The sequence below is a fragment of the Ochotona curzoniae genome, unplaced genomic scaffold (genome assembly GCF_017591425.1).
Source record: "Ochotona curzoniae isolate NIBS_2020 unplaced genomic scaffold, NIBS_Ocur_1.0 contig_2692, whole genome shotgun sequence".
Taxonomy (NCBI): Eukaryota; Metazoa; Chordata; class Mammalia; order Lagomorpha; family Ochotonidae; genus Ochotona; species Ochotona curzoniae.
In genome coordinates this window covers 14,266,712-14,410,890 of record NW_024465556.1, presented here as the reverse complement: position 1 = coordinate 14,410,890, position 144,179 = coordinate 14,266,712, and the positions used below count along the sequence as shown (strand labels likewise).

The 144,179-nt window shown below is 42.1% G+C and overlaps 2 protein-coding genes, 2 non-coding genes and 1 pseudogene across 6 annotated transcripts; 1 reads left to right on the top strand and 4 right to left on the bottom strand.

The window, feature by feature from the left end:
* Window positions 1-10,427: 10,427 nt before the first annotated feature.
* On the bottom strand, window positions 10,428-50,173 carry CCAR1 (cell division cycle and apoptosis regulator 1). Of its 3 annotated transcripts, none has more exons than XM_040975860.1 (25): window positions 50,105-50,173; window positions 48,791-48,909; window positions 41,981-42,153; window positions 41,554-41,598; window positions 40,343-40,375; window positions 37,537-37,730; window positions 36,719-36,833; window positions 36,429-36,621; window positions 33,764-33,893; window positions 33,369-33,530; window positions 30,405-30,630; window positions 29,766-29,879; window positions 29,095-29,261; window positions 28,145-28,355; window positions 27,250-27,333; window positions 24,222-24,407; window positions 20,657-20,848; window positions 18,601-18,837; window positions 18,297-18,408; window positions 15,996-16,078; window positions 14,676-14,822; window positions 14,034-14,154; window positions 13,769-13,954; window positions 12,792-12,997; window positions 10,428-11,241 (listed from the first exon to the last, which is right to left on the bottom strand). In XM_040975860.1, the coding sequence occupies exons 2-25, from the start codon at window positions 48,861-48,863 to the stop codon at window positions 11,182-11,184; spliced, it is 3,450 nt and encodes a 1,149-aa protein (XP_040831794.1). In that variant the 5' UTR covers window positions 48,864-48,909; window positions 50,105-50,173; the 3' UTR covers window positions 10,428-11,181. The 3 variants fall into 3 exon arrangements, with proteins under 3 accessions (XP_040831794.1, XP_040831793.1, XP_040831795.1); XM_040975859.1 differs by having other exon boundaries at window positions 49,980-50,142; XM_040975861.1 differs by lacking the exon at window positions 40,343-40,375 and having other exon boundaries at window positions 49,980-50,142.
* Window positions 23,331-23,458, bottom strand: LOC121153545. Its single transcript, XR_005883422.1, has one exon. It is a non-coding gene; the product is annotated as a small nucleolar RNA SNORA31 (small nucleolar RNA).
* LOC121153547 lies at window positions 29,392-29,456 on the bottom strand. Its single transcript, XR_005883424.1, has one exon. It is a non-coding gene; the product is annotated as a small nucleolar RNA SNORD98 (small nucleolar RNA).
* A 9,649-nt stretch (window positions 50,174-59,822) lies between the features above and the next one.
* On the bottom strand, window positions 59,823-141,828 carry TET1 (tet methylcytosine dioxygenase 1). The gene is made up of 11 exons (XM_040976044.1): window positions 139,834-141,828; window positions 112,059-112,112; window positions 75,763-77,908; window positions 74,451-74,541; window positions 73,887-73,980; window positions 69,254-69,465; window positions 68,584-68,734; window positions 66,597-66,686; window positions 65,845-65,982; window positions 64,623-64,947; window positions 59,823-60,664 (listed from the first exon to the last, which is right to left on the bottom strand). Exons 1-11 carry the CDS (start codon window positions 141,712-141,714, stop codon window positions 59,880-59,882), a joined length of 5,967 nt encoding a protein of 1,988 aa, XP_040831978.1. The 5' UTR covers window positions 141,715-141,828; the 3' UTR covers window positions 59,823-59,879.
* LOC121153441 lies at window positions 122,384-126,089 on the top strand (annotated as a pseudogene).
* Window positions 141,829-144,179: the final 2,351 nt, after the last annotated feature.

The window sequence follows — 144,179 nt, the reverse complement described above, 5'->3', positions numbered from 1 at the left end:
AGCAGGTAAAGGTGAGCTGCCAAGAAACAAGCATTGGTTTGCATGTCAGACCTGGCACAGGCTCCGAGCAGACAGGCATTAGCGGTGGTGACATTAAGGCTCAGCTTCAGAAAGCAGGAACTTCACTGCCCTCTTCATTTCTGATTCCATTCCTAATGCTTGATTAACTAGACCTCTTCTAGCATCAGCAGCTCAGTGGTTCAATGTGCATCTCCTGGAAACCTTTCCAGCAGCAGGTGAAGAGTCCCCTGCTTTGTGAAGCTGGGAAAGCCCTGGAAGCAGTAATTCCAGGTGGGAAATGGCCTCAGGGTGGCCTCTGTCTAGAGTGCTTTCCCTTGAATGCTTCAGAGTCGGCTTTCCTGTAATCAAATATTTACGCTCTAGCCAGAAAGAGCAAGTGGTCTTTGTGTGGTCTGGGGCTGGCCTACAGCAGGTCTATGTATCTAAAAAAGAAAATGACTGAATGTTAAATATTAATTATTTATGAGTTAGAAGTAGACTCTGCCCTCCCTCTGCAGGAGGAAGATCTGAAAGGCTGCAAATTACCCGGGGGCTGCATTTGAAAACACAGTGTTTAATAGAAAAGACTGGCGGGTGCAGCTAGGAATTGACTTTCCAGACTCCTGTCTGACCTTTTCAAAGGGCAATCTGTCACAGCAAGTTAACCCCAAAGCAGCTCCTGTTCGCTTTTCATCTGGCAACTAAGAATTGCACATCACTGTTAACAACAGCATGCAGATTTGTTGCATTTAAATTCTGAGATGTGTAATTTAACAACCCCCACTCCACAGCTTCCTGTAAAGTGTGGGTTTTTGTTTTATTTCATTTTATTTAAAGATTTTTTTTTAAAGATTTATATATTTTTATTGGAAAGGTAGATATACAGAGAGGAGGAGAGACAGAGAGGAAGATCTTCTGTCCGATGGTTCACTATCCAAGTGATTGCAACGGCTGGAGCTGAACCAATTCGAAGCCAGAAGTTCTTCTGGGTCTTCCATGCAGGTGCAGGAACCCAAGGCTTTGGGCCATCCTCAACTGCTTTCCCAGGCCACCAGCAGGGAGCTGGATGGGAAGCGGGACTGCCAAGTTTAGAACCAGCACCCATATGGGATCCCGGTGTGGGCAAGGCAAGGGCTTTACCCACTACCCTATCACGCCGGGCCTTCATTTTATTTAAAGATTTATTTATTTTTTATTGGAAAGGCAGATTTACACAGAGAAGGAGACACAGAGAGAAAAATCTTCCAAGTTCACTTCCTTCATAACAGCCTGAGCTGAGCTGATCTGAGGCCTGGAGGCAGGAGACTCTTCGGGGTGGCTGATGTGGATGCAGGGTCCTGAGTACATGGCCCATCCATGTTAATAATGAAACTGCACGAGTGCGATAAACAGGAAAAACACAGCAACCCTAAGACATACTTTAATGTGGGATATGGGGCACGCAGGTTCTAATGCCGGGGTACAGAGGCCCGCCTTTGCCCAGGACAAGGTACAACAATGCCAGGGGCCAGGTATTTAAAAGGTAGTTGAGAGAGCTAAACCTAGACTCCAAAATACTTGTTTTTAAGTTTAAATGCCTCATAAAAAAACAGCATCTTAAAATAACCACTTAGAAAGAAAATGAAGTGGGCCCTCTCCCAGTTGGAGTTAATCAGAGACCGCAGATAAGGGCACCAGAGAGGGGGCCTCTGGACAGGCTCGTGTGCTGCGCCTGAGCTGGGGCCCTGCTTCCACACCAAAGCTGCACGTCTCCTAGCGTGGCCCTGGGCCACAGAGACTCTGAAAGTGCCACTTTGGCTAACTGGCCTGGAGTTAGAAGCAGAAGTGCGTGCCTGCTGCAGTAGCCTAGAGGCTGAAGTCCTCACCTTGCGTGCTCTGTGTGTTTGTGTCCTGACTGCTCCACTTCCCATCCAGCTCTCTCCTGTGGCCCGGGAAAGCAGTCGAGGACAGCCCAAAGCCTTAGGACCCTGCACCCACATGGCAAAGTCAGAAGAGGCTGTTGGCTTTGGGTTGGCTCAGCTCCAGCCATGGTGGCTACATGGGGAGTGAACCAGCAGATGGAAGATCTGTCTCTGCTTCTCTCTGTAAATATGAGTTTCCAATAGAAATAAGTAAATCTTTAAAATTTAACAAAGCAGCAGAAGTGATGCTTGTAGCAATGACAAACGCTCAAGAAAGCAGGGAGCTTGGGGACACTAGCTTTCCCCTCCTGCCCTAGGTTTCCCGAGGTGACCTCTGTCTGCAGACTTCCAGGGTCTGTGCAACCAGGAGCATACCTTAAAACAAGTCAGCTTGGGTCCAGCACAATAACTCAATGGCTACATCCTCACCTTGCACATGCTGGGATCTGATATGGGCACCGGTACATATCCCATCCACTCTACTTCCCATTCGGCTCCCTGCATGTAGCTTAGGAAAGCAATCGAGGATGCCACAGGGCCTTGAGACCCTGCATCCATGCGGGGGACCCAGAAGAAGCTTCTGACTCCTGGCTTTGGATCAGCTCAACTTCAGCTGTTGCAGCCATTTCAGGAGTAAACCAGTAGATAGGAAATCTTTGTCTCTTCTTCCCTCTGTAGATTTGCCTTTTTATTGGAAAGGCAGATATACAAAAGGAGAGACAGAGAGGAAGATCTTCCGTCCGATGGTTCACATCCCAAGTGGATGCAATGGCTGGAGCTGAACCAATCCGAAGCCAGGAGCCTTCTTTGGGTCTCCCATGTGGGTGCAAGGTCCCAAAGTCTTGCGCTGTCCTCAACTACTTTCCCAGGCCACAAGCAGGGAGCTGGATGGGAAGCGGGGCCATTGGGATTAGAACTGGCGTCCATATGGGATCCCGGCACGTTCTAAGCGAGGACTATAACTACTATACTATTGCACCAGGCCCTAAAAATAAGTCTTTAAAAAATGGAGTAAAAAAGAAAAAGGAAGGCAAGGGGCCTGGTGCAGTGCCCTAGTGGCTAAAGTCCATGCCTTGAACGCGCCGGGATCCCATATGGGTGTTGGTTCTAATCCCAGCAGCTCTACTTCCCATCCAGCTCCCTGCTTGTGGCCTGGGAAAGCAATTGAGGACAGCCCAAAGCCTTGGGATCCTTCACCTGTGTGGGAGACCTGGAGGAAGTTCCTGGCTCCTGGCTTCGGACTGGCACAGCACCAGCCATTGTTGTCACTTGGGGAGTGAACCATCCGATGTAAGATCTTCCTCTCTGTCTCTCCTCCTCTCTGTATATCTGACTTCGTAACAACAACAAAAATTTAAAAAGAAAGAAAGAAAAAGGAAGGCAAATAGCAATATGTTTTATCCACTGGTTTACTCCCTAAATGACCACAATGTCCAGAGCTGAGTTGATCTGAAGCCAGAAGCCAAAAGTTTCTTCCAAGTCTCCTGCCTGTGTTCAGGATCCCAAGGACTTGAGCCATTCTCCATTGTTCTCCCAAGTCATAAGCAGGGAGCTGGATAGGAAATGAAACAGCTAGGACTGGACCAGTGTGCATATAGCATGCTGGCACCACAGCTGCAGGCTTAACCTATTATTTGACAGCTTTGGTCCCCCCCCACCACCATATTCCCTTTATTTAAAAAAGGATATTTATTTATTTATTTACTTACTTATTTATTCATTTTGAAAGAGCTACAAAGAGGAAGGGAGAGACAGAGATCTTCATCTGCTGGTTCACTCCCCAGATGACTGCACCAGCTGGAGTTGGGCCAAGCTAGAGGCAAGCGCCTTACTCTGAATCCTCCACACAGAAGCAGGGGCCCAGACACTTGGACCACATTGTGTTCCAAATAGTAGGATTGGAAATACAGCTGCTGGGGCACAAACTGATGCTCTCTATGGGATGTGGCATCACAGTGGCTTAGCTAGCTGTGTCACAATGCTAGCCCTAAAGCCAGGCCTTTAAGAAGGTCCCTCTGGTGACAGCAACTAATCTCTGGCCCCAGGAGACAAGCCCAGGCTTTTCTGTCTTGGCCTCCCAGGGATCTCAGGCGGGTGCCTACCCTGCGGATGCGGATGCAGAACCTGGAGCTGAGAAGCCTCGCTTACTACCCACCTGTTGCTAAGAGAAGCTCTCTGGCCACTCTGACACCTGCCCAGAGTCTGATGCGGCCGGCTTGCCGGTGTCTCCATCTCTGATTGTGAAAACAAAGCACTGTCGCCTACTGTTTACCTCTCTCCCTCTCATCTCAATTCTTTTTTTTTTTTCCCCTATTCAGCTCAACAAGCTAAGATTTTTTGTTTGTTTAAAGTTTAGGGGCTGACACTGTGGGGTAGCAGGTAAAACTTTTCAAGACGACATGAGGCAACTTTTTCTTTTTCTTGAAAGCCTTATTTACAGAGAGAGAACAGACAAGGAAAGGTCTTACACCTGCTACTACACTGTCCAAATGGTCACAATAGCCACAGCTAAGCTGACCCAGAGCCAGGAGCCAGGAACTTCCTCAGGATCTCCCACATGGGTGCAGGGATCCATGGCCTTGGGGTATTCTCTGCTGCTTTCCCAGGCCACTATCAGGGAGCTGAGTTGGAAATAGAGCAGCCGGGAATCAATCTGGTGGCCTCACAGGATGCTGGCCCTACAAGTGGAGGCGTAGTCAGATATTTTTGATTGTATTGCAATGTCTCACTTAACACTTCCCATACCTGAGCATCTACGTGAGGAGAGTGCGCCCCTTTGTGGTTTCCCTTGGTATCTGCAGGTTCTCTTTCTGATCAAGAACAACTGGTATCTTCCTATGCCTGGTTTCAAGAAATCTTGTTTCAGGTTTCTATCCAAATAATGTTCACCTCAGAGTTCCGTAAAGCTGACTTTTGAGGATGAGTGTCATTCCATCTTCCCCAGTGGTTTCTTACCTGTGGCACCTCAGGGACTCCAGGCGGCTGTGTGGCAGTTCTGGATGAAGTGGAGGCCTCAGAGGGCCAGCCTAAAGGAGTGGTCACTGTGGCCGTGGCTGCCCGCCCTCAGGGCAAGGTGAGAGATCACCGTCATCAGGTGCTCTGAAGCGAAAATCCCCAGATCTGCCTTTGCCCGAGTGTGTGTACAAGGTCTTTTTTTTAATGATTTATTTATTTTTATTGGAAAGGCAGATGTACAGAGAGGAGGAGAGACAGATAGGGAGATCTTCCATCTGATGATTCACTCTCCAAGTGAGCACAACGACTGGTGCTGCGCCGATCCGAAGGCAGGAGCCAGGAACCTCCTCCAGGTCTCCCACACAGGTGCAGGGTCCCAAAGCTTTGGGCCATCCTCAACTGCTTTCCCAGGCCACAGGCAGGAAGCTGGATGGGAAGTGGGACTGCCAGGATTAGAACCGGTGCCCATATGGGATCCTGGCACGTTCAGGGTGAAGACTTTAGCCACTAGGCCACGCTACCAGGCTCTGTACAAGGTCTTTTTGAAAAAGATTTATTTTTATTGGAAAGGCAGATTTACATAGAGGAGAGACAGAGAAGGATCTTCCATCTGCTGAATGACTCCATAAGTGGCCCCAATAGCCAGAGCTGAACCAATCCAAAGCCAGGAGCCAGGAGCTTTTTCCAGGTTTCCCACACACGTGCAGGGTCCCAAGGCTTTGGGCCATCCTCAACTGCTTTCCCAGGCCACAGCAGGGAGCTGGAAGGGAAGTGGAGCAGCCAGGACATGGACTAGTGCATATGGATTCCTGGCACTTGCTAGGCAAGGACTTAGCCACTGAGCCATCATGCCAGGCCCGAGGTCTCTGTTTGGGTCTTATGGATGAGCTTCAATGACTACTCCATGGGATGCAGTCTGTTTCCTGGGTTGCAAGGGTGTTTATAATGCAAGTCAGTGAATTATAGTGGACAAATATTCAAGGAACTTTCTTGGTTGACTCTTCCTAGGACCAAACACTGTCATGGTTAAGCTGGGGAGCTTGCATACCCAGTTTTCTGGCGCTTAAGCACCCATGGGTATTATCACTGTGTTTTATATGACTTTAAGGGCAAAACTCATAATGAGTTCAGTAGCTGCCCCTCTAGGATTAAAAGATGTATCAGCTGTCAGACATTCTTAATGAGACCAAAGTAATTTCTAGCTAAAGCAAAACCATTTGCTGTGTCAATGGGTGGTAGGTAAAATCCCACCCTCAGGTGTCTGCTCAGAGGTGTGGCTATCTGAATCTCTCAGCCATGTGGCTGTGAGCACCCATGCCAGGTGAGGCTTCCTGCTGGGGATCCTAGCTCCCCGTCCACCACTGCTAAGCAGTGGGCGAATCCTGGGCTTGTGGGCGGCCAGAGCAACAACAGAGCTGGGCTTCGCCTGCTGGTTGCCTAGCAGCAAGCTCTGGGATCTTGGGGTTTGGAATTACTGCATAGGGATATCCATGGATAAGGCCACAGTACATGCAGGTGGATGAATGCTGATGAACACTCAACGACAAGGCCACTGTACTTGCAGCTAAATAAGGGGTCTGAGACCTGGTGGTCTGAAGGAGAGAGTGATCTGTATGGATCAGACTCATGCACCAGCTCACAAGGGAATCCATAGTTGGGCTTGTTAGCATGGAACATTGCTGACCACCATACACCAGTCCATGCGAAAGCTAGGGCTGGGGACCTGTCTAGCAGCACTAGATCCTAGTACCTGACTGAATGTTGGAAGAGGAGACGGGTCAACCAGCATAGGAGAGAACCAGGTCCGGGGGGTAGATTCTGTGGGGGATTTGTGGGCCAAACCCTATGTAAAGGCAAATCCCACTGGTTAGCTCAAGAGTTGGGGTGGTGATGAGCTGAGCTAGATGTGACCATGGAACCTGCCAACACAAGTACAGAGACCGAGAATAGTCTGGGCAGGTCCAGGCTGCAGCACCTGCATGTGCATCCTAAAATTGGATGTTGAGAGGGCCAGGCCACCACATTCACCAGCTCATACTAGGACAAGATGGAGTAGTCTATGCTGGGCAAGGGCCAAGCATGTGTTGGCATGCGTGAGATCTGGGACTGGGAGTGGGCTGAGTGGGGAAACTCCCCTAGTGAGTGAGCATGTGGTCCAGGCCTGGGAGTCAGACAGGCTGGGCAAAGTAGCTCCCACTGTTGGCTGATGTGTGGGTTGGTTTTAGAAGGGGGTGGATCAGGTAGAGCCAAGCAAACATTAGCTTACTGGCAAGTACAGAAACCAGGCTGGAGCGCAGGTCATGTCGGGCTAGGCTACCTACCAGTTCGTATGAGCCAGGGATGGGAGCAGATTGAGCAGGGCCAGTTTCCAGCACCTGCTAGTGAGAGTTGGGACTGGGGCAGGCCGGATCAGACCAGGCTACATCATCCAAAGGCAAAGCCCAAGTCAGGGGAGGGAATATGCCAAGCTGAGTCAGAACAACCACTGACACTAGATCTATGGCTGAGAACAGGCCTGGTTGGGGAGCAAAGGGGATGCCATGGCTGGGTTGTGGTTCCCACTGGTGAGTGTGAAGGCCAGAGTGGGGGTGTTGTTTAGTCTGGTAGTCTGGGCATGGCAGCAGTGTCTCTTGGCAGAAGTGTGGGCTGGGTCTGGGGTGTGCTGGATTGGTCTAGACTCTAGCACCCACTGGGTCTTGAGAGGACCATGGTAGGTGTAGGACAGGCTAGGCTAGGTCTCTGCCCCTGCTGAGCCATGTGTGAGTTGTGTCTGGGTGTGGACCAGGCTTGTCTGGGCTGTAACACCAAACAGTAAAAACTGGAGTGGGTGAAGGCCAGTCAGGAAAGCCCACTGTTTCTGCCAGGACAAGAGGTAGACTAAGTAGGGATGGCCCATGGACCCACAGCTGGATTTGGGAGATTCTGATGGAGGAGCTTGGGGAACTCCTCTGTCAGGATACAGTCCCTGCAAGTGAGCGCTAGTACCATGCTGGGAAGCGGCCCAGGACAGGCTGGGGAACGGTACCCACTGGCATACATTTGGCGCAAGTCAGGGCAGACCTGAGCACCAGAATGGAGTGTGATTCAGGCTGGATTGAGTCACAACACAAGCCAGTTGACATGAGGGCCAGGACTGGGGACTGGCTGGGCTGGGCTAGGCTGTAGCCCCCATCAGCGTGAGTTGGAGTTGGGTTGAGGCAGGCCTAGCCAGACTACAACATCTACTGGCAAATGGGTGAGGTGGGCCAGGCCAGACTCTGGACTGCAGCACCCAACCAGCATACGTGAGACCCAGGGGAGAGGGAATGAACCTGGTAATGGGGGCTGTGGAGGGCTTCCCTGATGGACCACCACTCCTGCTAGAGAGTGAGTTGGGATGATGGCAGACCAGACTGAGCAGGGCTACACCTATTGGCCTCATGTGAGCTGGATCAGAGGAAAGTCAGACTGGGTTGACTATCCTACTGGTACAAGCGTTAAGTCAGAGTGGGTGTGGGTTGGTTGGGCTTTGTCTCAGCATCAGCTGGCAGATACCAGCATGAGGGGGGGAGCAAACTCTGTGAAGTTAAACTGCAGAACCACCTGGAGAGTGCAAGATCTAGGAGTGGAGTGGGCCCAGTAGGGAAATACAGGCACCTCCCTCCTGGGTTGCCACTTTTGACTGGTGAGCATGAGAGCCAGAAATGGGGCAGGCATGGCTAGACAGAGTGGCACCCGTCAGCACATGTGTGGGCTAGATAGTGGGGCTGGTTGGGTTGAACTAAGCTTCGATGCCCATTGGCATGTGTGAGAGCTGAATGGGATGTAGGACAGACAGGACCAGTCTGCTGTATATACTGGCAAGCATGAGAACCAGAGCAAGTGGGGAGCCTGGTGGGGTTTACTGCGGGTCGCACTGACTAGGCTGTAGCTCCCACTAGTGTATGTAAAGGTCAAGTGTGTGGTGGGCAGGATCGGGTTGGGCTGCAACACCCATTGGCTTGTGTAAAAGACAGGGCTGGAGGCAGAACTGACCCAGCAATTGCAACCACCAACACGTGCATAAGCTGCTTGAGGCGACAGACTGTGCCAGGCCCTGTATTGGCAAGCACACAAAAGGTCTGGGATGGCCTCAGATGAGGTTTCTATGGGGATCTCCCCAACTGAATTGCTGGACTCAGAACTCCAACCATGGAGAAAATTTCATGTTCAGTGGTGTGTCAGAGCTTGGTTCCTGGCTTCGGATTGGCACAGCACTTGGGGAGTGAATCATCGGATGGAAGATCTTCCTATCTGTATATCTGACTTTGCAATAAAAATAAATCAATCATTAAAAAAAAAATTGGGGTCTGGCACAGTAGCCTAGTGACTAAAGTCCTCGTGTGGGATCCCATAGGGGTGCTGGTTTGTGTCCTGGCAGCCCCGCTTCCCACGCAGCTCCTGCTTGTGGCCTGAGAAAAGCAGTCGAGTACAGCCCAAAGCCTTGGGACCCCGCACCTGTGTGGGAGACTCAAAGAGAGCTTCAGATTGGTGCAGCTCAGCTCCAGCCTTTAGGGCCGCTTGTGGAGTAAACCACCAGAAGGAAGATCTGCCTGTCTCTCCTCCTCTCTGTTATCTGCCTTCCAATGGGGGGATTGGGGGAGGAGAAAAGTTGGAATATTTTTTCTTTTTTTTTTCCTAAAGATTTATTTTTACTATGTTTTTATTGGAAAGGCGGATATACAGAGAGGAGAGACAGAGAGGAAGATCTTCCGTCCGATGATTCACTCCCCAAGTGAGTGCAACGGCCGATGCTATGCCGATCTGAAGCCAGGATCCAGGAACTTCTTTCAGGTATCCCACACCCAGGGTCCCAAGGCTTTGGGCCGTCCTCGACTGCTTTCCCAGGCCACAGGCAGGGAGCTGGAAGGGAAGCGGGGCTGCAGGGATTAGAACCAGCACCCATATGGGATCCCGGGGTGTGCTAGGTGAGGACCTTAACCACTTGCGCCACTGCACCGGGTCCGAAAAGTTGGAATTTAAAAGGCAAAGCGGGACATGAACATGGGATGTGACTTTCCCAGGCAGTGATGGGCACAGCACCTGCTTCCAAGATGTAGAAATGTTTATACTGTAAACAGATAATCAGTATCTGGCTTTGGATACATTCAAATAGCCTTAAGATCAGAAACAGCAACTTCAAAAAGCCATGTGAATTCCTCTTAAGTCACATTAATACAGCACTTTATATTCTCACACCTAATTTGGAACACCTAGGTGTTAGTCTACCAAAATGAAGCAGACAAAATAAAACTAACTAGCATCTCTTTATGATACCATAACATGCCAGGCAGGGTTATTTAACACTCTATTCTTTTAGAACTCTGTTAACTTGGGCACTACTGACATGAGGAGCTGTGTGGTTCCATGATGCTCAGCAGCAGCTCTGGCCAGGAGCTCCCAGCCAACTGTGAGGCCTGCAAGTACTTCTAGACATTGCCACATTTCTTCGTGGTACTCGAACTACTATTTTAAAATACAATTCTTTTCCTATTTTTGACTCAATGGCTGATCATTAAGTATCTACTAAAACTTTGAAGGAAGTACACAGACTAATAAAAAATTATTTTTAATTAAAGACTTTTAACTTAAGGCATCATACTGACATCTAGTGGCTTGGTACTGAACTGTACATTGGACATACACTGCATTTCTTTAAAAAACTAAAAACAAACTCAGAAGTAATATAGAAGCTATTCTGGGAAAGCAAAACATGTAACTCAAACAGTAGTATTAATAATAGGACTTTTATATAAAGCCTAATAGATACAGTAATACTTTTTTTTTTAAAGTTTCTGATACACTTTTCTGGATGAACTGAATTTCTACTGAATTTGAGTAACTAAAGACATCTTTCAGTGAAAAATAAAATACTACTGGTTCAAAATTCTTGCAAAACTTAAGTAGCATGCTATTTTAGGTTTATGCTTAAATTTTAAAAGATAGACTAACAATTAAAAGCCCAATACTACAAACTTTTCTAGGCATTTTGATTAAACAACATTAGCTGAGTAAATACTGTCAGTTATATTGATGAACTTTATTGAGGTTAAAACTATAACAAAGTTCATCCTAAACCATTTTGCAATGCAAAATTATTTCACTCAAGGAGTGTTTAATAATTTGAATGCTAGGAATTACAAGCAATTTTCAAAAGCAGGGACTTACACTGATAAACTTTATACATTTCATCTAACAGATATTTATACTACTAAAATCAAACATGCATCACCTTCAAACATTCTTGTATCATGATTTTTATATATTACATTATTTAACACCATTCCTCATCACTACACAAATTTTATCATACATTTGCACCATTTTCCTTGGATTTCTGATCTTTATCTTCATTCTTCACATTGTCCTATAAAAAAAATTAGATTAGATTATTTTAATTGTTGCTCTGGGGTTGTTCCTAATGTTTCTGTTAGCTTGTTATTTTTTTCTAGTGCTAAGAATATTGACAATTTTAAAATCTTTTTTTTTTTTAAAGATGTAATTTATTTTACTTGGGAAAGTCAAACTTGCACAGAGCGCCTATCCACTGGCTCATTCCCAAAATGGCCAGCAGAGGGTGCAGGGCCCCAAGGACTTGTTTTGTCCTCTGCTGCTTAATCAGGCCATGAGAGGAGAATTACTGGGAAGATGGACTGAACCTGTGCCCATATTGAATGCAGGAGATTAGCTTATGCTACCATGTTGGCCCCAGACTTATTTTAAATATCTTGATGCTAAAGATGCTTTGCTCCATTCCATAACAATTCTGAAAAAAATCAAATGGTTTTGCAGCCAACATAGTGGCACAGCAAGCTAAGCTGCCAACTGCAGTGCTAACATTTAAAATGAGTTTGAGAGTCCTAGCTGCTTTTTTTTTTTTTTAAGATGTCTTATTTTTTTATTCAAAAAGCGTACTTACAGAGAGAGGGAAAGACAGAAAGATCTTCTGTCTGCTGGTCTACTCCCCAAATGGCTGCAATGGCAGAACTGAGCTGATCCAAAGCCAAGAGCTTCCTCCAGGTCTCCCACGTGGGTGCAGGGTCTCAAGGCTTTGGGCCGTCCATCCTCTGCTTTCCCAGGGCCTAAGCAGGGAGCTGGATGTGAAGTGGAGCAGCCAGGACACGAACTCATGTCCATATAGGATACTGGTGCTGCCTGTTGAACCAACATGCTAGCTCCTGCTCTGCTTCTAATTCAGCTCTATGCCAATGTGCCTGAGAAAGCAGTAGAGGATGGTCCAAGGACCTGGGCCTGCCACTCCCCTGGGAGACCTGCATTGAGTTCAAGCCTTCTGGTTTTGGTATGGCCCAGCTGTGGCTGTTAAAACCATCTGCAGAGTAAACACTGATGAAAGATCTCCGAGTTACCCTCCCCTTCATTTCATTTTCTTTTAGGAGCCTGTATATATAGGGGCTGGTATTGTGCAATGGGTTTAAGCCACTGCCTGAGACATCAACATCTTATATGGGCGCTGGTTCAATTCCTGGATATCTACTTCCAAACCAGCTCATCTACCTGGGAAAGAAGCAGAAGATGGAGAGTCCAAGTGCCTGGCGCCCTGCCACTCCCACAGAAGACCTAAAACATTCAGTCTAGGGTTGGTTGGGTTTCAGCCTGGACCAACCCTGGCTACTAGGGAAATTAAACAGTAGATGGAAGAACTTTTTCTCTCTCCATCTAACTATGCCTTCCAAATAAATGAATGAATAAATCTTAAGAAATTTGTGTATAAAAAAGATCTCACTAAATTTTAGGAAAATACAATCTTTTGAGAATCAATTTTATATCTTATAATGGATGTTATACTATTATATGCTTCTAGAAAACCATTAACAGCTTAGTAACATTAAAATATATTAAAAACTCTAGAAAGACTTAAATACTAAAATGAATCATGACAATGTTAAAATTTCTAACCTTTTTCAGGACAGTGTGAATTTCATCCATTACTGTTGATAAATTTCTGATTGTCTTATTCAGCTGATTTTCAAATTGCAAATTCATGTTTTCTGAAATCTTTAAGTTTTCCTGTAACTGACTAAGGTCCTTTTTAACTTCTCTGAGTTCAACTGAGAGGCTTTTGTTGGAATTCTCCAAATTGAGTATGTTTTTTTCATCTTCATCTGTTGAAAAAAAAAAATTTAAAAATCACCATTTTGCCTCCTATAATTTCTAATTTAACAGATTAAAAGCAATATAGTTATGAGGCCAAGTAGTAGATAAAACTATAAAAACTGGTTATAAATGTTAATTTTATTATTTCTAAAACATGTTCACTTAACAGGCATTACATCCGAACTCAGGTATCATTTTTAGATTATTTGGATCAAAGAAAGTTTAATCTAACTAGAATTAGGGAGCAAGACAACAACAAATGAATCTGAGAATATACATGAGTAGCTAATATTTTATAAAGCAAAGCAATTTCTAACTAAAACAGAAGTGAAGTAAAGTCAAAAGTCAAGTCAGATTTTGTGTCTATTCTAAATGTAAGGTTATATCAAAGTATATACCTGTGTGGGCTGTATATGGCAACTGTTTAAAACGGTCATGAGAAAACGGGCTCAGAGCTTCCCTCAGCCTGTCTGGGCTGTGGCTGTGCCCCACCTACAGACCTGCTGCCTATTCTGAGCGGGGCAGTTGCCTCCTGCCAGAGCAGCAAGGTGCAGCCTTGGTCACGTGGGCTAAGCTGCCGAAAGCCATGACAGACCTGTGCATCTCACAGAATGCACCCTCAACAGCAGGATGCTGTTTGTTTTAATTAAACTGAAATTCTTTTAAAAAAAAGTTGAATTTCAAATTTCTGAAATCATGTATTAAGTATACATATGTATACACATTCAGTCTGCTAAAACGCTGGGGAAAGTACTGCAATGTCCAGAGCCACCCCTCACCTGTTTTTTCTTCTAGTAACTGTAGCTTCTGTTCTACTTCAGCTCTGACTTTTTCACTCTTTTCCAACTTCTGCAAAAGGCTTCCCACATCTACCATTGCACCATTATATACAATGAGGCCAACATTTTCTTCTGAATCCTTTGATTCTTGTTTTACTGTTGGTGTTGGAAGTAACAACCTGTTTCCTATAATGTAAAATACCATGTTATGTTATTTTCCTTCTTTATTTATAGAAAAGCCAAACCTAATTCTACTCCAGCATACCTAGCATGTCTTCCTGCAGGGACACCGACTCCTCGTGGTTCTCTTCATCTTTTGAGGTATCTGTTAACTTCCGGTAAAAGCAGGACTCACGGAGCACTACTTTATTCAGAAGCTTCTTGACCTGGGATTCAGTAAACAAAGATTTCTGATTTTTCTGAAAGAGTGGTTCGATTTTTAATATGTTAATAACATTCACAGAAAGAGTTTTTTCAAGTATTCATTCCCACTCAATCAATGCAGTTATGCTTCTGAAAGTGTGATCAATAGTAATAATGTAAGCTATCATTTGAAAAGTGACAGAAATGCTAACACACATTAGGAAATACTGACACATGCAGCCTGTTTATTATAGCTCCAAAAAGGAAAGCAACAGGAACTATCAGTTTCATCATGGTATGTATAATGAAATAATAGGCGGCTGTAAAAACAAAATGAAATAGATTTTTATTTTCATAGTAAGACCTTAACATACTTAACAAAAAAAGGTACCAATCATACAATTAGTATTATGTTCCATATGTCAGTCAGCAGAGATTAAAGATAAGCACCAACATACAATATAAAATCTATTCTATCCAAAGTATGTCTTTTTGTAAAGTTGCTAAAAACGCTTCCATTTAAAATATTTGCACGGTGCATTACCTGAGCCCGAGAAAGATGCAGTCCAAGAGTATAAAGTATTTCTTCCAAATCCTTTTCCAGAAGGTAACCACAGTGGCTTTGATCAAAATAGACAAATGCCATCAACAGATCCCTGTTAACTGTAACCATCTGAGTCTTTTCTTTTTCCTAAAGAAAACAAAGACATAGAATATACAATGTTTTCCTCTTGAAAACTGAGCTATTGGGGAGTGTGTCCATTTTTACAATAGCAGTCACACATACTGATTATATCTGATACAGCAACAAAATAAAAATATCTTTCAAGGTTGAAGGGAAATTCCTGAACCTAAGAAACTGTATCATGAACAAATTTAAAAATAAATTGTATTTGAGGCAGAGACAGAAATGTTCCATCCAGCAGTTCACTCCCTCGATGTGCCCAGCACCAGCAGCGGGGGCCTCTCACATGGGCAGCAGGGACCCAAGTGGTCCAGTCATCACCTGCTGCTAGAATCTGCAGCACAGCCAGAATCTGGCCATGCGCTCAAACAGATACCTTAACCAGAGTCAAATGCCCGCTTACCAGCTAACTGGATTTTGTTTAGTGGTAACACATGAACATTTAAGGACTAATTTCATGACTGTGTTGTGCACTACTATTCCATATATAATATGAATGTCATATATAACATGAAAATATTCACATTATAGACAATGTAGTATTCAGAGTATTCACACCAAAGTGCGATAAAGCACTGCCCGCAATGCTGGCATCCCATTAGCACCAGTTAGGGTCCTAATTGCTATTCACCTCCAATCCAGCTTCCTAGTGCATGTAGCAAAGCAGCAGAGAATGGCCCAAGTGCCTGTACATGACCGAAGTGGGAGACATGAATAGAGTTCCAGGCTCCTACTTCAGCCTGGCCGAGCCACTGTGGTCACTTGGACAGTGAAGGGGCAAAGATCCCTCTCTCCTACTCTAATTCTGCCTTTCAAATAAATCAATCTTAAAATATGCAGCAGTAGGGGCCCATGTGATGGCTCAGTGGCTAAATCCTGTCTTGTATGTGTCAGGACTCCATATGGGCGTCAGTTCATGTCATGGCTGCTCTACTTCCCATCCAGCTCCCTGCTTGTGACCTGGGAAAGCAGTCAAGGACAGCCCAGAGCCATAGGAACCTGCACCCATGTGGGAGACCCAGAGAGAAGCTCCTGGCTTCGATCAGCTCAGTTCCAATGATTATGGCCACTTGGGGAGAAGCCTCCTCCCACCCCAGCAGATGGCACATTTTTCTTTAAATTCTCTTTGTAAATCTGCCTTTCAGTTAAACAACAAAGTAGTAGTAAGTCAATAAATACCTTGTCTTTGGAAGGCTTCTCTTTGCAGTATCTGTTGATGTCTCTTTTGTCATCTCGTTTGTTCATCTCTTCCTCATCCCGATCTACAACATAAATGTTAACAGTGGCAAGGCAATTATTAATATTTTCAACAACTGCAGAGGTAACAAAACGTCAAAGAATATTTTAAGAGTGAAAGTAGTTTGAATGAACCTAGAGTGGTAGCCTAGTGGGTGAAATCCTTGTCTTACACATGCCAGGATCCAATATGGGCGCTGGTTCTAATTCCGGCAGCCCAGCTTCCCATCCAGCTCCCTTCTTGTGGCCTGGGAAAGCAGTTAAGGACGGCCCAATGCCTTGGGACCCTGCACCCATGTGGGAGACCCGGAAGAAGCACTGGGCTCCTGGCTTCGGATCAGCTCAGATCCAGTTGTTATAGTCGTCGTGAATCATTGGACGGAAGATCTTTCTGTCTCTCCTCTCTATATCTGACCTTCCAATAAAAAATAAACCTTTTGTTGTTTTTATTTTAAAATTTATTTTTATGCATGCATTTTATTTTATGCATGCAAGGCAAGGACTTTAGCCACTAGGCTAGCACACCAGGATCATTAATAAATCTTAAAAAAAAAAAGGTCGTTTGAAATTAATTTCATAAATATTTGAAAGCCATTTTTCCAAGTGTGGTTTACATACATGAAATTATATCACACATTAGAAAACGTTTATTTCTAAAAGCTAAAAGTAAAAAACAGTGAAAAAATGTATTTTAAGATAAATTTGTATCTGAATTATAACACACTATTTCTAATCTAATAACTGGTTAACAAAATCCAAACATTAAAAATACTTGAGATTTACACAGATCACAATATTAACCATATTACACACATCACAAACTATCTTGTTATTTCTTGAAGGACACAGGAAGTAGCTGGCAGAAAAGCAAGCTTCCTTTCATGTTATCTCACTACCTATTCTCTAAGATCTCAGCCACCAGTCCAACCACAGCAATGCTACGGGTTAGACTGGGTTCCCTGAAATTATTACCTTTAAGTCCTAACCCTACCTTAGAATGTGACTTTATTTACAAAGAAGGGTGTATACCGAGGTTAAGCAGGTCAAATGGAGACCATGAAACTACAAACCCAATTCCTTGGACTATATAAACAGGTGGATTTGCACACAGTTTAAGGTAGAGCAGTTGGCTGGCTATAAGCTAAGATAGGCCTACCACAAATCCTTTGTGGAGTTAGAAGGAACAATGCTGCTGACTTTACAGCCCTTACCCTCCAAAGGTGTGAGATGACAAATTTGTATGTCATTTAGTCCCTAGAACTTGTGACAGCAACCTTAACAAACTAACATCATTCTTTCATGAATCATACAAAAGTATTATTAAAGAGCTTCTTAGCAATTCTTTTAATTTAGTATCAATTTAAAAACAACTTTTTGTTTCTATTTGAGGCAGAAAGAGAAATCTCCCATCTTGTAATTTACTCTTCAAATGCCCATAACCAGGGCTCAGCCTCATGTGGGGGAATGAGTTCCAGCCCCCAACTGCAGCATTCTCATGTGCACCCAGTGAAGCAGGAGTGACAGCTCAGACACTCGGGGTTCCTGCCACCAGGAGATCTGGACTGAGTTTCTGGTCTTTGCTTTTATCTGAACTAAATCTAGCCCCATTTGTTGCAGCCATTTCTAGAGTGAACCAGTATATAGAAAATCCCTGTTGTCCTACCTTTCAATTTAACAATACCCAAATTAATTTTATAAAGAATCTGTTCCAGGGACCAGCACTGGCAGAGCACATTCAGCTGCCAACCACAGTGCCAGCATCCCATTATGAGTGCTGGTTTGAGTCTCAGTTGAGGACTGCCCACCTAGGCCCATGCACCATGTGGGAGACTCACAAAGACTCTCATGGTTTTGGCTTGGCCAGCCCAGGCCACATGGTTTCCAGGCCAGCCCAGGAAACAGAGAACAGAAGGCCTCTCTCCCTGCTTTGCCCTGCCCTTCCCTCTGTAACTCTGCCTCTGCAATAAATCAGGAAATAAAACTTAAGAAAAAAAGAACACGCTCTAGGGAACACCAGGGACTGTTTCTAACACATGCAGGCCGAGTAGCATATTTAATAACTATTCTTGAGTATTAATTACACATGAGACATACAATGTGGTGTTAGATTGTCTTAAAACTTACATTGGTAATGAAAATGTTTCTGCTTAAAATATTTTCAGTACAGTTTTACTTTTTACTCCAAAAACAAATGCCATAGATTCCAGTGATGACCAAAGCACATGCAGTAAATGAGAACCGTACCATCCTCCTCGTCCTCAGCATCCTCTGCTTCCATCGGGTCATATTCATCCTGATTATTGTCCTCTTCAGTTTCATCGTCATCCTTGGAATCATCTTTCCTTTTATCTTCCTTCTGTAATTTAAAATGCCTTAAAATTAAGCAAGGTATTTAACAAACATTAAATGACTAACACTAGAAAACATGAGGTATATTAATCTGTCTTAAAACAACTTCAACCTAAGAAATTCTTATAATAACAATAATCATTGAAAACTGCAACTCAATCCTACACCAGGGTGTCAAATCATGGAAATCACAACAGACCTTCCTTTCGTCTCTATCTTCCTTTTTCTCTTTATCGTCTGATCTCCTCTGCTTTGCTTTTGGCTCATCAGTCTCATCATCTCTTTCTTCTCTTTTTTCTTTTCGATCCTCTTTTTTGCTTTTCTTATCCTTCTCTTTTTTGTCCTCTTTCTCAGGAAGAGACAGTAATGATTTATATATTCTAACACCAAAATCTCTTTGAAGCATTTCATTGAAAAGTTCTGCAAACAATGAAACCTGTAGAAGACACCAATTCCAATGGAAATATTGGATCAATGAAACAATTTAACAAATAAAAACCCATTACAACCAACAATTATGGGCTGACCCTCCACCTTGCAATGCCAGCAACCCATATGGGCACTGGTTACAGTCCCAGCTGATGCCTTGGAAAAGCAGAGAAGATTGGCTCAAATGCTTGGGATCCTGCTTCCCTGTGGGAGACCCAGAGGAGGCTCCGAGCTCAGCTCGGCCACTGTGACCATTTGGGGAGTGAACCTGATCTCTGTCCCTGTTGCTCTTTCTCTCGGTAAATCTGCCTTTCCAAAAAAGATTAAGCCTTTAAAAAAAATTAAAAAGTGGGCTAAGTCCGTAAGTAACTGAATTCTATCAAGCTGTATGTGTGTTTTTTAGATGAGCTTGTTATTTATTTTTACTTGAGAGGCAGAGTTGCACAGAGAAAGGAGAGACAGAGAAACATTTCCCATCTGCTGGTTCATGCCTCAGATGGCCACAGCAAATAGAGGCAGGCCAGTTCAAAGCCAGAGTTGGGAAAGCTGTTTCTGGGGCTCTTGCATGAATGCAGGACACAAGGACTGAGGCCCAGCTCTGCTGCCAGGACCCAAAACAGTGCCCATATGTAATACTGGCACCACAGACAGAAACTTAAACTACTATACCACGGAGCCATCCCTTGTACAGGTATGATTTTGTACAGGACAGTAACTACAAAAACTACTCAATATTTTTGGACACCTAATTTTATTCACGGAATGAAGCAATTGGGGGCTGGCACATTGGCTCAAATGGTTAATCCTCGACCTCCAAGCATCGTGATCCCATATGAATTCTTGTGTCCCAGCTGCTCCACTTCCCACCAGGCTCCCTGGATGGCTCAGAGCCTTGGGGCCTTGCACCTGCATGGGATTCAGAAAAATCTTTTGGCTTTGGATTGGCTTAGCTCCAGCCATTGTGGCCATCTGGAGAATGAACCAGTGGATGGAAGATTTTTCTGACTCCTCTCTGTAAATCTATCTTTCCAATACTAATACTACGACTACTACTAATATCCAACCTTCTACACTGGTAACATTACACATGGGTGACAGTTTGGAGTCCTGGCACCTCTGGCTGCAAATTAGCTCTCTGCTAATGTGCCTGGGGCCCCTACATCCATGGAGGAGATCTAGAATGTACTGGTTTCAGCCTGGCATAGTCTCCAGTCCTTGTGGCTAGCTGGAGTGTAAGCTAGCAGATGGAAGATTGATCTTTCCTTTTTCCCCTCTGTAGCTATGCCTTCTGAAAAGTAATAAAATCTTGAAACAATGGTACAAGTAGATTCACAATGAAAAGACAGATATCAGCATTTTCTCTTACAACTCAATGATCAAAAGTTAAAAGGCATCCTAGCTAAAATAAAAATAATAATCATGGGGCCAGTGCTGTGGCACAGCCAGTTAAGCCTCAGAAGCAATGGCATCCCACATTGGGGAACATCTGTTCTCTTCAACTCTGCCTTTCAAATAAATAATTAAAAAAATAAATGCAGACAGCTATACATCACCTACTGACGCTGTGATAAATGAACAGCCCACTACTTAGGAAACAGTCACAGGAACAACTAAACTAGAACCAGATTAGGAACTTAGATCCCAACAATCAATTTACAGGGAATGCCAAAGATTATCACGGTAATGTAATAGACCAAAAAAAATTTTTTTAATTAAAACGGTTTGGCAAAAAATTGTTGCTTTTTCTTCCATGAATTCAGAAGAAATACAAAAACAAAAACAATGAAAATGTGTGGACCCAAGGTGGTTTCTAATAAAAACATTACCTCAAATGAATGTTCTTTATTATCCTCTAATCTGTAATCCAAAAGTACACTCAAAGACATGATGCTACAATCAAACTTCCCACTTTTCGCAGCCCAGTTTGGATGTACAATTATGGCTGGTTCATCAGGCAGAATATATCTTCTTTCCCGACGCTGGCGTTCCATTTCCTCTTGACGCTTTCTTTCTTCTTCCTAAATAATTGAAATTTTAAGACAGTTAAATCAATGTGTTTCTGTGTTTATAAAAAATACATGTTTTGTATATAAAACACATTTTTCTTTGTATGTTACCCAAGATTCCCAAGCTTCTTCAAGCTTTGTATGCGCCATTAGAATTGAAAAAAAAGTTCAAAATCATTAATAGTAGTGAAATTTTATGACTTTTAACTCTTTAGGATTTCTGAGCATAAGAAACTTGACTTGTAAAGAAGAAAAATGAAACTCCCTGTAGATCAAGTAAAAGAAGGATTTTTAAAAAAGTGATGACTGCATAATTTTTGATTTCTAATAAGCCAGCACAATAAAAACAAAGCAAGGGGAAAGCATTATGGTACAGTAGCTTAAGCTGTCACGTGCAATACAGCACCTATATGGGTACAGGTTACAGTCCCAGCTGCTCCACTTCCAATTCAGCTGTCACTGTGCCTGGGAGGGCTGGCCCAGGTTCCTGGGCCCCTGTATCATGTGGGGTATCCTCATTTCACCCTGGCTCAGCCTTGGCTGTTGTGGCTATTTGGGAAGTGAACCAGTAGATGGAACAGCCCTCTCTCATTAGCACCTTTGCCTTTAAGGAACACTACCTTTCAAATAATTAAATGTTTAAAAAAAAAAAAGACAAAGCAACAAAGGCATCAAAGCCAAAAGCTCCTGGATATTCATGAGAGGGACAATGTACTGACATGGTGGATTAAGCTGCCATTTGTAGTGACGGCAGCCCACTTTAAGCACTGGTTCAAGTCCTGGCTTCTTTACTTCTAATCCAGCTGCCTGCTAATGTGCTTTTGAAAGCAGCAGAGGAAGGACCCAACATGGTAGCCTAGAGGCTAAAGCCCTTGCCTGGCATGCAACAGGATCCTATGTGGTGCCACTTCATAGCCTGCTGCTCCATTTCCTTTCCAGCTTCCTGTTTGTGGCCTGGGAGAGCAGTCCAAGAAGGCCCAAAGCCACGGGACCCTGCACCCACTTGGGAGACCTAGAAGATGCTCCTGGCTCCTAGCTTCAGATCGGCACAGCTCCGGCCATTGCAGTTACTCGGGGAGTGAATCATTAGACGGAAGACCTTCCTCTGTCTCTCCTCTATATATAAATTTGACTTTGTAATAAAAATAAATAAATCTTACAATAAAAAAATTTTTAAAAAGGGCCTGGCGGCGTGGACTGGTGGCTAAAAGTCCTCACCCTGAATGTGTGCCAGGATCCCATATGGGTGCCAATTCTAATCCTGGCAGCCCTGCTTCCCTTCCAGCTCCCTGCTTGTGGCCTGGGAAAGCAGTCGGGGATGCCCCAAAGCTTTGGGACCCTGCACACACGTGGGAGACCCAGAAGAAGTTTCTGGTTCCTGGCTTCAGATCAGTACAGCACCGACTATTGTGGTCACTTGAGGAGGGAACCATTAGACAGAAGATCTTCCTCTCTGTCTCTCCTCCTCTATGTATATCTCACTTTCCAATAAAAATAAATATATTTTCAGGAAAAAAAAAAGCCAAAGATTTGTAGTGAGCAAAACTGACTTTCAAGTACAAAGGCCACAAATTGCTGTCAACACTGATGAATTTAACTGTGGCTTTCATGAGCTCTTTCTGTTGGAATTTACTACAGATGTTAACAATGATAAAATAATTAGAAAGACACTAACAAAATTTTACATATAATTACAGAATAAAAATTAAATGATTGAATACAACAGGTATTAACCACACTCTAGGTCAATATACTTACAGCATGACATAAAAATGGGAAAAACAGAATATACAAAAACATTTTAGCTTAAATGGCTTATATTTTAATGATTTAAAAGCTTTAACTATTTTAATAGTTATTTAAAATAACTGTTGACAGCATAGACATGGCGGCACAGCACACTAAGAGACCATTTGGGAAGACTGTATTCCAGTGCCAGCACTAAAGCGCTCGGGACTCTGCACCCATGAGGCACGTAACTTTATATTTATTTTTTATTTGAGAGGAAAAGAGAAATACACACAACAGGTACAGATAACCTCCATTCACTGTTTCACTCCCCCAAGAACGGCTGAACGGCTGAAGCAGGGAGTACTGAAGAAGCATTCCAGCACAACTTCCACAGGGCCCTCACTGCTGCCTCCGATGGCCCGAGCAGCTAATTCAGGAGCCGGACCTGAGAACTGAACTGTGGCACTAGGCTATGGGATGAGGATCCTGAGATTTTTAACTAACAGAGCAAATGTTCACTCTCCACATTAACTGGAGTTCCCAGTGGCCAAGCTTGAAACAAATTTTACCACCAAAATAAATACGTACACCTGTTGTGTCAAATAAGAAATCATGAAGCTATACACATTGCAAAGAACAAGGTAATTCCATGTACCGCAGAGCCATTGCCATATCCAAAAAAATCGAACACTGACTTCTATATTATCTTTTTATCCCTTTATATCTGAAAAAACTATTTTTTATTTTATTTTAATTTATTTTCAAATGTATTCCCCAATTCAATCTGGACTGCCACAAAGACAGACAGAAAGCGCAGGGATTTTTCTTTTGCATCCTAGTGCAAACCAAGGGAACAATGGCAAAGTGTTCAAGGTCTGTCAGTGGATGCAGACTACTCTATTATCTAACATCACATCTAAATCCATAATCGAACTTTCCAAATGTACCTTCTTCCTCTAGTCAAGTTTCATTTGGTATACTTGGTTATCTCGCTAACCTCCTTTACTCTATGGCCCTGAATCATTTTGTCTCCCATTAATTGCCATTTTAAAAAAGCAGGTAGGCTACTTTATACGTTTCATAGTCCATACTTATCTAATTGCTTTCTCTAAATCAGATCTAAGATACACACTTCTGGCAGGAAAACCTTGAAAATACCTTTAAATAATGAAACTATCTTGGAAATAATGAAAATATGTTGTACAATGTACATATTTGAATATACATGTTAATACACTTAATTCTAACACTGGTACTAAAACACAGCGAAGATATCCCTATACCTCAAATTCAGGAACTAGACAGGTTTATATATTATGACAATAACCTACTAGACACAAAACTGAAGCATAAAATAACTGAGTCTTAAGGAATAAGACTCATATGAAATACAATAATTTAGAAGCAGCAAAACTCTGGGATAAGACCCAAATCTCTTGAGACGCTTCTACAAAACCATTTCATATCTTGTAATGGCTGTTAGATAATTATGTAAATCGTCAGAACTTGAACTGCTGCTAAAAAGGATTTACAGCATGTAAATTATATTTCAATAAAGGCATACAGATACACAAATAAACCCTTAAGTTAAACAATGCAAGGGCTCCAAAACACCATTATAAACACCCCCATTTTTAAATGACTTGGTATTTACCTCTTTATCATCTTCAGATTTCCTATCATCCTCCTCTTCCTCCTCCTTTTCAGATTTTTCCAATTCCTTCTGTTCTTCCTTCTGTTCTTCTACTTTGAGCTGCTTGGTTAACCGGGCTATTAATTGGGATTTTAATCCTTTGGAACTAAGAGTTCGACTTTCTAGTTCTTTTCGGAGATCATTTACCTAAACATACAGAACATTAAAAACATAATGTGAGATTACTGAAAAAAAATGTATCTTTTTCTTATCTTTTAGAATTTTTTTATTTATTTGAAGGGCAAAATTACAGGAAAAAAATGTTTCATCCACTGATTCACTCTGTGACCATTATCAGCCAGCCAAGATGGGCCAGGTCAACACTAGGAGTTCAGAACTTCTGAGTCTCCCACTTGGGTGGAGGCCCAAGCACTTGGGCTATCTTCTGCTATCTTCCCAAGCACATATGCAGAGAATTGGATTTGAGATAAGCAGTCAGGTCTTGAACCAGTGTCCATCTGGGACTCCAGAATTGCAGGTGCCAGGTTAAACTACGGTGACACAACACCAGACACCTTCAGTCTCAGTCTGGAAAAAAAACTGATGACAGGGACACTTGTAATGGACACAAAATGCTTATGAAAATACAAAATAACATAATAAAATTCAGAAAGCAATTTGAAGGCATTTAACTTTTTTTTAGTCTGAAAGGCAAACACACACACATAAGAAAACAGAGAGACCTTACATGTGCCAGTTGCCCAAAAAGTTCAAACAAACAGGGCTGCATCAAGTCAAAACAAAGAACCTCACCTGGGGTGCTTCAGCTGGGGTAATGGGACTCAAGACCTTCATCCACCATCTGCTGCCTCCAATGGTATGCATCAGCAGAAGCAGGCTAGGAAATACTCTAACCCAGGACACTGGCATCCCATACTGGAACTTAATTACTGAGCCAAATGCCAGCTTGCAATATAGTTTAATATAGTTGTAATATAGTAATATAGTTTAAGATGTTTTAGGGGCCATTATTACGGTGCCGCACTCCATAGGTGGGGTCCTGGTTTGTATTTCAGCTTCCCCACTTCTAATCCAGCTCACTATTAATGGCCTGGGAGAAACAGCAAAAGATAGCCCAAGTACTTGGGACCCTGCCACTCACATGGGAGACCTGAACGAAGCTACTGGCTTCAGCAATCCCTAGTTCTAGCAGTTAAGGCACTCAGAAAACTCAATCAGCAGATGGAATATCTGCCTATGTCCCTCTCTTTCAAATAAACAAAAACATTTTTTAAAACTTTTATTGGAAAGGCAGATGTACAGAGAAAGATCTTTCATCTGCTGGTTCATTCCTTGAGTGTCTGCAAAGGTTTGAGGTGAGTCAATCCAAAGCCAGTCCAAGTCTCCCACACAGCTGCTCAGGGTCCCACGGCCTTGGACCATCTTCTACTGTTTTCCCAAGACAAGCAGAAAACTGGAAAGGAAGTGGAGCGGCCAAGACACAAACCAGTGCCCAAATGAATCCCAGAGGAAGCAAAGTGAGAATTTAGCCAACAGGCTATTGTGGTGGGCCCTATAAACCTTAAAAAAAAAAAACAAAAAAAAAAACAAAAAGCATTCGAATCTAGTAATTCTGATTTCTGTTCATAAATTCTGATTTCTGTTCATAGACTCTAAGTAAATATCCTAAATTCTTGGGGAAAAGCAATTATCAATTTGTTTATACTAGTGCTTTCCTTCAGAAATATGAAGATTCCAAATTCAAAGATCAGTGTATTGGGCCAACCTTTTGGCACAGTAGGTTGTGATACTGGCATCCCTTCTCAGAAGTACGGCTTAAATCTCAGCTGCTACACTTCTGTCTCAGTTTCTTGCTAGTATGAAAGCTGCAGATGGTGTGCCAAGTACTTGGTGATCCTGGCACCAACTGGGAGAAGAGGACAGTAGTCTCCTGGTTTTTCCTATAAGCCAGCTAGAAGATCTTTCTCTCCTTAATGACACTTTGCCTTTCAAATAAATAAACAAACTGGGGCCAGGGTTATGGCACAGTAGTTAAACCACCTCCTAAAGCAAGGCATCTCATATTGGTGTTGGTTCAAGTCCCACATGCTCTACTTCCCATCTGGCTCTCTACTAACGCACCTAGGAAAGCAGCACAGAAAGACTCGGGTGTTTGGGCCTCTGCACCCAGGAAGACAGGAAGAAGCTCTGGGTTTCAGCGTGGCCCAGCCTTTGTTGTTGAAGTCATCTGGGGAATGAGCCAGCAGACAGAACACCTCCCTATCTCTCCTTATTTCTATTTAACATCACCCTATAGATTAAAAAAAAAAAAAACATTTTTTTAAAACAATAAATAAAAACGGAAAAGGGGGCCCGGAGCAGTGGCGCAAGTGGTTAAAGGTCCTGGCCTTGCACGCCTGGGATCCCATATGGGCGCCGGTTCTAATCCCGGCAGCCCCACTTCCCTTCCAGCTCCCTGCCTGTGGCCCGGAAAGGCAGTCGAGGACGGCCCAAAGCTTTGGAACCCTGCACCCGCGTGGGAGACCCAGAAGAGGCTCCTGGCTTCGGATCGGCATAGGATCGGCCCGTTGCGCTCACTTGGGGAGTGAATCATCGGACGGAAGATCTTCCTCTCTCTCTCTCCTCTCTGTATATCCGCCTTTCCAATAAAAAAATAATAAAAATAAATCTTTAAAAACAAACAAACAAACAAAAAAAACGGAAAAGGGCATTTGGGAGTATAACCCAATGAAAAATTTCTCCTTCATCACTCTTGCAAATTAAAAAAAAAAATCTTTCTCTTTCTCTATTTCTTTCTTTTATATTTATTTTTATTGGAAAGTCAGAGAGACAGAGAGGAAGATCTTCTGTCTGCTGATTTAATCCCCAAGTGGCCACAACGGCCAGAGCTGAGCTAATCTGAAGCCAGGAGCCTGGCACCACTTCTGGGTCTCCCACATGGGTGTAGGATGTATTTCTATAAATCTGCCTTTTCAATAAAAATAAATAAATCTTAGGAAAGAAAAGAAATCATCACTTCTGAAGTTACCTTCATTGTCTTTGGATCAAGTTTAGACCAGTGGGTTGGAGTGGAAATTTCCTTAGCCTCACCATCATCTTTCTCCTCTTCATCCTAACATACAAAGTTAAGAACATAGTTATTATCCTGAAACTTTAAAATAAAAGTAATTTATTTTTTAAAAGTCTGTTGCTGATCTGTGCAAGGTCACAAATGTTTCAGATTGTCTTCTCCTAAAGTTATCATTTAGGCAAGTTCACATACATACATTCTACCACTTTTAACTGATCACAAAGACACTCATCAGCCAATCAAAGCCAGATCTGTGAAACACAAAAGGGTGATAAATTACAACACAAAGGATATCAGGGATGCACAAACACTGCCGGTCTGCACTAACCACACAGTGTGTGATCTTGCCCCAATTTTGAAGCCACCCAAAGACTGATTTAGGCAGACCTTTGAAATGTACCAAAGACGTTGCCACATAGCCTGAAATTTCAAATCTCTCAGACTTGTGGTTGTCCAATTTCAAATATCCATGACTAGAACTGATGACCGTGAAAGAGAAAATTTTTTAAATTTTAGAAAATGGCAAAATGTTTAAAATGGCTTAATACTGAGTCTTGCTCAACAACTGGTCCCAGATTCCAGCAACTAGACCTATGATAAAAGCCAAATTCTGTGCAATTTAAGCACAACTATTTTCCTTTGAGGTCTGAGCACTCTTCAAAGTTAGCGTAATGGACAGGATTTTTAAAGAGAAAATAAACTATAACTACACTGCTGAAAGCTGGATTACCAGTCGCTGTTACCAGCTGTGTTCCTCCATGTGTGTGTGTTATGTAGTGTGTGGTGTGCATTTGTGCCTGTGTTCCTGTGCCTGTGAGAAGCGGAAATAGAAAAAGGGATTAGCGTTCAGTGCCTGTTCTCCATCAGCCTCCTTGCGTTCACCCTGAAGCTTCTCGACCAGCTGCTGCTTGTATCCTCGGGAGAGGGTTTCCCACTCTGAGCGGGTGGGAAGGCAATGCCAAACATCCGGGAAAAATAAAACCACTGTCTCCACATGAGCTGGAACTGTACGCCCCTTGTGGGTCTCCTCAGGGCGATGGTAGCGAATCTCTGCAAAACGGTACCTGTTGCAAGGGAAGAAGCATGTTGGAAAAAAAATTCTAAAATACATTTTAAAGACCCTAGTTCACTTGTAGCACATCAAGTAAAGAAACTTTTGCTGCAAGAACTTGAGGTTGGTCTAAAGAAAAAAAAATTATAAAAGCCATAGTTCCTCTTTTGGTACATTTGTACAATATCTTAATAGTTAAAAGAAGAATATATTCCCCCAAGACATTTTTCAAGTTTGAGTCCAGAGCTACCCATACTTTAGGGAATACCTGAAGAAGCTGGATAGCTGTTCAAATCTCATGGGCTAAAAAAGAATGTTCTCCAGTAAGTCAAAAGATAGACTAAAATACACAGGACAAACAACCCTCAAGAGAAAATATGGCTGAACAAAAATAATCAGCAACTATATCATTTTATAACAAAAGAATTATAATGAAATGAAGTTCTCTCTTGACGATCTTCTCCAGCTATGCATGAAATGAAAAGTATTTCAACATACATCCAACTTCCAAAGTACAGCGTAAAACATTTAAATTTCTGGTTTATTTTGATTAGTTCTCAACATTTTTCCCTCAAAACATTTTTGGCACCAAATAAATCTCTGCTACTAATGGGCATTTCCCTCTGGAGGTCACCTGCATGGTCAGAGGTACTAACATGCTGGGTTTTTGAAGGTGGGGGCTCTGATAGACAAGCACATCTACATCAACTATTGGAAAAACATTTCTAAACAAGAAATAAATTGGTACTTACCACTGTGTGCACACACTTAGATCAATGCCTGTGAGAGCCTTACAACAACGAATAGCAGTCTTAATCAACACAGAGGGGTCTTTTTCTGGGTCTGGTCCATCCAATGAGGGAGACCAGTGGCCTCCAATAGCCATGGCTTCATCCTTGCCTTTCATGCCCACTAAAAACTAATTCAAAGCAAATAATCATTTATATGTATAATGCAACCCATCAAATTACAAATAAATACTTGAAAAGGAAAGGTACAAACCTTTCCAATATCATTTTTACTACCTCTGGAATCTGTCAGTCAAGGAAGAGTTCAGTTCATCGTGTTCCACACTGCATTTCAGCAATGGAATAGGATTTACACATCATAACTCATCCTTCTAAAACACTTCTTCAGATAGAGTTGTTTTAAAGAAACAAGCTATAATTCACATTTTAACAGCAGCCACAGACCCTCTTAATCCCATTACCACTAAGATTTATCATGCTAGATATAAAACATCAATACGACATACAAGTAAAGAGAAAACCATAATCAACAATGAGAAAAACATCTGAATTATTAAATCTGGAACACCTTAACAAGCGTAATCAACAAGATTTAAAAACTGTTTTTAACTTTATATAGTTAGAACTAAATAAAGCAAACATAATCTGAAGTTTAAAAAAATGTTTCATTTTACCTTCACAAGCCTAGCAGGGTGCTGAAATCCATCCCGGAGCTCTTGGGGATCTTCAGCAAGAGCACATGACTTATGATACAAATCTTCCATGCTAGGGCTAGCCATCAGCATAACCTATTATAGTCAAATAATTCAATCCTGTCAAAAGGCTAAAGTAATGTAAAAAAATAAAAAGTACTACTAATTATCCTTAAGTATTAGATATCTAAAATACTTTATAAAAATGGAAATAATTTCTCAAAAGATTTTTGATCAAGCATTATTTTAAACCAGAACAAACAATTGATGACAAACAATAAACTAAATTTCACCTAAAACTATACAGTGCATTTACCCGACATTACATTTTATCAGGGGCTCTGAGATGTCATTAAATAATTTTAAAAGCTCAATAGCATCAGCTTTATCTTCACATTTTTATTACATTTCAAATTTTTAAAAAGTAACCACGGTTTTATAGTGTTAAGAGATTAGGCAAATGGACATGAAATCATTTAAATGATCAAAAAACAAGAAGGAAACATGTATTCAGGTCTTCTACCTTATAATCAAATCATTCTCTATCAATTAACTCCACATATGCAATTATTATGAGCAACTAAGAGATTGATGCTACAAATCACTGTGTGAAATACAAACCTTTGCACTGTATAAGTGATCAGCATCAGGTGGATCAAGAATCGCCATATTTTTCTCTAAGGATTCTACTTCTCTGTGCATTACATAAAAATTGCAGTAATTTCCCAGCTGAAATGGTCTTGACAAAGGAAACGCATCCACCCATGTAAACTGAGCATCAAAAAAGTCACTAGGTATATATAAATTCTGATAACGGCGCCTTAATTCCATCATGTCACAACTGGGACTGAAAAACAGACGTAAGTAGTGAATAAACAGCCTTAATTCTGCAAGTTATGCTAACATCCACTCAATTCTGAAACTAAATATACAACACAGTAAAAGCAGGTTTAACAGGGATAGAGACAATCAACAAGCTATAGATTGGCAGGGAGAAATGAAAGTTTTAGCTTTAAATTTGTATACTCACAGCTTTGAGTAAATGGCTAGTATCGACATGTTATCTTTATCTCTTTACTTTTTGTGTGTGTAGCTTATAATTCATTAGAGAAGACCCTCTGAAATAACTTCAACCCCAGCTCCAGAGAAGATCTGAGTAAAAGCAGTTCCACTTCTCTTGGAACTGAATAATATTTGAAAAAATAACAGTTCATATAGAATACACACAAGGAAAGGACAAGAATGAGTAAACAAATTAGTATTTAAATGTTTCTCCATTAGGCTTATACAGAGTATGAAGAAATTTAACCTTTTATTATATATAAAGATCCTACAAACATTCATATTCGAAATTAAGTACAAAAATTCAGATGGAAGCAAACTACCAATGTTTTTGGATAATCCACACCTCTATACCCTCGATGTCAATGGTTAAGATCCGTACCTGATGCTTATGTAAAGAGGGAAAAAGTGTCTTGCCTTTTAATCTGGTAACTGATTTTTTAAAGGACGATTTTCCTTTTCCTAAGAAGCAGAGTTTTTTAAAGCAGAACTCAAAGGTAAAATCAATCTGGTAAAAGGCCAAGAAATGTATGTTAAAAATATAATGAATTAAAGTGGAAAACACCAATATTTTGTAAAATGAAGATAACCATTGCCTTTTTAAAAGACAACTGATAAGTATCAAATATGAACTAATCTGTATGAAAAGATATCTTTGAAAGCTAAAAATAGTGATAAACTTATCCTCTATAGTTGCTGATACATTTGTACCTAAAGAGACTAATGTCTGCTGTAAACCTGAGGAAAGTGTGTGAAATCTGTTTTGTTAGCAAAACAATCTGAGCAGCGGCACATGCTTGCACAGTAGCTGAGACAGCTGCTCCCCATGGGACAGTGCCGGGGCTGAGTCCTGACTCTACATCACCAATACACAAGGCACGGCAGTAGGTAATGGCTCAAATACCTATGTCCCTGCTATCCAAAGTGGGGAATACAGATAGCATCCTAAGTTCTCTTTGCCCAGCCGTAGTTGTTGTGTGCATGTATCAAGTATGTCAAGTAGCATATTACAAAACGAGTAATCCATAAAGAAAAGGAAAAACAAGAATAAATCATTTCTTCAGCAGTATCTCAGAATTGTTTAGCTTTAAAAAGTTTTCATTTCCACAAGTACAGAGGAGGAGCTATTTAAAACTTGAAAATCATTTTTATTTACAATGGTTCATTTCTGTTCTGAGAATTTACTTCAAAGTGATAAAGTACAACTGTGAATTTCTAGCCTGAAAGAAATTTCAGCCTGTTCAATTTCATCTCATATTCACTAACTTTCCCTACAACAGAAAACAAATGAGCTAAATAAAATCCAAGCTTTGGGGGTGGTGGTGTTGGTGTAGCAAGTTAAGCCAGAACGGGCTAGAAAATTCCCTTTGAGTGCTGGTTCCCATCCAGATTGCTGTACTAAAGATCCAGCTCCCTACTGATGGCCTGGGAAAAGTCAAAAAATGACTTGAGGGGTTAGGTCCACAAAGGAGGGCCTGGGGGAATTCCCAACTCCAGGAGTTGGCTTGGCCCTGGCCTGGCCCAACCCCAGCCGCTTAGGCCAATGGGGTAGTCCAGCAATGGAAGATCTCTCCTTCTCTAACTCTGCCTAATAAATTAGCAGACAAAAGATCTCACCCTAAGCATGCATCTTAAAAACCAACAAACTAGAGCCTCTGTGTTTAGTGTATTTGGGGCTAAAGAAGTGATTTCAGCTCCAATGAATTTCTCTGAAATACACAGACTTAAAGTATAAACAGAAGCAAAGATTTCAAAACTAAAAATGCAGCTGCTGGTGCAAAAACAAGCAATAACCAACGAAAGTCAACAAGCAAGATTTTCTTGACCTTAAGAAAATTGTTACTTAAATATACGGTAACTTAAATATATAGTTTACTAGATCTAGAACTCAATAGTTATTCTTATGCTAATAGCCTTGAACAATGATTAATGATCTTATTATCAATTTTTCTTTTCCATATGGTAATCTTCTATCTAGATGCCACCTCAATCATTGTACCTCCAAGATGATTAATTGTGACGCGGGGGGGGGGGGGGGGGGGGGGAGTATGTGCTTCAGATAAATGAAGTCAAACACAAGAAACTCTTGGTAATCTACCCCCTTGATTTGATTCCAATGACTGAAGACAGGAATAATGCATTTATGTATAAATATATACATATATACATACAAACATCTGTGTGTACATCCTATAGGCTTGTGAGTACCCATAACAGGTCCATATTAAACCTGCATCAGTTCACTGTTGCATTACTGCTTCATGATATACAATGTACCATGTATGAACATAAAGCTATCAATAAGTCTGGATCTTCCAGGATTCTAACTTTAAAACACAAGTGAGTCACAGAGAAATTTCCTCCAGGGGCTTCCTGTTTCAATAATTTCCAATTTAATGAGTGCACAAAAACACAGCACCCTCCCAAGGAATGCTGTGACAAGCGGGGGAATGCTGTATGAACACACTCTACAAACCATTTATGAGATCAGTGGTTCAATAAAACGGAAGAGAAAGAACTTACCAATCTAGAGAGAATTTTGAAAACTGAACTGTGTAACGCGGGACAACACGTCGGACTCTCCGGGGCGAGCGCTCTCTCTCTCTCCGAGGAGACCGCTCCCGGGAGCGTTTCCTCTGAGGGGATCTTTCTCTGGATCTCCGTCTTTCTCTCTCCCTCTCACGACTTAAAGGCAAAATTTTCTAAAATTACTAATATTTCAGGAATTACAGAAAATTTAACTAAATAAAACTGAAAAGAAATGTTAAGATTCTACAGTGTTTTTTAAAAATTTGTGCTAAAATAGACACAACATCAAATTTACCACCTCAAAAAATTAAAAATACATAGTCACCAGACATCAACATTGATACACAAGTTTTGTCACCACAAGACATAGTGTAATTGTTAAAACATACCTACGATCATCTTTCCTGCTGGGCACTTGATCCCCTCTGTCATTCCTTCCTGAAAATCTGGAAGGTGGATCTAACCTTCGTGCTGGTTGTGGCTGTGAAACTATACGGACGGGAGGCTGCAGTAACCCAGCTTTAAAAGACAGAAAAAAGATCACTGTGTTCACCAAACTTCATAAGCATTAACTATCACTTGAACATAGCCAAGGGAATGGGAGTTATTAAAATATATTCTTCAGCTTAGTGGCATGAGTCCTTGCCTTGCACACACCAGGAACCCATATGGGCATTGGTTCTAATCCCGGGGGCCACATTTCCCATCCAGCCTTGGGACCTTGCAACCACGAAGGAGACCCAGGAGAGACTGCAGGCTCCTGGCTTTAGACTGACTCCGCTCCGGCCATTGCAGCAACTTGAGAAGTAAACCAGTGGACTGAAAATCTTCCCCCCTGTCTCTCCTCTATGTATATCTGACTTTCCAATAAAAACAAACAAATCTTAAAAAATAAATATATATCCTTTGGCTGGATCATAAGCAAAGTAGTTATTCACAAACTGGTGCCCGTATGAGATGCTGGAGCCACAGGGTGGAAGATTAATCTGTCATGTCATTACTCTGACCTCACTAAAACACATTTTGAGTGAAGGCAAGAAAAACTCACAGCTTTTTGAAAACTAGGGATTGTCTTAATGAATTCTCCCTAGTGCTGAAAACCTTACATTTTCTTTTGAAATAATTGTATATATTTACATCCAGACAGAACAGTAGTCCACCTACTTTTGCACAATTCAAATTTATTATTCACAGATAAATTAAGTATTTAAAAGTTAGGTAGAAAAAAGACCAGTGTTGTGGTACTGTGTATAGAGCTGCCAATGGCAGTGTCAGCATCCATATAAGTGCTGGCTCCCATCTGATGACTTGGGAGGGCAACTATACCCCCCAGGAGATCCTGGGAGGCAGCAAGAGATGATTGAAGTGTGTGGGTCGAGTTGTGGACTCTTGGATTGGGTCTTGTCCAGCTCCGGATGGCTACAGCTGGTATCTAAGGAGGATATCAGCAAAGAGAGGATATATTTGTGTTTCCCTGTGCCTTTCAAATAAAACAGAAAACAGAGAAAAGGAGAAAAATGAAGAAAGGAAAGGGAGGGAAGAACATGGAAAGGATGGTTGGCACTATGGCACAGCAAGTTGTGCTGCTTGGGACATTGAATCCTGTATACAAACACTGGTTTGAGATTCAGCTATTCCATCTGTAACACAGCTTCCTACCAATGTGCCTGGAAAGACAAAAGATCATGGCCCAAAGACTGGGTCTCTGGCATGCATGTGGGAGAACTGCACAAAGTTTCAGGTTCCTGGCTTCAGCCCTGCCTAGACCTGGTTCTTATGGCCATTTGGAGAGTAAATAAGTGAATGAAAGAACTCTCTTTTCCTATACATTAATGCTCTTTCTATAAGAGAAATGTCATTTGAGATACATAGAAATGACATACTAACGGCTTCATAAGGCCATTTAGACAGACAGTACTGGGGCATTCCCATATGAACACTGTATTCAGACCTGACTGCTCTGTTTCTGAAACAGCTCTCTGCTAATATGCTTGGAAAAGCAGAAGAAAGAGCGTATGGGCTTCAACCCCTGCCACCATATAGGTGGCCCAGAGAGAAGTCCAGGTTCCTGTCAGGGCCTTAATGCCGCCACTTAGAGAGTGATCCGGAAGATGGCTCTCTGTCTCATCTATTTCTCTGTCACTCTGCCTTTCAAATAAATAAAATCTTCAAAGCAAATAGCGAATTATGATTCCTACATTTATATTAAACATTTTAAAATAAATGTTCATCAAATATTCAAAATGCAATGAAAATTTTAAAACTTAATTTACACATTTCAAGTACCATATTTCAATGAGTAAAGTAATATTTTATACGTATACATATACTGAAAATATGGCTGGTATATTTATAAGAATTAGGGACAAAAACATTCTTTCCAACAGACACCAACAGCACAGACAATTAACAGATCTAACATTTCGCTACATCAAGAAAGGCATTTTTTGGGTCTGGCAGCGTGGCCTAGTAGCTAAAGTCCTCGCCTTGCATGTGCCGGGATCCCATATAGGCACCAGTTCTAATCCCAGCAGCTCCAGCTCCCATCCAGCTCCCTGCTTGTGACCTGGGAAAGCACTAGCCACTAGCCATAAGCCATGGCACCGGGCCCTAAATACATAAATCTTGTAATAATTATTTTCACTTTATTTGAAAGGGAGAGACACAATGGAGGAAGAAAGGGCAGTATGCACACACACACACACACACACACACACACACACACTTACTCAAATGCCTACCACAGCCAAGCCAACGTCGTGAGCCAGAAACTCAGTCCAGGTTCACGACATGGAAGGCTGGGACTTGAGCACTTCAGTCATCACTGGCTACCTCCCAGGGTACATACTGAGAGGAAGTTAGAACTGGAAGCAGGATCAAAACAGGAAACCAGGAAATCGGATATGGGACAGCAGTGGCCTAAAGCAGTATCTTACTCACTGTGGCAGATATGCACTCTTCAAGCATTTGTTTTAAAGCCTACACTTACTAGTTTCAAACCACTAAAATGTGTAGTTCCGCCAAATAAAAAGCAAAGATGACTGCATATAATACCTTTTTGTTGTGGTTGCTGTAATAAAGGCTGCGGCTGAGTCTGCAACAGTGGTGTAATGGAAGCAGCCGAAATCTGTGCCTGCAGCAGTGACTGGGGCTGGGCCTGGGCCTGAACACCAAATGTTGTCGGCGGGGCAATTGGTTGGAGCACAGCAGGAGGAGTCTTCAGTAAAGGTTGGGTTTGAGATTGATTCTTAGAAAAAGAAATAAAAATGTTTCAAAACAGAAACTGACAGTAAGATGACATAGTCTTCAAGCTTCTATGACATCTACCTCAGTATTTCATGTACCTGATTGGGTAATGTTTGAATTCTTTGTGCATTCCATTTGAAAGGCATATTAGGATTGTAAGTAGCTTCAACTAATACTCTATCACCCACTTGTGGGGTTTTTCCTTTAACAGCACTGCAAGAAAAGGATATAAACACTATTGAAAAATATTCTGACAAAGAAAATTTACATACTTACTATTTAGATGTAAACAATTTACAAAATAAACTATGGAAAACCTTTAAAATGTTTTTTTGAAAGATTTATTTTTATTGGAAAGGCAGATTCACAGAGGAGACACAGAGATGGAAACAGAAAAATGGAAAAGAAGGAAAACAATAAGCCTACTCACAAAAATTTCATAATAATTTGTAAATACAAATTATTGTATTTCTAAGCCAGCTTCTAAGCCAGCTCAACTGTAATTTGAAATACCTCAGAAAATTCATACTTTGACCAATAATCATAAAGTTACCCAAATACTGTGTATTAGTCTATGAAGTTATTTTCAGTTAAAAACATTTTGGCCTACAATGTCATTTGATATTTAAAGTGGTCTAGATTTATAAACTCTTACAATTGTTTCAACACAAAATTTCAGTCCACATCTATCCAGGTTATCAGAAATTTCATATAGTCTGTACATATTTCTGAAGAATTCAAAATAGAAAATAATGTGTTAAATAACCAAAATATCTTTAATCGTACTTTAAATTAAAAAGACTGAGGCAAAAAGAGAATACAAGCTGAAGAATTAAATCAGAAAATCATACTCAAAGTGATAAACAGTTGCTTTATGTGACATTAGAGAAGCCAGATCACAACACTTCATGCTTACCTAAGCTGAAAGAATACATCTTCATCCACAAATCCAAATGTGTCATGCAGCTTTGTAACCACCCCTGTGAAAACACGCTGCTTCTGCGGCTGGGTCTGTTGCTGACTGGACCTTGGTGTTGGATAGGACACAGTTATCTGGGCTGCAGGCTGGGGAGAAGACAGGCTAAGGCTTGTAGGTAATGCAACAGCTGGCTGTAAGACAAAATAAACATCAAATTAAAAAATGATTTGAAACTAAAGATCACTTAGATGAGTAACTTTACAGGTTTCTCCAACAAAAAAGGTACATGGTACATCGAGTTTTTAAAACACTGCCTAATGGCCTGGCACAATGGCTAAGTGGCCAAAATCCTTGCTTTGCTTGCAGTGGGAACCCAAACAGGTGTGGGTTCATATCCCAGATACTTTACTTTCCAGCTCCCTGCTTGTGGCCTGGGAAAGTGCTGGAGCATGGTCCAAAGTCTTGAGATCCTGTACCCACTGGGAGACCCAGAAAAATCTATTGCCTCCTGGCTTCAGATCAGCTTGACTCTGGCCACTACGGCCAATAGGAAGTGAAGGAACTGATAAAAAGATCTTTGTCACTCCTCTTTATAAATTCTTCCTCGCCAATAAAAAAATAAATAAATCTTAAAAAGCAAATCAAACACCCTCCCTATTTTACTCTTTAGAAATTCAAAATCCACTTTATAACAAAAACTCAGGAAAATCTTAAGTAAAATTTGATAATAAAACTATTTTCCCATGAATTTTTACTACCATATATACTGATTCTTCACAGTCCATTATAATAAAATGCTTTTGTTTTGTTTTTAAGATTTATTTATTTTTATTGCAAAGTCAGATATACATAGAGGAGGAGACACAGAGAAGATGATATTCCTTCTGAAAATTCACTCGCCGAGAGATCACAATGGCCGGTGCTGTGCCAATTTGAAGCCAGGAGCCAGGAACTCTTCTGGATCTCTCACGTGGGTACAGGGTACCTAGGCTTTGGGTTGTCTTTGATGGCTTTCCCAGGCCCCAAGCAAGGAGCTGGATGGGAAGCAGGGCTGCCGGGATTAGAACTAGCATACTAGTGCGTTCAAGGCAAAGCCTTGAGCCACTAGACCACAATGCCAGGTTCTATGAAATGCTTTTGTAAGGAAAAATTTTTTAAAAGTTGTGTTTTTTTTTTTTTTTTAAATCTGGTAAATTCTCTACCAGGAAATGAAGGATTGGTGGATTTTAGCTCTTCAATAAAATTTGGGGCCTGTACTCTGACACAGCAGGCTAAGCCCATGCTTATAATAACAGCAGCCTTGTTGGTGCCGGTTCAAGCCCCGGTCCAAGTTTCATTTCCAATCTATCTGCCTGTTAATGGCTTGGGAAAAAAGCACAGGATGGTGCTGCACTCACATGGAAACCCAAAAGAAGCTCCTGAATCCTGGCTTCATATTGACCTGGCTCTAGCCATTGAGGCCATTTGGGGAGTGAACCAGTACATGGGAAGTTCTCCCTTCCTTTCTCTCTAACTCTGCCTTTCATATGAAATAAATAAATCCTAAGGAAAAAAACAAAACTAAACTAAGGTTGACTTTAAATTGAAATATATTTTCTTATAAGATAAGTAGCAAATTTAAGACTAAGAACATAGAAACCTTACACAGGGAGAAGCTCTGCCAGCTTCTCCATACCTCAGCCACCCAAGTTTCCTTTCCAGGAAAGCAATCAGCAGCACAAGCTATTATTAGAGTCTCCTGGTAACATTTTATTTTCACAAATACATATGGATCAACTTGGAAACCCTCTGCTTCCCTCCTAAATAAACGACAGCCTGTAATACACACTACGCCAATACCTTTGCTTTTATTTTACATTTCTCAGCTACCATTCCACAGACACATAAAGAATTCCCACTTCATGGCCCAGCACACTAGGCTAGTGGTTAAAGTTCTTGCCTTACACACACCAGAATCCCATACAGATGCCAGTTCTAGTCTTGGCTGCTCCACTTCCCATCCAGCTCCCTGCTTGTGGCCTGGGAAAGCAGTTGAGGACAGCCTAAAGCCTTGGGTCCTGTACCCATGTGAGAGACCCATAAAAAGCTTCTGGATTCTGGCTTTGGACTAGCTCACCTCCAGCAATTGTGGCCACCTGGGGGAATAAATCAATAAATGGAAGATCTTTCTGTGTCTCATTCCTTCTCTCTGTAAATCTGCCTTTTCAATAAAAATAAATAAATTTTTAAAAAAGAAAATTCCCAGTTCCTTTTTGACACATGCGTAGAATCTTACACCATATACATACCAAGGGTCAGAAATCCATGGTACAAGAGCCAAATCCAGTGCAAAACCAATTTTGTACTGGTAATAAACTAAAAATTTGCTTATTACTTTTAAAGGGTTATAAAAAAAATCATCTGCTACATACACACAAAAAATGTGGAAATAGTGGTCTTACTCACTTTCTTGTAACCCTTGGCTTTTTGTACTCTAATCAACTATGTAAAGATTACAAAAAGCTCAAAATGTTTTAATATTCTGAAAAACTAAGCTGGTATTCAACATATAAAGTTGAATTAAAGAATGAGATGTAAAAATGTTCAAAATCTAAGCTACAAAAAATAAAAAGGAAAAAATCAGTTTAAAAACCTTGTATGTATTTGAAATTTATCTCAGCTGGACCCATAATCAAAAGTCATCAAAGAAAAAAACAGCTGACACATGCACCTCTATTTAGCACTGAAACCATTGAACTAGCACAGGAATAAACTGTGTCTACTCCTCATGCAGGTATTCCAAAAGGAAGCACACCACACCAACCTGTGTTAGAAGAGTCTGCTGGGGTTGTTGTAACTGAAATTAGAGTGAAAAAGAAAAAAAAAAAAAGGGAAAATTCCATTAAAGTTACTTAAAGAAAATGTGAAAAAGTCACAGAAGTTGTTAGGTATATGGTTCTCCTACCACATTTTAGAAATCTTTATATTTTTATTGGAAAGATTCACAGAGAGAAGGACAGAGAAATATCCTTGACTGCTGATTCACTCCCCAAGGGGCTGCAACAGCCAGTGCTGAACTGATCTGAAGCCAGGAGCTGGGTTTCCCACACAGGTGCAGGGACCTAAGGCTTTGGGCAACCCAGGCCACAAGCAGGGAGCTGCACGGGAAATGGAGCAGCCAGCACACAAACTTCCACCATATGGTATTCCAGAGAGCACAAGGCAAAGATTTAGCCACTGAGGCATTACAACAGGCCCTAAATTAAACTTAATACACTGTAACAGGTTCATTGCTTGATTCTTCCCTTGCAAGCACAGGAATCTGCCTTTCAAACATAAAGATTAAAAGAAAAACATTCCTCCCATTGTTAACAGCTCTATTTTAATATTTTGTGTATTAGGTTTCCATATAATTACACTATGAAAAAAATGAAGATAGGGAGTGAATATCCTGGCACCATGGTTTCAATCCAGCTCCCTGCTAATGTGCCTGCGAAAGCAGTGGAGAATGGCACAAAGCCATGGGATTAGCACCAATATGGGAGATCCAGAAGAAGCTCCTGGCTTCAGATCACCCAGTTGTACTCATTGCGACCATCTGAAGAGTGAAGCAGTGAATGAAAGAGTCTCTCTGTATTGCCTTCTGTCTGCAAATGTACCTTTCAGATAAAAATAAATAAATCTTCAAAAATAACAACAAAAAGCCAACAGCATGTGTAAGGATAACACCTCAAGCAGGGAAAGAAAGTCATTCCACATGTGTTCTAGTTCAGCAAAGCAGATCCAAGGTTCCTGGGAACAGGGTCCTTATTTCTAGGAGCCTCTGCATACCTTCCTAGAAGCAAAGACTAGCTGCTAGCTGAGTATTTTGGCATATCTACCTGAAGAGATCATTTTCTTCCCACCTCCTGTCCCCGAGTCCCATCCAAAGAATTCAAATCACACTGACAGCTCGTAGGAATAAAACTCCATCAAATGAATTCTGCAACACATGGTTATCTGACAAGTCAGTTAACATAGAAAATATAAACTAACCTGTTGTTGCACACTATACAAGGCCTGCTGAGGTTGTGAATATTGCTGAAAGATTAAAAAAGATGTTTTTCAAAGAAAAATAGGGATATTAGCTTTATTCATTCTCTAAAGATGATTTACATACACACAAACATACACAGCCAGAATTAAACTAACAAATTTCCTGGAACAACCAAACTTCATCTAAAATTTAAACCTGATAATTACTCAACACTCTGAAACTGGTAAAAATTGAATTCTGCTAACATAATTACAGAACAATCATCAGGATTTCAATCATACAACACTTACCCATGTGTTGTCCTACTTTTTTTTGACTAGAAAAAAACTGGTCAACATAGTAACAACTTATCATTCTTACACACCAAACCTGGCTACTCAGACCTTGCAGTTCTCCGTCACTTATCCAAGGTCAGTAAATACACACCTGCTGCAGTGCAGCTGCTGCGGCGGCCGCCTGTTGCTGCAATGCTGCTGTCTGCGTTAACTGGTAGTTGGCTGGAGTTTGGGTGGTAAGGCCTGCTGCTGCCAGTGCGGTTTGCTGTGTATAAATGGTAGGAGATGCTCCAAGAAGAGATGGCTGCTGCACACCCAGAGCCGCTAAAACAAGATTAGAAAGGATTACTTGGATTCCTTCCAGGAATTTTCTATGATTGTTTAGCTGTACACTGCAGTGTGTGATCATTTACTGGAAAACTAAAACAACTTCAACAATGCTTCTAAATTTAACTGATTCATGTTCCCCAGACAGCAACAGTTCGTGCTCTAGTAAACATAAATAACTTCTGAATAAAACCAAGGAAACTCATACAACCAAGAAGCCAGAGAACTCTCAAGAAGAGTTTTTAGAAAGCAAAACACAAGTACAGAAAATTAAGCTGCTGCCTGCAATACAGGGGTACCCAGTACTACAGTCGTTTTGAGCACTGGCTGCTCCACTTCTGATCCATCTCTCTGCTAACAGGCTTAGGTAAATAGCCCAAAATGACTCAAGCACTTAGGCCCTTCCACCCACATGTAAGATCTGGATGGAGTGCTGGCTTCCTAGCTTCAGCCTGGCTCTGCTTGGGCCGCAGTAGCCATTGAGGCAATGAGGGGGCACATAGAAGAACTCGTCTTTCTCTCCATATTTCTTGTTTTTTTTTTTTTTAAAGATTTATTTATTTTTATTAAAGTCAGATATACAGAGAGGAAGATTTTCTGTCCGATAATCCACTCCCCAAGTGACCGCAGCCAGCCAGTGCTGCACTGATCCGAAGTCAGGAACCAGAAATCTCTTCCGGCTCTCCCGAGTGGATGCAGGGTCCCAAAGCTTTGGGCCGTCCTCGACTGCTTTCCTAGGCCACAAGCAGGGAGCGGGATGGGAAACAGAGCTGCTAGAATTAGAACTGTCACCCATATGGAACCTGGCATGTTCAAGGCAAGGATTTTAGCCACTAGGCCATGCCGCCAGGCGCTCCATATTTCTTTCACTCTGCCTTTCAAGAAAAAAAAAATATATATATATTTTAAAAGCTAACGAAAAAGGTAAATGACAGGGGCCAGTGCACTGGTGTAACAAACGAATCCTCCACTTGCTATCACTGGAACCACATAAGGGTGCACATTTGATTTTTGGCTGCTCCAGTTCCCAATAGAGTTCCCTACTAATGACCTGGGGAAACAGAGGATGGCTCACCTCCCTGAGCCCCTACATCCATGTGAATCCCAGCTTTGGATTAGCTCAGTTGTGGCCATTGCAATCATTTTGGGAGTGAACCAACAGTTGGAAGACCTCTCTGTCTCGCCTTCTAGCTATAAAAACTGCCTTTCATAAAAATAAATAATTAAAAAACTAAGACAACAATGAGAGGTGCCAGCATTACAGCATACTTGTTATTTTTATTTGGAAGGCAGAGTTACATAGAGAGGGGAAGAGACAGAGCTGTTCCATCTACTCATTCACTCCCCAAATGGCTGCAATGACCACGTTGAGCCAATCAAAACACAGGCGCGAGGAACTTCTTCCACCGGTCTCCCACCTAAGTTTGGGGCCCAGGTTGTTATCTCAGAGCCTAAGCAGTGAGCTGGATTGCAAGCAGAATAACTGGGACATGAACTAGCATGCCTGAGGGATGCCGGCCCGGGGAGTGGCGGCTTAGCCTACTGTATGACGGTGCCAGCTCCATCTACACAATCTTTACAAATATGCAGAGAAGTTACAAAATCTAAAGGCCAATACACAGAGGTTACATGCAAATAGCAGACTTTTTTTAATGTGGAACTTTCTGGGTTAGACACTTTCTGGGTAGACACTTCTGGGACCAATTCCAGAGAATACTAAGGGATGACTGCCTCTATATCAATTACCTTTATTCCCATTACAAGCAAAGTTTTGTTCTTTGAAATTCCCATACAGCCTCATGAATTAGTCTCAGGATATTTGTAGAGAGAAGGACACTCCAAATGGTCACAATGGCTGGAGTTGAGCCAGTCTGAAACCAGGAGATTCTTCTGAATCTGCCACAGGACTTACGCCATCCTGCACTGCTTTTCCAGGCCGCAAGGAGGGAGCTAGATTGAAAGTGGAGCATCTGGGCCAAATGTGCCAATATGGGGTACTATACTGGCACTTGCAGGTGAAGGCTTAGCTATTGAGCAGTCATCCTGGGCCCATAACTCTGATTTCGAATAAATATTTTTTAATAAGTAAGCCATTTGGGCCCGGTACATGGCTTGGTGGTTAAAATCCTCGCCTTGAATGCACCAGGATTCCATATGTGTGCCGGTTTTAATCCTGTATTTCTCAGTTTCCTGTACTCTGATGTGATGGTATTGCAGGCCACAGCTTAGCCAGATGTGCTGTGACACGGGTCCTGAGTATTTATGTAAGCCTAAGAAAATCCGTATTTGTTCTGCCTGAGTATTTACTTCTGTCTGTTGGGAGCCAATAGGACTGACTGTTGTTTCTGTTGGGGTGAGCATTAACATGGCCCCTTACAGGATAGCGAGTGTCCCGGCTCTATCCTTGCCTGAGCAGACCATTTGTGTTATTGTGACTTTTCTCGGATTTTTGCAGGGGAAGTGGAGCATGGGACATGAACTGATGCTCCATATGGGATTCCAGTGGAGGCAAGGCAAGGATTTTTGCCACCAAGCTGCTGTGCTGGGCCCAAGATTTATTTATTTTTATTCGCTAGGCAGATTTTACAGACAGGGAAGGAGAAAGATTTGTTTTACTGATTTCAAAGTTACAAAGGTGAGAGGAAAAGAGAACCTCCAACCAGTGGTTCACCCCAGAGATGAATGCAATGCTGGGAAGATAGGAGACAAAAAATTCATTCTCATTTTTCAGGTGGTTGCAGGTGCCCCGGGGCTATCTTCTGCTTTCCCAGGAACATTAACAAGGGAGCTTGATTGGAAGTGAATCAGCCAGAACTTGATGGCATCCCGATGGAATGCTGGTGTTTTAAGTTACTGCTTTAACCTTCTTTGCCATAATGATGGTCCTAAAATTTTTTGTAGTGCCTGAGCTGTTCAGAATATATAGCCATAGGTATAATGACTTGCATCTTTATAAGACAATTCCCTCATTGCTTGTGTTTTTCTCACAGACAACACCTTTACCTGCTAAACCACAACAATGACAGTGTTTCTGTTGAAGTAAAACTAATATCTAAGCTAATGAACTTTGCTCAATTTTGGTTCTTAAATTATATTTGAAGGGCCCAGTGCAATAGCACAGAGGTTAAAGTCCTTGCCTTGCACGCCCAGGATCCCATATGGTCGCTGGCTCTAATCCCGGCAGCCCCGCTTCCCATCCAACTCCCTGCTTGTGGCCTGGGAAATCAGCCGAGGGTAGCCCAAAGCCTTAGGACCCTGCACCCATGTGGGACACCAGGAAGAATCTCGTGGCTCCTGGCTTCAGATCAGTTCAGCCCCAGCCACTGCAGCCGCTTGGGGAGTGAACCATCAAAAGGAAGATCATCCTCTCTGTCTCTCCTCCTCTCTGTAAATCTGACTTTGCAATAAAAATAAATAAATCTTTGAAAATCATATTTGAAGCTTTCAACAGGAAAAAAAACCACTATTTTCTATTGGATTACATGTAATTAGCACATACTTGCTGCATCACTGAAAAAAAATTGATAGAAATTTGCTTCAAATTGATAATCATTTTATTAGAATGATTAGTGGAGCTGGCATTGTGACATAGCAGAAAAAGCCAGTGCCTAAAACACATCCAATCCAGTCACTAGTTAGATGAAGGCAGTTGAAACCCTAATCCAAAGCCCTGCTAATGGCGTTTCCAATAAAAGTAAAAACAAAACTGGTTACTGAATAAGATGATGTGTTAGCAAAATTGTTTTGAAAAATCTTAATACAGCACAAACAAATGCTGTTTGAAGAATTTTCATGGACCCAGTCTGAAAGCCTAATGGCTATAGTGCTTGCCTTGCACGCGCCAGGATCCCATATGGGTACCAGTTTTAATTCCGGCTGCCCCACTTCCAATCCGACTCCCTGTTTGTGGCCCGGGAAAACAGTGAGGATGGCCCAAAGCACCACGTTGGAGACCCTGGCTTCAGATCGACACAGCACTGGCCACTGTGGCCATTACTTAGGGAGTGGATAAGCATACAGAACTTCTTCCTCTCTGTCTCTCCTTTCTGTATATTTGACTTTCAAATATAAATAAATCTTAAAAAAAAAATCTTCATATCTGGAATCTCTACTGGCAAATACAGAAAAGGAAGTCATGTATTCACTATATTCACTACTACCTTCGTTTTGTGACAAGCTCATAAACCTTGGTATCTTCATTCTTCAGTCTTAAAAATAAGGACTACTATTCATAGAATTATTATAATACAAATGTTAAAAGTTAGGCATAACAATTTCTAGGGCAATAGCCATTTTATTGGTATATTACAGATGTGACTCTAAAACCAATTGTAGTAAAAGCCAGCCAAACCATGTTTAGTTTGTATCAAAGTCCAAGAATACATTATTTGTTTCTGGACCCACAGTAGTTGTAAAATTCCTAAACCTACTGAATCAAAACTTGGTTGCTTTCAGTCTTCCCACATTTTGATATAAAATTTAATTAGCATTAAACTAAATGTAATATTTCAGTGTTTTCATTACACTTGATGTTAGCCAAAAAGCCGAGAAGCCATTCACAGTGTTTGCAACTGCCTGCAAAAGTAACTACTACTTGTTAATCTCCCAAAGCAAATTAATTAAACCAAAAACCCTATGGTATTCATTCCGTTATGGATAAAGGTCACCTACATAATCATTTCTGTCACATTTTAGAACACTCAAGTGAGAAGACACAGTGGTTCAGCAATTGACCTCCAAAAGTACAAGGCAACAAGGAACTAGTAAAAGATACAGCCTAAACCAAAATAGATTGAAAGTAACAGAATAAGCTGTACAGACTGTACCATATTTTAGAAGCCCAACTGAAACTCTCAGACACTGAAGATTTATCATATTTAAGAATGCAAAGCAAGGGTAGCCTATGGTTAAAGTCCTTCCCTTGCAAGCACCAGGATCACATGTGGGCGCTAGTTCTAATCCTAGCAACACCACTTCCGCTCCAGTTCCGAGGCCTGGGAAAGCAGTGAAGGATGACCCAAAGCCTTGGGACCCTGAACCCTTATGAGACCAGGAAGAAGTTCCTGACTACTGGCTTTGGATCGGCTTAGCTCTCTGACTATCGTGGCCACTTGGGGAGTGAACTAGTGGATGTAAGATCTTTCTCTCTGTCTCTCCTTCTGTTTTTATATCTGACTTTGCAATAAAAATAAATGAATCTAAAAATAAAGAATACAAAGATGTAAATCAAGTTGTAACTAAAAAAATAAATGAGGGGAGGAGTACATTGTGCAAATTCAGTAACTTCCCCTACCCTCAAACCCAGAACAAAAGCAACCCATCTGAGTGCCAAGTCCTGGCACTTCCAATTCAGTTCCCTGCTAATAAGCACGGGAGGAAGATGGTGATGACTCAAATACTTGGGTCTCTGCTACCCATGTGGGAGGCGCAATTTGGTTCCAGGCTCCTGGCTTCAGTCTAGACCAGTACCAGTCAATGAGGACACGTGGGGAGCGTGCCAGCAAATCCTAGGTTGGTGCCGTGGCTATGTGGGTAAACCTGCTGTGAGTGACATCAGTACCCCAAAAGGGCACAGATTCAAGTCCCAGCTACTCAACTTCAGATACAGCTTCCTGCTAATCAATCTGGGAAAGCAGCAAAAGATGGCCCAAGTGCTCAGGCTGCTAAGGCCAGCTGGGAGTGAACATACAGATGGAAGCACTGTCATCTGCTTTTCAAATAAATAAATCTTTACAAAGATGAAAAACTTCAGATCTTTCTTGCTCCATCCCTGTCACTCTGCCTTCCAAAGAAATCATTAAAAAAATCTTCCAAAGAAAATCAAGAAGAAACGTATTAAAAGTTTCAACATTTTTCATTGACTTTGAGAAATTACTGAATTTGGAAAACATACATATTCGCTTATTGCCTCCTCAACTGTTTATCTTTTACCTTTATCTGATACCAGAATTCTTTTTTTGAGTTTCTCAAGCAGCATAGATTTCAAATAAACTTACTTTTGAATAAGTAAAGGAATACGTTGACTTTTAAACTTCCTTTGTCAATTCATACACTTTACTAAGTAAACAAAGTAGATGCCTGCAAAACCTAACACCACATTAAATAAAGCTCATTAAATGAAGGTGTTTAAAACCCTGAAGCTAGGCCTGGCACAGAAGCCTAATAGCTAAAGTCCTTCCCTTGCACTCACCAGGATACTATATGGGCGCTAGTTCTAATCCCAGCGGCCCTGCTTCCCATCCAGCTCCCTGCTTGTGGCCAGGGGCAGTAGTCACAGCTGGCCCAAAGCTCTGGGACCCTGCACCTGCGTGGGAGACTGGAAAAGGAAGTTTCTGACTCCTGGCTTCGGTTCAGCACAGCACTAACCATTAGGGTCATTTGGGAAGTGAATTAATGGACAGAACATCTTCTTGTCTGTAAATCTGACTTTCCAATAAAAATAAAAATAAATAAATCTTAAAACACACACATAGACACACAAAACCCTGAAGCCACTGTGTACAACAAATTTTTTTGTAGTTCCCTGTGAAATTTTAAAAGCTCTGCATAAATCAAAGGTAACAACCCTTGCAAGCCTGTGCGGTGGCTACTACCCTCATTCCACCTTTCTGGAACACCGAGTCAGGAGGCTGACCTGGCTGAGATACTGCAGTGGCTGTAAACTGAGTAGCCCAGGGCGGATTCTTCTGTCCTCCAAACTGAGCCATGATGCAACGGAAGAAAAGCCCTCGGCTGGTCTTCTACAGCAGCGACCTAGTAAGAGAGGATCCACATTTTAAAGTTCAACCCAACTGCAAATGTCACAGAAAGAAATGTTTTGTCTTTTGGGAGTGTCTTCCTAAGCAGAAACAACAGCAAGTAGAAAGGTGGGGGGTGGGAGAAGGAGTGTCTGAAATGCAGGAACATTTCCCATCAACGAGATGACCCAACGCACCCTGTTTGTTTTTTAAAAACCACTAATCGGGGCAGACTTCTGTGATTACAGACTGCCACACAGCGAGGACCATCCGCAGTCTCTAACCGACTGCTCAAAGTTCACAGCTTTATATTATAATTACACCCTGCGTGTTTCCCCTGGCAATGCGTTGGGGAGCGGGGGGATAAGGTAAGCGCAGCGATGAATTCAGTAATATTAATAGGTGATAGGGAAGAGAACGCAAAAAAAAAAAAAAAAAAAAAAAACCCAAAAAACAAAAAAGGTATCGAAGGATATCACGAAACCGAACATGGCTTTATTTTCTCCAGGAGAAAAGGGAAAGGGGAGGGGGGGTCTTCGTTTCCGTTCCGTGCGAAGGGAAAGACAGTTGGAATAACGGATGCCCCATGAAGAACCACTGCGGGGACCCCTCCCCCTTGAAGTCCGGCCGGAGAAGGCCAAGGTTTCGGTCTGAGCATCCCCGCTCCTCCGGCGAGAAGGCAGCGGCCTGAGCCCCGCCATCTATCTTCGCGAAGGGCCGCAGGCCGCCGAGGGCGCAGTCTACCTCTCCACCCCATGGGGAAGCGCCAACTGGGGGTTACTGGGAGCCCCCACCGCCATAACCACGTACGGGTCGTAAAAAGCCACCGGCTCCCCAACCTCCTTAGCTTTCCCCTCCCCCCCCCAATAAAAAGCCCAGCCATCGAGGGCCGCCTCGCCAAGCCCCAGGCCCGAGTCTGGGACTCAACACCCACAGCTTATCCCGAGCCCGCGACCGACCGCCGCCGCTCGGGCCGAGGGCGGCGGGGAAGAGCGCGGGGCTGGGGGAGGGGCGCCGCGCGGGGCCTGCTCCGACCCGCACAAAAGGAACCGCGTCCCTCCCGCCCCAGTCCCGCGGGAGCCCCACCGTCGCGGGCCTGCAGAAGCCGTGCCACCGAGACGGTCGCTTCCCAGCCCTTCCGTGGATCCGACGGGAAGCGAGATCCCCGGCCAGGCCGCCTACAGCTGCAACTGCGCGGACCAGACCTTCACCTGCGTCGGTTCCCGGCTAACACCGGAGCCATTTCAAACCCATCAGCCCCGGGCGCATGCGCAAGCCTCCCTCGCTTCCTCTACGCGCTCCCCTCCTCCACCGCTCCCGCAGGGCCGACGCTGACGGGGAGACGCACGGCGTGCGCGCTCCCGGCCGCATTCCGAAGGCCTCCCCAGGTCCTCGGCTGGCGGGACTGGGTTGCGTCGGGAAAGGTTTACCTTGGCTTCCCTGAACAACGAGCGGGGAGCGTGTCCGCGCTTGGAGAGAGAGAGGGAAAGACTTCCTTGAAGGTTGGCAAGGAAAGAGATGGCGGCCACGTGACTCCCTCCAGGCTGGCCGCCATTTTGTGATTTTGTCTTATTTTTTTTTTCCCCCATTCCTTTTAGTTCTTTGACTTGGCGGCGTAGACAGGTTTCGTTCACATCCCCCAACAACTTTTAGAATAATGTCAATGCACTCAGCTACAACTCACTATTTAAAATATTTTAACGTGTGCTGCACGGTGACTGAATGGTTAATCCTCACCTTGCTATGCGCCCAGATGTCATAAGAGCACCAGTTTGTGTCTCAGCTGCCCAGCTTCCCATCCAGCTCTCTGTTCGTGGCCTGGGAAAGCAGCCAGGGATATCTCAAAGCCTTGGGACGATGCACCTACTGGAGATACCCAGAAGCTCCTGCCTCTTGGTTTCTGAATTAGCTTTAGCTCTGGCCATTGTGGCTACTTGAGGAATAAACCAATGGATAAAGGATCTTTCTTTCTCTCTAAATCCAATCTGCCTCCCATTAAAATAATAAAATATTTTCAAAGTAAAAGAATACATGTGAGAGTTTTTAAAAAGGATGTGGAGATATGTAATTGGCAAATTATTTGAAGTGAAACGTCAAAGGGGCAGAAGACAAAAGAAAGGGGGAAGAGAGAAAAATACTTCCTTCATTCACTGGTTCACTTCTCAAAAGACGTCAGTGGCCAGAGCTGGGCCATGACAATGCCAAAAGTCCAAAGCTCCATCTGGGTCGCCCATGTGGACAGCAGGAGCCTAAGTACCATCTAGCACTGCCTGCCAGGGCGCCTCAGCTGGGGCAGCATAGCAGCTAGGCCTTCAATCAGCACTTAAACATGGGATGTGGATGTCACAGCTGCTGCTTATCTGGCTGGGCCACAAGTATAGCCACACCTGCTAAGCTTCTTCCATGTAATGAAAGTGTTCTTATTAAAAGCTGCAAGAATTTCCATGTGTAGCACCACAGGGAAGTTGCTGGTTATAACCAGTGGTCCATACTGGTGGGGTCTCCTCTCTGCTGCTGGTGATGGTTAGCGTAGAACCATCCATGCCATTGAGTGAAACCCTGCTGTCACTCACGTGCCCTCACCTTCTTTTCCTACCTCTAAATTGTTAGTTTGCAACCAATTTACTTTATCATCTATGTATTTATTATTTTTTAACCAATCCTTTTCACCTGCTCTCCGTTTTACTTCCTCAGCCTGGGTGGGTGTGGGGTTGAGAGGGGGGTTAGGAGGGCATTTCAGGATTCCTGGGACTCTGTCAGCCTTGTCTGTCCTGGTAAACATCCCTTCCAATGCTTATCAACTTCAGAAGAATCGGTTATCTGGAAATTCCCTAAGACAGCAGTAATGTTTAATGTTTGGATTATTTCAGTTTAAGATCTGCCCAGCTTTAGCTGAACTCTGACATCAAGGGTTCTAAGGGAAGTGACCATACAAAACTGCTGAACACCCAGCTTTTAAATTTGTAAGTTTACAATATCCTGAATTATGTTGACTGCTCCACTCCTCGGAGTTTTTGTTGTTTTTCTTACAAGATTTGATCTGCATAAATCCTTGGAGTTTTGGATTTTTGCCATAATCAAAGTCACACAGAAGAGTTTGTTTCTAATTAAACAGAAACTTGGGACTGATGCTGTGGCATAGTAAATGAAGCTGCCATATGGGCACCCACTTTTGCTAAAATGCCTGGAAAAGCAATGGAAGTTGGACCAAGTGCTTGGGACCTTATACCCACCTGGGAGGTCCAAGAAAATCTCCTGGCTTCTGGCTTTGGACCAGTCCAACTTCAGCCTTTGTGGCCATTTGGCGAGTAAACCAGTGGAAGATCCATCTCTATCATTCCATGTCTGATTCTGACATTCAAGTAAACAAGATAAATAAAAATAAAGCAAACAGAAACTAATCTCTCATTCTAGGGGTTGGAGATCAAAGATCACGGTGGCAGCATGAAAAGTCATGGTGAAACCCTTTTTGGGTTGTAAATTACCTACTGCTTAGAATATGCTCACATAATAGACAATTGCTTCATTAGTAAGTGAACAGAAAACGCCAACTAGAGGCTGGAGTGGTGACATCTTACACTAACCCTCTGCATGCAGCAACAACACCCCATATGGGCACTAAGGGAAGTGACCATGGACTCACCATTCAAAACTGCTCAACACTGAGCTTTTAAATTTGTAACTTACAATATCCAGCTGCAACGCTGATCCAGGTCAGTGCTCCAGAACTGGGAAATCAGCAGAAAATGCCTCAAGTCCATGGATCCAAGAATCCATGACCCAGAATTAACTACAAGCTCAGGCCTGGCATGATGCTTGGTAGCTAAATCCTCACCAGATCCACTGTGGGCACTGGTTTCTGTTCCAGCTCCTCCACTTCCCATCCAGCCCCTGCTTCACGTCTGGGAAAGCAGAAGATGGCAGAAGGGATTGGGGTCCTGCAATGAATGGAAACAAGAAGCTCCCAGATCCTGGCATCAGATTGATCCACATCCAGATTGATCAAATTATCCACACGAGATAATTTGAGGATCTGTTGCTCTTTCTTTCACTTCCTGTCTCGCCTATCTCTGTAACTGACTTTCCATTAGAAATAAACAAAATGTATTTTTTCTTTTATTCCAATGTCAGATTATCAGAAAATGATCTTCCATCCTCTGGTTCACTCCACAGAAGCTGCAACAGCCAGTGCCGCTCTGATCCAAAACCAGGAGCCAGGAACTTCTTTCTGGGTCTCCACATGGGTGCAGGGTCCCAAGGCTTTGGGCCATCCTTGACTGCTTTCCCAGGCCACAAGCAGAGAGCAGGATGGGAAGTGGGGACTCTGGGACTAGATCTGGTGCCCATATGGGATCCTGGTGCGTTCAAGTAAAGTACTTTGGCCACTAGGAACATCGTGCTGGGCCCTGTTTAATGCTTTTCATAAACTTGGTAATCTCAGCCCTTTGTGGACAAATTATGAAAATTTTATTGCAGTGTAAATTTGTTTGCATAAAGATGTCCCATCAGCTGGTTTACCCCATGTTTGCAATAGCATAGCTTAGGTGAAATCAAATCCAGGTGCCAGGCTGTAACTCAAGTACTACTGTTTCTCAGTTATATTAGCAAGGACTTCATTATGGCATGGGGGGTATCACAAGTGGAGGTTTAACTTGTTCCATCTAACACCTACATTTTAAGGTACCATTTCATAGAGGAAAGAAGAATTAGACTACCAGGTGCAAAATAGAAGTATAAAATTTATTTATATCCACCCACAAAGTCTGTGTAATCAGGAATGATACAATTTGCAATAATTTTTTTAAAAACTCATGACAAAGATTTAAAATATATTTTCAATTACAGTATTCATTTAGCCTTAATCAGTTAGAACAATTAACAAAACTTTATGCTCTAAACAAATGAGACACACAAGGAAAATATAAGACAATCTCCACAACTATCTTTACATGTATGTTTCAACATTAGTACATTTCAATGCATTTTTACTATATAAACATGAAATCATGTACAACTGCTGTGCACCAAAATTTAGCTTAATTAGATCTTTCAAGTAACATGCAATTCCAACTCACAAATCTTCAAGTACTGCTATTGAGTGTTCCCTTGCTGCCGATGATTGCATGGGGATCATGGCTTGACCTCATCATGGCGCTTTCTCTCTCTCTCTTCTACATGGTGAAGTGCTTTTTCTTATACTGCTTTCTCCAGTTGTTAAGAACAAAAATGGACGTTTGCTGAGTTTTACAGGCATTTCTGTACTAACTTATTTCACTGTTGGTTATATTTAATACAGTAGGATGGCAAAAAAAGAGGTAAATCATAAATAGTAAATACATCCTAAGGAGAGACAACTCAACCACAGAAAGGAATATTGGGAATTCTGTACACCTAGATTTTACCATGATGAGGAACCTTACTCCCACCAATAAAACTTTCTCCTTTAAACAAAGGTAAGGATATACACATGAATTGACTTAGCAGCTCATGAGATAGCATGAGAAAATGTACAAAATGAAATTCAATGTTACTCTTTCTGCCAAACAGTTTGTAAATTTCTGTTCCGGGAACACTTCATGACTCCATGTTTACACAAATATTCACACTTCACAATGCAAAACCTTCCTTCAGTTGTTACTATAAAATCATTTCTGGAAAAATATTTCTCTTAAAGCACCCATCACAATGTCATCTCATAAAAGATAAAGAAAAATCAATACATTGCAATAAAAATAATTATTGTTTTTGTAAAGTCCTATTGTCATCAGCCACAGTACAGATAGCCAACGGTGAGGAGAGGCAGTTACCAAAAGTAGGGCTTCATTTAAAAATCAAGACAGTTTGGCCTGAGATTTTTTTTTTCTTTCAATGACAGAGAATATATTGATGGAATAGCCAAAATACCTACCTCTTTTCTAGAGAAAAGGTATATTCAATGTTTGATTTAGACTTACCCTAGCAAGAAATAAAGAGTATCAAGAAACAAATTGCAAATCAGTGAGAGACTATGTCCTGGAGATGTCAGGTTTTCCATGAAGGGTTGGGGAAAAAAATGCCTATCTAGCAAGTTCCTTCAGTACATCCATATTTCACTGAACTTTAAACCTTGAATGTAATGAGTCGATTTTAGTCTTCCTGAATCGTACTTAAAAATTATATAGGGATAGTCATTATAAAAAGAGGTTTTCAAGGAAGAAAATGAAAAAAATTTCATGAATCAAAGCCCTAAGATAACAGTACTAGGAATAAGGGGAAACGTTGTATACTATGAAAAAAATAAATTCATGAAAGGAAAATACTTCAGAAGCATATTTCGTGAATGATAAGGCTCATTCTGCTTCAAATGGGTTTGATAAAATTTTTATGTAGTAACACATTTAGTTGACTGGAAGCCAGCTATTGGTTATTTTTGCATCCACGAGTTTTTTAACTTGAGGAGAGCAAATTTGGCTACCTTCAAAGCTGCACATTGTAGCCGATTGACAGCTTAGAACATTCATAGCATGAAAGATGTGGAATGAAAAGAATATGAAAAATATTTGTTTTCACCTTTTAGCATGATGACGGGAGCATAAATTTCCATGTTTCTGCCCTTTATTTTGTGTCCAAAAGTGCTTCCATGGGGTTAGGTATACTTTTGCAACATATTTAAGTTAACCTTCAATTCATTTTAAATTTAATCTCACCCAGATTACAAAACAATTCCAATATTGCAAACAACAAAAAAGTTTTTTTTTTATCTATACATTACAAAACAGGTTTTAATTATCCATCCTCAAAATTGGATTGGATTGGGAGGTAAGAAAAACATGCAATGAAAAAACTAGTATAGATCAAACCTGATTACTTATTTACACTCACTGGCCAGCTAACTTATAACTAATATGGTGTCTTGCACAGATAGTCACTAAGGACGCTTTACAAGTCAGTACATTCAGTGAGAATCTTCCTCAAAGATTACAATATCAAACCTAATCAAGTTATGGGAAATTTTTTAGTTTAGAAACCAAGGATTTCTAAAATCTCACACATAAATGGGTAAAATTCAGTAACACATTCTACATGATAGCATTGTTACCATGAAGGAACCATTGCTTTAACATAACAGACATCTGCAGTTGAGAAAACTAGCAGAAAGTTCACAACCCAGGATTGCAAATATTATAGTAAGGGTGTGAATGGAGTACAGCCAACAAAATTGTTGGAATTTTAAAGCCAGTGATAGTAAATCTTGCGCACTATGAAAAGGATTACAAGAGGAGTGGCAACCTAAGGTATACCTTTGGATTACTCAAAGCAGTAAAACACATGGTATGAACAGACAACAAGTTTTAACTGAGTGCCCAGAAGGCACAGATTAACACATCATCCAGGAACTGGGAAGAGGTTTAGTATGTGGATGCTCTATCACCTCAAAAATAAATAACTCAGTCCGTGTTTTATATAGCTGAGCAGAAATGTGACAATGACTCTCACTATATTCGAAGAAAATACACAAATTTATCTAATTGAAGAGCATTGAATGGAACCTTTTCAAAAGCTTTTAGTAGAATGATCCGTGCAGACCATAATCTGACCTGCAGAAATTCAGGTACTAATGACATCAGAAGGTTCTATATGCAGTTCCACAGGGGCTGATGTCAAAAATCCAGTACATTGATGGGCATACTTAATGTTATGCAGAATTAAATAGTATTCCAACACAATTCAACCAGCCACATTGGCGATCTGGATGTAGTTCTGGATAGCTGGCTTTGGTCAGTCCTGACCACTGCAGCTTACAGAAATGTTAACTGTGGGTAGAAGGGCTATGTGCTTAAAATAAATTAATGCCAAGACCATAATTGTGAGGACAACTGGACATGAAAGGACTGTACAATTTTAGCTAGGTAGTATGCACATAATACAAACAGTAAGATATCAATCACATTTATCTCAATCATTCTATCTTTTCTAATATCTAGTATATGTCTAACACCAGTTCCAAGGTGAATAAAAGGCATAGACTCCATCTATTTGATACTTGCTTATTTAAATAGTGAAAAAAAAGTAGTTTACTTTTCCTAGGATGCAGTAAGACACCTCCATAGGTAACATTTCCGTGACACACCACATGCATTTCTGCTAGCCATCTTAATCCAGTCTTGCTAGGAACTTTGCTGTACCTCACTGGGTCCTCTCAAAATGTTTTTATACAACTCTGCTAAACACAATAGCCACGCACTTCCACTGTGTCACACCAGTGCTGAGGGTATTACCACATCCACAAAGATCAAAATGCACAATGATATTAGATTTGGACAAATAACGAATTTCCATGCACTAATGGTGTAAAATTGAAGGTAACTTTGTATTACTCAAACTTGCATACAGCTACTGATTTGACACATTAAAAGGAAATACTATGCCCATTACTGGAACTTGTCATGCAACAATGTCATAATTTGGCTTCCAGATTGTTTTAACATGATATTGTTGGTGAACAGTTTGGAGATATTATACATGCCATTGCAAAAAGCGGCTATGTGGGATTTTACTGCTGCGATACCACTAGGAAGCAGCTAATGCATACACAGTATGCACTTATTCATGTGCTAAGGATATGTCCTATTTGCTTGTTATTCAGGTGAATCAAAATAACTAAATGAGGATGCTAACTGCTAAAGAAATTGAAAATATGTAGTTATATGGCAAAAATTTATCTACAGTTGCACATAGCCTCATTTTCCAATGACTACACATCTCAGATTTGTAATGTTATATTTGCCATTTTGTGAATGAAACAAGATGTCAATGGAGCTATAATGGCCCTGGAGCCACTAAAAATAGAGTGTGCAGCAAATAATATTTTAAAGGACTCAATGACGGCAAGGAATTATTTTATTAGCAGCCTGCAAGTCTGCAAGACATTAATTAGTTTGAATATATTCAGGTTTTCGCAGCAAGCTTCAAAAGTCCCATAAACAAACAATCAGATATAGAAACCAATTGAAAGCTTGAAGAAAAATGTTGGCAAAGAATTAAATCTTCTCACTGTGTGCTAATTCAAACTCAATGAAATGGATCCTGAAAGAATGGACGTAGCCAATTCATTAAATCTAGTGAGGAAATAATTTCAAGTGGGAGCTAAAGCCTAAAATCTACACTTGGGTCTATTCCTGATAGTCTAATCCCAGGAATTATCTTATTGGAGCAGCTGAAGCAATAAACAATCACTTATTTTAAATATTTATATGCGGTAAGAAACCTCAGGCTCAAAAAAATATACACATTTGAAAACAAAACTCTAAGGCACACAAAATACTAAAACAAAACAATCACCTTATTTTACATGTTGTAGAAGCAGGTATCAATGGTTGATCAATGGATAAGTCCTTATATACAATCCCTTCATATTCCTTTGCTTGAATTAGCCAAAAGCTTTAAAGTGATACTTTGCACCATATATACTTTTTAAATAAGTTAGGGCAAGTTTTTCATTAGATAGCTTACTGGAACTGTTTTTGCACCAAAATTATGAATTAGACATCCTATGGCATTTCCAAGGGAGAAGCACCATTAGGTTTTCTATACTCCCAAGGAATCTGACACTTTATATGTGATAGCACCTCTGCTGAGGAAAGGGATCAAGTATTTCATTTAAGGTTCCTCTTATTCAGATACTAACTTGAGGGGAATCCTTTGTTTAAATGTTCATTTTGCTATTAGAATCCATTGGATAAGGTAATGGGAAGAATAAAGTAAACGGAAAGCCTAATTCCTGATACCGAGGGCATAGGCCAGAGAAGGTGAATTTTCACTTCCTCAAATTAACATGCTAGGATTAAACAGTGATTTACCTCTTAATGCACTAAGCCATGTTGGTACTTCCATTCCCATGATTTCTCTGGGACAGGAGGCATCAATAAGGACTTTACATTCCCAAGGTATCAATAGGAAAATCTTTTTAATTCTAAATGACAAGAATAAGGCCTTCTGGGAGGGGTAGGGCTCTGGAAAAGAAGCATTTGAGTCTTGTAAATGTAATTTCCTCCCAACTTCTTTTGCAATCATGTCTCATGGATTGTACTGAACAGTTAAGCTTCAAAGTAAATTGAGGCCATGGTTGCTCAGTATCAGAAGACATCACTCTTAATTCTAAAGACAGTCAGTACTGATGATATGTATTCCAATTACAATCTTATAATATCTTTGCATTACCTAACAAATTTATACACGTAGCAGGTATGTAGATGTGAAAGGACACATCAAATAGAACATAAACCACATACATGATTAGAATACAAACTGCAGTTAACAAGATGGAACTCTATACAGCAAGAATGATACCTCTTATATGCAAATATGCAAACAATAGATTCTCATACTATACTATTTCAAGTTACTTTAAAAAATAGAAAGTGCTTTTTAAAATATATACAATTATGAACAGCCTCCAACCATTACTAACAATAATGAATTATTTGATAGAAGAGAAACATTTTAAGACAAAAAGTATTTCATTGGTTTATTTCAAAGTAATATGCTGCTTTTCTAGCAATGATTGGAAGATGTTTGAACAATGGCACCATGAAATTATCACTCAGCTTATTTTCAACTGTGTTAATGTGGAAAAGCACCAGGGAGCTGTGTACAGTTAACACTGTGTCTTGATTTTACATCATAGCACAAGAGCCTGGTAAAATCCTCTAAAAATGACTCTGGTTTCATAGTAAACAGACTTTTTAAAGCACCAAACTGAGTGAGTCTGTCAAAATTAACACCTAGCCCAAACACTTCTGTATGTGTTTAAAACTGTAATTCTTTTTTTTTTCTTCTTAGTTTTGTTTACAATGTGCACCTTTACCAGTTAGTTGATAGTCACAGCTAAGTACTCACCCAATACTTTCAAACTTGAAGTGGGCGAGATGAATATATAGTCGACAATAACATGACTTTCTTTTACAGCACCTTGAAAAAATACAATAAAAATGGGAAACAAATCTTTTAAGCCCAATGGTTATAGGGCCCCGCAACGTGTGTGAGAGCATAAGTGGATACCGTTATAACATTATCATGGGTTAATGTTAATGCTTTATGAGAAGGAATATCTTTTAATGCATTTACCTCGGGGGACAAAACAGCAACTTCATTAGCTGCCTTGTCTGTCCTTTCTGGCGCCTTAGGTTTTTTATTTGCTTCTTTAGCCTCAAACTTACTCTTGTTATGTTCATAACCATGTTGCGGCCTATTCAAGTTTTTGTGCTGGTAGAATACGAGGGAGAGGCGTACGGGCACGTTCCGGTTGGGAAGGATAACAGCAGTTGTAGCATGAAGCTCTCGCCGGGCACACTCAATTAGAATGGAGCCATGTGTGGGTGCTATGGCCACCCCACCAATGGTGGGGTCTAAGAAGATGTACTCGTTGTCTGACCAATACTCTTCAGTGTTGGCAGACTGATCCTCGGCAGCCGACTGTGGGTCATCAGATAATTGGTCGTCCGGTAGAGTCTCATCAGCTTCTGAAAGCTCTTCACATTCCTCCCCAAGAGCAGAGGTTAACATTGGGGACTGCTCAGGAGTAGCGGTGAGAGGATCGGGGTGAATCGAGGACTGCGCCATGGGAGATGAAGGTCCTTCGTCAGGTTGTGGGCAATCACCAGTAACTGCATCAGCACCATAGGGTCTTCCAGAAGGCATTGTGCCCAAGGGAAAGCTATTTCTTTCTGCAGTTCCAGAAAAGGTTGTATTTGAGGACGAGGCATACAGTGGAGATGGGTTTGCCACTTTCCCTGAAATGGATTGAATTGCCACATTTTTAATCTTTTCTTAATTTTAGACGAGAAATTAAATCTTTTACATCAGTTGCCATCATCTGAAAATTTACTTCATAAACAGAAAGAGGATACCAAATGTGAATATAAATAAAATCTTTGCTAGTTCTTGTATTGAAAGACAAGTATAATGAGGAAATTAACTGTGTGCAATTACAATGACACAAACATACACTAACAAATTTGTTTCAATGCCTTGAATATCTTTTCATCAATTATGTGTCATACACAACTCTTAATTCCAAAAGCAAACACAAATGCAAAAACTGAGTCAAAGTTTCAAAGCTCATTACTCAACATAGCAAATATAAGATTCTAAAAGGTTAGGATGTAAGTAAATGAAAGTATACATCAGAAGCTGTGCCGTTGATACATAGTGGTACAAATAGATGCTAAGCATTGCAATATTTCATTTTTGGAAAAAGTGAAAATGCTGAAGGCTTTGTGTCTCAGGGCAATTGTCAGGTAATGTCAATTACAAGGGAAAAGGAAGTGATACAAAAAAAAGGGGCAGACACTGGGGCAAAACACCTGTAAGTACCAGCATCTCAGATAACTGTTAGCTCCACTTGGAATCTTGCTAGGGAAATAGCTGGCTAGGAAGGCCTTGGAAGAATACAGCCATATGGGAGACACAGAAGAATCACCAGAATGGCTCCTTATGGCACATCAATTCGTCTCTGGCCATTTAGGAAGATCTTTCTGGAAATCTGACTTTCCTATACAAATAAAAGATCCATGTCCTGGAACAACTGTCGCTTCAAGCTTCTTCTTACTGTGCAACATAAAAAGCCGCAGGTGACACCTGAAGGAGTTGGTTCTGTTATCCGTTTCTAGCTTAGCCTGGACTCCGTAGGGGTGTGAACTCTAAGAGATTTGCTTATGATAAAATATAAGATTATTTTTTAACATTGAAGGGGCTCATCTCGTGGTACTACGAGGTCCTACCTGTGGCATTAGCACCCTGTAATAGCACTGGCTCCACTTGTGATCCAGTACCCTTATAATGCCCTGGGGCCTGACACGACATCGGGGAATAAGCCAGAAGACAAAACATCACTCCCTGTTCGGCTACTTTCACAAACAGAATTTTTAAAGACACAGATATCAAATTCTATGTGTATGGTTATGAATATATATGCAAAGACTAAAGAGAAAATCCCGCTTGCTGCATCTGAGAATGTGGATAGTACATGACTTTTCTTATCAAACAGCAAGGATCCAGATGTGCGTCATAACAATAAATGCAGGGACCAGCACGGTGGCGCAGTGGTTAGGGTCCTCGCCTTGCACGCCCAGGATCCCATATGGACGCCGGTTCTATGCTAGCAGCTCCGCTTCCCTTCCAGCTCCTTGCCTGTGGCCCGGGAAAGCAGTAGAGGACGGCCCAGAGCTTTGGGAACCTGCACCCACGTGGGAGACCCGGAAGAGGCTCCTGGCTTCAGATTGGTACAGCATCAGCCGTTGCGGCTCACTTGGGGAGTGAATCATCGGACGGAAGATCTTCCTCTCTGTCTCTCCTCTTCTCTGTATATCCACCTTTCCAATAAAAGTAATAAAAATAAATCTTTAGGAAATAAAACAATAAATTGAGGAAAAATCAAGTTGCTAACAAGATGGCATGATAAGCTTCCTATGGGGTCACTTCAACAATTCTGCATGGTGATATCTTTTCTTGCAGAAAAAAAAATATTCCTCTTCTATTAAAAATACAAACATGAAGCAAACTAAGGAACACCCTGTCATTTTGAGTATTAAAATTGGCCCAGAAGAGTGAGGTGCCCAGGAGAAATTGCCGATTTTAGATATGGGACAGGATTATATAAGGTCAGACTGGAACTAGTTGTCATGGCAGAAATAAGAATCGGGGCAGCAGACATTTGGTACAGAGGTTTAGCAGCGGAAGAAGCTCATGTCCCATTGTGCTGGCTGAGTGAACAAGAAGATATTTCTGCATTTCAAATAAGTACAGGTAGCCTTTATAACCTAAGCAAAAGCACAAAAGATTTGAGAAAATAAATTTCAAATGCTATTTTTTACTACAGGAAGAAAAAATTTATGTGCATCTTCATTAAAAGAGGCAAAGAAAAAATCCTCATCACAGTACTTCAGAATGTACATACTTCTGGGAAGAAACACTTCTGATATTTCCAATAAACTTCATTGAGGAAAAAATGACCCTAACAAGATATAAAAACAGTTTTAAATGAATCCCACTTAAAATCATAAAGTGAAAGGACCCTACAGTGTGAAGACATCCTGTAGGATAACCCAGCCATTACATCAACTCCTCAGGAGATGCGGCATTGCTTCATCACAAACAGGTACTACCGCAGGGATGCCATGTAATGACTAAGGCTTGAGTCTCTGCAACTCATTAAGAAAACCTACATGGTGGTCATTTCTTCCTACTATGTGAAAGATAATGTAGAATTAAAGATAAACAGATCTTCTAGCTGCTGGCTCTAGGACAGGATCCTAAAAGTCCACCCTGGATTCCTACATAGGTGACAGACAGTCTCATGACTTCAGGCTAGCTCGTGCTGTTTTCACTGGTGCATTCAGAGGGTAACGGAAGCAGAGTAGCCAGGAATTGAACCGGGATGCATATGGGATGCCATTGTTGCAGGAAGTGGATGCCATGCCATGATGCCAGTCCACACAGACAGTTATGATCTAAAGCACACCTAGTATGACACAGCCTGTTTTAAAGCAAAAAGCAGGGTCACCAAATGTACAGAATGTGTTGTGAAACCAAAAGACAATAACCAATAAAATCTACAGTAATAATTTCATTTATAATGAATAAAAGGAATTGAAAAAAAAATAAAAAAGAATGCACTAAACGAGATAACTTTTTAAAGCTACAAATTGTAACAAAAGCAAATGTAAAGAACAAAAAAAAAAAAAAAAAAAGCTAGGACAGGAGGGTGTATTTGGCATAGCTGTGCAGCCACTGGCTAGTCAGCTTTCCACACCCAGTTGTAGCTCCCAATTAAGGCTGCCTGCCCACGCAAGCCCCGGGAATCAGTGGTAATGACTCCAATATTGACTCCCGGCTACCCACAGAAGCTCCTGGCTCCTAAATTAGCTTCACAGCCTGGGGCCAAGCAAATAGGAATGAAAATTTCTAAATCTAAAAAAGAAGAAAAGGGAGTCAAGTGAAGCTTGTAGTATTGTTAAGATTTGCCTTTTGGCATAATGTAAAGATCATAAAGACTCCTTATCTTCAAGGAAGGAGCACGGATGAATCACACATAATATATGATGTCTGCTCAGAATTAATCTAAGGATTAGTTCCTGGCTGAGGATGTCTATGAATCAACAATGAGGATTCTTGTATGCTTGCACTTTGTAGCTTTCACTGCATTATTGAGGTCCTCTTCATGTCTATTTCACCAGAAGCTCTGCCCAATCTCTTCCATTCCCTCATCTTCCACTCTTCTGAAGCTGCCCACATATAACCCTCAGGTATCAGCCTTGGATAAATTACTGGCTGCCTCACTTCTTCTCTGACAGACTACAACTTAATGTCTTTGTCCCGTCTGCAAACACTGACGCTGTTGACTTCCTAACTCCATTTCCTGTCAAAATGTCTCAAACCTTGACTTTTATGCGATTGCCTGTCTGACATAAACCTTGGAGAATTTTCTAACAAGAGTCTTAAACTTGTCAAAGCCAGAGCTTCTGATCCAACTCCTGCCCCACTTACCCGTCCAATCCTGTTCGGGTGTGGTTGTGATCTTGCCCAATTCCTGATGGGATAAATCTTCTTGTTTTACAGGCCATAATTTATTCAATCACCCGTGAATTTAACCTGCCCACACTCTGCTTGCGGCCACGATTGAGGCGTGGAACAGCAGATGGGGAATATTCCTTTTTGCGCTTATCACATTAGGGCTGCAGGACACCTTACCGTTGGGGACTGTTGTGACTTTATTTTTCTGCTTGCCTCGAGAAACAGGCTTCTTCTCAACAGCCCTAACCTTGCGTTCCAGGACCTCAGACATCATTGCAACTCTCTTCTTCCCGCATCGAGGAACGGGCTGAGTGAAGCGGGTCTTCCGTTTGCGGGAGGGCTGGAGGATCTGGATGGCCCCAGACTTGATCTTTTCCTCCATCCCTTCCTTGGAGCCAAACTCATCTACATCGGCGAGTTTATATAGGGGCAGGACGTGCAACTGCTCGTCCTCAGGAATGTCATCCGGAGAGCGGTTATCTTCTCGTGTTAAAGTACAAACCTGGTGCAAGAGAAAATGAAATGGCAGCATGAAGTCTTGCACATGTCACATTCTGCCCTTAACTCCCTATTTTGAAAAATTTCCAATTGGAAAGAAAGCAGTAATTCTGCTTGATAAGATTAGCCACAACCACCAGTGTTGTGCCCAAGTTAAAAAAATTACAATTGAATTTTATTCATAATACAAAATGGCTTCAAGCTTATAATACTCTACTTGTGAATATTATACATTTATATTTTTCTAAATTTTTGTACTTAGACATTTCTTCATTGCATACAAGCATTCCAAGAGACAGCTTAACTACTAAATCTAATTCCAGATTACTGGGTTGGGGTTCCTATTGGTGAGTGTGAGGGCTGGAGTGGTTGCTCCACTGGTCTGGACATGGCTGCAGTTTCCTGGGACAGAACATACAAGGAAGGGCTAGGCTCCAGCACCACCTGATGCTCTGGAGGACCAGGGTAGATATAGGATGGACTAAGCAGTGTCCGGTCATGGATGAGCCTGGGCCGATAGTTCCTAATCATGCAGCATAAATTATACTGCGTGAGGTCTGGTTGGGTTTTGCTGCAGTATCACCTGGCAGAGGCTGGCACTGGAAGCTCACTCTGTCAAGGTAAACTGCAGAAGCACCTCGAGAGTACATAATCCATAATCTGTAATATTGGAGTAGAAGTGGCATAGGAGGGAAATATGTCTCAATTTGCCATGAATTGGAGAGCTTATAACCATTCACCTATATTCAGTGAAGACTGAGTAACTACACTTTTCTAAAGGATGTGTCCGTCTGTGAAATTTGTCCATATGGCACATATGCTTGAGGAAGATATGTCTAACAGCACAGACAAACGTGCATTTGGATGCCATATTTCCCACCAGAGTTCACTCTAGACATACCACTGTACTTCCATTGCTCATGTTGTGAATGTCCCTGTGCGCGTGGGCACAGAAGTCTAGGCAAGCAGTAACCCCAGAGAAAGGACGGCCTTCCTTGTTCCCAAGACGGCATTCTCGGGCAATGTGCTCATTTTCCACCTGTAAAAGCAATGTGTGAGACACAAAGCCATCATCCAAAAAGAAGCATCTTTGGCAAACAGCAGGACACATCAGTCAATTTAATAGCACCTACAAATTTCCCAATTGTCTCAGGCTACAAAGTATTGTGGGAAAAGTACAGTTCAGCAATACTTGGGATTTGTACTGAGAGCTCACGGAGTTACCATCTGCAGGCTGCCTGTGCTCCTGAGGATGACAGAAACCCTGAATATTAAAATTGTGTGGATCAAATATGCACTTTTTGAGCTGTGGCAGAAAGCAATTTTCTAATCAGGTATCCCACGAGATATCAAAATTTAATAGAACATACTGTTTTGTAAAAGCATTCCGGTAACCCAATTAAGAACTTCAAGTTCTATATCATGCCACTTGTTACTTCCTGGTATCTTTACTGGTTTTTTTTTTTTTTTTTCTGTTTGAAAATGAGATTTCACATCTGCTGAGAAGCTATAACTGATTAATCTCAGCATCATCTCTCAATTCCAGGAAGCTGAAATTGGAAGCAGTGCTGAGACACAGAATATTCCAATATGAATATACATGCATAGTATGCAACCACATTGGAAAGCACTGTAGAATATTTAAAACCATACCTGATTTTGGTAAGCTTCGGGAGCAAATTGTTTATAAAGTGGAGCCAAATCTGTAGCCAGTTCCTGTAAATTATCTTCCAGGTTCTTTTCCTATAGCAAAAGACAATCCGTATCAGTTGTATTGAATGACATGTACATTAGTACTAAATTGGAGAATACAACATTGCTGACTGGAGCTTGATACATAGTTCATACTTGCCCAAGCACATGGGAAAGCACATTGTTTCTACAAGAATTGTGCTCTAATACACTTTCGATTGAAAATTATACCATGTGAAATGGCCTATCCTGGACCCAGTGTGACAGCCTAGCATTTCTACTGGCCTAAATGCTATATGGCGGCGGTTTGAATTGGCTCAGCTCCAGCTATTGTGGCCGCATGGGGGAGTAAGTCATTGGACAAAAAATCTTCCTTTCTGTTTCTGTTCTTAGTATATCTGCCTTTCCAATAATTAATAAATCTTTTTTTTAAAGGAGCGGTTGGGATGGCCAAAAGTCTTGGTACCCTGCACCACGCATAGGAGACCCAAATGTTAAAATAAATGCCAGTGATAAACAAGACTAGTTACAAACTAATAGTTATTTATTCTTTTTGACTGCATTAAAATTAGAGAGTCAATCTATTAATTGTGACACTTCAGTAAGCCAAAAGAAACGAGTAAGAGCCACCATGAAGGTGGGAGTGAAAATTAAGAGGTTGGATAATTGTTGAACTTGGGCGATTTATAGAACACTAGTTTGCCTCTGGAAACTTTATTTCCGGATTCAAATTCTTACTGACATGACAACCCACTAGATCTTCCTTTAGGATTGTAACGCAATATCCTGTGCCATGTAATTTCCACCAAAAAAATCTCTCTGATATCAGTGCTTCCAAGGCTGTACATAGCTTTCCCTGCCTTGCTCAGCTTCAGCAATACTGGGCTTGTACAGTAACTGGGAAAAGCAACACTTCTTCCTATATAAGTGCTAGACAATGAACAACAACCACAAGCACAGATCACATCACAGTGTTATTATAAAAGTATGCAACGAAATAATTATCACTATTTAAAATTTATTCACACCTACATTTTCTGAAAAAATACATGTGAATGATTTTTTTTATCATTTAAGGATATTATCTTTATAGTTTTTTATGCAATGTTCTATTAAAATTGTTAGAATATGAAAAGTTGATTTAATCTTAATAGGAACTTTTTTAAAAGGTCCCATTTTCTACTGTCCAACCCAGAGGTATAAAAAATATTGATTTTGAACAAGATTGACTTCTAACTACTCATACTTAACTTTCTGCAGGCTTTTAAAGTAGGAACGGCTGTCATGAAGAGTAATAGTTTCCTTTATCAAACTATGTACAAATTTTAAAGAAATGGAAATGATAAAATAATTCTTATTATAATTCCAAAGGGTTATTGTTTATAATGAGTTTATATATTGTCTTATTTTGTGTTTTATCTTTGCAAACATTACTAATGTTTTTTTCTACAACCCTTTAAAATAGAATCTTCCCACTGCCTACACCACCAAATTTAATTTAATTTAAAAACTTAGGACTCGACTTATTTAAATTTAAGAGCAAATTAGACTTTTCTTCGCTCACCATAGCCATGTGTTCCGCACAGATTGGTTTCTTTTTTACACGTCGTCTTCTTCGTTTATGTCCTCTAGTAATTCTGTCATAGTAGTTCTGTGGGTAGTAAACTTTCTGAGTTTTTGGAATTTAGGAAAATAGATTTTTTTCTACTTTGGGTTAGAATCAAATTTTAGTTTCTCTTTACAAGATTCCTTCTAGAGTAGGAGACCCAGAAACAAATGAAACTGGGGGATGGTAATTGAAGAATTTGCCTATGTTATTAACATTTTTTATTTATAGACACATTTACTATTTAAATACCAAGTTATATTATTTACTTTTAGTGTCCAAAAAGTTGAAAGGAAAGCATATATGTATTCACTTAGCATGTCACTCAAATATAACACTTACGTGCATGGGTGAGTTTGGTTCAATTCTAAATCGTCTGGGGCTTGGGCTTCTCCCAAATTTGCAACCATTGAAATACATACTCCAGGAGCACCCAAAAGAGAATGAAGCTCCACAAGTGTCTGGGTCAATTCCTTGACAGGTACAGGTACGACTGTAAGATGGTAAATGGAAATCAGATAGAACATTTCAGGTTGTTAAAATTTGAGAAGCTAGGAAATGAATGATTCACAATTATGGAATGCATTATTCAATGTAAAGAATTCTCCTATAACTACAGTAAATCCAAATAAAGGGGATAAACTATGGTTCTACCCCAGGCTGTTCCACTTACAATCCAGATCCCTGCTAATAAAACACATATGGGAAACACTCACATGCAGTTCTGACCTGGTCAACCTCTGAATGTTTTAGCTCTATTTGGAAGTGAGCGAGCAGATATACTTCCCTCTCTTTATAAATCCCTTTATAAATGCATAGATGTGGAGTTACACTGAAGCCCCAGGGTAGACTTTGTCATGCACATATAGACAGCCATCACAGCAATGAATGAAATGACATTCTCAAGGATCATATTCTAAAATGGACACCATTTTCCAGAAAAGCACCAAGGAAAAGCAGCATTAACAGGCAACATGTGAACACTGAAGCAGTATCAACGAGCTGTGATTACTTTTCATTGAGAGTGCATCTCCGGTCTGTGGGATGGCCGTTATACCCCCTCAGGTCTGCAGTAATCTCCGAGTACATTCTGTCAGCCTTGGCGAGGGGAATGCCCTCCCAGATCATGATGAGCACCACTATCACCGCTGTTTCGCAGTGGTGGCCGGGACGCTCCCGGACCAAGCAAAGGACTTTCTCCTCCTTGCTGCTTCTTCTCAAAACCTGCAAAATCAGAACACATTTATATTTGCAAAAACAACATCCTTAACTCATGAAGATGTTCAACTACTGCCTAACAATTGCCAACAATAGCTGAACCTAAGCCAAAGCCAGAACTTTTTCTCCACTTCCACCATGAGTGCAGGAACCCAACACATGCATTCACTCCTTGAGAAGGCATATCATCAGGAATCTGGATCAGAGGTAGAGCAGCAGCAACCCGAATTTGTACACACATGGAATGCCTGCACCTTATCCCTTTAGATCAAAGCACAAGTCTTTGTTAACGGTGAAGGAAATAGAAACAGGCAGAAAGAGTGCTAATGATGCTGAAGAGGCAGAGGAAAGTGACTTTACTTCACTTTGCTGGGAAAGTAGCTGAGGATGGAATAAGTCCTTGGGACCTGCACCAAAGTGACAGGCTCACAATTGGTTCATGTTTCTGCTCTGTTTACGTCACTTGGGGAATAAGGTGGCAGATCTGTCGTTCAAATAATATAAGTAGAAAATATAAACATGATGTTGGTTATTTGGCAAGGTTTAAGAACCATGTTCATGCACAAGTGGGCTGGAAACCATACAGTTACCACAAGAGAACCAGCTGCTCCACTTCTGAAGCTCTCCTGTAGTGGAACCCCTTCTCTCGGCAACTCTGATTTTAAAGTGAAATACAGCATGAAACTAAAGAATGGACTGTATTCTCAAAATGTAGAATCGTAATTACATACAAAAGAGATCATGTTTCATTCATTTAGACTTTCAGATCTGCAAGATCCCTTGTGGGATCCTGGCAGTTCCAAGGTGAGGATCTTAGCTGCTAGGCCACTGCCGGGCCCGGCAGCTCCATCTTAAGTCATGAATCCTGGAGGAAGAATTCCCAAGCCACAAACAGCAAGTTGGATGGGAAATGGAGCTGCTGTGATTACAATCTGCGCCCATAAGGGACTTTAGCCACTAACCAATCGTGCCTGGAAGCTTCTGCACTTCTGATACAGCTTCCTGCAGGAGCCACTTGTACCAAAAGGAAAAATAAAGTATCCTCCAAAGTGGAATAAATAAACTTTAGCTATCCATAATAGGTGACAAGTCCTTGGTAATGACAGAATGAATAATAACATATGACGTGGATCAGGCAATGCAATGGCAAGCAAACATATCCTGGAAATCCTGTTTATTGAATGAAGTTTAAATAGGCTGGATTCATGAAAAATAAGACAGTGTTATAGCTGGAAGTGGATAATAGGCACGGTGCTACAATGCCATGAATACAGGATGCCATGGACCCAACCTCGTTCATGTATAAAAACTTAAAATGTTTGAAGTCTTTTGTATGTAAACCACAGTTAATAAAAGCTTTACCTTCATTTAAAACACATGCAACAGAAATTGGTTTGTTCTGTCTGGCTCAGGACATATTATGCAAGCTGCTTCATTTTTCCATAGCAGTTAAAAAATGCTAGCAACCATTTTGTGTTTGCTTTAAGACTGCAGAGTTGATTCCTGAGGAAAGAACTCAGCATATAGGAGGCACAACCAAATACTTCTAGTATGAATGGGTTAAAAAAAAAATGCTGAGCACATGTGAAACCAGGACCCAGGGAGTTTTTCTGGGATGCAAAGTGAGTATACTTATTGAAGCCACTAGACTACTGCACGGGACCATTTTTATAGAATGAAGCCTGGCTGATCCCTGCCACTTACCACTGAAAGTATTTATAGGACCTATCAGGGAGCATTTCTCTGTGGCTCTCTTTCCGTAATTCTGACTCTCCAAAAATAAATCTTTACAAAAGATGCATAAGGTCATGTGAAGAAATGTTTTACAAAAAAGTTAGTGTTTGTGAAGGTTATATCAGCTGAATATCACAGACCAAACAAACTTCTTACTGTTTGCCTAAGGCCCATCCCAGGAACTTGAAAACATGCCATTCACATTACACAAAAATCAGAGGGGACAAAAAAGGCCAGCCTACTACACAAGCTAACACCTTTAACAGCCCACAGCATTCGATTGACAGGAAAGAGTGGAGTGCATCCATAGCCTCTGAAGACAACCATACAAACAAACTTGGAGTAAGCCTGAAAAATGAAAGACTTCCAAGAATGTATGAAGGCAAGAAAAAAAAAAAAAAAATCCAAGCAAGAGGATTTCAGAGGATTTTCAGAGTGATTTATAACCATTTCCAAATCAGTAGGTACAGCAGATGAGAGTAATTTTTTACTGGTATTTATCCATTGGTACATTTATTCAACTTTAATATAGAATCTCTCAGTTGGAGTCTGGGAATTGGGGTTGCAATGTGTACTGCTCAGTCTGTGGTTATGAATTCCTTGTCCTGTGCCTGTCCTCACTCCAGAGGCACTTAGAGAGCATGAGTTAGCAGGGCCTGTTCCACCAAGAAACTACCTCATCCTCCTCCTAAACCAGTGAGGAAGATCTCATGGGAGAGCAGAGATAAAGTGTCTGCTGAAGGCAAATTACTATGTGGGAGTGTTAATGGGCACTTGGCAAGGAACTATGTCCAGAGAATCCATGTTGAGAGCAGAGGCAAAACAGTGTGAAAAGGGCGCACACAGCTGTGCTATCCAGGAAGAATTTGCCCTCAACACTGTTTCTGTGTGACATCCAAAAAGACTCTTCAAGAAAAGGAGGCAAGTGTCAGGAGGTACTGGGAGACCTCAGATCCAGACCACTGCCCACATTCCACAACAAGTGGAAGACTCTGCTTCAATCCAGGCCTGCTTCTGTTACAGCTTCCTACTTGGGCATCCTGGAAGGCCATGGCCCAACACCCCTGCCACCTCCATGGAAGACGCAGGTGCTTGGCAGAATACCAAAACTGTCACATAGATAAAAAATAAACCTTCTTAAAAACTACACTGAATAATATACTATCACTTTAACCAAACCGCTGTTTATACATGGACATATAGAATCTATAAGTACTGCAAATTAAATGAATAACTTAACTTGAATTGTCTCCATAGTTGTGCCCCTGCCAGATAGGACACAATGGCACTATCTAAACTTCAATCTGGGGTTGGCAGCACTTGTTCATGTGAACCATTTTCTTAGAATATAGTTTGAAAACTACAAAACTTATTTCACAGTGCAGAATCAAATTTAAAAATTTAGTTTGCTAAATAGTCTTAATTAAGCTCCATAATATAATTCACAAAACATAAATTTACTGAATGTTGAGTATATGGTAGACGTGGCTCCAGGCCCTATCAATGAGATTAAAAAAAAAACTTGAAAAAAAATGAAGTTTCATTAACAGAAGTTATTATAGAAAAAATTAACTGTAAGGATGAAAACTAGACTTGGAACTGGAAACAGTTAAAATCCAGGTATTGGGTTAATTGAACAATCTTATCTCTGTAAGGCCCAAGATCCAATGAGTGCCAACTCATGTCTAAGCTGCTCCAATTCCCATCCAAATTCATGCACTTCTGATCTGTGAAAACAGAAAACAATGGCTCAAAGCCTTGGGACCCTGCTACCCAGTCAGTGTGAGACCTAGAAAAAGCTCCTGGATCCTGGGTTCAAATTGCCCGATATCTAACTGTTGGAGCCATTTGTTTAGTGATGTTTGCTTAGATGGAAGATCTTTCCCCTTCTCTAAAAACCAATACGCAATTAAAATCTTAAAAAAAAAAAAAAAAAGAAAAGAAAAAAAAGAACAATCAGCCTTGGAACAATATCCTAGAGGCTACAGTCTTCTTGCATCAGCTGGGATACATTTGGTTGCAGGTTCTAATCCCAGCAGCCCCACTTCCCATCCTGCTTTTGGCCATGTAAAAACAGCTGAGGATGGTCAAAAGCCTGGTGGTGGCCTGGGAAGGAAGTCAAGGACAGTCCAAGGCATCTGTAAGGCAAACCTGGAAGAAGCTCCTGGCTTCAGATCAGTGTAGTGGCTACCTGGGGATCTTTCTTTCTACTTTTCTCTGTATATCTGACTGTATCTCTGACATTACAATAAAAATAGAATAAATTTTAAAAGATGAGTTGTTATCATTCAATATAATGATCATTTCTAGAAATATCACTGTTCTCAAATGATTCTACGTTTTACAGTTGTAAATACAGGGTCCACTGTAATGTCTTGACTGGGAATCCTCCTGCAAGCATCACATCTTATATGTGCTCATTAATTCAGTAATATTTGGCTGATCCTATGCAAGGAAAAGGGCATTGAAATACTTCTAAAATTATGCATGGGCATTTTTGGCATTGACAACTGTCGAGAGAGGAAGAAAGTATTCAATAGCAATAGGGATCTATATCCTTTTATCGCTGAACATAAAAATGGCACATTTAAACATCCCAAATGTGTAGGACAGGCAATCATAACCAAGACACAAGAGAAGACACAGCTTCCGCAGAAATTTTGGGGGGAAAAGTATAAATACAAAACACTTACTGTCTTAGCCACAGGACAGCCTTGAGAGCTTTTCCCTTCTTTTCCTGTGTATACTACCCGTTCTATCCTTATTGCATTTCCCTTTTTGCCATACCTAAGTACAAAACACAGTGGGGATAATGAAGGGAATTGTCATCTGTTCTTATACAGACATAAAAACTTTAAAACAGATAATCCATTTCTTTTAAAAGAAATTTGCATTTCTCTGTCAGATGCTTTATTTGTTATCTAGTTCTGTTTATTTATTCTTAAAAGGGGTGGCTCTTAAGAGATATGGAAGGGTTCTGTGGAGTGGATGGTGGCAGTGTGAACTATTTCTCCCAGGATATAAAATCAATATTCCTGAACTGACCATGAGACTTTACTGCATGCCTGGTAAAGAAGTGGTCCATAGAAGTTGAGTTAGGCACGACACCTGAACATGCTTTACCTAGGCCCTCAACAACATTCAATTCATACCCCTCAACATGTTTCATTCACCTCCTGTTCGTTTCCAGAGATCATTCCTTTGCATTGAGTCAGATCCACAATAAAAAATTTTAACTGGGAAGCATATGTCCTCACCTATTCTCCATGATTTCCCTGATAGCAGCAACACTGGGTCCTGCCCCAAGGTGTGTATAATATGGGCCTTTGTCTTTTTGTGTACTTCGATCTGTGGAAGGAATAAGATTATTAGACCCAAAGCTTTACAGCATTACATAGGGGCAAGGAGGAGCTAGTTTCACTTCTTGGTTTTCATTTCAGAAAAGCATAAATCTTGACAAAGGTTTTGGCAATTATGGACAATGGGGCTGGAATTTAACTTGTTAATGTTCCTTTCTTTCTTCCTCCAGTATTCATGTCTTAAGATGCATCTGTGGGCCCGGCAAAGAGGCCTAGCGGCTAAGGTCCTCGCCTTGAACGTGCTGGGATCCCATATGGGTGCCGGTTCTAACCCCAGCAGCTCAACTTCCCATCCAGCTCCCTGCTATGCTATTTCTTCCTATGCTAGTTAAAAAAGAAAATACAGATGACATACCAGATCTTCTAAGACTCGTTTAACTATTTCTTCTAGAGTCTTTGGGAGATGGTGCCATAGTTTAAACAACTAAGCTTGTTTTCATGGAATGCAAAGAGATATATAGCACATTGCATTAGCACTTTGCTTTACACTTAGAATCAACAGATCTTTATTTTCATATTTGTGCAAAATTTGATCATGTGCTTAATTTCACAAACTGATACAACTTATTCGCTAAAGCAAAAGCTAAAAATACATTCATTAGAAACACTTCTTTGATGCAACCGGTAGCACAAACCTACTTGTAGTTTTGCACTTTAATCGGAAAAAAATAATACTTATTGGTCGAATACTTCACAACAGAAATTTTTCAAGGTTTATAAATTCTGGGCCTGTCAGAAACATTCAAGCATTGAACACTGATAAAGACGCAAATCAACTACTGCTCTTGATCAAGATGTAATTCAGGTAGGGACTTCTTGTGGTTATTTTGGCCTGTACAGGTTTTACTTTCTTGATATGCATATTCTATCTCAGTGAAAAGCTTGTGGGTTGAAACTAATTAAATATAATGGCAATAGAAACTGTAACTATGTGCAATACACATCTTGAGAGCATTTTGCCTGGAGAGAAATCAGCATATTTTGCACTTCAGAATGTTTTCCTTTTTATGTCCAAATTTTGAGCTGAATTTTCCATTTTTCTGAGCAGAATCAATAACAGTGCAACAGAAAAATGAGTATAAAATTACTTAGTCTATCTTAGCTGGAATAGGGATGGGGCAAAAATATCATAGAAAAAATGCATTAGAATTTGAGTCTGTCATGACTGAAAACATTATTTGTAGGTGAATAGAAGAGATCTACAACTTACCCAGACAGTTACAGGACGGGATGATTTCTGCATCTTTCGTGGAAGCCATCAGCCTTTTTGCACGTTTGTTCATGTACTGCATGGTATACTCATTAAACTTTGCCTGGTTACTTTCTGATGCTGTGACACCAGCTGCGCAGCCTTTCTCTTCTCTTTTGGGAGTAACCACTGTGAATCTACCTGAATTCACTACATTCACATTACGGAGAATATTCTCTGGGTTCTGTGATGTTCTCTCTCCAACAATGCCAGGCAGGTCACCTGGACAGTAGGCCTGAGAAACAAGATGAGCTTTATGATTGACATTCATTGCTGACAGTTCCCAAGAATTGGAGGTTCCCTCTATTGACTCCTGCCCATTGGATTCTGTTTTGATGGGAATAATGTAGGGAGAAGCCAATGGTTCAATCTTCATTTCTTCCTGTGTCAACTGGGGATATTTCATCTGGGTGAATGGAAAAAATGATTTCTCGTGTTGTATGGAACTGGATAAAATCAGTGGCTTCAGAAATTCAAACATATCAGAAATTTGGTCAAATCGAATATGAAAATGACGTGGACCAAACTGCCCAAATCCTTGAAGCTTGGACGATAGCCAAAGGGCATGCAAGATGCTGTACTTGTAGGACAGTTCCAGCATCCTTTCATAATTTGCTTGGTTGTTCACAACCATGAGTTTCTTTTTCCGTCGGTCTCTGGATAAGGTGGACTTCGGCTTTTTCTGGGTTGCATTCTTTTGCTTTGTTAGTGAAGAGCCATGATTATTCTGTGCAGCTGAAACAGAATTCTGTGTTGGGCTCTTCCGAGTACATTTCTGCTGGATATTATTAGCATCAAGGATTGTGGCTTTTCTGTCCTCAGGATTTATATGGTTACATTTAATTTTTCCTGCAAGTTGGGCTAATTCTGTTGCAACATCTTCCTCAATTTCACTATAGGATACATCCTGACAGGATGGATCATCCTTTGAACTAAGATTTTTTCTGCCTTCTGGGAACTGGTTATAACCGCTCAAGTTGTTAACTCCCACTGGCAACTGAAGCAAATTTTTGGAATAATCAACCGGAGTAATTTCATCGCGAGTAATGCTTTTACTGGTGTTGATTTTAGATGTAATTGATTTGTTATTAAATCCAGATACTGGGTTTGTGATTTTCGCATGTTCAGATAACTTTGTAGTAGTCTGGTGAGGTGATGAGCTGTTGTGTGACTTGGAAAGTGTATTTTGGCCATTGAACACTATCACGTTGCGTGAGCTTTGCTTCTCCAAAAGTTCACAAACAGGGAAGCTCTGAGCTCCTCCTTGAAAGTTTGGGTCTTGGAGGTCTTTAGTTACAGGGTAGAGAATAGCCTTACATCTGTTTAGCAAAGTACTTGTTCTCTGATCTGCTTCTTCATCCTGCTCTGACTTGGATGGGGAGGAATCCTCTGATGGTGCTTCAGAAAGCTGAGTCAGAGCCTCTATGGCTACCACTTGCTCCAATGTTAACATCCTATCTTTTATGAGAGATAAATAGCATGGTTGAACTGGAGAGCCATCTTTGAATTCTTGATTTGATGGATTCTCAGGATTTTCGGGTTGATCACTTTCATTATGTAGACTATTCAAGTTTGCAGAATCTGAAAGTGACAAGTGGGTTGAGCCAGGGGTCTGGAAGACAAAGATATTACTTTTCCCCTTGACATGATCACAACTTGCACCAAAAGCAATGGAGTTCATAGCATTATGATTTGTGGAATCTTTCAGGAATTTATAAGAACTATTTTCAAATGCCTTGCCCAAATTTTCAATATTGAATTTTTTAAAGGATGGGTTTGTTTCAGTAGGTAGGTACTGTACATTTTTAATGCCATTTTTTAAGGTTTGTGCAAATGATTTTGGAGGTACGGTTGGTTTCTTCTCATCTTCAGAGCTTTTTGATTTTTCAGCATTTGTCAGACCAACAAGGTTGCCATTAACACGATCATTTAAGCGAGATCTCTTGCTTTGTGGCCACCTCTGCACTTCAATACCTGTCATGCTTTCTACATTGTCAGTTACATTTTCAATGAGATTTGGAGGATTCAATGTCAATCTTTTTTCTTCCCCATGACCACAACTGCCGTATTCCATGGATTCTGACTGAGGGCCATTGACAGAATCTGCCTGTAAAACAAGCACAGAAATGACTTGCCATCCGCTCAAATATGTGATTATGAACCATGGAAACATTGAGAGTAACCAAATGTGACTTCTGAAAACAAAGCTAAAATGATATTATTGTTGTATTTACATGAACAGTCAGATTTTACAGAAGCCAGCAAAACGGGTTGGATTGAGACGACAAATGATAAGGACTATTACTGCCTTGCACAGTAAAGTTTTGAAATATTAATTTGCAGGTTTGGCATGACAGCCCAGTGGCTAAAGTACTTCTGTTGCACATGGGGATCCGATTTGGGTGCTGGTTTGTATCATGGCTACTGCAATTCCCATTCAGCTGCTTACTGGTGTCCTGGGAAAGCAGTCTACGATGGTCAAAGCTTTGGGACCCTACACGCAAATGGAAGACCTGAAAGAAAACCCTGGCTTCAGATTGCGGAGCTGTGGCCAATGTGGCCACAAGGTATCATTCAATGGATAATAGCCAACACTTTCATGCAAAATGTACTGAAGTAAAATGTTTACATAAATGTACACATCTTATATATGCATAACTCAAGCAATTTTCAAAAAAATGTTGCTAAATGTGGATGTACAATGGAGTTAACTTTTGCATTTTGCTATTCTATAATCATACTACAGTAATAGCATAAGCTAGCTAGTGTTATCATTTGATGAACATGCACACATGATGGTTAGGATGAAAGAAAGCCTTGGGTTGTGGTGCATGGATCTTTGGACTGGTCGATAGGCCAACAAATTTTCTTTAAATGTTACCAGAATAAACCCAACTGCAATTTTCTACATTCACATTAACAATTGGAGTTTCTTGATTTCTCAAAGCTGTTTTACTGAACAGGACATTTTTAAAGAATTGAGTGACTGTGCACTTCACTAACTGTGGATATGCAAAAGAGTGTCACCATTGCAATTACTGAAACTCAGACTAAAAAGGAAACATTGTCATTAAGTCTCACTCTCTAGTACCTTCTCACCGGTTTTTGAAATCATTATTACACCATTGTTTTCACAGGAGTTGCAGCAGTGGAGGTATTTGCATTGATATCAAGGAAAATATTCCCAACACACATAAAAGGGTAGCTATGGGTACCATAAATAGGCCGCCCAAAATCTAACAAGGACTGGAACCACCCTTAATAGAATAGTAAGACACGGATGAGAAGACAACATACCTAGTTGGAAAATCAAAGGGCTAAATAATGTGTAACTTCAAAAGGAAACAAACAAAACCCTTAATAAAATGCACCAGTTAATGTGCCTGGGAAAACAGTGGAAGATGGCCTAATGTGGTAGACCTGGAAAAAACTCCTGGTTTCAGACCACAACAGTTCTGGCCATTGCAGCCATTTAGGAAAATAACTGCCAATAAAATAAAAATAAAGTATTTTTAAAACCTAATAAATAAATGAAATAAACAAACTGACATATTCACATGGTGCAGTGGCATGCAGCCATTAGTCTTAAGTCGCAGTCTTAAGTATGAGAGATGCAGAGACATTACAGATGTGTTGTTATTTCTTTTTCTTTGACACATAAGCATGTGTGCAGACTACAAGTAAAGCTTGTAGGAACTGCCTAAAAATATTCACAGCAGTTACTCCAGGAAAAAAAAAAGCAGTGAGCCTTGCTTCAATTATTATACATTATTATACAGGTGTCAACTGGCACATTAGGATACATTGAAAATTTAGAATTAAAAAAATAAATGAAATTCGTTTTCCTTCATATTCCGTGTCCAGTAAATATACCAGGGAATCTATCACATGATGGCCCAGGTAATATTATCCCTAATAACATTCATGTAGCTATACTGTTATCTACAGGTTAGTTGCCCCTGGGCTGTTGTCAACATTAGGAAAATGAGCTAGATCCTTTGTGCCCTAATCTACTACATAAAGATTAACAAAATTACTACCCCCCCCAAAAAAGGAAATGTGTTAAGCAAACGCAAGATTACTCTGGCTACCACTCTGCATTTTCAACAACTGAACAAAAATAATGAAGCTGGAGATGCACAAACTGCCACCCACATCGCATCTTGGCACAAGGGTAGGATTAGGGCTGGAGCTGTAACCTAGGGACTCATGTCCTTGCCTTGCCCATATGCATGCCAGTTATAAATCTGGTCACCCTGCTTCTCATCTAGCTCCCTGATTCTTGTCTGGGAGAGCAGTTAAGGATGGCCCCAAGCTTTGAAGCTACTGGCTCCTGGCTCTGGACAAGCTCATGTCCAGCTGTTGTGGTCTGTTATGGAATGAATCAGCGCACTGAAGATCTTTCTTGCTGTATATCCTTGTCTCTGTATATCTGCGTTTCCAATAAAAGTAAAAAATTTTTTAAAAATAAGAGGGGGAGGATTATTTAATGGAACTAATAAACACCAAGCCTGAAATATAGCTTTTTGGTGTTACTTCACTGTAATTTATATTAAAAAATCTCTATCTGCTTCTTTGAAACCAAATTGCTTACACCTTTAACGGCTGACAAAAAAAGCCAGGGCAGTATTAGATGGAACCCAGGAACTAGGAGCTTCACCTGAATCGCCTAAGTGGTAAGTGGGGGACAAGCACAGCAGTGAACCTGTGCTTTTCTCAGGCAGGGAGTTGGATTAGTAGCAGGGTAACCAAAACTAAGTGGCAGCCACTTTAGTTGCAGGCATTGCAGATGACTTCATGAATAATGCCACCATTTTGGCCATAAGGTTTCCTTTCACATTACATTAAAATAAGAAACTCTTGTCTTACTGTACACAATGCATTGGGTGCAATGCTGACACCATCCAGAATAGGAAGGAAAGAAATTTTACAGTACTGGCCCATCATTTGTGACGCAAATACAACCACAATGGTAAATTTCACCTTATTCATGTAACTATACTGAACTTGGCAAAAGATGTGCACAATTCAGGAAAAAAAAAATTCCAGCACATGGCACGGGTCTTCACTTTGAACGCATGGGGTCTCTTATTGGCATTAGTTCTAATCCTCACAGCCCTGCTTCTCATCCAGCTCCCTGCTTGTGGCCTGTGAAAGCAGGAAAGGCGCCCCAAAACTTTGGTTCTGAGCACCAACATGGGAAATAAGCTCCTTGCTGTTGGCTTCAGATTGGCTCAGCTTCACCCATTGAGGCCACTTGGGGTGTTACTCAATGGTCCTGCTTATTTGACTTTTAAAATAGGAACATTCCCAATGAAACTGACTGTTAGTTTTACCTTCACGAATTTTCAGCAAGAAAAAAAAAGGGAAATAATTTCACAACACCTGTTGTGCTGCTCCGATATGCTGCTGCATTTTGAAACATGCACCTTAAGTATAAAAAATGTATTCTATCTAAATAGATACTGAATCACAGTTAAGTATGTAATGACTATTTATTGTAACAGGGCTTGCTTCTGCTCTGAACTTGGGCCACCTGTGTACTGCTGCGAGTTCGAGTTCTCCTTCCTCCACCGTCCTCCACTGGGCATATTCTGGCCCCAAAGGGTTCAAAATCATGTCAAGTGATTTTCCCCCAGGCACCTGTGATAATATAAGTTGCTCTAGCCACCCACCCATCCTGAACCAAAAGCAACATGGAACTCCTTAGTTTAAATATGAATCCTTTCCTCCATCTCCTCACATTTCTTTCATCTTGCTAATTTCACACAACCAGCACTAAGCAATGTGACATTTTATTGTGAAATGGCTACGTCATTTGAACAGAATCTGATTATCTTCTTACCACACTCACAACATCCAAAGAAATACGTTTTCAATCGACAAAAAAGTTTTCAAGATGACCTAGAAACAGGAAGCCTTTCAGTTTTCCTATACTTTATTCTTAGCCACAACTGGATTGGTAGTTGTAAACTTTCATTTGATTTACCACAAATAGCACATGACCTTTAATGTATATATATTTCCCCAATTTTCCGCTCCTTGTTTTAGTCACCCATATGCCACATGTGTTTATGTAAGGTACACAATTTTACCACCTAATATTTTGCACAATCTTTGCCGAGAACTAAATTTTACTTCCCTGGAGAACAAATGAAGTCAATACATTATTTTACAATGCGACATACCAACACTTACTATACAGCAGAGAGAAACATTTCTTTGATCATTAAAATAAATTCCTTGAAAAAATGAGGGCCAAGCAGTTAACAAGTAAAGCTACAACACCAGCCTCCCAAATGGACACTGGCTGGAGTGCTGGCTCCTCCACTACCCAAGTTCCCTGCTGATCTAACCCAAGGCTGTGGGAAGAGGTACCCCTTGGGAGGCCCAGATAAAGCCCCTACAGCTGGGAATTCCAGGGGAATACAGGAAGGCATTTAGTCTCACAAAAAAGAATTTTCATGCAGAAAACTTAAGCAAGTGATCAAGATTAAAGACAATAAAGATGGACTCCTCCAGCTGAAGACAAAGACCCAAACAAGTGCTACCATTGAACTGAAATTCCAGTGAGCAGAAAAATAGATAACAATTAACAAGAGGGCAAGGACAAAGCCATTAGAAGTAATCCTATATAGCTTACCCAAGATAAAATAAAAGGGTGTGACTGCTAACTTCTTTCCATTGTTTGGTAAGCTACAAAATCAGGAAGGCTTTTGTCTCGTTAAAACGACCTTCTGGGCTGTGGGTTTTCGTTTATTTTTTAAAGATTTATTTATTTTTATTACAAAATCAGATATATAGAGCAGAAGAGACAGATCTCCTGTCTGATGATTCACTCCCCAAGAGGCTGCAAAGCACCAATCCAAAGCTAAGTGCCTTCCTCCAGGGCTCCCTCATGGGCTCCGGGTCCCAATGCATGGGCCGTCCTTGAATGCTTTCCTGCTTTCCAGGGCCACAAGCAGGGAGCTGAATGGGAAGTGGAGCTGAAGGGATCCGACACCCATATGGTATCCTGGCATATTCATGGCAAGGACTTTAGCCGGTAGGCCACACTGCCAGACCCAGCAGTTTGCATTTGTACTTTTAAAAACTCTCCTTGGGCTCGTCGGTGTGGCCTCGCGGCTAAGGTCCTTCCCTTGAACGCACCAGGATCTCATATGGGCACTAGTTCTAATCCCGGTTGTGTACTGTCCAGGCTGCTCCACTTCCCATCCAGCTCCCTGCTTGTGACCTGGGAAAGCAGTTGAGGAAGGCCCAATGGGGAACCGGCAGAGGATGGCAGAGAACCTTAGGACCCTGCACCCTGGGTTCCGATAGACAAAACTCAAGATGTTGGGAGCAATTTGGTTAGCGAACCATTCAATAGACTATCTTCCTCTCTCTCTCTCTCTCTCTCTCTCTCTCTCTCTCTCTCTCTCTCCTCTCTGTGTATCTAACATTCTACTAAAAACCTGAAGAAATCTAAGCTAACTTGTACCCTCATTTTTTGGGCCCATTGTGTTGTGGGCTCTTCTTCCAAGCGAGATTGCACTCTGGCTCCCTACAAAGCACCTAGGAAAGCAGTGGTAGCTGGTCCAAGTGCCCATATACCTAGCATCCAGCTGTTACAGATGGAAGGCCTTTCTCTTCTCCCTGTTATTTTCCTAAATTATAATTGGCTAGTGACAACAATCTTTCCCCCTTTTTTAGAAAATGCAATATTGCTGAACTCGTTTTTAAAAGAAATCTTTGAGCCTTCCCTACATTTCTATCTACCCATCAAAACCCAAAAAACAACCATATGAAGAATTCACACAGTAGAAAAAGCCAAAATCAAGTGTGGAGGAAGGCCTTCTGCCCTGCTCTTACCTCCATGCTGCGAGGCCTCTTTGCCAGGCACCTGGGCTTCAGGATGCCCATGGCGGAGTCCTCAGAAGTGTCTGAAGTTTCTCCAAAGGGATAAGTCCGCTTTGCCATCTTCCTGCCTCAAATGGTGACCTGGCTTTTCAACTCAGGATTTATATACCAGGGTGGGGTGAAGGGAGGGAGGGTGGAGCAGGCCATTAATAGAAGGAGGGGTCGAGCAAAATTTTAAACAAAAGTGAAAATTAAGGGTTGATTCAAACATAAAGAAGCCATTCCTGGGCAGAAAGAAATTCAACTGATCCCAGGTGTCCTAATCCTCCATTCACTCCCTTTTGGGGTTCAGTCAGCACAACTCAAGGCCAGGTTAAAAGAAACCACAGAGACCTCCCAAGATTGCAAATCGGCCTCAAGCTATAGCCCAACTGACTTGTTTCTTATTCAAATGACTTCAACTTCTACCCTCAGGCTTGTAAATAATTCTCAATTGCCAAATTCAACCATTCCTTAAATGCCAGACTTCTTGTGCCTCTTAGCACCCCCTTAAGGAGAATTTCCATGAAAAATTCTCTCTTAAGCCTATGGCTCCCCTAAGCTCCCATGGCACAGTTCTGGAATTCTGAATTCAGGTGGGTGCCTGGAATCCCAAACCAAGTGATCCTAAAGCGAAACCCACTGCCTTAGTCTTATTTCCATTTTTAAGGACAAACCCTGAGCCATGTTTTAGTCAAGAACTAATCTTTTTGTTCAGTTACTTATTCTTAGCTTTTCAAGATTTTAACTATTCCTGTATTTTCAGGAATAGAGGTTTAGCTGGAATTAGACAAACACTGGCCCAGCTCCCAGCTTGGCAACACTGTGGCCTGAGGACATATTCTGGGTCCCTTTTTACGGCCTTCCTGAAGACTGTACAGAATGAGAATGATACTAAAACAGGACAGATTTCTTGTGAAGATTAGCTATTTCTATACATTGGTGGAACTCTTAAGAACTCTAAGACTTTGGGCCACCCTTGATTGCTTTCTCAGGCCACAAGCAGGGAGCTGGATCGGTTGTGGAGCCAACGGGATTAGAATTGGCATCCATATTGGATCCTAGCCCGCTTACAGCAAGTACTTTAGGTGCTAGGCTCCCGCTCAGGGCCTGTATCTCAGCTTTCTAAGAACTGAGCGTTTGCCACTCAAGGTTGTTACTGTTGTGCACAGGTGTTTACACATTCCAAACAGAAAAATTATAGTGAGTCCTGCAGCCAATGTTGAAGTCTATTACTCTTCCCCTCCTGGCTCCTTCCTCACAGGCTCTGAACACTCACACCTTTTCATTCTTAAGAACACAGGACCTTGCAGTGCATATTGTTACAACTTGTCTTCCTAGAATTGTCAACTGTTACCAACTGCACACTTACTCCTCATTCCACTACAACTAGACTTTTGCTGGAATGGTTAAACACAGTGGATGGGACAGTTCTGATCCAGCCACTCCCTTTCAAAATACACACAGTAGCCCAAGGCCCGGTCTAGTATGGGAAGTTAACCCTGTCATTGGCAGAGATTCTACTTCTTCACTATATATTTTTATTAGAAAGTCACATATACAGAGAGGAGGAGAGACAGAGATAAAGATCTTCCATCCAATGATTCACTCCCCAAGTGAGTGCAACTGCCAGTGTTATGCCGATCCGGAGCCAGGATCCAGGAACTTCTTCCGGGTCTCCCACACGGGTGCAGGGTCCCAAGGCTTTGGGCCGTCCTCGACGGCTTTTCCAGGCCACAAGCAGGGAGCTGGATGGGAAGTGGAGCTGCCGGGATTAGAACCGGTGCCCATATTCTTGTTCAATCTCCAAGTGGTTGCAACCACTGTGGCTGAGCTAGGTGAAAGCCAACAGCTAGGAACCAGATCTCCTAGGAGACTGACAGAGGCCCAGTGACTTAAGTCACCTTAGGCTGCTTTTCCAGGAACATTAGCAAAGAGCTGAATGTCAAGTGGCATGGCAGGCAGCACCTTGTCAAGCATCTCACAACGCAGGCCCCTGAAGCAGGTAGTCTGATGGGGGGGATGTGGGCATCCTAAGCAGTGTGCTTCTTTCTGTCTCACCGCTTTGGCTAAAGGTCCCTACAGCAACCCAAGGTCACTTTCTAGGCAGCATCCATCCCTAAAGAACAACCTACCATCACAAAGACAATTAAAATCCAATTGCACATGAATACCTGATAATCCTTCTCAGAAAGCTCTCACATTTAAGACTCTTCCTAACCCTGGGAGATTGATCAGCTTTGAAGCATGCCTCAGTACAGACATTTAACAGTAGCTCAATAGTCTCGCCATGACTAAGAGGACAGAAAAACTGCAGCTGTCACAGAGATTGCAGTCTAATGGTTGGCAGGACACACGTGTTCAGAACCCTTATGGTTTTGCCTTCAGAACTGGAGTGGATTCAAGCATGTAGCCCGTCCAGTCCTGCCTGTTGTTCTCACAAGGCACTGTCCAACTGAAACAGAATCTGAGTCACAAATATTATTTTAAAAGTTTTTGAAGGATGTATTTTCTTACAGTGAAATTAACAGGCATGGGTTCTTTCAACATGATTTAAGCCAATACATGGAAGCAATGATTTGAACATCGAACACAAAAAGCAGGAGGTCAAGATGGGTCAATTCAGAGCCAAGAACTCCTTCCATGGATGCAGGGGCCCTAGCACTTTGACCATATCCACTGTTTTCTCAGCCACAGTTGCTGATATGGTAGTAGACAAATGAAGTGTCTGCCTGCAGTGTAGGTATCCCATATGGGCACAAATGCAATTCCTGGCTGTTCCACTTGTGATACAGCTCCCTGCTTATTGCCTGGAAAAGAAGCTGAGAATGGCTCAAGTGCTTTGGCCTCGGTACATTCGAGGAATACCCAGAAGAAGCTCTTGAATCCTGGCTTCCCACATGCCCAGCCATTGAAGCAGACAATTGGGAAGTGAACCAGCAAGGAAAGCTCTCTCCTTACCGCTGCCTGAACACCTGATCCCATTTCAGAGTACCTAGGCTGAGAATCCTGTCCCTCCAAACTGATTTATGATGCAGTTCCCTTTCTTCCTTCCTTTTTAGAAGATTTATTCAGTTATCTGAAACCCAGAGTTACGGGAAATGAAGGGAGAGATCTTCCATCTGCTGGTTCATTCCCCAAGGGGCTGCATCAGGCCCAATCAAGAGCCAGCAGCTGCTTTCCTAACTTCAGTGGGTACAAATATTTGTACCATTTCATGTAGCCTCCTCAGGCACAGTAGCAGGACATAGAGACAGGAGCTTAACCAGTTGTGCCACAACACTGACCCCAGTGCTTTAGTTAATTGGAAAGGAAATCATCTCTTATTTGTTAATGAAACTGCAGATGTTTCAAGCTGTTTATTTCAAATGCAAATCTCTTTCCCAAGGGTGGTTTTGCAATGGGCTAAATATCAACACCTCCTAAGGGGGCTTGTAAAACATCAGATTTTAAATTACCTCCATAGCAGGCTTTCCAAAGGTCAAAGAGGAGCTCAACCAGGAAGTCCTACAGCAAAACCCCACAACTTTCAGGTTGGTGAATAAATCCTCTAGCTTCTCGCCTAGGTCACATCTTAAAGGAAGCCTCCTGCCACTGTCCTATCTCTCCGCAGCAATTTGCAAAATGTCCCACCAGACTTTTTTTTTTTAATTTTATGACACAGTTCCATAGACCCTGGGATTTCCCTTAAGCCCTCCCCAATTGCCTCCCCTCACTGAGTAGACTCATTACTATAGTGTAATTGTTACACAGTCATATGGCAATCATTGCGGGAATGGACAATGATGGAGTACAGCATTCTATTGAAAGTTCATCCTTGTGTGGAAGTAGAGATGCATACTACATTGTATCCAAACATCTGGATATGATAATCTCCATTACACAGTTACTATATATCTCCTTAAATGAAAAGCCACAATACAAAACCAACACCAGGAAGGAAAATGGAAATTTGCAATGCCATGACGTTAAATACCATGCTGCTAGAAATGATACTCTCCATTTCACAGTTACTATACATTCCCTTAAATGAAAAACCACAAAACAGGCAGAACAAAAAGAAATTAATGACACCATAAAGTCAAATACCATGCTACTGAATGCTAGTGCCTTGCTAAAGAAAAAAAATCAAGAACCTTCTAGAAGAAAATGATGCTATGGTATAATCTATCAGTCATTGAAGAATTTAATCAGAAGAAAGTGCTTTGAAGAGATGAAACTAACAAAAAAAATCGAAATCCATGAGATACAGTTTCCTCTGATCTTTGTTGATGAAACAGGTCTCCTACAGTCAACAAACAGATGGGTTTTTAATCCCATCTACTAATCTATAACCCTTTCAAATCTAAGACTGTTTTAGCCACCTTGCTGCAGGCAAAAATTCCATCTATTCAATCCTTCAATCTTATCCAGAGTCCCCAAATCACCCATTTCAGAGACAAAGGTGACAAAAGAATTAGCCATTTCTTAACCAGGCTCACCTAGATAAGGCTGGATATTCCCTTATCAAACCATTGTGATGCTTATCTTTTTGGTAAAGCTGTCATCCCCCACACAGCAGCATACACAAAAATCAGCTTTTCCACCAATCAGTTTTTCCCCCAGTCACCAAATTGTTTCTTCTGGGGGACAACTAGGGGTTTTTAAAAAACCATTTGTCTATTTTTATTGGAAAGACAGATTTATAGAGAGAAGAAGATAAAGGGAGAAAGATCCAGCAGGTGGATCAGAATCCAAGAACTCTGTCTAGGTCTCTCTCATGGGTGCAGGATCCCAAGGCTTTAGTCTTTACTCCTTTCCCAAGCAACAAGCAGGGAGCTGGATGGAAAGTGGAGAAGCCAGGGCATGAACTGGTGCCCAACTAGGATCTTGGCGATTCCAAGATGAGGATTTTGCAATTGAGCCATTATGCCAGGCTCTCACTAGGAATATTTGAATTTGGGTTCAATCTTAGAGTAGGGTATTGCAGAAAAAAAATGGTCATGAAGAAAGGCCATTTTGTTAAGAAATCTAAACTTAAGGAAAGTAGCTTTCACTTTCAGGATGTAAATGCATACACAAGAAGATTATTGTTGAACTAAAGTCAGGGGTACAATGGTTCTGACTGTATTATTCTCTCAGATTGCTACCAGTTAAAACTTAAAATTAAGAAATTGGATAGGCCCAGTGGGGTAGCCTAGTGGATAAAGTCCATCTCTTACATGTGCTGGGAATGTTTACGGGTGCCAGTTCTTACCTCGCTGCTCTCCTTCCCTTTCAGTTCTCTGCTTGGGACTGCCCATATTGTATATGAATCTAAGAATAAATTCTCTGGGGAATGGAGCCATGGCTAAATGAGATGATGCTCCACCTTTAAGCTCCAGCTCCCTTGAGGGAGGCAGTTAGTGTCCTGGCAGCTGCACTTCCCTTCCAGCTCCGGATTATCATCTGAAAAGGCAGTGGACAATGGCATGAGTCCTTGGGACCATGCATCCTCCTGTGATACCAAGAAGTTCCTGACTTCTGCTTCAGATTGGTTCATCTCTAGCATTGCAGCCATTTCGGGAGTGAATTGGTGGATGGAGGATCTCTCTCTGTATAAATCAAATAAAAAATAAATAAAATTTAAAATAAACGGGCCCTAAGCAGTAGCCTAATGACTAAAGTTCTGTACTTGCATGCACCATGGGTGCTGGTTTGTATCCCGGCTGCTCCACTTCCATTTCAGCTCCTTGGTTGTGGCCTGCGAAAGCAGTCCAGATGGTCAAAGCCTTGAGACCCTGCACCTGCATGTGAGACCCAGAAGAAGCTCTGGCTCCTGGTTTCAGATTCGCACAGTTCCAGCCACTGCGGCCATTTGGGAAATGAACCAGTGGATTAAACTTATTTCTTGCCATCTCTTCCAACTTTCCAATAAAAATAAGTATGTAATACATTGTTAAAAATAAGTAAATAAAAATAAAAGAGATCTCTCTGTCTCTTCATCTCTAATGAGTTTCCACTTAAATCTTTTCTTAGGCGTGCAGTGCTGTTAACATTGTGACATAGTGAGTTAAGCTTCGACCTGCACCAAGGCTTATGGCATCAGCTCAACTTCCTACCCCTCCTAGTGTATTTGAGAAAGCAGTGGATGATGTCCCAAGGGCTTGGGCCCTGTTACTCAGGTGGGAGACCTGGGTGCATCCTCGGGTTCCTGGCTAAGCTTGGCTGTTTTTATCATTTGGGGAGTGACAGAGAAGACTAATTATTCCTATATGCCTCCCTCTCTTTAACTATAAGGTTCGAAGTTCAAATAAACAAATTAATCTTTTGAAACATACTCCTACATAAACATTCCGCATTTGTTTACAAGTCTGTAGGGTATTTATAACCACTGTCCTACTTTTGACATTTCAAACTCCTTTGTAAGATTAAGAAAAAGGCTTTTCTATTTTGTTTTCCAACAAAAGGGTTTTTTAAAATTTTTATTGGAAAGTCAGACAGAGGAGGAGAGACAGAAAGATCTTCCGTCCAATGATTCACTCCCCAAGTGAGCGCAACGGCCAGAGATGATCTGATCCAAAACCAGGAGTTGGGAGCCTCTTCCAGGTCTCCCATGCAGGGTCCCAAGGCTATGTGCTGTCCTTGACTGCCATCCCAGGCCACAAGCAGGGAGTTGGATGTGAAGCAGGGCTGCCAGGATTAGAACCGGTGCCCATATGGGACAAGGTACATGTAAGGTGAGGACTAGCAAAACAAAATTTTGTTTTTGTTTTTTAATTTGAGAATGTCAGCACTGCAAGGAAGCCACACTGATGCAACACCACAACCCTAGCCACTAAACTCCCTTTAATTTAGGAATGTCTCTTGAGGACAATATATTACTAATTCAGATCTTTAAAAATGAGTCATATCATTTAGATATTTACTGCTGCAATAATAAATATTGACTGCTGACAGGTTTTTTGTAATATGTACTATTTTTAATTCCCTCTCCATGCTTAATTGAGAAGGTAGAGACCACATTTAAACTTCCCATGCATGCACTTTCAGTTTTTGGGTTTTTTTTTTTTTTCTATTTTTTAAGTAAAAAACAGAGTAACTGAGAGAAAAGAAGAGGCAGAGATGAGTATTTTCAACTGCTGCCTCAATCTCCAAATAGCCACACCATCCAAGGCTGGGCGAAGCCAAAGCGAAGACCCAAGAACGCCATCAGAGGTTTCCCACCTAGACCACAGAAACCCGAAGAACTTGGGCAATGATGTATAGTGCCTTAGTGGGCATTATCAGCAGGAAGCTGCAATGGAAAACATTGCAACCAGAACAAGAACCAGTACTACAATACCAACTACGCCTTATTTCTTGAAACATGAAAACCATGTTGGAGATACGACCCTGTCACAAACCTGGAGTACAAAATAGATTAATTTCAAAAGCTGCAAGGAAATTAAATATCATGACTTCTTTTTAAAAAATATTTAGTGGGCCCAGCAGCGTGGACTAGCAGCTAAAGTCCTCGCCTTGAACGCCCCAGGATCCCATATGGGCGCCGGTTCTAATACCGGCAGCTCCACTTCCCATCCAGCTCTCTGCTACTGGCCTGGGAAAGCAGTTGAGGACAGCCCAAAGCTTTGGGACTCTGTACTCGTGTGGGAGACCCGGAAGAGGATAAATAAAATAAATAAATAAAATAAATCTTAAAAAAAAATTTAGTTATTTATTTATTTTTAATTCAAAGTCAGATATACCGAAAGGTGGAGCGACACTTGAAGATCGTCCGTCCGATTCACTCCCCAGAGACTGCAACAGCTGGTGCTGTGCCAATCTGAACAAAGAGCCAGGAACCAGGAACCAGATGGGAAGCAAGTCTGCTGGGATTGGAAGTGGCGCCCATATAGGATCCAGGCTGGATCAAGGTGAGGACTTTAGCCGGTAGGGCTCCATGCTGGGCCCATGAGCTAATGTCTATAAATATTCATGCAGTAATGGGTACACAAGCAAATATAAATGTGTGGGTGGCAGTGCTCTCTGGAGGAGGCAACTGATCCCACACATTCCTAGGATACTGTTACATATATAGGAATCTAAAGATATATTTATTTGCTGCTTGCATTGGCAGGCTCTGGGCTCCTAGTTTTGGATTGGTGCAGTTTCAGCAGTTGCAGCTGCTTGGGGAGTGAATCAATGGAAGAAAGATCTTCATCTATGTCCCATCTGCTCTCTGTATATCTGACTTTCCAATAAAAGATTTGTTCCTTAAAAGATTTATTTTATTTTAATTTGAAAACCAGAGAGAAAAAGATGCAGAGACATTCCATCCATTGGTTTACTCCCACAGTGGCTTCAATGGCTGGATTGAGTTGATCTGAACTCAGGATCCAAGAGCTTCTACTGGGTCTACCACAAGGACACAGGGTCCCAAGGTTTTGTGCCATTCGTGACTGCTTTGCCAAGTCACAACCAGGGAGCTGGATGGGAAGTAGATGCTGGGACATGAACCAGTGCCCATATTGGATCCTGGAACGTACAAAGTGAGGATGTAGGCACTGAGCCATTGTACCAGGCCCATAAATAAAATCCTGTTTTAAAAAGTAGACCAAGGGCCCGGCGCGGTGGCGCAAGTGGTTAAGGTCCTCACCTTGCACGCCCGGGGTTCCCATATAGGCGCCGATTCTAATCCCGGCAGCCCCGCTTCCCTTCCCATCCAGCTCCCTGCCTGTGGCTCCGGAAAGCAGTCGAGGACGGCCCAAAGCTTTGGGACCCTGCACCCGTGTGGGAGACCTGGAAGAGGCTCCTGGCTTCGGATCGGCATAGCATCTACCGTTGCGGTCACTTGGGGAGTGAATCATCGGACGGAAGATCTTTCTCTCTGTCTCTCCTCTCTGTATATCCGCCTTTCCAATAAAAAAATAAAATAAAATCTTTAAAAAAAATAAATAAAAAAAATAAAAAGTAGACCAAATAGAAAACCATACAACTAGAGAATGGTACAAAGACCAACACAGCTCAAGTGAGACTTTTAATAAAGAATAAACAAAAATAACACCGGATATTCTGTCCCTAACTGGAATGTGATCAATTAGCCTACTGATGTGTTCTTCAACGACTTTGATGCCCACTAACCCGTGAGTGAACAGCATTGGAAATTAACAGGATTTCTGACTGCACAAAACCCTGCACGACGGATCCAGAGCAGATGTTAGACATTTGGAAGTTAAGCATGAAGCAATTCCTACCAGGCCTCTTGGTATTTTACTTGCAAAACAGACTCAAGGCAACAGCTTGGGAAAACAGAATCACAGGCAACTAAAAGCTGGATTAAATATGGTCCAGAAATGACTCTGACCAGAATGAGCAACACCGTAAAGACAGCATCCAAGAAATTCCAAGAACTTCTACCTCGCAATCAGCTGAAAAACACAGCAACTACAGTGGGTTGTTCCAGTCCTGGAGAACAATGGCTAGCTACTGCAGGCTAGACACTTCCAGGGACATTCCAAAGTAACATGAAATCACACCGGATCAAATGACGACATCATGTTGTGGGCATTATTTCAGAAGCCGTGGGGGAAGCAGACATGGGTTGACTTCAGCTGAGAATTATGGAAAATAGCTGCGCAGAGAGAGGGAATAAATCATAGTTTAAATTCACAGGAAAAACTGCTGGAAAAAGATCTGAGGTGGCAGCGGAGAAAAAAATCACAGAGCAATATGCTGTGTACTAGAAAGCAAAGCAAGTGTGAGAAATAATCTCTTCAACTCTGTGACATAAAACAAATGAGATCCCTCAGGTTGAGGCAGAGCTAGGTCAGGTACACAGAGGTTCTGGGCAGCCCACTCTCTGTCTGGGTGCCTACAGGGATGTACTAACCATGTGACAGTCATATCAGAGGCTAAACCAGCTCTGATGCAAACACCCTCACGATAAGCTTAGTAGTTAATTAAGCTATGAAGTGGCCATCTGTTTGGGCCTTAAGCCACTGAGAGGATCTCAAAGTTGGGCAGAGAACCTCAAGGACAGGAAGTCCATGTGCAGGGAGAGAAGATGGGGGAGCTCTGAATTACCACCAAGAAGTGATTGTCCAACTTTCGCACTGAAGCACCCAAATGAGCAAACAAACAAAATTAAAACAATTTGCAACAGTCCAGGGAACCATTGCTATCCAGGTGTCCCTATTACCCCATTTTATCTCCTGGAGCAGGCCAGGGCAAATCAACCTTGCTCATTCTTCCTGAATCCTTGCTTCCAAAGGCTTGTTGACAATGGATTACAGCCCATCGAATAGAGGCACTGATTGTTCACTCAACACTGAAGAAGTCAGTAGTTGAATGAATAAGTGCGAGAAATAATATATCACAATGCTCTACTAGAAATCTCCCTAACAAATGCAGAAATGGCTTCAGTCTCTTAAGTTCAAGCTGCCCCGTTTTCCATTTTGCTTCCCGCGAATGTACCAAGGTGTGAAAATACAAAACGACCACTTACTACACAGCAACTGAAATTCTGTGGATGAATGATTAATCAGATTTGTGTTTAAAACGGATAGAAAACAGGCCACTTGCATAGTTCCCATGTATGTCTCTGTAAAATATATCTTTCTTAACCTAGGAAAAAGAAATCTTACAAAGAAAATTAACAGATACTCGAGCAAAGAAAACAAAGTTAACTCACAAGTGAGACCTTCAGAAAGGCACATTAGTTAGACATTCTTTTCCAATGCAGATTCACAGATTCCTTCATGATAAAGGATCAGACAAATGCAATCTGAGGGACATTACACAAAATGACTAACCAGTGGCAATTTCCTGAACGAGAAACAATGAGGAAGAATCCAAGTTTGAAAACAATAGAGATATGTTAACCAAAGGCAATGAGTGACACTATATTGACTATTTAACCAAAAAAGGTTCTTGGAGGGGAACATGGCAAGGTATATATTCAGAGTTTACGATGCTTAATTTTGGGTCAAGCCTGGTAGCTTAGTGGCTAAATGTTCACCTTGTATTTCCCGGGATCCCATATAAGGCACCAGTTCATATTTCAGCTGCTCCCTGTTTGTGACCTGGGAAAGCAGTAGAGGATGACTCCAATTTTTCGCTCCTGGCTCCTTGCCTTGGATCAGCTCAGTTGTGGCCATTGTGGTCACTTGGGGAGTGAACCAGCAGATGGAAGATCTTTGTCAATCCTTCTATTTGGGGACTGTGGTCACATAAAAGATAAAATGTAACTCTTTGCATTATTTTTGCCAAGGATTTTGTAAATTCAAAGTATCATCCAAATAAAAATAAACACTATCTATCATGGCCTACAGCGCAGGTCCCTCTCCCAATGCACTTTTCTCACTCAAGGATTCATTTATTAGAACTTGACAGCTAGGGAATAACTATCACATGTTTAAAGACTCACTCTGAAATATACCATGTTTTTAATTTTAATCAGATTTTAATAACCTTATAAGTCTTTCCCATGGCAACAGCTTTCTTTTTCTAAATTTTTTTTAAGATTTATTTTTATTGCAAAGTCAGATATACAGAGAGGAGATCTTCCATCCGATCATTCACTCCCCAAATGACTACAATGGCTGGTGCTGCTCCAATCTGAACCTAGGAGCCAGGAACTTCCTCCAGGTCTCCAATGCGGGTAAAGGGTCCCAAAGCTTTGGGCTGTCCTCTACTGCTTTCCCAGGCCAGAAGCAGGGAGCTGGAAGGGAAGCAGGGTTTCCGGGATTATTACCAATGCCCATATGGGATCCCAGTGTGTTCAAGGTGAGGAGGGCCCCTTTCCTATTTTTTTGAAATGCACAAAGAGACAGACAATCAGCATGAGAGATTTTCCATTTACTGGTTCTCTCTGTATAAGCCAGCTACAACCACTGCAGAGTTAGGAAGGAGTCAGTAGGAACCCTCTGGCATGCCATGTGGGTGGAAGAGACAAGTTCTGAGCCAAGGGCCTGGCACAGTAACCCATGCCTAAGGTCCTTGTCTTGTACATGCTGGGATCCCATGTGGGCACCAGTTCTAATCCTGGCAGCCCTGCTTCCCACCCTGTGTCCTAGGAAAGCAGTTAAGGACAGCCCACAGCCGTGAGATCCTGCAACCACATGGGAGACCCGAAAGAAGCTCCGGAACCCTGGCTTTGGATTGGCTCAGCTCTGGCTGTTGCAGCCACTTGGGGAGTGAACCAATAGATGGAAAATCTTTCTTAGTGCCTCTCTTCCTCTCTGTATATCTGACTTTCCAATAAAAATAAAGAAATCTTTAAAAACAAAGATAAAAAAAGATAAAACCTGTTCTGAACCATCTACCACCTGCTGCTTTCCAGAGGGCACATTAGCAGGCATCAGGAATCAGAGCCAACACCCAGATGCTTCCAAATGGGATGCCAGTATCCAGGATATCCAGCTGGTGCCTTCATCACTGTCCCCAAAACCTCATCAGTATATTGCTTCCTGACTCTCCGCAAATACACAGCATTCATGGACTGCCAGGGCTGCCCTAATGTAACTCATGTTTCCTAGGCTGCTTGACCCCATTCTTCCAACAATCAAGACTCAGAGGGCTAAAACAATTATATCCTTTGATAAGGTGCACTTTCTAAATTATTAGAGGTTGACCTTTAAAAATTGCCTCGAGTATTTTTATACATTATTTTTGCAAAATTACCAAAGTTTTTTTCATGAATTTAAATTTTCTCCTGTTTATTGAAAGTAGTTAAGAGCTTTTATTTCCAAATAGAGTCATGCACCTTAATTAGAAACTTTTTCAGACTAACTATAAACTGTGTATGTTAGTGGTCAGTATTGATTCCTATTCCTTATGTTCTTTATTTGTTTTAAACAACATTAAAGGCAAATGAAACGAGTGGGCGGCACGTTCAGCTTCTTTCGTAGTTGTGGCATAGCATATCAAGCAGTAGTTTGGAGTGCTTCTATTTCCCAGTGCCAAAATCCTGCTCTGCTTCTGATCTACAGCCATGCTAAAATGCCTGGTCCCTGGGTCCCTGCCATCTTCACTTGAAACCCAGGTGGGTTCCTGGCTGTCAGTTTGTCCTGGCCCAACCTTGGCTGTTTTAAACAGTTGGCATAGATGAAATCTCTATTTTGCCCACAACTCCTGTCAGTGTAATTTTGTATATTAAAAAAATCTATATTTAGATATCTATATCATTTCCATAACTGAGAAGCCATGAAACAAGGTCAACAACTGGTATGAGTTAGAACAGCCACCACCACGACAACAAATTACAGCACCATGAACAAAAGCACCACTGAGTAACCAACACATAGTGACAAAAAGGAAACACAAAAGTCTCTTGGGAAAAATGATGCCACTGTGTAATCCATGAGCCAATAATGAATTCGACAAAAAAAGTGAAATTGTTTGGAATAAATAAAACTGAAAAAAAAAAAATCAAAACACATGGGATACAGCCAAACAAACAAACAAGAAACATTATGAATCAGATTATTAAAGTTACACTTTCCATGCTGGTTTCTTTATATAAGACAGAACATTTGGTATTTGTTCTGATTTACTCATTTCACTGAGCATAATGGCTTCTAGTTGGGACCGCACCATTGTAAATAGCATAATTTCATTCTTCTTAATACCTGAGTTATATTCCATGCAAATATATACTGATGAAGTACAGGGGTCTATCATATACAGATGTGGGGATTTAATGCAACGTGCATCCCTACTTTTAGATGAAAGATAGATTCCCAATGAAACTGTTGAACATGTGTAGACAATGGCATGCTGCACTGACATAGCCTGTATCAACAATGTCAGGGTTCACTTTAATAAGAGACTGGGGTATCAGGTTAAGCTGCTGCCTGGGACATGGCTAAGGAATTCCACACCCAAACCAGTCCTTGAACACGATGCCTGGACCAAGTCCTTGGACCATTGCCATTCAGATGGGAGAATCAGTTGGAGTTACTGGGCCCCGGCTTCAGCCTAGCTCACCCCTCGCCTTCATGTCTATTTGGACACTGAACCAGCTGATTAAAATTCTCCCTCCTTCTTTGTCACTGTACCTTTCAAATAAATAAAATAGATCTTTGAAGATGAAACATTGTCGGGGCTTATTCTCTGCATGTGGCACTAGCATCTCATACAAGCCCAGGTCCTAGCTGCTCGACTTTGCTTCTAGCTCCCTGCTTGTACCTGGGAAAATCAGCAGAGAATGGTCCAAAATAAAATAAATCTTAAACATATTATAAAAATAAAATGAAATAGTGTGATGAGGGCCAGACATTTTAGTTTGGTGGGTAAAACTGCACCTGCAACTCTAAAACCCCTTTTGGGGGTCCTGGTTCTCACTTCCAATGCAGCTGCCTGCCAACGATCTGGAAACAGCAGCAGAATACGAGTTCCCTGTCCCCCAAGTGGGAGACCCAGATGAAGCCCTGTGGCTTCTGGCTTCAGCCTGGCCCAGACGTAACCATTGGAGCCATCTGGGAAGCAAAGGAGCAGATGGAAGATGTCTTTGTCTCCACCACCCCCGCCCCTGTAACTTTTTGAAATAAATAAATCCATGGAAAACAACCATTTGCTGAATGTCAAGACAATTCAATACAGAAAGAATATTATTTCAACAAATTTTTTGGAGACAGATATTCATCTGTGAAGGATAGGAACTAGATGCTCACATTCTGCCTTCTAAGATTGTAACTTAATGAAAGACGTTAGGGTAATAGATGCACTAGCAAGCACAGAAACATAACATTTAAAATACTTGCGTTTCAGGGAACACTTGAGTAACAGAAAGGTCAGCCACAGAATAGGCCAAAATATTTTCAAGTCACACATCTAGTAAGAGACAAGTATGTAGGATACACAATATCCAGCAGAACACAACAACAACAAAAAAAAGAGTCAATAGCTCAATTTGAAAATGAACAAAGGGCCCAGCATGCTAGCCTAGTGGCTAAAGTCCTGATCTTGCATGCACTGGTATCCCATATGGGCACTCGTTCTAATTCTGGTGGCCCCAACTTCCCATTCAGCTCCCTGCTTGTGACCTGGGAAAACAATCCAGGATGACCCACAGCTGTGGGACCCTGCACCCGCAAGGGAGAGAAGAGGCTCTGTGCTCCTGGCTTCAGAATGGTAGAGCTCTGGCCTGTGTGGCAACTTTGGGGAGTGAATAAATGGACGCAAGATCTTCCTCTCTGTCTCTCTTCATTATATCCAACTTTCAAATAAAAACAGAATGAATCTTAAAAAAAAAAAAAGGAAAATAAATAGAATGTTTTCAAAAGAAGATATTCACTGGCCAATAAGAAGGAATATCATCAGTCATCTGAGATGCAAATTTGTCTACTCCCAAGCAGGGCTAAAACAACTTCTAAGACAGACACGAACAAGTGTGGGCCAGGATGCAGAGGGATTGGGTCACTCCTACATTGCTAGTGGGAATACAAACTCATGCAGCTGCTTAGGAGACGCCTGGCAGTTCCCTGAAAAGTTAAATATAGAATGAGCACATGACCTGGTGATTCCACACTGTAAGAGTGGACCCCAGAGAAATGGAAACATATGTCCATCCAAAAGCCTGCCCGTGAAAGGCGGAGACAGAGCAAAAACAAAACCTTCCACTCAGGGTCAACAACCACAGCATGGCATACAGCAACAATAGAGCACTATTTGGGGGTGGAGTGGAGGATGAAGACACTGTATCACTTGTTACAACATATGTAAACATTGAAAAGGTCATGCCAAGTGAAAGAAACATATCACAAACTAACACGCATGCCATGATTTCACTCCAGCCTCCAGAACAGGCAAAGCCACAGAGCCAGAAAGTCTTTTGGCAGTTGACCAAGGTGAGGATGCAAGAAGGAATTAGGTGGCGACAGCTCCAGGGAAGAATATGGTCAGGAGGGTAACTTTAGCATTCTGAAATGGGTCATGGCAGTAGATGTGTAACTGTGAATATACAAAAAGCCACTAAATCTATATAAATCAATGGAGCAAGTTGCGATGTATGTATGAATTGCATACCAACATAAAAAATATACAGGGTCAGGCGCACTAGCCTAGCAGCTAAAATTATAGTTGTGCACATGTCTAGATTCCATATGTGTGGCCTGGGAAGACAGTCAAGGATGGCCCAAAGCTTTGGAACCTGCACCCGTGTGGGAGACCTGGAAGAAGTTCCCGGATCCTGGCTTTGAATAGGCATAGCATCGGCCGTTGCAGTCCTGTGGGGATTGAATCATCGGTCGGAAGATCTTCTTCTCTGTCTCTCCTCCTCTCTGTATATCTGACTTTGTAATTAAAAAAATAAATAAATCTTTTTAAAAAAAGATTTATATAAAAAAATTAAATAAAATAAATATTTTTAAAATGTGCAACTAGAATCTTTACGTGAGCATACATAAATACAATACAGTTCTCCTTTGATTTAGAAAGCTTGTCTAGATGATTAAGGTAACTTGAGTAGTACTGATTTATACAATGGTTTTTAATGAGTTAATTAATTAACTAATTTTTAAACATTTTTTTTGGCCTTGTGTGGTGCCCTAGCAGCTAAAGTCCTCGCCTTGAATGTGCCAGGATCTCATATCGGTGCTGGTTATAATCCCAGCAGCTCCACTTCCCATTCAGCCCCCTGCTTATGGCCTGGGAAAGTAGTGGAGGACTGTCCAAAGACCTTGCGACCCTGAACCCGCATAGGAGACCTGCAGGAAGTTCCTGGCTTCGGATCGGCGCAGCACCGGACGTTGTGCTCACTTGGGAAGTGAATTATCAGATAGAACCTATTCCTGTCTCTACTCCTCTATCTATATATCTGACTTTGCAATAAAAACAAATAAATCTTGGGCCCGGTGAGATAGCATAGTGGTTAAAGTCCTCACCTTGAATGCATCGGGATGCCATATGGGTGCTAGTTCTAATCCCAGCGGCACTGCTTCCCATCTAGCTCCCTGCTTGTGGCCTGGGAAAGCAGTTGAAGACAGACCAAAGCTTTGTGATGCTGCACCCATGTGGGAGACCTGGGAGAACCTCCAGGATCCTGGCTGCAGATAATCTCACCTCCCGCTGTCATGGCCACTTGGGTAGTGAACCATTGGATGGAAGATCTTCCTCTCTGTCGCTCTTCCTCTCTGTATATCTGACTTTCCAATGAAGAAAATAAATGGTTTTTTTTTAAAGATTATATATATATTTTTAAAGATTTTATTTATATTTTTTGTAAGGCAGTTATACAAAGAGGCAGAGAGGAAGATCTTGCATCTGTTGATTTATTCTCCAAGAGGTCACAAGGCCAGAGCTGAGCTGAACGGAAATCATGTGTGTAGGGTCCCAAGGTGTCCTCCACTGCTTTTCCAGACCATGAACAGGGAGCTGGGTGGGGGAAGTGGGGCCTCCAGGATTACAACTGGCACACATATGGGAACGCGATGCATGCAAGGAGAGTTTAGGCTACCAGGCCGGACCCATAAAACTTTATTTACTTGTTAAGTCAGATATACAAAGAGGAGAGACAGTGAGAAAGATCCATCTGCTGGTTCACTCCCTAAGTGTCCACAACATCCCAAGGTAAGATGATCTGACACCAGAAAGCAAGAACATTTTCCATGGTCTCCCACACACATGCAGGATGCAAAGGTTTTGACTCTTCCTCAATTGCCTTAACAGGTCACCAAGCAGGGAGCTGGATGGGAAATGGAGCAGCCAGGTTTAGAGCCAGCACCCATATGGGATCCAGTGTGTAAGGCAAGGACATCAGTCATCAGGCCCTACAATGGATATTAACAGCATTGTGAAACAACAATGTTGATTTCCTTATATTGATCATTGTGCAAATAGTTTGTATAATGTGCTGCTGTGCAAAAATACCTGCTTCGGGTTGTCACTGTGGTGCAAGGGGTTCAGCTACTGTCTATGGTGTTGCCATTTCTTATTCTACATCGTACCATCCATTTGCATCCTGCCTGCTTGCCTTCCAATCCAGCTTCCTGGTAATATACCTTGGGAGGTTGCAAGAGAGAATTAAGTGCTTGGTCCCCTGTCACTCACGAAAGAGAGTAGATGGCAATGCAGGCTTCCGTCTTCACATGGTCCGGATTCAGCTGTTACAGCCATTTGGGGATGAAACAGTAGATGATAGATTTCTTTCTCTCCTTCTCAAATAGCTTTTTAAACTATTTATTATTAATAATACTTTACTTTAAAGGCAGATTTACAGAGAAAAAGTGAAACGTAAAGAAATATCCTCCATCTGCTGGTTCACTCCCCAGATAGATACAACAGTCAGAGCCAAGCTGATACAAAGCAAGGAGTCAGGAGCTTCCTCCTGTTCTCCAGTGTGGATACAGATGCCCAAGGGCTTGAGTTGTGTTCTGCTCCTTTCCCTGACCATGAGCAGGGACCCAACTCAGAAGTGGAGCAGCCGGAACTAAAACTGGTACCCATACTGGATACTGGCACTTGAAGGTGGAAGAGCTCTCTCATGAGCCAGTGCATTGGCTCACAATGTTTGTGATATTCTAACAACGACAACAACAAAACAAATGTAAGCCAGCAGAATGCTTGGCCCTTTCATATTTGAACAGACTGCTCTTCTTGGCAATGAATTTGTTGACTAAAATGTCAAAATAAAAGTGGATTTTCTAAACTGACAGTGGCTTTTTTCTGATTTTCCTCAAGAAATCTTTAGCAGAAATTAGCGTTTGCAGTCATACATGACCATGGTATTGTCTGCCACATTCATTTTATCATTGTGACAATGACTTGGGTATAGCATTCAGATGCTCCAAACTTATTGCAGCAAACTGCCTGAGTATCAGAGGCTTTAAATAAACTGTGTCCAGCTGGCTTCAATAGCTGCTGTAACTTTCTATCACGCATGGCAGCTAGTTTACCCTTTCCATTGATGGAGGATGTAAAATGATTTCATGGAGGGAGTGACAAAATTAACATTTTAAAATATCTTCCATTATCTTCAGCAAATAAACCACATTTTTTCTTTCCTAGTGCTTATTCTTTTGTGGGTTTTTTTTTTTTTTGCCATTTTTTATTCTTAAAAATTCACACTCTATAAGATTCTCCAGATATTTTACTTCAATTCAATATTTGTTTTTGTACTTCCCTGTAGTAGCACAGGTATAATTCATTCCATGTCTGGGAGGCAATAATTAAGATATCCCTTCAACTTCCATTCCCAGTGCAGGCTGCTGTAGGACAATATTGGAATATTTTTACCAAACTAGTGATATCCTCAAATTAGGAAATCTAGATCAAAGAGGCACTGCACAATTTCCAACAAATGCTTCAACAGCTAACCATGCATTGAACAGCCTAAACAAATCCAAAGTTCACTGTCTGTTAGATCACTGTATCTTCCAATCAACAGATTTCACCACAATCTTTAAAAAGGCATCACAAATTTTGCAAGAGTGGGTACAACAGATTAATAGCAACGAAACAAAGCACCAACCAAACCCAAGACGCTGTGTTGGTATGGAGGAGGAGGAAAGCAGCCGACAAGGATAAGGGCCCAGGGAAATGGTGAGGTGTCAGGTGTTAGATGGACCGACACTAAGTCCTCAGCCTGATAATGGCACTGAGTTTAGGTAGAAGAAAACTCTTCTTCAGAAGAGGAAGAATAACTACTAGATTACTTACAGATATAATGTCAGATGGTCTGCAAGAAAAAAATTCACAAAAAGATGATATTCCTTGTATTGGAATATGCCTTTAGTTTGGGGGATTTTTTTTAAGGAAAAATACAGAGAAACAAATGAATTAAAGAAATGCACCCTTATTTCCATAGCAATTTATTAAAGAGACTCTTAAGACTGGCTTGATGATCTGAGGAAATGGTTTCTCCTATATACTCAAGACGGTTATTACATTAACATCTATAGTTCAGGCCTAACTGAATAACCCTGGACCATGAAAAGCCTTAATTGAATAATTAACCAAATTGACAAATTCACCAAGTTGTAGAGACAGGCATCCTGTGAGAGACTATGGGAAGCAGAAGTGACTGCTGTTCCGTGTTCAAAGAGCTAACCATCAAGGATAAACAATAACGGTAGCACTGCTGATGGTACGTGGCACAGCTGGTGCAGTTACTGCCTGAGACACTCCCATGAGTGCAGATTCAAGTTCCCTATACTCTTCCTATTCTGATCCATGCTAACGTACCAGTGGAAAGAGCAGATGGCCCAAGTGCTTGGTACCCTATCACCTCCACGAGAGATTGACAGCGTTTAAAGCTGCCGATTTCAGTGGTCTGGGAAGCGACCCAGCAAATCAAAGACCTTTCTCTGACTCCGCCTTTGCAATACAAATAAATAGATCATTAACAACTGCCATTTATTGGGATGAATAAGTCACAAATCGTACATCCTACTGAATGATCGTTTGGGTTAGTGCCTGTTCTCAATCTAACGATAATGAAAATAGTTCTTGGAGAAATCATTTCACTTCCCTCCACCACAAATCAATAAAGGCAAGAAGCAGGGTTAACACCCAGGTTTGTGCAATCTTAAAGGTCATGTTCCTTCCTTTGGTTTGATGTTTATACCACAATGAGGCATAATAAAAGTTTAAAATGAAAATCAATCAGAAGCATTAAATATCTGTCTGACATTGGAAAATAGAAATGTTGAGAACAAATCAGGTACATGTGTTCTACTTCTTCAAGAAGTTACATCTAAAATAAATCCAGAATACAAGGCTATTGAGTGAACAACAACGAACAAGTTGTTCTAAAATAAAGTAATTAAGTAAAAAAGTAAAATGCCTTTAGTTGTTTAACATCTGTTTTTTGAGAGCTAGCGTTGTGGCATAGTGTACTGAGCTGCTGCCTGTAAGTTCATATGTTCAACTTGTAAAATCTTAGCTAGTGATCAGGCATTCACAGAGTGATTAAGACACTGTCACTTGGGACTCCACATCCCAGACTGAGGTGCATGGCTGGAAGATCCCTGGTTATCTGTCACTCACATGGGTTAGTATTGTGGGCCAGCAGCTTAATCCTCCACCTGCTGTGTGGCAGAATCCCATATAAGCATCTGTTTGATTCTTGCAGCTCCACTTCTGATCCAGCTCCCTAGCTATGGCCTGGGAAAGCACTGAAGGATGGCCCAACTGCTTGGACCCCTACCAACGTGGGAGACCTAGGAGAAGCTTCTGTCTCCTGGCTTCACAGCAGCCCAGTTGTCGTCATTGCAGAAATGTGGGTAGTAAAACAGCAAATGGACAATCGCTTTTATCACTTCCACTGTCCCTCTATGTAACTTCACCTTTCAAATAAATAATACATCTTTATATAACAGTATGTACTTGAATAAATACTGATAACATTATTATGAGATTTTCAGATATACTATCAGTACACAGAGGTTAGTATATAAAAAAGCTCTATGAAACATTTTGTGTTCTCAGTTCATTCAACTGTATCATAATTATTTTTTGAAACATTGATTTATTTTAATTTGAAAAGCATATTTACACAGAGGAGAGACAAACAGAAATATCTCCCATCGACTAGTTCACTCCCCAGATGGCCGCAACAGCCAGAGCTGAGCCTAACTGAACCAAAGTCGGGAGTCATGAACTTCTTCCAGTTATCCCACTTAAGAACAGGGTCCCCTGGCTTTGGGATATCCTCTGCCGTTTTCCCCAATCGTAAGCAAGGAGGTAGGTAAGAAGTGCAGCACGCAGGACATGAACTGGTGCTCATGTGGGATCTGAGCACTTGCAAGGGAAGGATTTGCTAATTGAGCCTTTACATTGGGCCCCTGTGCCATAATTTTATGACTTAATGTGTACATACAGGCATAAATTTTAATAAATGTATATCTATGTATTTGAAATAATCAATTACAATTTACTTATGTAAAATATACATTGTTAAAAACAATGAAATTCATGTAACAAAACTCAATTTGAAACATGGTTTGTAAAGCTGCCATGTCTCTTCCTTCAACAACTTTTTATATGCATTTGCCTCAGTGGCAAATACTATAGCATGTAGAACTGTGAAACAGCATCAGTTAAAAAAAAAAAAAGCCTATTTTCTCTTACTTTGGCAATTATGGTAAATAAACCTGGCCATCACATTTTTGAAAGTGTAAAAATAAATGATATGGACACTGAAAAAGAATCCACCATGAAATGCATTATTCCAGGGTGGGGGGTGGGGCGGGGAAACAGTATTACTTTATACAAGTCAAATACAATCAGCAGTGATTTGGTTAATTTTAATCTCTCAGGAACACATTTTAGCCAGTGTACGGACATCTACTGAAGAAGAATGTAGAGCTCGGAAATTTGGATTCAGCACTACTCAACGACAAGCACAGTCTGAGCATATGTATTCAAGACATGCGGCATATGCTCTTTTGTGGACTAGGAAAATTTCAACAGACTTTGTAGCCTGAATGAAATTTTCCTCAAGCCCATCCAACCCCACTTGGCTTTCTTACTCATTCTGTGTTTGAGATCATTCCTAGAAATCACAGAATGGACCTTCGTTGAGTTACTGGAAATATACATGCTCCAGTGAGTGTGCCCGAGCTGACATGGTGCGGAGCCAGCGCTGAAATCGGTGTGATCATCTCTGCATGCTGTATTACACGTTCCGGGTATGCAAACCAGAAGCCCCATGTGTTGCTTTGATCGTGTGAATAAACACTGATGCGTGAGCACACGTCTTCAATAGTGGTTGCCAGCTTATGACATAATGAGCAAAATAAGGACCATGTGTTGAGTCAACAAACTAAATTAATAAACTGATAGGAACTTTCTGTATTCTGAAAATAACTTCTTCGTGTGTGTGTGTGTGTGTGTGTGTGTGTGTGTTGTGTTTTAACTTGTATCCCTTTGTGTTTATTTTCACCACTCATTCCAAAACTTTCCTCCACTAGCCTATTCTACACATCTAGAAATCCAGCATGAGTTGCTTAGGATTCTGAAGTACACCACTGAAACGGAATTTTTCCCCCCTGAACAAAGTTTAAGCTTACTATTTAATTTAGTTCTGAAATTTGCAACATATTGCTAAAGGTAATGGAACGTTGCAGTTTCAAACAGACTCCAGAAAACAATTACTTTTACCAGTTACTTATTTACTTGAAACGATATTATGGATTAAGCATACAGACAAAAATCTTTAGCAACTCCGTTATGTTCCGTTTCTTATAGCTGAATGGACTTCATGAATAAACAGGGTAATTCAATTGTGTTTAATTTAGTCCTTTCCAATCAGCAGTAGTATACATCCTGCAAACACACCCATGGAGGGACCAGCTTTCATGACACTGAGCACAGCTCCCTCAGCACCCACTCTGCTTCCCAGAAGCACTTGTGGTATCCTTGGGAGACTTTATCACTATTGGGAATTATTTATTTATCTGTAATTTGTAGTCCCAGTATTCAGTATGTGCTTTAAAAAAAAAAAAAAACCTGTGCCGAATGCTAATAAAAACAGTGTTCTGAAAGGACCATTAGGAAGCGTTCAGAAGGTGCCAAGTAATGGTACTTAATCATACAGCAAGCCAAGTAAGCCATGATTTGCTTCTCAGGTTAAACCCCGTTTTCAGGATGGACAAATTTAGCTGTGTGCAAATGTTCTGTCCTCTCCTGGGGAGATGCAGGTTCGAGACCTTCATCACCCCAATCATCCCAGCACTCATTAACCTCTATCTGAACCATGAGAGGGATGGCGGGGCTCAGGGGAGGGGAACAGAGAACAGTGGCCAGCATTTTTAATCCTCAAATTAAGCTCCATAGACAGTTTCCTGGCTTTGTATCCCCTGACATTTCTTCATATTTGTTTGCTCAGTTTATCCAAACACTAAATCACCACTTTGATGACATTTTATAACCAATTATATAGTAAACACCCTTTGCTGGCTACAGGAGTATGCAAGCTACATGTGTCCCTATCTTGAGGATGCCCATAGCATTAAATTTGACATAATGTGAAGCTTCCTGGTGAGATACAAAAAGACTAGAGGAAATTTATGGATTCTTCACCCAGATTTGCCTGTATGACCAACCTCATAACTGTAGCTCATGCCACCTGACACACCCTCTTCCAGACACCAAGGCTCCATTTACACCCCTTGCAAGAGACTCCCGTGACCTCCACAACAGCTAAAGTCCCTACTCCCTGTTCCCACCCACCTTGGCTCAGCCTGGTTCCTGTTCCCCTATTTGCATGGGGTCCTTTGACGTGTCTGGTTTTATCCTTAACTCTCCAACACCTTTTAAACATCATCCTTGCATGACATTCTGCTTCATCCCAAGTGGCTGTGCTACTTGTTTTCCAAGGGCAATGAGTGTTTGGGCAAGCCACATGAACATTACAAGTGCAGAGTTCACGAGCTGCTGTCCCTAGTAATCAGCAGTAGAGCAGATGGGAAGCTGGTGCTGGGCTTCCTCCACCAACCCCCAGCTCCATCATTTGATACCCATTCTCCTTAGCGAAACTGGAAACTGTCAGCCAACCCATTGGAAGACTCTCTAGCCAAGCATCTGAGAGTTCTAATTTTTAAGTTTTGAAGTATAATAGATTTGTTAAAGAGAAGAGATATGAGATACACCAGGCAAATCTGGTCCCATTGCAAGATTAGGTTTTCAGCTTAGACTGAGATGGAACAAGCCTCAAATTCTATTCCCTTTTTTCCTTATCAAGTTCTATCCAATGACTTCCTTGTAGATGATAGAGACATACTAGTACCTTGGAAAAGACAAAAGCCAAGAGTCAAAGGAAGCAGACTCAACCTCTGGTCAACATTAAGTACAAAGAGACTTACATTGTCACCTGTTAGCCTCCTGGAGAATATCCAGTGGGAACTCACCGACAAGTTGCAAGCTGCATTCTTCTGCAATACTCCTCCCTAATCAGAGATTCCCTTTCCTTCACTTCATTTCCTTTTGGGCTAGGTAGCCTTCTATGTTTATGGAAAATGTTCAATATTTCTACTGTGCAGTAATGAACTAAACCTTTTTTTGGAAGAATATTATGAAGAAATCAAGATGGTGGAATAGGGTAAGGACACGTTTAAACGGACAGAAAAACATTTAATCAGGATGAAGCAGAGAGGACATATTTCAGGAAGAATATTATGTATAACATATTCTAAAAATAGTATTAATAGTATTAAACACCAACACCAGGAAAACAAAAAGATTTTTCCTTACAAGCCCAATCGCTACCATTGGGCAACTTTCAGCATCTATAGTGGATAGTCACCGAGCATTCATTGCTGCCTGTGATGGCAGATTAAATTCACCCAGCCACAGGCAAAAATTGTTTTGAATCAAAACAAAAGAGAATTCACTGCCACACTGCCATGATTTCCAAAAGCAACATATGGCATATTTACTTCTGAAATGTATTCCAGGTGACTGACTCCCACAGACTAGCAAAACAAACATAGGATTTAAACAGCACTCCCAAAATGTTGTTTATAAGATGGAAGAGGGATTCGACTGCCAGGTTAAGATAAAGCTAAATGCTGAGGGTCTATAACAGGAAGACTACAATTATTCCGTATGAGAAGAATTCAAGACAAATACACCTGAGGTAGGGGCTGGCATGGCGGCAAAGTGGGTAAAGCTACTGCCACCATGCCTGATGATTCGTGTTGCAGACACTCTACTTCCAAAGCAGCTCTCTGCTAATGTGCCTGGAAAAAGCAGTGGATGGTGACCCAAGTGCCTGGGTAACAGCTTATCCGTGTGAGAGAGGTGGGAGAAGTTCCTGGCTCATGGCTACAGCCTGGCCCAGTGCTGGCTATCATAGTCATCTGAGGAGTAAACCAGAGGATGGAAGACTTCTTTCTATGTATGTGTCTTTATATCTCTGTAACTCTGCCTTTCAAATACATACATATATAATTAAGTAAATAAATAAAGCTTGTTTTTAAATGCTGCAAGTGGTTAAACCAATGCATCAAGTACAGAAAGAGACTATGTGGCCGATACTGTGGTAAGTAAGCTAAGCCACCACTTGTGATGTTGGCTTCCTACATCCAAGCATCATTTCAAGTCCTCATTGCTCTACTTCTGGATGCATTTTTCTAGTGATGCCCTTGGAAGGCAGTGGAAGATACCCAAGTCATCCATGTAGCAAACCCTGAGAGAGTCTCAGGCACCCTGAGACCTGGTCCATCCCTGGGCATTGTGGTCATTTGAAGAGCAAACTGGCAGATCAAATCTTTGTAATTCTGCCTTTCAAGTAAATAAAATGGATATGGGACCTGCTGCGAGAGCCCTACTGGCTAAATCATTGCGTTCCACACCTGGGATCCTATATGGGCGCTGGTTCGTGTGCCAGCTGCTCTATTTCCCATCCAGCTCCCTGCTTTGTGGCCTGGGAAAGCAGTAGAGGATGGTCCAAAGCATTGGGACCCTGCAAACGCATGGGAAAGCTGGAGGAAATTCTTGGCTCTAGGCTTTGAATCAGCTTGGCTCCAGCTTGGCTCCAGCTTGGCCACGTGGGGAGTGAACTGGTGGGTGGAGGATCTTTTCTCTGTCTCTCCTTCTCTCTGTTATCTTGTTTTCCAATAAAAATAACTTACCTTTAAAAATAAAACAAACACATTTATATTTAAAGAGAGAGATCAGAAAATCTAGATAAGGCTATTGCAAATTCACTCCTATCATTGGGAAAGGGGAAGGACGAATCAGTATGGAGAAAAACAAAAGCATAATAAATCTACTCTAGCGGTTGTGAAGCCCACATAAGGGCCAGTGTTGTGGCCTAATGTGTTAAGCCATTAGCTATAAATGCTGTCAGCCCACAGCTCTCTTTTTTTCCCTGCCAATAACATGCCTGGGAAAGCAGCAGAGGATGGTCCAAAGCCTTACGCTCCTGTACCCATGTGGGAGACCCAGAAGAAACTCCTGGCTTTGGACTGACCCAATTTCAGCCACTGCAGCCACACATGGAGTGAATCAATAAATGGAATCTCTAACCCTCTTTTGAATAACGAAAAAGGGAAACCCACATCCCACCTAGAAGTGTCCTGATTCAATTCTAGACTCTGGCTGTTGACTCCAGCTTCCTATCTGTGCAGACCTGGGAAGCAGAAGGTAATGATGTGACTGACTGGGCTCTTGCCACCCACACAGGAGACCTGCATCGAGTTCCCAGTTTCTATTGGGAATGACCCAGTGCATGGTTGCTTGGTCTGTCTTCCTCTGCCTCCCAAATATTTATTATTTAAAAACAAATTGATCATTACTGCATTTGTCCAAATTCACTGAGATTTTGTGCCAATCAATTTCATCCACTTCCTAGTGCCTAGCATATGGGTAACTTTGTGGTAAATAAATACTTGTTGGTTGATGAAACATCTACACAGACACGCTGGGTGCACACAGGAAATAGAAGCTCAAGGTGATCAGACAAATGAGAAAGCCATGCAAGGTTTGGGTCTTCATGTCAACATTTTCAAGATACACAATGGGGGAAATAAATGCGAGAAAATTCTGCCACATTTGTAGTTCAACATGTTGTTCCTCTTTCATGGCCAAAACTTTCTTTGCCAAGAAAAGCTATGATCAAATCAAAATATTTACAGTTCAATGTATTTAATAGAATATTAAGTTCATTGCTTAATGTTTGTCCTTGAATTAAAAGGTTACCTAAAGTTGCTAATGTTTATAACAACAATCTCCCACTTGAAACTTTAAACATACCATCACCTATTTGTGGGCTAAAGCTGACATTGAACTTTTAGTGATGCCATATGCTTTTAAATTAACCCTTCTAGATACTGTACAAAGCTCATAACACGGATTGCTGGCTTATAACTGATTTAGGTTACTGCTAAATTGTCACCAGGCAAAATAAAAATGAACATGCATATTCCTTAAGATCCCTGATGTCCAAATTAAAAGCTGGTACCATGAAAATTTGGGATTAAGCCTACATAATTTGGCTGGAATATTTCAATGACTTACACATTTTAAATTGAACTAAAATCTCTAAGGACCCTTTTTCTCCGGTTTAAAAAAAATAAACTCACACATTTTCAAATACCATTTAATGAAAGGTCTATTAAAATCACAAGGGATCAGAGCTGTCAACTTCAAACAGTGCCATTCTCCCAAAGAGCTTAAGTTTACACCCTGGTGCAACATAACAAATGCAGATGCTGCAAGGAAAAATGAATTTTAGTCACAGTACTCTGCAAATAAACTTTGCCTTTTGCAGGCTTGCATGGAGTTGAAAATAAAGGATGCTACTGTGTACATTATGCAGCACTCCCCCCCAAAAAAACACACAGGAGAGAAAACATTTGAGTTGAGTGAAAATTCATTTATCTACTGAAAATCAGGAAGAATCCATATTCACTATACTTCAGATTCACTCCCAAATGACAAAAAAATATTATATGAAATGGAAAAAAATAAATAGTATTTAATCAACAGCTGATTACCTTTAAAACTTTGGGCTTCTTTTCCCTCTGGGGCCTCTTGTTTTCCTTTATAACCTAAAAAAAAAAAAAAAAAAAATCAAATTGCAAAAATGAGCCTTCATTTCAACCAAAAAAAAAAAATATATATATATATTAGTTCCCACTCCCCCCAAATTTCTGAGTATGTCTCTGTAAAACTGCTTATACCATTTAAAATTATCAACATGTTTGCCAAACAGCACCTAAGGAGCTTATGTAAAATGCACTTTCAAAGTCACTGAAAAATCCCTTGCATAAAGATGAAGTCGGGAAATACCCTTTTCTCCCCTTAAAGTCTGTCTTAATTAGCCTCTGCATTCTTCACAGCGAAGCCCACGAGGTAGCCATCTTGCTTGCTTCTGCAGAGGAAGCGGCTACAGTGGAGCACTCGTGCAAACTGCTTTTTGGTATTATTATCATGGTGTTTAAAGGCAGCCCTGGCCTGCCAGCACTGTAGACGTGCTGGGCATGCCTTTTGCAAAAACAGCCCCACAAAGAGTGCAGCCAATGGCAATGCAGAGCTTAGCAACTCCAAAGTGATCTTCTCAGCCTAGCCCTTCCTAGACAAAGGATCTCCTGTGTGGCTCAGCTCTCACCACAGGACACAGGCAGCCACAAGCTGCGACATGGAGTACGCCGCAGAGGATCTGGTCGCGCCGAAATCACAGGAGGCTTCAGCAGAAACAATGAACACCCATCCCCAGGTCACAGCCATCGGATCGATGGCGGAGTCTCCCTGATTAGTAACCTCTCCGGCGACTCCCAGGGCAGGTCCGCGCAGGGGGAGGGGGTGCGCTGCTCTGCCTCCAACCTACAGGAGACATAACGGAGCCCCGGGGGGCACTTGGGCTCTCAGCCACTCTGGAAGGTATTGTGCATTTTTACTTTATAAGGCAAGGCTAAATATTGGCGATATTTAAGGCAGGGAGGTTATGTGAGGACAGTGTCTGCTCAGCTGTTGGGCTGCTTGTCTCATTCCTGGGAACCACACCTCTCTCTCTCTCTCTCTTTTTCTCTCTCTCTCTGCAGAAGGCGTTTTGCTCAGCAACACAGCGATTTGATTTCTGTCAATAAATGTCCAATGACAAAGACGGATTAAAAAAAAAACCAGCAAGCCACTTAAAAGGAAAAAGAGTAGGAGGAGGATGAAGGAACCGGTCGGAGTTTGCAAAATGCACTTGCCAGGCTGGGTGCTTGGGACAGGCTGCGTTTCTCCTGATGGCTCTGGGCATTCCCAGTGACCTTCAGTTCTCAAGGAAATCCCTGTCCTACTAGAAGGCAGCCTGTGCCTTTGGGACTAAAAGGGGCATTCTGGTTCCTGTCCCTCCCCAGATTTGTCAGCTGTCCCCGGAGCATTTTTTCATAGAGCTGCCTGGCAAGTCCCCCACCTAGAATCAACTGCCTGGCGCAACAACCTACCGCAACCCAGGGGGAGTAACGCAGGGACCAGGCAAGGGGTGGAACAAGGCACCAGGTCTGAAACACACCTGGACGGCTCCCAGGCCAGGTGAGAAGCAGACACTGGGAGAACTGGCACCATGGCTGGCACCTGCCAGCCTAGAGATCAGAGGACCCTCCCGCTCTTTAGCCCCCTGGCATGGTAATCTCAGCGAAGAGAGAGAAGGAGGAGGAGGAGCGAGTACCTGCTACAGGAACAGACTGCTCTCAAGGTCACTGTTAAAAACCCAGGGCAGAGGCCAAAGTCCCATGGCAGCCACCTTGACAGCTGCTCCCGCCCGGGGAAGACAGACATTCCCAGCTCCAGCCCTGCAGAGCCAAGATTTCAGCAACACATTTGGGGGATTGGCACGGCAGGCTGCCTGGCTGCTCAGCCAAAGATGGGTTTTCCACTTGCACTTGGATTCAGAACAGATTCCCACAACCAGAAATTAGGAACAGAGTGAGAGCCGGAAGGCCTGCCTTTCATCACCCTCGGGTCCTAGTCTTTCAGTTTGCCACGAAAGCACGCTTTCCTTGTTGAAATGGGAACTCCAACAAGCCTTATTTTCCCACTTTTAAACTACCTCTCCCTCGCTGCCCCCCTCCCCTGTTCTGTGTTGAATAAATTCACATTAAGGGGGGAAAAAAAACCGGTGGGTGTGGTGTTTTCAACTCTCCCTTAAACACTTGTAGCAAAACCAATGAATTCCGATTTAACCACATCCAGCAGCACAACTGCAAACACACGCAGCCCACGCCATGGCTGAAAGCTGTCCGTGCAGAATGCAACCATCACCCAACAGGTACAAATGCAGGAGCTTACCCAGGCACACATGAATGGGATCAAATTTTTGCGCTTTTTGTCAGTTCTCCTTTTTCTTTGGGTGAGTTTTTTTTTTTTTTTCATTCTGATAAAACATGCCTACTATAAAATTTACCAATGCAGCTATTTGTTTTCTTTTTTTTTAAACTACTTGTTTTCTACGTTTTATTTTATTTGTATTGCAAAGCCAGATATATAGAGAAGAGGAGAGACAGATATGAAGATCTTCCATCTGCTGATTCACTACCCAAGTGACCACAATTGGGCGGAGCTGTCTATCCAAAGCCAGGAGCTAGGATCCTTTTCTGGGTCTCCCATGCGGATACAGGGTGCCAAAGCTTTGGGCCATCCTGGACTGCTTTCCCAGGCCATAAGCAGGGAGATGGATAGGAAGTGAGGCTGCCGGGATTAGAACCAGTGCATCCAAGATGAGGACTTTAGCCACTAGGCTACCTGCCAGGCAGTGCCCATTGCAGCTAATTTTCAATTCCATGCATGTGGCATGTAGTATAACCATCAGCACTACATTTCCAGAACATCCGCCTCCTCTTATTCTGAAATGCGGTTGTCATCAAGACAGTCATGTTTCATTCACTGTCTTCCCCCGCGACCAGTTTCTGCTTTCTGTCTCTTAAGCGTTGACCACTCTAAGTACATCATGTAAGTGGTAGCACGCAACATTTATTCTTTTGTGCCTGGTTGACTTCACCTAGTGTGTTTGCAAGATACACTTAGTGTGTATGAGCAGTGTCGATAAGATGTGTCAGACTTTCCTTTTATTGGCCAAATCAAATCCCTTTGTACACACCTTCTACAAATTTGTTTACCCACTTTTCTGTTGACAGGCTGGGTGCTTCTGCCTGTTGCTTGTGGTGAATGCTACTAAGAACATGCTGCAGTTACTGCTTTCAGGTCTCCGGAGTGTACATGTGCCTCGGAGGGGAATCACCGGATCATATGATAAGTCTATGTTTAACTTTCTGAGAAACCTCTTTTCCACAGCAGCTGCACATTTTATATTCCTATCGTCCATGCACCCAGGAGAGCCGTCGATATCTTAAAGAGCCTTGCATTTGAATTTGATTATGCCCCTCCCCCCTGACACTTAAATTTAATTTTTCAAAAGTATTGACATTTCTTTCCATGTTGATTTGCTTAACATCTACTAGAGGCTACATAATATAATGTAATTTTACATTTAAATCAATCTGTGACTCCAGTGCACCATATATTTGCATCAGTGAAATAAAATCAGACAGAGGGCTACAGGTATTGAAGATTTTTAAGAGCACTGTGGATAGGTATTGTCACCATATGCACTCCTCATTCAGACAAATGGCATTGTACACTTAAAGAGCTCATATCAGCGAGGTATGATTGCTAACGAACATGACGAGGTTGAGCATTAACTCCAAACATCAAACTGATGTTACACATGAAGATCCACTCTCGCTTGAACACAGATCAGAGGGTAACCTCTGTTGGTTGTAACCATATGCTTGAATTCTAAATTTAGCAATTTGACAGTCGCAGCTCAGAGCCTGGGTGACAGTGAATTTGCATGGAGAGAATAGTTAGAAATCACTAGCAGACAAACTAGAAATCAGTCTGAACTACATACAATTAGATCCTATGGAAAGTAACATCAGGAACTAAGAAACCTGGCATCACAGTCCTGGTTATTCAAACTTCCTGCTATGTAACTGCTTTTCCTCATGAGAAACTATGACCTTGCAAACTAAATGAACTGATACTTGACTTTACAATCACTTAACTATTATTGTTGCCCAAAGGTTTAAGTCACGGTCGGTAATGCTGGCCTCCCAAGTAGGTGCAGGTCTAAATCCATCCTGCTCTACTTCTGTTCCAGCTCCCTGCTAATGTGCCTGGAAAGCAGCAGAAGAGGAATCAAATGCTTGAGTTCCTGTCACCTACACCTACACCTACAGTGTAGTTCTAGGCTCCTGGCTTTGGCTTGGCCCAGCCCCAGTAAACCACTAGGGCAGCCATTCGGGCTGTGAACAAGAACATGGAAGACGTGTGTATGTGTGTGTCTGTCTTTCTCCCTGTAACCCTGCCTTTCAAAATTTTTTCCAAATATTTAAAAAAATTACTCAAGGAAGCTGGTGTGGCATTTCAAGCAGCTGCTTCTAGGATTGGCATTTCATATAGTTGCTGTTTCAAGTCCTGGCTGCTCCACTTGCAATCCAGCTCACTGGGAAAACAGAGGAAGGCTCAAGCGCTTATGTCCTTGCCCCCACATAAGAGACAGATACAGAGAAAGAATAAAAAGATCTTTCATTTCCTCGTTCATGTCTGAACTGGCCACAATGGCCAGGACTTGGCCAGGTCAAACCCAGGAGTCCTGAACTTCACATCCTGACCTTCAATGTGGGTGGCAGAAGCCAAAGAATTTAGGCCATTTTCTGCTGCCTTCCCAGGTACATTAGCATGGAGTTGATTTAGAACAGCAGCAGTGTCCTAAAATGGGATGCCAGTTTCACAAGCAAGCAACAGTTTAACCCCACTGCATCAGAAGGACAATTCCTCAATATTTCATGAAAAGTATACACTGCTATAACCCAGGGCAGAGGACACAACATGTTGGAGTCAGCACTGTGGAAGAATAAGCTAAGCTTGCTGCTCCCATAAGAAAGTACCAACTGAGTTCTCATGCATCTTTTAGTTCATGCCCCGAGAAGGTAGCAAATGATGGTCTAAGTACTGGTAGACAAGAAAGGAGTTTTGGGGTCCTAAACTTCAGCCTGGCCCAGCCTGGTTCTTGTGGACATTTTGCGAGTGAAGCTGAATATGGAAGATCTCTGCCTCTGCCCTTCAAATGAACTGCAAACACATGAAAAAGATTACTGGAGAATATCATTTTAAATTAATTAGTAAATTAAAAAAAAAAAAACTCTTAAAAATGTGAGAGACATGGAGCAGGAGGAATGGAGGGAACGACAGAAAGAGAACTAGGCAGAAAGACATTCTGTTCCTACTTGCAAGTTCACTCCAAAGTACCTGAGACATCCCTCACTGGGTCAGAGGGAAGCTGGGAGTTGAGCAGAAGGAATTCCATTATTGAAGCAAAGACTAACTATTGCTTCCCAGGATCTGCATTAGCAAGAAAGCTGAATCACAGAGCAGAACCAGAACTTGAATCCCATCGTTCCTACATGGCATTTAGTTAGGAGCCCAGAACTTTGTCACCCAGGTTTCTCAAGTGTGTGGCAGAGACCTATGCACCAGAGCCACCATTGGCTGTTGCCTTCAAGAAGGAGCCTTAGCCAAAAGCTGGATCAGAAACAGAGTGGCTGGAAAGTGGAATCAAGTTACAACCTATCCACTGAGCCAAATGATAATTCCGACATTTCCCATTTAATAACCAGAGCCTCTTGAACACAACTGAATGTACTGTGGCCTTCTCCAATATGCAGATTAGATGCTGTGCATAGAAGGGTAAGGAGAGGATTCTTGCTACCTCCAATACCTCTTGAGAGATTGAATAATTCAATGATTAAGCATAAAGCCAGGTGGACAGAAAACTATGGAAGACATGGAGGCAGGTTTCCGGAGGAAGTGGCATTTTCACTAATGCTCACATCTAGGTAGATAATGTGTGGCAAGATACTATTGCTTTTTTTCCCTTTTTAAAAAGTTTCTTGTATTTATTTGACTTTTTTTCTGTATGGTGAAATATTAAGGCCAAAAAAAATGTGTGCTCCAGGTGAAGGGCAAGGACACCGGAAACACTGTGCTGAAAGCTACAGTTGCCAGTATGACTGTGAAAGGACGGGAAATTAGCATATCAACAAATCAACCACCAAGGGAGTTAATAAGGCCAGTGTGTGCGCCCACATATAGAAATTCAACATGGGCTGGAGTCCTGGAGCAGCAGGTTAATCCTCAACCTGCAGCACTGGGACACCAGTTTATGTCCCACCTGCTCCGCTGTGATCCAGCCCCTGTGGACGGCCTGGGTGAAAACAGCCAAGGATAACCAAGTGCTTGGGACCCTGCAGCAACACAGAAGAGCCAGAAGAAACTCCTGGCTTCATCTTCCCATTTTTGTTCCTTTGGAAAAACAGCAATCGGTTTCATGTAGACTGAACAACACAAATGCCAACTAATTTGGGGGGAACTTAAGACAGATGATCACTTTTGTCCTAAATTGGAAACATGTGTTTCTAAACTAGGAAACAATTCAGTCCAGTATGATGAAGTCTCCTAATGAGATAACTAGGATATGAAAGATGGTTTGCTTCCAATAATATCAGTTATTTCCAGGCCCGGTGCAATGGCTCAGTTGCTAAATCATCCCGCCTTGTGGTCCAGCGTACTACACTAGTGGTTAAGGTCCTCGCCTTGCACACCCAGGATGCCACATGGGCACTGGTTTGTGTCCCAGCTGCTCCACTTTCCTTACAGCTCCCTGCCTGTGACCTGGGAAAGCGGTAGAGAATGGCCCAAACAGTTGGGACCCTTGCAGCCTCATGGGAGAACTAAGAGAAGCTCCTGGATTCAGATTGGCTCAGCTATGGCCATTTCAAACACTTGGGGAGTGAACCAGTGGAAGAAGGATCTTTGTCTCTCCTTCACTCTGTAAAATCTGACTTTCCAAGAAAAATAAATAAATCTTTTTTTTTTTTTTAAAAAAGAGCATCCCCTGCTGTGGACTCTATGCTTGGTATACACTTGCAATGAAAGAATATTGACTGAATTTGAAATGTATATACAGCAACAAGGTGGGGGAATCCACCATGGGGGGAGGGTATGGGGTAATTAATAATTAAATATATATATATATATATATATATAAATAGAGTATCCCCTTCCAAGTGCCAAGATCCCATGTTGGTACAGCTTCATGCCCCAGCTGCCCCACTGCCCATCCATTTCCGTGCCTGAGACCTAGGAAGGCAGGAGAGGATGGCCTAAAGGCTTGGAACTCTGCATCTGAGTGTGGGGAACCCAGGGAAGGCTCCTGGCTCCTGGCTTTGGATTGGCTCAACTCTGGCCATTGTGACCACTTGGAACGAACATGCAGACCTAAGATCTTTCTGTCTCTCCTTTTCTCTGCAAATCTGCTTTTCCAATATAAAAATGAATAAATCTTTTTTTAAAAAAATCAGGTATTCCCAGAGTCTTAAGTTTGGTTTCTGAACTCATTTGCTAGAATCTCAGCGTATCTCCGGAGAAGCAAGGATTGCCTAAAGGAGTGACTCCCTCAGCTGGAAACCTTGTGCTATGCAGATGCTTTGGATGTTTAGGTCCTCCCCTTGTTCATTCCAGAAATAGCACAGGGGGCATCAACCATGTTTGAGAAACTGCTTAATGCCGGAGGGACCTGGATTAATAACACTCTTCCACGTAGCATTGCTCACAGAGCATTACATCACCCACACAGACACTGCTCCCCGCCCCGCGCGCACACAAAAAAGGTCTCTGTTGAACACGTGACATTCATAATCCCTAAAAGTAAACGCTTTTCAAAAACCTATTACATTCTTCTGATACTCAAACACTCATAAAACAGCATATCACTTCTTGCTGTTCAAATTAAAATGACATTAACTCAGCTCCCTTCAACTCATCAGGTGTATTTATCAAGAAAAATTATTCATATTTGCTTCTTTTAGTTAAATTTGAAAGCTGATAGAGCGAGAGTGAAAAAAGATACACAGAGACCTTCCATCTGCTGCTGCCCCCAATAATCAAGGCTAACACAAGACAAAGCCAGGAGTCGGGGACTCAATCGGGCCATCTCCATGGGAGACTAGAATCCAAGAACTTCACCCATCACCTATTCCCTTCCAGAGTGCCCTTTAGTAAGAAGTTACATGGCGAAGTGAGCCAGGACTTGAACTTATCCCATCTAATACAGGTGATGAATATCCGAGAGTCTTAAGCAACCCTCCCTCAATTCTTCATAGTTAAATGAAAACATTGTCTACCTTTATATAGAAATTTTGAACAAACAATTGTACTGTTGTTTCCATAGATACACATTCTTTTTTTTTAAAAAACATTTATCTATTTTTATTGGAAAAGTAGATCAGGGCATGGTACAGTAGCCTAGTAGCTAAATCTTCGCCTTGAATGCACCAAGATCCAAAAGGGTGCTGGTTCCATCCTGGCAGTTCCTCTTCCCATCCAGCTGCCTGCTTGTGGCCTGGGAAAGCAGTTGAGAATGCCCCAAAGCTTTGGGACCCTGCACCTGCATGTGAGACCTGGAAGAAGCTCCTGGCTCCTGGCTTCGGAATGGCTCAGCTCCAGCCATTGCGGCTGCTTGAGAGTGAACCACCAGAGGGAAGATCTTCTTTGTCTCTCCTCTTCTCTGTATATCCATATCCCATCTTTCCAATAAAAATAAATAAATCTTCAAAAAAAAAATTACCAGGATTGGGACTGTAGCCATGCAGCTGAAGCTGTCATCTGCAGTTCCAGGGTCCCAAATGGGCATTGGCTCAGGTCCTGGCAGCTCTACTTCTGAATGAGCTTCCTGCTGATGCACCGGTGAGTGCAGAGGAAGATGGCCCAAATGTTTTAGGTCCCAACACCCCTGAAGGAGATCTAGAAGAAGCTCCTGGCTCCTGGCTCAGACCAGCCCATTTTGGGAGTGAATTAGCAGATGAAATTATCTCCCTTCTGTCTCCTCTCTAATAGCCTTTCAAAAATATAAATCTTTAGAAATAAATATCAGTCTTTCACTTCCAGTGTTAAAGGAATTGATTCTTTGGAATCACCCTCCTCTTGATGACAATTAAAAAAGACAGACAAAACACATAACTGCTTCAAGGCATGGGGAAGTGGACAAATTCCCTGGACAGTGAATTGCCAAACCATTATTCAAAGGGAATGAGATCCAGGGCTCCCATGTGGATGCAGAGCCCAAGCACGTGGGCCATCCTCCCCTGCTTTGCCTGGCCATGAGCAGGGCTGGATCAGAAGTGGCACCGAAAAGGGACGTGAGCGATGTGGGTGGAGATTTACCCTAAAAATGCTGTGACATAAGCCTCCTTTTAAATTTTTAAAACCCCAAGTAACTGATAAATTATACTTGTACCATCATCTGGCTTCTCCAAAGGTACACATGAGCAAGAAGCTGGAAATGGATGTGAAACCAGGACTCAAACCCAGGCTTTACTCTAGGCCAAGATCTTGGCCAGTGTACCAAACACCCACACTCAATTGTACATTAAAACAAAAAATTTAAAAAAACTTTTAGGGCCCCGTGCGGTAGCCTAGCAGCTAAAGTCCTTGCCTTGCACACCACAGTATCCCATACGGGTGCCAGTTCTAATCCTGGCAGCCCCACTTCCCATCCAGCTTCCTGCTCGTGGAAAGCAGTTGAGGATGACCCAAAGCCTTGGGACCCTGCACCTGCATGGAAGACCCAAAAGAGGCTCCTCGCTCCTGGCTTCAGATCGGCGCAGTTCTGGCCATTGCGGCTACTTGTGGAGTGAATCAACAGAAGCAAGATCTTCCTTTCTATGTCTCTCCTCCTCTCTGTCTGACTTGACAATAAAAATAAATTCCCCTGCCTGAAAAAAAAACCTCATAAATATTTTTTATTGGAATGTAGGATTTATGCAAAAAGCAGACAGATGTAAAAATATTTTATCCACTAGTTCACTACAAATGGCTGGAATGACAGGGACTAAGCTGATCCAAAATCAAGAGTTTGTTCTGGGTACAGAGATCCAGGGGTTTGGACCATTCTCTGCTGCTTTCCCAGGCCACAAGTAGGGAGCTGGACTGGAAGTGGAGTAGCTGGGATACTGTTGCCCGTATGGAATCCCGGAAACTACTGAGCCATTGCTCTGGACACTAAAGCTTTTTGATATGTGAAATACATTCCAGAGAAAAGGAGACAGAGATGAGAGAGGGGCACAAAAAGAGAGGACAGAGAGAGCCCTTCCTCTCACTAGTTCACTCCCCGATGCCCACAGTTGCTGTGTTAGGCCAGGCAGAAGCAGTCCACTGCCTGGAACTTCATCCGGGTCTCTCAAAGTACTGGAAGCACTGCTTGCAACTACACAGAATGAAGCTGGATCAGAAATTGAGGAGGCAACATGTGAAGCAAGTTGTTCAAAATGGGAAACAGTGTCGCAAGGAGGTAGCTAAGTGCTAAATCTCCACTCTGGCCAGACAGCCTTTCCCCTCCAATCACTGTGCCTTAACTAGCACTAACTTGCTTCCCTTGTCCTTTCTTTGCTACCTTCCTGGATTATGAGGAAAAGAAGTTAAAATTGTAATTATTGTAATCGAAACTATCTAATTAGGAATGAGGATATAGTCCCCTGGTTGTTGATTCCTGAAAGAATAAAGTTTTCTTAACATCTCACAGTGCCCAAGGATCAGTCAAAACTGGGGGTTAGGGGTATAAACAAAGCTGTCTCATTTCCATGCTGTACATCTGACATCTCTGCCTGTAATTCTGCCACTTAATCCTGCAAGTGCAGGAGAAATTCACACACACACATACATACACTATTTTGAAATCTATCCTATAGCTGTCCCATCCAAAATTCCATGGCTAGGATGAGCCTTCACTGTCTTGTTCGCCCACTTCCTCCCGCCTTGATCCTACTTTGGGGCTTTAACAGAAAACTCACCACAAATTGTTGTTGCACATGAAATATGAGATGAAAATTAGCTGCAGAGTGTAAATGTCTAGAACCCAGCAGACACACCAAAACCCTCTCATTAGACAAGGACAAGAAAATAACTGTGGCATGGTTGTCTCGCTGGAAACCACAACTGTAATTGTGCATCACATGGGAACAGTGAAACCAACTCATTCATAGTGCATCTTAATCCTCTAGTGGGGAAAAGCGCTCTACAGACATTGAGCGATGCTGCTGACTGCTACTTCGGAGGCCTTTCAGCCACGTCCCTCGAAACACCATGTGTCACATGGCACCAGGGCCAACAGGTGAAAGAAATATAACAGAGAAGCAAATCACTTCAGGATGTCAGGATGATGCCCACACGGAGGCACCTTCCATGGAGGAAGTCCAGTGCTAGCACTGGAGCCTGGTGGCATGGCTGTGTCCCAGGTGGGACACCCAGTGTCAGGGTAGCTCTATTCCCACTCTGAAGAACTCATGCAGACATCTAAATTCTTAGAACAACTGCTATTTTTTTAAACTATCAGAACAGTTATACATTGCATTCCTTTCAGCCTTAAAAAAAGAACATTATCAGGCCCTGTGTGGTGGCTCAGCGGCTAAACCCTCTTTACAGGCACCAGGATCCCATATGAATGCCAGTGTGTGTCCCAGCTGCTCCACTTCTCATCCAGTTCCCTGCCTGTGGCCCAGGTGAGCAGTGCAGGATGAACCAAAGCCTTGGGAACCCACATCCATGTGGGAGACTAAGGGGAGGTTTCTGGCTCCTGACTCCAGTTCAGCTCAGGTCCAGACACTGCAGTCATTTGGGGAGTGAAGAAGCAAATGGAAGATCTTTCTTTCTATAAATCTCCCTTTCCAAGAAAAGTAAATCTATGTTTTAAAAAAAAACCCAGCATCTTTTCTGCACCTACTCCAAGCAAGATTCTTTGAAGAGTGGGACATGCAACTTACATTTCTCTGAAATCTACTACAATGCATATACAACCAGTATGCTGAATATATTATGCAAGGAGTGGAATTGCAGATCACCGAAGCATGTCCAGATTCAAAACCTCTCCAGTGGGTGCTTGGTTCAGCAGTTAAAAAGATACCATTGAGGGGTACTGGTATCATAGCAAACCAGATAAAGCAGCCCAGCTGTCCTCAACACTGGCATCCCATACGGGTACGGGCAGTTCCACTTGGCCCAGCAAAGCAGCAGAAGCTGGCTCTACCATGGGAGACCCAGATGAAATTCCTGGTTCCTGGCCTCGGTGTGGCCCAGGCCGAGTTGCTGCAGATATTTGCAGAGATACTTTTCATGATGTCCATGAAACATACCAGATTGCCCAGGTTCAAGCATCACATCTGCTTTCAGTTCCAACTTCTTGCTAGTTCGCAGCCTGGAAATCAGCAAGGATAACTCAAGTACCCGGGTCCCAGCCACTCATGTAGGAAACCCAGAGTGAATTCCTGCCTCCTAGTTTTTGCCTGGTGCTGCCCTGGCTGTTGCAAGCATTTGGAAAGGGAACCAGCAAAGGAAAGATCTCTATTTCTTCTCTGTTTTTTGAATAAGTCAGTAAGCAAGAAGTGGTTTCAAAAAACAGTTTGATGTAGAAGTTGCACATTTTTGATCTGAAAACATTATGAATGTGTTCGGTGAATTTACAACAAACAACAAACACGTGGAAAGTTTAGCAGCACTAAAGCACTGATAAAAATAATACTCATTTGGGCCTGGCAGCGTGGTCTAGTGGCTAAAGTTCTCGCCTTGAACGCGCCGGGATCCCATATGGGCGCCGGTTCCATCCTGGCCTGGATGTTCCACTTCCCATCCAGCTCCCTGCTTGTGGCCTGGGAAAGCAGTTGAGGACGGCCCAAAGCCTTGGGACCCTGCACCGCGTGGGAGACCCGGAAGAGGCTCAGCTCCGGCCATCACGGCCATCAGACAGAAGATCTTCCTCTCTGCCTCTCCTTTTCTCTGTACATCTGCCTTCCCAATAAAAATAAATAAATCTTTTTAAAAAAATCTGATTTTCCCGGTAGCTAAAATACACCTAATCTAATCTGGCTTGTATGCAGTCATTAGTTGATGTCTCTGAAATTCTGGCTTACTGCCCATCTTTGCGAGAGCTTTCAGGTGTTTAATGAAAAGAATCTAACAAAAATTACAGAATTTCTCATTTGGAGAGAAATGGGTTTGATTTTTTTTTTTTTTTTTTTTTAGTGAATACTGTACCCCAAAGTTTTAAGCTTCTAAAAGAGGAAAAGATTTAGAAATCCTAAGGTATTAAGTCAGCAGCAAAATATCAAGGTTTTTACATCTCTAGCTTGGACTATAAAACTAAATAACTCCAGGGCAGGAAAATAATCTTAAACACAAACCAAGATTTATACAGAAAAAAATTCATTGCCATAGGGTAAACTTAAGAAAGTGAAGCAACAGAAAGCAATTCCCCTAAAGGGTTATTATGCAGGCATCAAAAAAATCTCAGGGAGGAATGTTAGGCCTTGTAGCAATCTAGATTACCAACATCCCATTAGGGTGACCCTTCACTCTCCCAGTTACAGCCTTTCAAATCAATTAAAATCTTTTTTTTTTGAGGTTTGGATAAATTTTTTGAATCATGCAGGGTGTTAGCAGAGAAATCATTCAGTGGTATGTTTTAATCTTACATTTATCTTGAATATGTAGTTTAAAAATTATAACCCTTGCTAATCTAAAATCCGCTAGTGTTGAAAGTAGAGGTGTCTGCAGAACTAGGCACTTATCAGGGCAGTCAGAAGAATGGGCAGGTGCACCAAATGGTGACAGCCGAGCTGGCGTGACAGGAGGCCAGGTCGATCAGGTGAGCAAATTAAATTAAAAAAAATTTTTTTTAATTAAAATATCTTAAAAATGGCAACAGCGTGTGCATGCTGAACCTCCCAGCGGGGTGTCACAGAGGGTGTAGACACGGCCACGGTGCTGACCCAGTTCCTGGGCCCACTGTACGTGCAGCTGGCCAAGAGCTGGATCCCCAGGGCCGGCATGTGGGGTGTCGTGGATCGCGTGGGGCTGGTGTGGGCACAGACTAGCAGCTGATCCTTGACTCGGCGCCCTACAGCAACCGCAAGTTCAAGAAGGACGACTGACCCCGGTTTGTCTTGGCGGTGTCCCCTGGAAGCCTACTATGTCCAGGAGTGACCTCACCCCAGAAGACTGTGGAGGAGGACAGGGGAGAGGCCCGTGGTAGGAGGGACCCTGGCAATGGGATGTGGCTGCTGTTAAATTGGCAGGCCCCTCCCCCTCCTTCCTCCCCAGAAAAGGTAATCCTTCATGTGGTCATTTTGTGCAGTGGTTAGGAAAGATGGTCAGAAGTTTGCCTCTCACACCTGATCTTAGCCAAAAGGCCAAAAGGCAATGGAAGTTTGCATCTCTTACAGGACTCCCTAGGTGGAAGTCCCAGCTCCACTCCTGGACTCCAGTGGTGGGATGCCTGTCAACTCCAGAGGTGAACCAAGCCGAGTTCTGGTCTCTCCTTTCACTCTGGCTTAATCCTGGCTGCTGCTGGACATTTAGGGAAGAAACCAGCACATGGAACATCATCATCCACTATCTTTAAAAAAATAAGATACAAAAATGGGGAAAAAATGTTTTTTAAAACTTATAATCTCAAGAAGATACTATGATGATATATTGATTAAATAAGACCCTCATTTGACTTGAACTATGTTGTTTGCTAAATGCAGAAAAAATACTGGCAACAAATGCACTAATACACCCAATGTGGGTGCCTGCAAATGTTAAGATTATGGTTATATTTGTCCTATAGCTAAAGTTTTACAATGCAAATCACATTATTTTGGTTAAGTGTATTTACTATTTTTAAAGTAACACAAGCTCTTTATGGAAACATTCAAATTATGCAGTAAAATTCTAGCAAAATTTTAAAGTCATGTTTTCTACTATACTCCTGAAAAAATAAAAAGCCCTCCCACCCTCAGATGCAAATAGCTCCTACAGTTGTGTGATAGGTCTTTGGAACTCTTCTTCAAAAATTGCACTTACAATTAGAAAACTACCTAATTTTGAGTTTCTATGCTCCCCTTTCCCTCTTATAAGAATGTTCAGTTTCCCAAATTTGGCATCTAAATATAATTTACTTACAAATGCATAAGACAGTAATTTTGAACAACCCACAAGCAGACAGCTTTTATCACTTACTTACTCTCTTTATACCTTCCAGAAAACCTTTTCCTTAAGCCTTCTACTTGAATATAGGATATGAATGAGCCTAGTATTTTTTGTACATGAAAATGACACGTACGAGAATCATGTCGGGGTATTGTGGGAAAACCACCACCTTTGACACATTTGGTTGGAGACCCAGGTGCTCCAAATCCAATCCAGCTCCCTGCCAATGTGCTTGAAGCCCTGAATTCAGGTGGGAAATCTGGAGAAGTGCCTGGCCACCTGGGAAGTGAATCAGTAGATGGAAGATTCTGTCTCTCCACCTCTGACTTTCAAATAAGTGAATAAATCTCTACCAAAAAAAAAAGAGTAAGGAAAAAAGAAACAGATAGTAGTAATCCTCTGCCTACACTGCCAACATCCCATACAGGTGCTGGTTCATGCCCCACTTCCAATCCAACTGCCTACTTATGGCCAGGGAAAGCAGCAGAGGATGACCAATTCAACCACCTCTTAGGCAAACATTTATTGGCAATTGGCTCTCAAAGTAATTTAAGCATCTCATTTCTAAGAATTACTCTCTCTGTGCAAGAACAGAGCTTTTTTTTTTCCTTTTTTTTTTTTTTTTTTTCTTGTCTTAAAGATAGGAGCAGATACAGGTGTGCTAAACTCCTGGCTTCTGGTTTTCCTATAGGGTTATTAGTGGCTAGGAAAGGAATTTAGGGAGTGATCAGCAAGCTGCCTAGCCCCAAGGCCAAACTCCATCCACCTTCCAGGCAAGCTTTTGGTTAAAGAATTGGTAGGAGGGGACTATAATCAGAAAAGGAAGATATCTCTTTTGTTGCCATCACAGCAGGTCTAAAGATCTGAGGGCAATTAGCCAACACATCCTGGATGCCAAAGACTTCAGTCTAGAGTCTCTTTATTAATGTAGTTTTTGAATTGCTCAGATTGATTCATTTGTTAGTACAATAGTTAAAAAGATAATATCCTTCTATTTTTCCTTGTGACACACTCATTGTTCCTCAAAGATTGGAACTTCTTGAAAAGGAGAAGTGATACTGTGATACTATTGCTTTAAAAAATTGTTTCATTTGAAAGGGAAGAGGAAGGAAGTAAGGGAGAGAGATGTGGAGACCCTAAGTATACTCCTGGTTCTTAGCATTGGATCAGCTTGGCACCTGCTGTTGCCGCCACTTGGGGATTGAACCAGCGGATGGAAAATCTTTCAGTCTCTCCTTTTCTCCAATAAAAACAAACAACAACAACAAAAATCTAACTTGTATTTAGGAATGAAAAAAACAAAAGGTTGACAAACTAGAAATCTCTGAACTTGGGCTCTGTAGACAAACATGCACCATCTCCTGGTGCTCACCATTGTAGAACAGTGTAACTTGGACTAGAGGAACTGGCTGGCCAGGTTCACACGTATTTATCCTGCTGATGGCACACACACACAACATGGCAAGGTATGGTCTGACAGAAGTCCAGAAATTAGCAGCCCCCATGTCAGAATCAGTCAAGAGCCACATTACTCTGTTGACGCAGTTGGAGTTTACAGGTGCCTGTGGGACAGACACCAAAGGTCCGTATCCTTGCTCCCACCCAGTCTCTGCTCAAGTGTGCCACAGAAGTCTCACCAGCACACAGAGATTCTGTAAAAGCACTGAAGACATACAACATCTGCCCTCAGTGGAAGGAATTGTAGCAAAACTGTATTCCATATGCCCTTTACAACATATGCCAAAATGAGAGCCCACCGCACGAATACACTAAGCAAAGCCGTGGCTAATGTAAGCTAAGACCCTCGTCCAACTTCACCAAAAAGACAAAACTAATTGTCAACCAATTCTGCAATGCCATACCTGAAATCTGGCCATTTTCTCATAGGACTCAAGCATACAATAGTTTTATTTGTATCACATGACACAGCTGCACATTCAGCTTTCCAAGCACAACCTACGTTGGTAGTGCTAGCATGGTAATAAACACAACTCACTTCATAATGTAATCTAGGATACTGCTATCTAAGCCAAATTAAACATGCAGGATTTCAACATTCTGAGGAGTGGGGAGTCAATATTTGCCAGAGTCAATGCAAGAGACATTCAACTTACAGACCATCTCAACTTACAAAATGCTTGTCTAGCCTTTCAATTATTTTTTAACTCAGTGCAGAAGGCTGGAGACGCACAAGTCCAGACTCCACCCTCAAAAGCATGGTCTAGAGCAACGCATATGCCTCACAATACCATGTTACAATACACAGGAGAAGCACTGCAGCCGAAAACAAATTCCTAGATGATTATTTGTACAATAAAGTTGGCAGTTAAAAGACTTTTTTTTTTTAAATAAAAACGACAGACAGACACAGATGATGACAGATAACTCTACAGACTCACTGCAAAAGGCTTCCACAGCTGGGGCAATAAGAAACTGAGAGCCCAGGACTTCATCCAGGCCGGCCACGTGGGTGGCTTCACCTCCTGAGCACCCCAGGAGAGCATCAGCTGAACTGAGTCAGAACTCAGAACTAGGAGTAGAAACAAAGTACCCCAACCCAAGGGCTAAATCAGTAGCCTGAACACCTGCCCCTTCTGTATTTGTGAATGCTGAGAAGATAAACTAACCTTGACGGAAGACAATACCCTCATCACTTTAGAACTGAAACAAAATCTTAAAGAATTACTCTTTATTTGCAAGGTAGAGTTACAGAGAGGAGGAGACACACAAAGGAGAGGAAGATCTTCCATCCACTGGTTTTCTCCCCAGTACCCTAACAGCTGGGGCTGGTCCGTATCTGCCACATGAACACAGAGACCCAAGCACTTGGGCCATCTTCTGCTGCTTTCCCAGGTGAATTAGCAGAAAACTGGACCCAAAGCAGAGCTGCCCATGTGATGCAAGCATCACAGATTGCACTCCACAACACTGCCTGACAACATTTCTTAAATAGGGCACAAAAATCTACCATAAGACAGATTACTAGTGAATCATAGTAGAATAAAGTTCAGAATTTATGGTCACTAAAAGGCTTGATTAAATGAGTGAAAAGATAAGTCAGAGAATAGAAAAACAGTCTTGCAACCACATTCAACAAAGAATTTGTATAGAAACAATGAACTCGTCCATATAAATATTGCAAAGTTAGAAAAGAATATTAACATGGCAAAAGAGTCCTAGCTGCTCTACTTTTTTTTCCTTTGGACTTATTTTTTTTAATTATTATTAGAAAGTCATATATAGAGAGAGCTAGATGGGAAGGGGGACATCCAGATTAGAACCAGCAACTCTATGGGATCCCTGGCACACAAAACAGATTTTTTTTGCTGCTAGGCTACCACGCCAGGCCCCAGCTACCCCACCTTCGTTTTTCTTTTCCTTTTTTTTTTTTTTAAGGTTTATTTTCGGGCCTGGCGGCGTGGCCTAGTGGCTAAAGTCCTTGCCTTGAACCTGCCAGGATCCCAAATGGGTGCCAGTTCTAATCCCGGCAGCTCCACTTCCCATCCAGCTCCCTGCTTATGGCCTGGGAAAGCAGTCAAGGATGCCCAAGCAATGGGGCCTGAACCAGTGTGGGAGATCTGGAAGAAGTTCCTGGATCCTGGCTTTGGATTGGTGCAGCACCGGCCATTGTGCTCACTTGGGGTGTGAATCATCGGACGGAAGATCTTCCTCTCTGTCTCTCCTCCTCTTTGTCTATCTGACTTTGTAACAAAAAATAAATCTTTAAAAAAAAAAAGATTTATTTTCTTTTTATTAGAAAGTCAGATACACAGAGAGGAAGATCTTCCATTCATTCATTCACTCCCTATGTGTCCTCAATAGCCAGAACTGAGCCAATCTGAACCCAGGAGCCAAGAGACTTTTCCAGGTCTCCCACGTGGGGGAAGGGTCCCAAGACTTTGGGCCGTCCTCAACTGCTTTCCCAGGCCACAAGCAGGGAGCTGGATGGGAAGCGGGGCAGCAAGATTACAACATGTCCATATGGGACCCCGGTGTGTGTAAGGCAAATACTTTGGCTGCTAGGCAACCGCGCCAAAACTAGCTGCTCCACTTTTAATCCAGAGCTCTGGAAAGCAGCAAAGCATGGACCAACTACACACAAACATGCAAGACGAGGATGGAGTTCTTATCCTCTGACCTTGATCTGCCCCAATGACAAACATTCCAAGTACTTGGGCAGTAATATAAAATCTCATTCTCTGTCACTCTCTCTGCACTCTATCCAAAACCCATCAAATAAATAACTACCAAAACAAACAAACAAACAAACAACCCCACCACAACAAAAAATAATCTTTAAAAAATAAAGAGGCTGGCCTGGAGCAGTAGCCTAGTGGCTAAACCTTGCCTTGCATGTACTGGATCTCATATGGGCGCTAGTTCATGTCACACTTCCCACCCAGCTCCCTGCTGCTTGTGGCCTGGGAAAGCAGTGGAGGATAGCCCAATGGCTTGGGACCCTGCATTCAGGTGGGAAAACTAGAAGAAGCTCCTGGCTTCTGGCTTCAGATAGGCTCAGCTCCAGCTGTTCCAGCCAATTGGGGAGTGAATCAGCAGATGGAAGATATTCCTCTGTGTCTGGCTTTCCAATAAAAATTCTAAAAATCTTAAAAAAAAAAAAAAGAGGCTAATGTTGTCATCTTAACAAAGTAAAGCTGCTACCTGTGACGTCAACATCCTAGGTGTTGGTCTACATCCCCGTTCTTCCAATTCTAATCCAGCTCAATGCTAATGGCCTGAGAAAAGCAGCAGAGGATGGAAGAGACAGAGGTATCTTCCTTCCGTTGGTTTATTTCCAAAATTGTCAGTCTTAACAGCCAGGACTGGGCCAGGCTGAGGCCAGGAACAAGCAGGTTCATCTGAGTCTGTTAAGAGTGTAGGGCCCCGTTGGGCCATCTTCAGCTGCTTTCTCAGGCACATAACCAGGAAGCTGGATTGGAAGTGGAGCAGTTGGAACTCAAACAGCACAGGGGATTTAGCATGCTATTTCCAATCCAGCACCCACTCCCATAAATTTCTTAACTGTTTATTTTTATTTTATTTGAATGCAAAGACAAAGAGATTTTCCATCTGTTGATTTATACCTTAAATGCCTGTAATAGCCAGGGGTGGGCAAAGTTGAAGACAAGAGCCCATCAGGCAAAGATTTAAACCCTCAAGTCCAAAGTCAGGGTACCAACTTTATTTATGGTGTTCAGGGTGAGCCTGATGGGAATCATTAGATCTCAGGGGGTTTTCCTCAGAGGGGAGTTCTCAACACAAGTTTGATAAGAAAGGCTGAATTGGATGCAGCCCTCTCTGCAATCCTTCTTCTGCAAGGCTATCTAATATGTTCACAGATGGCAACAAATGGATCTGATCAATTTTGGACTTGAACTTCAAAATTTTTATGAAAAAGCTAAATGAGGGGCCAGCACCATGGCATAATAGGCTAAGCCCTCTGCCACTGTGTATGGCTTGGGAAAGCAGCAGAGGATGGAAGAAAGCCTGGTTGCTCATTTGCCCAGCTCTGGCCATTGCAGCCATTTGGAGAGTAAAGAGCAGATGGCAGATCTCTCTCCTATTGTCTCTCTCTCTCTCTCCTAAACACTGTTATTCAAAAAAATAAATAAAATAAGAAGTCTAGCTTTGAAAAGCTAAATAAATGATCATTTTCTAATTTTTATGTCAACTACGTAGGTATTAGCTCACTGATACAAATACAAAACTATTCCTTGCTTTCCCAGATAACTTGCCATCACAGAGCCAGCGTTCTCCTTGTCCTCTCCATGTACTATGACATGGGTTCATATAGGTGCCCAGAGTTTAGTACAAAAACAACTGCACACACTCTTCCGAACCACGTTTAGGAATAATAAAGATTGCCTTTTTTAAGGAAAAAAGGGGGAAATTAGGAGAGAAAAGTAATTCAAACAGCAGCAGTAACATGCAAGAATCACAAAGATTTTGTCTTCCCAAGTTCAATTCTACACTAAAACGAACCAACTGTTCTTAGATAAACAGCTGACTTAATGTCTAAGGCAGGACAGAAAGTACGTAAGCCTAGAACACGTGGGCCAAAAAATAAACAACTCCTCTAAAAATGGTTAATGGTTCTTTCCAGAACAGTACGATCATCAAATGAAATCGTGGTAGTAAAGATTATAATTCATTGAGCATAGTAAAAACCAACGTTTAGAGGTACAGAATATACACACACATCTGGAAAGCAAGACAAAGGACTTCAATGCCAGAAATAACATCCTGCATTGGAACACATGGATGCAGTCTCCTGCTAATGGAGACCCTACGAAGTCTTACTGATGGCTCCAAGAACCGAGTTCCTGCCGGCCACATGAGAGACCTGCACCGAGTTCACAGGTCCCGGCTGTGCTCCAAGCCCAGCACCAGCCACTGAGTACCTGGGGAATCCAACCATGGATTGGAGTTCTCTCCATCTCTATATCTCGCAAAACATGGATGGACAATGTGAATGATTGCCCTGCTGATCTTTTTTTGGAACTAGTGAATTTCTAATGTGTCTAGTAAAGGATTTGAAAATGGGACAAGCATGCAGGCCCATGCTATCGCCACTCAGCCTTTGGCGAAGATCAAGTGTAGGTATCTCTCAACCATGCAAGAGACCCAAATGGAGTTCTTGGCTCCATGGCTTAGGCATGTACTAGCCCTGGCCATTACAGCCATTTCAATCTCCCTTTTAGGCAAATAAATAAAATATTTTTTTAACAAAACAGATAAGGGGAGGTAACAGATAAGCTTGCCATTTGGAAACCATCAAGAAAATTCACCCAGCGGGGTCCAACACAATGCCTCAGTAGCTAAATCCTCACTTTGCAAGTGCCAGGTACCCAGATGGGTGCTGGTTCATTCCCATCCAGCTCCCTGCCTGTGGCCTGGGAAAGCAGTCAAGGACGGCCCAAAGCTTTGGGACCCTGCACCCATGTGGGAGACCCAGAGGACGCTCCTAACTCCTGGCTTCAGATCATCTTAGCCGTTGCCATAGTACACATTTGGGGAGTGAACCAGTTGAAGGAAGATCTTTCTCTGTCTCTTCTTCTCTCAATAAATAAGTATGATCTATTTTCCCAATATAAAACACATAAGTCTTTTTAAAAAAATCACAAGGAGAGGGCAGCATGATGGCTCAACTAGTTAATCCTCCACCTGCCAGTGTCAGCATCCCATACGGGCACCAATTTATATCCCAGCTGCTCTGCTTCCCATCCAGCTCCATGCTCCATGGACTGGGAAGGCAGTGGAAGACGGCCCAAAGCCTTGGGTCCTGTACACATGTGAGACCAGGAAGAAGCTCCTATCCCAGGCCAGAATCGGCCTTTGAAACTACTTGGGAAATGAACCAGAGCATGGAATATCCTTCTCTCTTTCTCCTCTCTCTAAATCTGCCTTTCCAAATTAAATATTTTTTTAAAGATTTATTTATTTTTATTCAAAACTCAGATATATACAGACAGGAGGAGAGACAGAGAATTATCTTCCATCCGATGTTTCACTCCCAAAGTGACAGCAAGAGTCAGTGCTGCGCCAATCCTAAGCCAGGAACCCAGATTCTCTTCAGTCTCCCACACAGGTGCAGGGTCCCAAAGCTTTGGACCGTCCTCGACTGCTTTCCCAGGCCACAAGCACAGGCTGCCGGGATTAGAACCTGTGCCCATATGGGATTCCAGCACATTCAAGGTGAGGACTTTAGTTGCTAAGGTATCAAAGTTTGGGAGTGTGGTATTCACAAAGACTCAATCTGGGTTACAAGGGTTCTGTGCAATAGCCTGGCAGCTAAAAAGTCCTCACCGTGCCAGTGCTGGGATCCCATATGAGTGCTGATTCGTATTCCAGGGGCCACACATCCAATCCAGCTCCCTGCTTGTGGCCTGGGAAAGCAGTCAAGGATGCCCAAAGCCTCGGGACCCTGCCCGCCCACGTGGGAGATGGGGGAAGGCTCCTGGCTCCTGGCTTCGGATCAGCTCAGCTCCAGCCATTGTGGCCACTTGGGAGTAACAACAGACTGAAGATCTTCCTCTCTGTATATCTGACTTTGCAATTTAAAAAAATAAATATTTTATTAAAAAAAAAAAAAAAGGAGGTAGAAGGGGGAAATATCAACACCTACCAACACTGCAATGCAGAGAGAGAGAAGGCACCACCTTAGCCCAGTGGCCAAAATGAAGATCATGAATAGTGAGAAGAAAAAATTAACATCAGGTATCTCCCGACAGGATGGTTTTACCACCAAGAAAAACTTGCTACTCAAATCTATTGTTACTTGGGGACACAAACTCAAATACAGAGACAAAATAACCGATAGTGACTTTTGAAAAGTTGCCACAAACATAAACCAAAAATTAAAGGTCACTTTCATGAAAAAAAAAAGCCAAATTATAAGATTTTATTTATTTAAACTATTGGAAATGCCAAGAAAACTGACAAAATACAAAAGTCGTATTTCCTAGGAGAGAAGCAAATGCTATAGGTGCAGAGACCTACCAAGAAGCAAAAAGAAAATTTTGGAAAAGAATGAACTTGGCACAATGGCACAATTGTCTAGACCTCTACCTGCAAGCACCAGCATTCAATACAGGTACAGGTCGAGTTTCAGCTGCTCCACTTAATATCATCTCCCTGCTTGTGTCCTGGGACAGCAATGGAGGATGGTGCAAAGCCTTGGGACCCTGCACCCACATGGGAGACCAAAAAGAAACTCCTGGCCCCTATTTCAAATCAGCTCAGGTCAACGCCCAGCCAGCACTCAGGGAGTGATCCAGTCAAAGGAAGCTCTTAGTCTGTGACTCCTCCTCTCTGAAATTCTGCCTTTCCAGAAAATTAAGTAAATGTTTTTTTTAAACTTAGTTTCTTTTATTATTATTATTATTATTATTATTATTATTATTATTATTATTATTGGTAAGTAGATAGCCTACTGGATAAATCCTAGCCTCCCATGCACGAGGATCTTGTATGGATGCTGGTTTGCATCCAGCTGCTTGACTTCCCACATAATTCCCTGGGAAAGCAGTCCACCACGGTCCCAGCCTTTGGATCCTGCTCCTGCATGGCAGTTCTGGAAGAAGCTGCTGGCTCCTGGCTTAGGATCAGCTCAGCTCCAGCCCTGTCTGCCACTTCAAGAGTGAACTAGTGGTTGGAAGATCTTTCTCCCTCTGTGTCTCCTATCTGTAAATATGGCTTTCCAACAACAAAAAAATTTAATAAATTCTAAAAAAACAAATAAACACACAAAAAACACTATTTAAAAAATGTTTGAGAAGGTACCAGTTTGTGCCCCATCAGATTAAGACACTGCGCACATGGTGTCATATCAAGTTACCTCTGCCTATGGCACCAGCATCCCATAGTGTCACTGGTTCAAGTCCCATCTCCATTTCTGCTCTGTATCTCTGTTAATGTCCTTGGGGAAACAGAGGATGTCCCAGGTCCCTGGACTACTGCCACTATCTGGAGAAGGTTGCTGGCTCCTGGCTTCAGATCAGCTCAACTTTGTCTATTGTAGTCATGTGGGGAGTGGACCAGTAGATGGAAGATATCTCTCTCTCTCTCTCTCTAGTTGTAGCTTTCAATATAAAATAAATAAATCTAGAAACAAGAAATGAATAATGATGGCCTGGCACTGTGGCCTACCAGCTAAAGTCCTCACCTTGGACCCACCAGGATCCCATACGGGTGCCAGTTCTAATCCCAGCAGCTTCACTTCCCATTTAGCTCCCTGCTGTGGCCTGGAAAAACAGCCAAGGACGGCCCACTGCCTTGCTGCACCCAGGAGGGAGACCTGGAAGAAACTCCTGGCTTCAGATCGGCTCAGCTTTGGTCATTGTGGTTCACTTGGGGAGTGAATCATCAGACAAGGGATCCTTCTATCTCTCCTCCTCTGTAGATCTCTGACTTTCTAATAAAAATAAATAAATCTTTCAAAAAAAAAAAAGAAATGAATAATGAAGCAATATTAAAAAATGTCATCATGGACCAATTTAGATGAAAACCAATTATTTATTCTTGTAGAGGCTTATTTACTTTATTGGAAAGCCAGATACACAGAGAGAAAGATCTTCCATCTGTTGTTTCATTCCCCAAGTGACCGCAATGGCTGGAGCTGAGCTGATCCAAAGCTAGGAGCCAGGAGCTTCCTCCAGGTCTTCCACATGGGTGCAGGATCCCAAGTCTTTGGGCCATCCTAGTCAAGCAGGGATCTGAATGGGAAGTGGAGCAGCCAGGACACAAACCAGTGCCCTTATAGGATCCTGGGTATGCAACACAAGGACTTTAGCCACTAGGCTACCGTGCTGGGCTCTGAAAAATAATTCTTCTTACTACTCTAGCATTTCCCTGGTTTACAGCATGTAAAAGCAGCAGGGGATGGCACAAAGTCCTTAGGCCTCTGCACCCATAAGGGAGATCCAGAAGAAGCTCCTGGCTCTTGGTTTCAGATGGGTGACCACTTGGGAAGGGCACTAGTGAATGAAACATCTTTCTATCTCTTAATGTCTCTTTACATTGCTGTTCCGGGCCCAATGTTGTAGCCTAGCAGCTAAAGTCTCACCTTGCACACCCTGGGATCCCATTTGGGCACCAGTTCTAATTCCAGAAGCCTTGTTTCCCATCCAACTCCCTGTTTATGGCCTGGGAAAGCAGTCGAGGTGGCCCACAGCCTTCGCACCTTGCATCTGCATGTGGGAGACTCGGAAGAGCTCCTAGCTCCTGGCTCCTGGCTTTGGACTGGCGCAGGTTCAGCCATTGCAGTCCCTTGGGGAGTGAATCATCGAATGGAAGATACTTCTCTGTCTGCCTCTCCTCTCTGCATATATCTGACTTTGCAATAAAAATAAATATTTTACAAAAAAGGTCTCCCTGTTTTTCTGTACCTCCATCTTTCAAATAATTTGGGGGAAAAAGTCTTGCAGAGAAAGAATACTGAACCAATAAGAAATAAAAGCAAATATTAGCAGTGGCCAAGAAAATAGCAGGAGTGCTCAGGTCTCATAAGAAGAAGCTCCTGGTTCTGGGCCCTTGGCTTCAGATCAGCTCATTTCTGGACTTAGTGGGCACTTGAAGACCTTTCTCTGTCTCTCCTTTCTGTAAATTTGACTTTCTATTAAAAATAAATTTAAAAAAATAATTTTTGAAAAGCGATGGTTTCAGTCATAATTCATGAAATCTTCTAAGTCCTAAACCTAGGAGCCAGCACTGTGGATAATGCCATCACATGTGGCACACCATCCCTTTTGGGCGGGCACTGCTCCAAGTCCCTGCTATTCCATTTCTCATCTAGCTCCCTGCTGATGTGCCCGAGAAAGCAGTAGAAAATGATCCATTGGCTCCAGCTGTTGTGATCATTGTAGAAGATCTCTCTCCTTGTGTAACTCTGTCTTTCAAATACATAAATAATCTTTAAATAAAATAAATCCATGCCTGGTGCAATGGCTCAAGTGGCCGATCTTCCTCTTGCAAGTATTGGGATCCTACATGGGCGCTAGTTTGTGTTCTCGCTGCTCTACTTCCCTTCCAGGTCCCTGCTTACAGTCTGAAACATCAGTAGAGGATTGCCTAAAGCCTTGAGACCCTGCACCCTGGTGGGGGGTGACCCAGAGGAGATTCCTGGCTCCTGGCTTCTAATGGGTTCAGGTCTGGCAGTAGTGGTCATTTGAAGAGTCAACCAGTGAATGAAAGATCTTTCTTTCGCTCCTACTCTCTGTAAAATCCGCCTTTCCGATAATAATAAATAAATCTTTTTAAAAGATTTATTTATTTATTATTATCGGAAAGGCGGATATACAGAGAGGAGGAGAGAGAGAAAGGAAGATCTTTCACCCGATGACTCACTCACTCTCCAAGCGGCCGCAACAGTCAGTGCTGCGTTGATCCAAAGCCAGGAGCCAGGAGCGGGTACAGAGTCCCAAGGGCTGTCCTCAACTGCTTTCCCAGGCCACAGGAAGGGAGCTAGATGAAAAGTGGGCCACTGGGATTAGAACCGGCGCCCATAGGGGATCCTGGTACATGCAAGGCAAGAACTTTAACCACAACGTTATCGCACCGGGCCCTAAATAAGCTTTTTTTTTTAAATCCAAAATCAATTGAGACTTACACTACCTAAGGTTCATAAACATAAAGAGGAACTACTGTTTCTATATGATTGGAGTTTACACTCTATTTTCATTTGATCCCAATGACATAAGTTCTAAGGAGTAGGTAGAAATGACCTGCTACAAGCTGAGATGGAAACAAAACTGTTCTTCCCTCTCAGGAAAAGTTGCAAGTTTAAGGATGCGCACAGTCTAACTCCTTCCAAAGCAAAGCAGTTTAATTCCTCTGATTTTTTAGGCTTGCAAGAGTTAATGAATTCGTTCTGCTCTTGCTTTTTAAATCTGTAACTTCCAAGAAAGACAAGCAACCGGCCAAAATGAGACAGAGTGGAAGTCTTTGCGAAACCACCTTTCATACAGTTTCCCTACGTCTACATCAAATCCTATAATGGAAAAACTGTACACTCTAGTTTTCTGGGAACCAGTCCACAGGACATACTTCGGCCACAAACATAAATTCCTGTAGACAATTTAGAGTAACGTAGAAGGATGCCAAGCACTACTGTGGCAATCGCCCCACACGCATCCCCACGGCGCAGGGCACAGCTGCCACCCAGCTGCCACCCGGCGACTCGCGGCTCCCGAGGTGTTCCCTTACCTCCACAGGCACGAGCACGGACGGCTTCTTTTTCAGCTCCTCACATTTCCTCTTCTTGCAGATCTGGTGACTGTTCTTTCTGTTCCTGCAGTAAGTACATTCCCCACAGTTGGTCTTCTGCTGGCAGGGCTCACATACCCCACAGCGCTTTCGTTTCTTCTTCTCCAAAGTAGGTAACAAGGTTGTGAAGGAAGAAGGGACAGTAGTGGCCAGTGACATGGGAACTGATGCTCCAATGGGGTTAACAACATGGCCGAGGCTGACCTTGCAGACCTCCCAATCCTGTGTGCGGGGATCGGCCTGGGAGGGTTGGGCAACATCCCGGGCAGTGTGGTGGATTCTGCTCTCGCCGGCTTCAGTTGGTGCAAAGCTTGCGGGAGCCCGTTTCTCCTGTCCTGCATTACGAATGGCCGTTTCCGGAGGTATACAACTGAACTCTGAGTTTGATGATGATGGAGGAGTGGGCCCTGAACCCAAAGGTAAAACCTGTGCAGCACCCTGGACCCCCAGCCCATAGGAGACTGTGCTCGGGGGCTCAGGCCATTGGCGGGGAGCACTGTAGGTAGCATTTAAGTTTGCAGGCATAAGAGGGAAAGACAGGTCAAGGGCAACATCTCCACTCACCCCAAGGGTTTCTTGTGGACCTGGAGGAGTACCAAAGACTTCTCCTTGCACTGAAATAGCACCGGGAATTCCTGGAGGATCTGGGGTCTCACCCAGGACCCCACCATGCACTGCATTAGCACCAGAAAATACCAATGGATGTGGGTTAGTATTAGAGGCCTGTCCTACAACAGAAGTGGTATCAAGAGGTTCCTTTTGGCCTTGGGTGGCTTTGAAAGGCTCCTGATGACCTTGTTTAGCACCAAGGCTTCCTTGCTCTGAACCTGACAAAAGCAGCTTTATTAGATCAGTGGGGTAGACAGAGCCACTGAGAGACAAGCAGCTTCCCAGGTCCAGTTCAGGTACAGCCTTAGGACAGCTGGAGGTGGAGCAAGCATTATGTTCACTTTGGATGGGATCTGAGTGAGAATCGGAGAGCTTCAGAGATTCTACTCGGGAACCCAAGTCCTCTAACTGAGTGCTAGGGGTTCTTGGAGAGGTAACTTCAGGAGCTGTTCTTTGGAGTAGAGGAGCACACACAGTGTCCTGTGCAGGCATTCCATGGGAATGGCTGCTATCATTCAACGTGTCTTCAGTAAACAGTCTCTCCCCACCACATGTCCCTTCCAACTGCCCAGAAAGGGACTCTGTTACAGGACCACTGTGAGTGGGGACATTTCCTTTGGAATTTTCAACTATTTGAAACGACTGGCTTGTCTCCTGGCTCTCGCCTTCAGCTAAAGAGGCATTTTGTGGACCCACTAGATTCTCTCTATCAGGAGGGATGAGCAGGTCTTGCATTGGGACTGAATCACTTGCTGGGTGTGGTACTACCATGTCAGCGAGTACCCTCTCATCACATTCAGGCTGCTTTTCTAAACTCTTAGAAGGTGGAGCTTTCTTGGATTTGGAGACCACCATGGGTGCTTGGGAAAGTCGCCTGTTGAGAGACGTGCTGCGGAGGGCCATGGTAAACCCATTGCAAGTTAAAGAGTCTGGGTTCTGAAACAGAACCTCCGTCCGATCCAAATTCATGCGGGCTGCTCCAGCTCTTGTCAGAAGGCTTCTGGCTGGCACTGGCGGCGGTCTAGTTTCAGTTTTTTTCCTAACATCTTTCTCCTGAATGAATTGTTTTAATTTTCCAGGGCTCAGAGTCTTGACCAGTGCTGCATTTTTGTTGACTGGCTTGGATGTCTTCTTGAGTTGGCTGTTTTTCTTTTTGCTTAGATCTTCCTTCCTGACTAGCCTGGAAGGCCTGGCATGGCGAGATCGAGACATGGTGATGGAGGAGGAAAAAATGAAAGCGCCCAGGAAACAGAGTCATTGGTCCTTTGGAAAGTCTTGCTTTGAGGAGAATCTGGACTTATGGTCAAGTTCGGTCACACTAAGGTCATACCTGAAATAATAAAACAAGTTGAAAGTCAGTCTTCTTCTCAGGCAATTTCCCAGCTGAAATACAACATCTACCACTAATAATCAAATTAGAGAATGTTTATGGTGAAGGAAAAATACAATAGACAAAAAAATACTAAGCTATTCATTAACCCCAGGCTGCTCTGTGAAGTTTCCTTAATTATATATGGTAACAACAAGTTATGTTAGAAGTTTCTCAAATAAGGGAACTATCTACCACACCTCTGTGTTCCAAAACTAAAATGATAACTTTTACACATCGGGATGCCTTATAAATTATCTCTCTTCTTGTCTTCTGAAGTCTGTTTGTTTTGTTTTGGTTTTAGGCAGATCAGATTTACATAGAGAAGGAGAAACAGAAGAAAGATACTCCATCCACTAGTTCACTCTATAAATGGCTATAACAGCCAAAACTAAGCCAATCTGAAGCCAGGAGCCAGGAGCTTCTTCTGGGTCTCCCATATGGGTGTAGGGTCCCAAAGACTTGAGCTTTTCCAGGCCACAAGGAGAGAGCTAGGTGGGAAGTGGAGCAACCGGGACAGGAACCAGCACCCATGTGGGATCCTGGCACTTGCAAGGGAAGGATTTAGTCATTGAGCCATTACATTGGGCTATACAAATTATTTATTTCCTGAGCACATGCCCAAGGGGACAATGTCTGTTTGACAGTAAGCTGGTAAGACAGAAGAACAAGAGGCTTTGATAATCCTCAAAACTCTACTTTTAAAGACTCAAAACATTTAATAACAAGTCACAACACACTCAAAGGTGGCATAAAAACTCCAGAGCAACTACCACAGATTGGTTTATAAATAAGACTCATGTTCCAACAGATATCTGTTGAGCGCCTACAAGGTAGAAGGGATTGTGGTGGGCACTGCCCACATTTAGAAAAGATGTCCCTCTAGTTTCTAACCCAAATGAATCTATTTTTTACATACATTTCTTTTTGACGGTTTTTACACAGTTAAGAAAGATACATGCCTATGTACACTGAGGAATGGGGGAAAATAAAAAAATAAGACAACTGCTTCCAATTTTATCTGGGGGAATAGAGAAGGACAGAGGACTGCTCCTAGTATCCTAACTGCATTAGTGCTGACGGATGGGGAAGAGCCATTCAGTATAACTCAACTGAATGTAAAGACTACAAGTTCTGAAAATCCTTTCTAGTGCCGGGCGTTCCAGCATAGCGTGTTTAGATATTGCTTGCATCCCCAGCAGGCATCCCATACAGGAACCAGTCTGTGTCTCAGCTGCTCTACTTCCGATCCAGCTCCCTGCCAATGTGCCTGGGAACGCAATGTAAGGTCTCCTGGCAGGTTCAAGGCGAGGACTTTAGCCGCCAGGCCCTAACCGAGTCCATCTTAAATGAGGTTGCTTTGAGGTTTCAATGAGCTCCTACAGAGATAGTCTAATGGTACTGGTGTCATCCTTGTGGGAAGGTGGGTGGTCGGGCAAGATGGATTTTAGAAACTTTCAGTTCTCATTTCTAGTACTGCGATTCTGCCAAGTTCCTTTCTCTTACTCTTCAGCTTCCCTCGTGTGCAATAGAGTTGGAAGCCTAACTGTATGGACCTTACTGGGTTATGAGAATAAAATGAGGTATGGTTAAAGGTTTAACACGTACAGGTACCCAAAAGGCTTCATGAACAGGACCACCCCCTCCTAAAATCAAGCAAAAGCTAGTTGGCATGATTGTGGAACCAGTCTTAATTCATGGTCAGCCATATCCAACAGATGACTCTGCTTTGCTTTTATTCTCACATGACACAGCAGAAAGTATCAATGCACTGGAGTGACAGACCTCAGAGCACACCTAGATTCCAGACACTGTGCCTATCAGAATTTAAGAGAGGTTAGACCCTGGAACCCCACATCACCCAAGTCCCAGCTCTGGGTCTAGTTCCTGATTCCAGGGTCCTGCTAATGCAGACCTGGGAAGCACCAGAGCTGGTTTCAATACCGGGTTTCTGCCACCAATGGGGGAGATCCAGACTGAGTTCCCAGCACCTGGCTTGGTGATACCCAGCCCAGCCCCAGGTACTGCAGGCATCCGAAGAGCTGACAGAAAGGAGTCCCATCTGGCTTTCTGCCTTTCTTGTCTGTCTCCCTTTCAAACAAATTTAACATTTTAAAAAAGAATGTTTAAATGTATTCATGAAAACATGAACTACATGAAAACCATTTTGGTGAATCTGTACTAAATACAAACAGAATACTTCTCTTGAATTCTTGGCATCTAAGCTTACTGCTCTCATTTTTGTATATATAAAAAAAGGTCTTGATTTACAGTTAGTAACTGCTTGGCTGTGAAAAATTATAGGTTA

Bases quoted from the DNA above. Each gene is read 5' to 3' on its own strand.
- TET1 (XM_040976044.1), bottom strand. From the start codon at position 141,714: ATGTCTCGATCTCGCCATGCCAGGCCTTCCAGGCTAGTCAGGAAGGAA. The intron at 112,113-139,833 runs GTAAGGGAACAC...TTTTTTTTTTAG, and splicing joins CCGTGCTCGTGCCTGTGGAG to GTTATAAAGGAAAACAAGAG. The intron at 68,735-69,253 runs GTAATCACAGCT...ACCATCTTACAG, and splicing joins AGATGCACTCTCAATGAAAA to TCGTACCTGTACCTGTCAAG.
- CCAR1 (XM_040975860.1), bottom strand. From the start codon at position 48,863: ATGGCTCAGTTTGGAGGACAGAAGAATCCGCCCTGGGCTACTCAGTTT. The intron at 37,731-40,342 runs GTTGGTGTGGTG...TTTGTCTTACAG, and splicing joins AGCAGACTCTTCTAACACAG to CCAGCTGTTGCATTACCTAC. The intron at 29,880-30,404 runs GTTTGTATTTCA...TGACTATAATAG, and splicing joins ATCACTTATACAGTGCAAAG to GTTATGCTGATGGCTAGCCC.